Below are 143,580 nucleotides of genomic sequence, written 5' to 3' on the forward strand. Positions count from 1 at the left end.
GTATTGCTCTGAACTAGACAGTCACTGAAAACAGAAAACAGTTTGAATTCTTTATCAATGAGCGAAGAGAATATTCTTGCTTAAGACAGAAGACTGAAGTCACCAGAGTTATGCTATACCATTCAACTGACTTTGCTTTATATTGGTATGACCTTTTAATTTCTTTACATTTTCCCTTTTACTTTCAAAAGCAGAATTTAAAAAGACCCAAATTGTATTAAAGTTGAGTGAAAATGATTCATGTGTTTCAGAGCAATGCTAAGACCCTTTTCCAGAAAGAATGGAAAAATACAGTCAAGATGAAAGAACTTTAAACAAAGACAAAGGTAAGCTCTTTGGGAGTGCAGCCAAGCTCCAGGTGTGGGAATCATGTTCCCAGAAGTTCCTGCTTGACAGTTGGCTGCAACCAACTGGAGCATGGGGAAAACCCAAAGACTAGCATGCAAGAGCATCTAAAGGTCATAGCAGCAAAGAAGGAATATGAAAAGACGAGATTAGTCTGTTGGGAATTGCATATTTATCACGAGTAAGCTTTGAGAAAGATCTGCCAGGAAGATGAGGCAGGCAGGAGAATTAGAGCAAACAGGAAGAATCTGGTATTGAATTTGGAAATAGCACCACCTATCGATGGCCATTTTAGATGGGAAAATGCTGGCGTATTCCAAAGTACACTTCTGCACATAGAAAAGCCATTATTGCTACTATGATGTTTGTTTTTCTAACGGACACTTGAAATATTTATAAAGATGGGATTCTTAGTTGCACTTGTTGTGACATAATTTGGGTTGATTCTCAATAATACCCTAAGTACTTGGGAAATACACAAGTTTGAGCTTGACAAGATGTTATCAGGCCAGCATTATATCTGACCTCATTTCACTTAAAATAAGAGAAAATCCACTGAAAAGCCTTTCCCTTGTCTCTCACACTTACTGCTATTTAAAAATACATGGAAAAAACTCCGTATGCAATAACAAGCAGCAGAGTGGAAAAGACTGCAAGATAAATATCTGTAATAAAGAACTTGGTGCCTTCTCTCCAAAGCCCATCTAATCAATCAAAATGTATTCTGCTCTGTGTATTTGCCTATTATATTTGCTGACCTGTGCAAGTAAAGCTTACGTATATTGGCAGCCTTGTGCTTTTCGGGAAAGAATATTTCAAAGTGAGGCGCCATCCATCATAGCATCGGCACTCTTCGGAGCTGCTCAGAAACAAGCTGGGACTCCTTGGGTTGTTCTGGAGGCTTTTAGTTAGCACTTGTCATTGATATAGGAATGGTTACTGAACGGTTACCAACAGTGAAGGGATTTCTATAATGGCACATACGAATTTGACATGGAACAATATGGTTGTTGCCCTAATAAGCCTACAATTTAAATGCACGGATTTTCTATTCCCTGCACCCAACTTCTTTTATTTGCCCTTCTTTTTTTTTTTCTTTTTTTTTTTTTTTTTTTGGTTCGGATTTGTTGTTGGGTTTTAGGGTTTTTTTTAATTTTTCTTTTATGACTAGCAGAGACCTGCACTCAGAGCAACCAGACTTGTCTGCAGTTCAGACATTATTGGGAAAGCCGATGTGGGGGCACTTGATTAAGGGCCATCAGGACCTGTGATCATTGCCCAAGCTGATGCCAAGAACCAGTGAGAGCCTCAGCTTTCCCTGAAGTTCATTTGCTGGTTGAATAAGGCCCTGCTCCTGCAAGCTCTGTTAACATCTAATTGGATTTGTTCAAAGGCACTCCTGAACAGCACTGTTTTACCTCATGCCTTGGTTATCTTTATTGCGTTTAACAAGTACTTAAATAAAGGGCATGGGGAGAGGGAACAATTCTGCTGGGCCCTGCCTGCGCTTGCCCCACTTTTGTGGTACCGTTCCATAACCAACTGATGGTCCGGCCCTCACACAAACATGAGTTAGCCTCAAACGCAGAGTGCGCTCATGTCTCTGTCTACTGCACGTGCATGGTACTGAGAAGGAAAAGCAACTTAATTATTTACGTTAGATATTTCTGAATGCAGCTGTTATTTCTATTAACTACTGAAATTATCTGGATTCCACAAAAACCTTGGAAAGGTACTGAAAGCATCCATGTAAAGTGTGAAATCATAAGGGAATCTTTGAGTAGGTATGGGTTAAGTGGGCCTTAGGTGGCCAGGATTTATAGCACTTATTTTTTACTACGAGAACAGTTTAAATTAAATTATTAGTTTAGTGTGGGTTTTTAAACATGCTTTAGAAATGTCTGGTTTTGTTGTGCTTTGCCTTTAATTTTAGATTTTTTTTTTCATGCTTCCTATTTATTTTATTGTTGAGACTTTGCAGTAAAATTGAAAGCAGAGCTCAGCAATCCCCTAAGTTTGGACAGAAATTATACCCTCATCGGAAAACAAACCAGATCTCTGGGCATAGCTGCAGCGTATGCTGCTATTGTTCTGCATTCACTATCCCTTAAAATTCAAAGGAGGTCTGAGATAGAACCAGAAAGAGAATTAACGTTTCCAACTAACTGACAGTGCTGAATTTTTGCTGTCAAAACCTTGTTTTAGACACACTGTTCTCTGGAAAGGTGTAAATAACACCTTAGAAAAAAATGGTTTATAATATGACCAGACTTCCATTGCACAGGGGTAAGTTGTTTGCTTAACTTTAAGCAAGGGGTATTAAACTTTCCTAAAACCATACACTTCAAAGGTAGGATTGGCAGAGAGCAAGAGCGTGTGCAACTGTTAATGCTGACATACTTCAAATACTTAAGAAAATATCTGTTGACAGGCCTGAAAACTGCCATTTTCTGGCAGTGCATATTAGTGACCTGAGCGCTACAGAGACAGTGACAGCTCAGTGTTACGTCCCTGCTCCACCACTGTACTTCTGGAAGCAAATCAGAGATCTTTGTATTTTTTAAGCTCCTTTTATCTTAGGCCCTTTGAAATTACTGAAGGAACTAGCTAGTCAAAACCACTACCCTGGAAAGTGGAAGCTGCTGATTTTACCCCTGTATATGCCATGATGTGGTATTTGGTCTGGTGAATCCTTTAGGAAACCTTATTCAGGCAAAAATGTATTTCTCCTTGTTTATGTAGAGAACAGTTAAAAATGGAAGACTTAAAGTAATCAGCACCTTCAAGAAAGAGATGCAAGGACAGGGACAGCATGTGTCCTGAGCTATCTGTACTGGGCATCAGACTGTAACCTGCTACTTTGGGCTTTCTGAGACAGAACCAAAGAGTACAACCAGCTTTCACCAGCACAGCTACATGAAAGCCAACTGGCTCTCGGTAGTGATCCATCTTTACTTTCTTACCCATGAAATGGGAAGGCAGAATGATAGAGAGATCCATGCTTTCCATTTCAGGCTTTGTAGACCTCAGGCAAAACTGAAAAACATACACAAGTGTTGTACAACCAAGACCATAAAATAAAGACTGAAACTGATTTTTTAAATTAAAATATTTAGGGCTTTGCATTTTCGGGTCTTTTTTATACATGTAAGGTTTCTCTGGGATCATTTTTTCCCCTTTTTATGCCAATTGCTAGTTTCTGCTGGTCTTTTTGGAAGGCCTTGGAGCATGTCCCTCATGACGTATATGCTTTTAGTCTGGACCAGTGACATGATCAATCATCTGAGCCTCCATCTGCCCCTGCACTTTCACAACACAGTGCTTACACTGCTATATTTTACTGAGGAAGTGAGGTCATCCAGGACTCACAGAGTCCTAAATGCAAACGCCTGTTACTGTAGAGCAAGGAAGAAAACCAGCGACAACATCAACCCCAGTGCGACTGGAGAGCAAAGCAGCCTGAACAACCTTGTCACGCAGGACACACAGCCAGGATATAGTTGTGCACGCAGCCATGTGGCAAGACCCATAGCACTGGATTTCTGCCAAGGAATTCTGTTGTCTGCATCCAGCACAGGGGTAAGCAAGAGAGACAAGAGCTGCGGGACCACCCTGTACGTGAAAATAATGTCAACACTGCTGCAGAGGAGCAAGAAGACTGGAGCAAACAGTGGGGAGGGCAAAGTTGAAGCCACCTTATAATTTAAAAAACCTCACGCCTGAGCAATAAAGGAGCAAAACCAAATCACAGAATCATAGAATAGTTAGGGTTGGAAAGGACCTTAAGATCATCTAGTTCCAACCCCCCTGTCATGGGCAGGGACACCTCGCTCTAAACCATGTCACCCAAGGCTCTGTCCAACCTGGCCTTCAACACCGACAGGGATGGAGCATTCACAACCTCCCTGGGCAACCTATTCCAGTGCCTCACCACCCTTACAGGAAAGAATTTCCTCCTTATATCCAATCTAAACTTTCCCTGTTTAAGTTTTAACCCATTATCCCTTGTCCTATCACTACAGTCCCTAATGAAGAGTCCATCCCCAGCATCCCTATAGGCCCCCTTCAGATACTGGAAGGCTGCTATGAAGTCTCCACGCAGCCTTCTCTTCTCCAGGCTGAACAGCCCCAACTTTCTCAGCCTATCTTCATATGGGAGGTGCCCCAGTCCCCTGATCATTCTCGTGGCCCTCCTCTGGACTTGTTCCAACAGTTCCATGTCCTTTTTATGTTGAAGACACCAGAACTGCACACAATACTCCAAGAGAGGTCTCACAAGAGCAGAGTAGAGGGGCAGGATCACCTCCTTCCACCTGCTGGTCACGCTCCTTTTGATGCAGCCCAGGATACGGTTGGCTATCTACAAAACTTGTGGAGTCCTGCCTGCACACAGGACTGGGGTAAGGCCTGAAGTCAGCCTAGCCCCTCTTCACAGGCTCCGGAGCTACAGCTCCTTTACTCCACATGGGTTTCAGACCCATTTAAACCTTCTCCAAACAATTACAATGAGCACTTTGCAGCTCCCAACTGCAGCTGTGGCATGCCAGCCATGGTCACACTGGCTTAGGAGGCAGCAGCACCTGAGCCTTCTCTGCAATGGGCCCACCTCACCGAAGGTGAGATGCAGAAGATGGGATGCAGAAGATGGGATGCAGAAGATGGGATGCAGAAGGTGGGTGCAGCTGCAGAAATACAAAGGAGCAGCATGCAGAAAACCAAAGGTGTAAGGTAAAAAGCAGAAGGAGAACACAGCCCCTCCAAATAAAAAATCTGGTAAGCTAACAAAGAAGGAAGGAGGAACTGTTAGAAGGGTGAAAAGATTTATCGTTAAAAAAACACCCTGCTTTTCCTGATGTGTTTATTTTGGGAACACAGTCATTGTGCATGTACAGCTTATCTCTGCAGCTCAGAGAAAAGTATAGATCAGCTCTCTGCTGTCACCTGACTGACAGACAGCTGCTGCTGCAGCAGAGTGACAGCTGAAAAGCCATGCAATTGATTCCAATAGGTCTTGCTCCATTGCAGCTAAGGAGAGGATTGTGTTCATTCTGCTTTTACTGAAGTGATTTCTTCTAATTGCCTACTTAACACCTTAAAAAATACCAGGAGATACAGGTCAGTGCTCTGTAAGCTGATGCTGGGAAAATGTTTCCAGGTACAAATGAAGATTTGCTTATGCTCAACACAAAGGCTGCAGTGAAAAAAATTAATGATGTTATCAGGTAAAGCAGGTGTTGTGGTCACACCACCAAGGTCACTGGCATTAACAAAACACTCTGAAAACACAACTGTGGCATGTTCCCAGCAAGGTGCTGGAGCGTTGTAGAGATAATGTGCTCAGCCTCCAGGGGAGAAAATGTGATGCGCTAACACTCACAAACAGCTGTTAATGGGAGAGCATTATGGACAGGAGAAGGATGTTTGACCTACCAGTACTTCGAAGGAAGATGTAAACTGGCTTGATTCCCCACTGCCTTGCCCCTGCTATGGCCTCCTATGCTTGTGCCAAGTAAATGCTAAATGCTCTTGCAAGGAAAGAGCTGAGTTTTACCACCACTTGCACAGATGCAAAAGTCTACACAAATTGCAAGGTAGGGGAAAATTAGGGCCTGGAAATGCAGGAAGAGTGGCTTATGCAAGAACAAAGTGAACAGGGAGACTCAGAAATGCAGTTATATAGAGACTAAGTGAAAATAGCATCTTTTAACTGCTCTAAGTGCCCCAGGAGCCTTGTGAGTCACAGCTACTTGCTTCTGTGACAGAAACACATTGTTATTGCCTCTTCCCAAGCTTGCTGCAGAGCCATTGCATGTAGCAAAGGAAAATACAACACCCTCCTGGATCAGAAGACTGCATCACCCCCGGCCAGCTGCGCAGGTTACTTCTGCCTAGCTTACACCCGCAGAAGGGTCGTGCAGCCCCTGTCTCACTCAGCCAAGCAAGAGCATTTCATTATTGGGAGCACAGGGCACAGCACCACTGGAGCTGAAACCCTCAGCCCTACTCCACGCCATCAGCAAACCCACACATGCCTTACAGCCTTGTTGAAGGCAGCAGTAGTGTTTCATTCACCACAACTTTTAATAGTGATAAAGGTGTGCGAGCAATAAAGAAGTGCTTGTCCTGCCCACCTCAGTGTGAACAGAGGGCAAAAACTATTTACCTGAAAATGAGCCTGTGGATCCAAGAGTCACTGCTTGAAGTCACCACGAGGCACTGTGAAGAGTGCATGTAGCCTGCAAAGACCTCCAGCAGCCACAATAGATTGTTTCTGAAGATACAGTCACTGAGAAATATCTCATTTCAAAAGGCCTTGGAGCCAGTGAGGCTGAAATGCCCAAGCATGCCTTCAGAAAGGAGCCTAACAGAACCACCTGCTGCCGGAAGACCAACATGGTGAGCCTTTTCTGAAACCTGAAGGGCTCCTCTGGCAGTGATTTAACATTCAGCTGGAATTGTTAGAAGCAAAACCAAAGAGAAAACCAGAGTGTGACTGTTTGTGCATGGAACATATGACTGAGCTTCAACAGCATTGGTTACGTCATTATTGATAAGTGGTTTTATATTCAAACCATTTACTGATAAACCCTTCAACAAAAACCACCTGTGGCATGCACACTTGCACCTGCTGCCTTTGTGCGCTCCAGCTGACTTGTTGCATGTGCAGTTCTGCATTGCTGGTACAGCAATACACTGGTAACGTCCTTCCCCCTGCCCACCCTTCTTCAGATGCACTAGTACAGCAGAGGCTGCTGAAAGAACCACCCAAAATTACTCAGTGGGGTGAGGGGAGAACAGAGTACTGGAAATGAATACTATTAGAGGGGAGGCTACTACTGCATAAAATGAAAGCTGTGTTTGGACAGCATTCTCTGGTGCTTGCAGACTTTACTATGTGCACCCGGATCCTGCTGGAGACTCAGGACCACCTCAGCTGCACGGCAAGCATTTGAGGCGATTTCTATTTTTATAATCTTCCTAGACACTTTCCTCATCTTCCATTTAAAGATGTATTTTTAACTGTATCCCATGCTCCTCCACCCACTAAACCATTTGCAATTCCCCCGCTGTTGAAATAGATGCTGTGTAGAATGTGAAGCCAGAATCTGCATTGTAGCTTCATTACAGAGGGATCCAGAAGATGACAATAAGACTAGTAGTAATCTTACTTATTGTATAGACTCTTTAATCAAGAGTCTATAGAGTATGTTGCAGATATTTTAAAATATGCTTCTATTTTGTTATGCTTGATGGTTTCTTCTTTCCTCAATAGCTACATTCCTTGACATATTACAGACCAAACTAAGCACTCTTAGTTCTGCAGTTCCTCAGATTTGAGAACCCTAGTTATAGGATTAACAGCTCAGCAGTGTTTGTGTCAGCAAACTAGTTCTACTTGTCACATCTGCTTGGCAGCCGAATATCACAGCAAAGAGGGAACACGTCCCCTGCTTGAGCACCACATTCTCCTCCTGCAGCCAGAGCTCATGAATGCATTCATGGCCCATCAGCTGCACTGCCAGAGCAGCACACCCTGTCCCAGGGCTTGCAGAGGTGCCACTGCCTGAATTCAGTTCAGAAACATTTTACGTAAGTGATGAGAATGGCTGCAAACATTTTGTTCAAGAGTTTACACAGCAATATGAGCTTCATACATAGCAAAAGCCAAACATAACTGATGTAGAAATCTTCCAAAATGTTGGAGACCTTGTTCCTCTCACCTGTCTTTTGGCCACATGCTCCTCTGGTACACTTTGATCACAAGGAGTCCACCCAAGCAGCAGCTTTTGGAGAGAACAGATCATTAAAAACACTATGTGTTCATGTGTAATTCCCAGTGAAGTGGTGTTTTCATGCTTGGGATGCCTAGAAGATTAATAACACACGCATCTCTGTTGCTGCCACGCTATTTTTATGTTGAGGACACCAGAACTGCACACAATACTCCAAGTGAGATCTCACGAGAGCAGAATAAAGGGCCAGGATCACCTCCTTCGACCTGCTGATCACTCTCCTTTTGATGCAGCCCAGGATACGGTTGGCTTTCTGGGCTGCAAGCACACACTGAAGCTGGCTCATGTTCATTTTCTCATCAACCAACACCCCCAAGTCCTTCTCCGCAGGGCTGCTCTGAATCTCTTCTCTGCCCAACCTGTAGCTGTGCCTGGGATTGCTCCGACCCAGGTGTAGGACCTTGCACTTGGCATGGTTAAACTTCATGAGGTTGGCATCAGCCCACCTCACAAGCGTGTCAAGGTCCCTCTGGATGGCATTCCTTCCCTCCAGCGTATCAACCGAACCACACAGCTTGGTGTCATTGGCAAACTTGCTGAGAGCGCACTCAATCCCACTGTCCATGTCAGCGACAAAGATGTTTGCAGCAATTTGAGAACAGCTAATAGGAAGGGTATCATCCAGCTGAAAACAATGCATTCTTTCTATTCACCCTAGGTCAAAACCCAAGCAGTTACAGTTTTGCTACAGCTGACTCAGACCAGATTTGAATCCAGCATCTAAAGCCAAATTAAATTTCACAATCCACACTAAGGAAGCCATTCAGCTTCTGAACTGGATCAGCTTTGATGCCATGGTAAAGAATTTCATTGAAATTCTTTATTGCTAAGATGAAAGACTCCTGTTCAGCAGCAGATATAATTATCAGACCGATCTTAATTAGATCCTGAACTTGACTTTAGGATCCCCAGAGGAGTATTGAAAGCTTGGTCCACTTACACTGAACTTGGTCCAGAACACTGAAGCTTATCCATCAAGATAAATATATTACTTGTTCTTTGATATGACAGATGCTTGATGAGTAACAGAGAAAATGCTTTTTTAACTATGATTTTTAAAAAGAATTATTAAGCTGCAATAAAGTGTATGCTGTTATCTTTGAGGGAAAAAAGTATACATTAAAAAAATTATTACAGAGCACAGAGAGCACATTTTTCCAAGCTGGTTTCAGAATTAAAAACATTTGAACAAAGGTTCTCTCTGTGGAGAGTCACTTTGTAACCAATTCAAGCCTTTAAATAGCTATTGTTTAAGAAAACTGTCAGCTACAGAAATTGTTATTTGTTCAGATTCCAAACTCTGTCAGGCCAGGTTGATTAAAATGTTGCACTTAAAAAAGAAAAAGGAAACAAAAAAAGCAACCTAATCACCCCTTATAAAAGTGAAAACAGCAACTCAATTTTTAAAGCATCATGAACAAAAGGCTATAGTCTATCTATCATTCACATATGGATTCATGTAATGATTCTTCAATTAGAATTATTATCTATACAGCAGCTGAAGACTGAGAACTGCTGATACACTGCAGATGGGAACATTTGCTAGTCTCTGGGCTCCAGCCTTTCTGAAAAAAATGATGATCGCACAATATAGATTGCTCAGTTTATATGTGTATTAAGCTGCAATGCCAGCATTTACATTTGCAACATTTGATTTTTGCTTTCTTAGGCTCAAGAGAATTTGCTGCATCTGGTAGATTTTATTTGCTTTGTATCTTAGGCAATCGTTACGCACAAAGTGCGATAGGCAGTATTATTGCTCAAACAGCCCTGCATTTTGTTCATTATCTTAGATACTATGAAAGAAGTAAACCAAGAGTGGGCCAGTGAGATGGGTCATTCTGTGCCAGTTTGCCTGCACTATATTATTCCAGTGCTATTTTTATAGGGCACATCCATCTGCTCCTTCATTTCTTCCACCTATATAGATCCAGACAGCATAAGATGCAATATCACAGGGAAAGGAAAGCATCTCACAGAACAGTTACAGGCACCATGAGGGGGGAAAGCCACTTTGGTGATTCAGATTACAGCGGTTTGAGGGGTCCTTGCCTATTCATGCACCCTACCCACTGTCAAGGGTTACTGTCTTCAGTAAGCAAGTAGCTGTAGAACATGTTCTTCAGAAGCAGAATGGGAGATGTGCTAGCTCTTCAGCCACTACTTCTCATGCTACTACTTGCAGTGTTCAGACACCCCCCATTTCAATATCTATTAATTTTGCAACCTCTGCTACAGGGCAGTAAATTAGAGCAGTAGACTAGGTAGCAAGAATGGTAACTCCCTGAACTTATCTTTCTGAATCCTCAGCTTTTCTGGAGTGTTTCAAGTGCCTGCCCATTCCTATTTCATAGCTGGAAAGCACATGCTGTGACCTAGAAGATGACAGAGATAGGTGCTATATGAATAGTAGCTGTGAGACAGCTCTACTGAATGGGCATCTGTTCCTGGTGTTTACATTAGAGATTCCTGCTGTGTGAACCCCAACCATGTTCTGAAGCCCAGGAAGCTTTCCTAGGTGTCTTGCTAGTAATATGGATGCTGGAGACAGCAAGTACTCATGGAGACTGAAGGATGTAGAAGCCTTTATTGACTCATGCCTATGTAGAGATTAGGAAAAGGGCTGCACAGTTTATTAACAGGTTTCTTACTTCACTGCACAATCTCTGAAGGATCTTCATAGAAGGCAAATACTGTTAATATATTTGTTTTACTCTATGTATTTTGGCAAACCTATCCCCATGTTACTACCATCTTTCACAGTACTACTTTTAGTTAGAGAGACCTGGCAGAGTCATGAAATCTCCCTGTATCTGTTATACAAAGGAAATGAAAACTCTGCTCATGGGTGTATGTTCCAGCGTTATTTTACTACTTTATTACAGCTACTGGTGAATCAAGAGTAAGTGATTTATGCTTTTCCTTGAAAAATATTTTTATCATGTACTGAATCTCCTGTTTCAAATATGCCATAACCAGGTCTTCTTCATTTATTTAAAAGTATATTGCCATTTGAATTAAAATTTCATTATATTTATAGTGACATTATATACTGCTTCTGTCTCTAAAAAATTAGTATTAATTAAAACTGAAAGCATTTACAGGGACAAAGCAAGCAAATAAAAAGACAAACTGGTACAACAGTTTACCAAAGTAACATAAACACAGATATTTAGTTCAAGAGTTTATACACTATGGTGGGGCACATTTCTCAAAATACTTTCAATTTCCTGACTTCGGGTAACTAAGATTTGTGAAGAAATTTAATGACACACAATTTATTTTTATGTTAAAATAATCATATTAATTTGTTTAAATAACAAAAAGGTTTAAAAGGTCAAAATCTAAACAAACCACTTATTTCTTTTCCTGGATACTTGTTTATAGAGATTTGTTGAAATTTTCAGCTTTGATTTCAAATGAGAAACATTTCAAAGACCAGAAATCACTACCTGAGAAAGCAGTTCAATCTATAGCAGAAGTGAGTGGATTATTTGCAGCAGACAACTTATTACGAGACCGCAAAAGGGAGAGGTTTCTTCCCTCAGAGAAGGTAACTGCTGTTTTCTTTGTTTTCTGGGTATCATCCAACAAATGCTTATTTTAGCTGCTACTGTGCACCTCCATAAACTGTAACAACAGTTCTAATGTTTGCATTCTGGGGCTAGTCATCTAGATCAGTAATTTCTACTCACTTAGGCACAGAACAGCAATATCAAAAACCAGGAAGAAAGGTATCACTAAGGCTTTGTGGTTTTCACTGGCTACTCCAGTATACTGAATACTGAGGCAGTGAGCTGCAGAGTTTTGGCTCTCAAGCTTGTGCAAGGGTTTTACTGACTGGAAAAGCTGAGGTATAACATGATCTCAAAGTAAATAGAAAAAGGGCGAGAGGAAGAGTGAGAGGGAGAAAGAAAAGAAAAATACATTTACACCTCCTTACAGCCACAAGGACTCAGTGGCCAAGTTATATTACATTTCTCGTAGGATGTGTTTGCACAGCAAGTAACTACTGTGACTGCAGTCCAGGGAGCCATACCTTCACAAGCTTAAGCAATCTAACGTGTAACTGTAGCAATAACCATGTAGAACCAGCAGTTCAATTTAAGCCTGAGATACAACAGACCTCACTAAGTGAGAGCACCTTCATGACAATTAGCATATCATTAACTTCTGCATATTAACGTGACCTTTTGTCAATTCATTTGAACACGCTGGACATACAATCCTTTTAAGAGCACCAAGATTTTGATTAAGCAATTTACAGAGAGGGCTCTGAAAGATACATGTCTCAGATCCCACCAAAGTAACATGAATACTTCCTGACATTTAGAACTCATTAACTGCAGTATCCCAAGTATCACTATATTACAGACAAAGCAAATGTCTTCGAACATGAGGCTCACTTTGAACAGAAAATGACAGAAATTATATTCGATGTAAACTGCATTTAAGAATAACTAGTTTTACTAGTTTTGCAAGCTACAGCACTGTCACCCCAGGGATATGGAACCTTTGTTTCAGGAACAGACTCTGAATCTATTGTCTGCTTAATTAATTGAAATGAGCAACTGCACACAGACACAGGAGCAACAGTGCCAAATGGCACGAGGCACTTCAGAACTGGAAGTCTATAAATTTTAACAATGACGGACTTAAAATGACAGAATACCCTCAGATATCACTGGCTCTTGAAACAGCTGCATTAATCCCACAAGGCATTCCTGCTCTTCAGTGTGTCTCTGACCTGATCACCCTACCAAAGAAAAGATGAAATAGGGAAAAAAGGATAAAAAACCCCAGACCTGTACCTCTCCACTCCACAACACCTTTACTTTCATTATCAGAATTCCTGTGGGTTGCTGAACTACGCAAATGCTTCCAAGAGCTGAGTACTGACAGGATACGAGGTATTCTAGGTTTTTCTTTGCCACTGAGGCCTGCTTTGTTCTAGGTAGTTTATGAGGTGAGAACACCTGAAAAACACTACTATTCCAACTCCATCACTTCCTCGCAGTTTTAACACTGTATTCATTAAGGACTATCCTAACAGTTAAATAAGTCTGATAAATGAAATTTAAAAAGTGTGCTGATGCAAAACAAAGATATTTTGAGAGCAATGAAATGTTTCTTGCTGGGTGGTCCATACCTAGGAAGGAATTCAACAATTGCTACGGAAAATTTTCTTAATCAAAAACATATAAATAAGCATTCTATGATTTGCTGGGCCAGTCACTCCCAGACTGAAGAGTCAACTCAGGGTCTTTATGAATGTAAAGCTTTACTTTGGCAGATACTAAGCGCATTTACATGCTGCAAAAAAACCTGTGTCTGGCCCTCTGCCTTAGAGAATCATCTCATTTTTTTTAAAGCTGAGTTTCACCCAACTTTTTGTTGTTGTTGTTGTTGTTTTCAGACCAGGAATAAATTTTCTGCACTGCAGATTCACAATGCTAACCCATTACAAACCTGACATTCTTCAAAGAAGAGCATATTTTCCTGTGTTACTAAATCAGTATCTTCTACTCTTCAAGTTGTTCTGTGCCTGTATCAGAATTACTTGTTTCATTTACAGTGTTTTCTTTCTTTCTTTCTTTTCTAGAAGTCTTCAAACACTTGTCGAGTCTTTTTAGGAATACATCTACATCTTGTTTTTTTATTCCAATTGCTGAGGCAGCATTGAGGTAAGCACAGGGATAGTCATTTGCATGTGACATAAAGCCTTTAAAAGTGTAGTTATTCACTGTTTGTACAGACCCACAGGGAACAACCCTGAAATAAACAAAAATGTGATTCGGTTAAAGATGCCTTGGATAGCTGATGCGATATATTATGATGGACACATTTTAACAAGTTCCTATACAGTGTAGTATCTGTTAACTCTAAACACATCAATGTAAGCAGGGTTACATCAGGCATTTTCCAAATTAGTGCCCAAGCATCACTGTGAATTGACAGTACTAGTAGATCCTGACTTAGCTCAAGTCTGCATGCACATGTGCATGCACCTTCCACTCTTCAGTTAAATTAAGGTCTTTGGTGCTGGTATTTATGAACTTGCTAGTGTAGAGGGGTAAGACACACCTGCAACAAACTTTCCTAATCCATAACAAGCTCTAACTATCTGACCTGCTCTTGTTTCTGACCTGCATCAGTTCACTGCTCCTTAGGCAACCGGGTGACCCTGAGCTCCTTAGGATCACCATCTGATAGCAGCCTTAGTGCAGACGTCTGCTTGGCAGTCCAAAATATCTTGAGTTCATGTGATTCAGAGCACTCAGGATCCCAACTTCATCCCACTCCTTCCTATCACATCTTTTTCCCCAGCCTATGATGTTAACCTCATATTCATTCCTTCCTTTGTAGCAGATACTTTTTGCCATTGCTTTTACCTCTTCCTCATACTAAGAGCCTCTACCTATTACACCCTATTTCTCAGCACTTCCAGTACATATCCATTTCCTGATAAATCAAGACACTAATCCACATCCTTACTTGTTAAAGGAACAACTTGCCTTGTGGCTATAGTTAAAGCCTACACAAGAAGTTAACAACAATCAATTGATAAGAATTTACTACCTCTACAGAGACGTTCCCTGCAGTTTATAAAAGAAATTGCATTCGGACAAATACCACTAGGATTAGCAGTTCCATCCTCTGTCCAAGTGCTCTGCCCACAGGTTACGCAAAAACCTGTATGCTGCCAAAGTAGGGAGTGGATATTTCTGCAACTGACATTCAGCACAACATTTAAAATCTGTTGAAATGCCAGGCCAAACTGTATATACTACAAAATAGTTAGTTGGTTTGCATCAAAAAAGGAAAAAACTGAAACCCTTATTTATATCAGGCAAAGAACTGGAGAGCTTTAACTTCCAAAATTGAATTTCTTGTATCATTTCAGCCAAAGATGGCTGAAATTGCAGAACAAGGCACAGTTAGGACAGGCGAATTAAAAAGAGCATCTAACTACAGCACATATAGATTTACTGTCATTCATTTGTGCAGGAAGTGGAATAATCCAAGCTAATGAAGCATACCTTCTGATGTGGAAACACTCAGCTCTGTTACAAAAAAAAGACATTAAGTCTATGGCAGAAGTTAACATGGCAGCAGCTAGCATGGCAGTAGTAATATTCAGATTAAGGAATCCTGCCAAAACAAATTTTAAATCATTCTCTTCTTCTAAAAGGTTTAAACCAAAACCATTAAAAATTATTTGGCTTGCATTTCCATGTACCAGTGTCTCTAAGAATAATTTCATCTCAGATTGGCTCAGGTTGTAGACTTTTTTATTTCTTTTTCTTTTTTAGCACAGTCAGTTACAGGAAGCAGGATTTTCTTCCTTATGATAAAAAGCTATGTAGAGTATTAAAAGCTTATTCCCCAGCATCCAGCACAACCGTGTTTGTGCTGCAATAAACAAAACAAAGATCTTCCCTAAATAGCTTACAACTTAACTATAAGATCAGACAACAGCTGGAAACTAAATGAAACCAAGGGGTACTAGGGAATAATGACACTAAATTAAATGGGCATAGATTATCTATTTAGCCTACCAAAGCTAACAAAGGGGCCCTTGCTGCTAACTCAGGAAGGTAGACATTACTAGTAGATAACAGTGAGGAAGAGTGTATTACTCTGTGACTGGTTATTGTCAAACAGTAATCTGTAATCACGAGAGAACTGGTACAAAACAAATATTACAGGATTTCAGGAAATACATGCTAATACAACCCCTCATTTTTTTCAAATTCATAGCATCCTCACCTTGCTCCAGAAACTTGTCTTGTGAAAAGCATAGATCCAAGCTGGGTAACAGCAGCATCATTATTTTCATCTAGATTCTTCAATGACATGGCTAAAATAACAAAAGGTCAGGTTAAAACTACTACAAAGCTTTTATTCTCCAAAGAACCACAGAGGACAAGCTGTTTTCCAACAATAAAAATCTAGCCAAATCTGTGCTCAGATACAAAAAGAAATACAAATGCTATGTTTAATCATTTTTAATTTTCCCACAGGTTGTCATAGATTACTTCTTTGGTTAGACTGCCTGTATGTAAGGCAGATTTTGCACAGGTAGGCAATATTACTTTTGTGTTCAGCAGAATTTTTTATTAGAACAAATACCTCGAGTAGGAATTCCATAATCTCTTTTACAGCACTATAAGATGAATGGTAAAATAATTATACCATAATTTATTTTTAAATCTACTTTTCTATAAAGTATTACTACATACTAACATCTTCTGCCTGCCTTGATTACAATAAATGAGTATGTTGGACAGGAATAATTTTGTAAAATAATACAGGGCCCAAGTCACTACTCTACTTTTATAGTAGGTTACCTTATTGGGTTCAGTAGTTTCATATCAGTCTAAGAACAATTCAATGTAGTGTAGTGAACTATGCTTAATATACAGGAACTGTATGTGGAAGTGCATTATGAATGCACATCATATTAGAATTTTGTAAAAGATAAAACCCAGCAATTACCTAAGGAAATGGGATTATGTGGTGTGTCTAACAGCCTCTCACTGTGGTTATCTGCCAGCTTCTTCAGCTCGCTTGAAAGATAGGAAAACATCTCCTGGAAAAAAAAAAAAAAAGATGCAGTATTTTCATTATTAGATATCAAACAGAGAAAACAGTTCCTATTTCACAAAACTGTTAAGTCTCCATTATATCCTACAGGTGTACAGCTGATCCTCTTTTCATGTGTACCAAGTAAGTGGGCCAGACAATTCTCTGAAATCATTCTATAAAGGAACAGCTCCATTTCCTGAACACTATTTTTCCCCCTCAAGCTGCTTACAAAGCATTCTATCTGGTCTAATCTATGTGCTTGGGATGTCATTCTCTGCACCCCTGAAACCTATGCAGGTAAAATCTTCAGGAGATTGCCACTGCACAGCAGGTCTTAGCCCACACACCCCTGCAGGAGCTTCCCCCACCCCAGCCCCTTGAGCCACAGAGCATGAACAAATGACCATGTTATGGTAAATTGCTCCTTACTTTTTTCTCTACCAATACATTCCAGACTAAAAATAGTGCATGTTGATACCATGCATCACACAATCACAATTACCACTAGTGCACAGATTTCTTTTTCTGTATGAGAATGGCAATACAGTCTCTTAAGGGGAAGGCTATGAGAACACATTTGAAGGGATTTCGTTTCACACAATTTGTACTCTCCTGAATACTCAGTTCTGTTGTCTAGCCAGTCCTCTTTCTGGAACCAGCCCCTCCTGTTCAGGCCTACTAAAAGAATGGAGTTACCTGAATTTCTGCTATCACTTGATTAGACTGCACCTTTGTTGTGAAAGTATCATAAAGCTGAGATTCATAAATGTTTTGGCTCAGATACAAGTCATTAAAGGCTGCTTCTCTTCATCCATATTTTATTTCCTCCCTGTTCCTCAGAGGTAATCTATGATAATTGCTGATGGTCTTTCTCAGTTTCATATCTTCCTTTTCACATATCAGCTCAAAACACTTATGGACAGAGTGAGAATAAACACTATTCTTATTGCATTCTTTGGCTTCTTTTCTATCCTTCTTAACACTTAGACTCTCATAAAAACTAGCAAAAAAGATACAGATACTGGGTAGTCTTTCTAAAAGATACTGAACACCAGATTTTTCCTCTTTCTGGCCATAAAGATTGTGCTGCTCATCTGCTTCAATATGACTGACCATTTAAGCATTCTCATCAACTTCTGGACAAGTGATCTGTCATTCTATAAATAGACTTGCCTATTCTGTTTGTAGACCATTATCCTGTTCTGATCTGTGGACTCTGACAGATACAAATTAGAGCTTGTGATCAAAAGTATGTTTCTGAGCAGAACCTCCCAAATATGAAACCAAATGAGTTTTGCAGTAGCTAAGTTAGAAGAATGTTACAGCTGCTCTTTTGAGCCACTGCAGTGAACCCAGTCTCACTTCATGTGTGACCAAACGAACACAGTTCCTGCCCTGTTCTTCCTAGTACCATAGAATGAATTCGGCCAGAGAGAAAAAAGGATCATCTTACAGTCTAACTGAATTAGGCAGTTGATTCCACTATCAACATGAACGTAAAGCTTCTGTAATACCTGGAACAGCAACAAAAATTTTGAAAGTCATCTATGGTTAATTCTCAGAATTTGAAATCTATGAAGAATCATTTTTCAGAGGTGTTTGTAAATGAAGTGATTTTGTGGCTTCAATTCAGAGTTTATTTACAGTTCACTAGCAGAAGTTGAAAAATATTTATGTTTCAAATGTTCACACTTTTGCCTCCTTTCTGGTCCCCCACTGAATATAAACACATTACTCTCTTCTTACTCGCTTTCCACATTAAGCATCACCAATTTATTAGCCATTTTATTAGTATTTTTTTTAAATCCAAATCATACATTAATTTGTGCTCCCTCTGCTGGCTATTCTACAACCGAAGCAAAGCGTTACGGAAACATATATAAACTGTGTCTACTGTGGAGATATAATTTGTGAAATTAGTATTGAGAAAAATCTGTACTAGAAAAAAAAATACCAAATAATTACTTTTTGTGTGTCGTACCTTGGGAATTCTCAGCTGCATTTCTTGCAGTATTTATTACCAAAAGAACTGCAAGTCTGTATAACCAGTTATCCACTGTATAAATGTATTAAGATTAAATATCTAAGTTAGTAGATGAGCCTTTGCATACATAGAAATTTGTTAAAACAAGGGAGAATGGAATGATGGCCAAAAACCCCTCCAAAACATCCAAGTATGCATTCTACTTGATTGAGACTGCCTGAACACAAATTCAAAACTTCTTGTTTTTATGAAAGACATTATTTTGCACCTTTGGATTGGAAGCCCTCTAGATATTTCATAGTTTCAGAAGTTAAGCAGTTTGTTGCAAAATAGATTAATGGCCTTTAGATAAAAAAAAAGCAAAAAAGCAATATATTTTTGTGAGGTCGAATCTATAACCAACCTCTATTACAAAATATTTTTGTTACGTGGAAAATGCATAAGCACCCTCAGCAATTACATACAAATGAACTCCTACATAATCGATTTTCTGTGGTAGGCACTCAAGTTCTCTCCAATGAAGTTAACTATCATGCTAAACTTGCATTGAACAACCCAAGCACTAAATGTCAGTTAAGCTTCATGATTTAATTCACTTTTTCCCCTTAAAAACTTATCACAAAGCAACCTCACCAAGCTAGTGAAATGAATGCTAAACTACATGAAAATGTCTTGCACTTTTTCTGGTCCTTCTAGCACTTAAAAAATACAAAGAGCAAGTCAACAATGGTGTGTGCATCAGACATGCCAAACAACTCAATTATTGAGAAAAAATGGCTTACTTCCACATAATATATAATAATACATAAAGTTATAAGAATCTACAAAATTATATAATCTACAAAAATATTTTCAAGAACTTTCATGACAATTACTAAAAATATTTGTATCATAACGTATTTACATTATAAATCTATTTTTTAATAGAACATACACTAACTATGGGTGAGTATTCACTCATTTGTTCATGTGATAGGCATTGTTCTCCCAAATGAAAATAACTAGAGGGAAATCACTACAGAAAATGCCAGTAACTCCAGAGAAAAAGTAGGACACAGGGATACTAAATATGCCATTAGTCCTATATCAGTGACAGAGAACTGGTGAAGGCCGGAAAGCTTTCTGTGCATGGCTGAAACTATCCTACCTGGTTCGAAGCACCCCACTTGCTTACACTCTGAGTCTGTAACATTCCACCTTCCTGCCTGTTCACTCTCACCTGAAAAGAGTTGTCCTCCTAGAACAGCCATACAGCTGCATATGGTGCTGAGGACAACACTGCAGAAGAGCAATTTAACTACCTCTGCGCACTAGGTGCAGACTGTCAACTCACATATGCTGTACCTGAGGCTGGTCGGGTCCCATCTTAAATCAGGTTACTGCAGCAGCTGTTTATAATGCAACCATCATAACCTCTCTTCTGCTTTGCGTAGCAGACTGACCAGCTGCATCTGATCTGTGAGCTGATCAGACCACACTGCTTCGTGCAAAGAGAGGCTGCAGCGCTGCTCATGGAGATGTGTTAGTACATGCCCCAGAGAGCCCCTGTAGAAGGCTTACCTTCTTGAAATGCAGCCAAACACATGATAGACACTGTACGTGTACATGTGTGATACCTACAAATACCACATACCCTCATACCGAGATTGTTTTGCATTGCAAGATCAAGATTTCTGTTCTGAATTTATAACATACTGGAAAGATTTTAAAATACAAAATTAGTTATGGAACCTTTAAATCTTTGTATCTTATGTAAGTAATCTAACAGAAAACACTCAGCAAGTCTTGGCAACCTGATATGGTAACACTAATGCTGACAATCACCACACATTTTTTTTCCTCCTTAAAGGTCTTTAACAACACCAATCAACATATTTTCTCATCAGCACCTTCAAGACCTTGAGATCAGGCTCCTTACGGGCCATACCTCTCCAATGCACACCTTAGATACACAGGCCTCTTTGAAACTTCCATTCACACTTGGCACTTGTTTAACTGCATAACACCATTTAAGATAATGGTTACATTCAGTTAAACTATCTTGCCTTCAGCCACTTTAGAATTTGAATATGGTTCCACATATTTCACACAAGGAAAATCCTGCAATATTCCCACATCTGACAAACTACAGCATAGCAAACTGACTAAAGAGGAGTAACAAATGTCTGTCTTGTAAAAATATTTAAAATCTTACATTTTTAATATCCAGCATTAAATAGCTTTTCTCTTATTCTTCAATCATAAATAGAGCAGCAATATAAACTCACACTGAACTGTACAAATAATTTATTCCTATCAGAATAATTACAACAATGATAAACCACATTGGAAAATAATTACAGTTATCAAACCCGATACGTAGAGTCCTGAACATAAATCCTGAATGTAGCGTCCTTGTCCTTGCTCTCCAGCAGTTCTGAGGTAGCAACTGAATTCTAGTGTTTATGCAATACAATGCACTCACTAAATCTGCTACATGTGGCCTGGTTCAGTCACACATACATGCTCAAAAAGAGTTTGAAGACCCAGGCATGCAGAATATGGGACACAACACAGCCTGTACTGAGGAAATCAAAGTTGTTGCTACAAAACCATAACATTTACATAATATTATGAGTGCTTTAAAAGCAAAGATATTAACATATTTGACTATGAATCAGCTGTCATTATCTGCATTACCGAAGAACCTAGAATTTCCTACTGAGATCAGAAAACCATTGTTCTATAAAAAGGAATGCTGAAAATTTAGAATAAGTGAAAAAATATTACTGTTGGTGGTTGCTTTCCATCCTTTCTCTGAAAACAGCAAGGCTAAATATAATGTTGACAATATTTCTTATTATGCTTTTATATATGGCCACCTTTACTCAGACACCTGGACAGTGTATGTGTTACTTCCTGCTCTGGTTCCTCAGATCCATTGTACCATTTTACTCCTTCATATCATAACATACAATCTCCTGCTCTTGGACAATTACACACCCCACAACTGTCAGCTTGTCAGAAAATCCTTTTCCACGTATATGCTCCTCTCCCTTGTATGATATCTTCCCTGCCTGTATTAAACCATTCATCTGCGTAAAACTGTGGAGGCTCTCTCTTTTCTTGGTTTTGCAAGATTAAACTCTTCTCAGCAATATTCTGCTCTCTCTGGCTTAAGCTCAAATAACCTGAAAAAACACCCATGTCAGTAAGGATATGGTAAAAAGAAAAACGAAAAACCCTGAGTTTTTTATAGCTGACTTTTTGTGCAAGTAGGTGCAGCTGCACCGATATAGAAAGGAGTACTCAATGTCAAGCTATAAATAGCTCCTGCTGGGAGCCTAATAGCTCTGCCGTTGCTTTCACACAGCACAGGCAATAAACTACCACTATTACATTTTTATAACTCAGGAACAAACAGATTTAAGCAAAAAAAATAAATAAAAGTTTCTATTTCTAAGTAAGTCAAATAAAAGAAACATATTTATGTCACAAATAAGGCTGTGTTTATAGAGTACACTCACATACTCACATTTGAAATAAAAAGACCTGAAGTTGTAAAAATATAATGCTTTATTCACTTTAGACTCCTACTTCCAAGAAAATTACACGAGTCAATATATGCAGCTATTTATTAGGACATTTTATTTACAAAATAATTATGATTTATGACTTAGAGAATATATATACTGCCCATTATATCTCTGCTACCAGTGTAAATCTAACAGCAAAATGAGCTTTGCAGAAAACGTGTTCAATTCACTTGGGATTCTTTGGTAGATGAGAGTGAAGGGGGGGAAAAACAGAATTTGATTTTAATGAAGACACAAACCATACATGGCAATACATACAATGTTGTATGTACGGAATAAAATGTTAGAAACTGTACTGCAAAAGTGGCAATTGCTTTTAGTGCTTCATAAGCCATTTAGTTGTATAGATCGCTTCTTAGTTGTTGTAAGGCTATTAAAGCAGGTTTGGTTTTCCTATAGTCTAGTTATTCCCATGGGATTTCAGTTCCAGCACAGAATTTCTGGATGCATCTACAAGTAGCTAGAAACAAGTCAGAGCATCTAGTACTATTGCCCTGCCAGGTAATCAGACACATTAGCAAGCTGTCAGTAAGAAACAACTGAAACTTAGTTTCTAAATAAAATAATGGAACAGGTAATGCATGATTTTGCTACTAACAGTACCTAACTCTCAGCATTTCCCTCTACGGAATGTATTCTATTTATATAACATCACATATTCTGTGATATTACATAAAGATAACAAAATCAGGTGTATATGTCCAGAATTAAGAACAACTGAAGATGTAGAGTTTCCATGCTTAGACCACCACCTGTTCGTGCAACACAGTTATACCCAACATAAAACACAGTCTGTGACAGGCAAAGAAGAAACTTAACTCTGTATTTAGATGAACACCCTCAAGTGACAGGATTTTTCCTCTTTTTGTGGCATGCAGTGTTTATATCCTAGCCAGAAGGTGTGACTCTCCAAAGACTGTGGTACACAAGCATTTAATTAAACACTATTGTAGCACAAAAGCACAATTGGGCCAAATGAAGAAGAGTAGAGACCCTTGGTTTACCTCCGAGTGTCCAGTCTCATGCTTTATTCATGGAAGCAGTGTGACCATGATAACACAGCACAGTACTTCTCAGATACAGCTTTTGGGGGCAAAATTCTACTGTATTAATTGCACTTTAAAATAAGTATGAATACTGTACAAGATAGTGAAGTACCTCAGTTTAGCTTTCTAGTCTGGAAAACAACATGGAAATCATGCATACTCATGAGCACTATTTATACAAGAAGTCATTTTATCATACTGCCTTTCCAGATTCAGAGCTGTGGGCTCAGAAGTTCAGTATCTTTTGAGACAGAAACTGAATTTACTACACAAAGCAGTTCTGCAACAAGACTTTGTTAACAGCTGACTTCAAGAACATGCTGCTTGCCAAAAACCTTACCTTTCTCTCTTTCAGTAACCGTTTGTAGCCACTGGCACCTAGAGACAGAAGTGTAATGAGGACATCTAAAGAAGGGGTTGCAGATGCTCTTCCTGGAAAAAAAAAAAAAACAACCAAACAAAGCAAAACGAAACAATAAACAGATTAAATTAGCAGAAATAAATTTTACGTGAAACAAGCTGATAATCAAGTTTTCAACAGTTATTTTGTATGGATGAAATCAACCCATGAACTAGTTACCTGGATACATTTTGCTGATCTCCTGAATGAAGGATTCATTGAAGCCAGCAATGATAGCACCACCTACTGGAACCATAAAATTTTTGTCCAAGCTCTGAACAAAAGCATCTATTCTGCCTACTCGAGCACCCTTCATCAAAAAGAGAAAAATAAAATTCACAGCATACGTTAGGAAATAGGAAAAGTGACAGCATCATAACTACACAGTAGCAATGTAACTAAAGTAAACACAAGTCCCAAAACACTCTCACATACTGTATTTGTGATGAAAAATTAAAAATCTTAATATTACCTTTTCTTAGCATTGCTCACTATTATTACCATTGTCTTCTTACATAGTACCTTACAAATTCTTATTCTGCTGTGATTTAAAATAGTCATTTTACTTCTTGCAAGTCTAAGTGTAGTTTATTTTCAGCAACTAAAAAGAAAACCCTTGGAATTTAATGGGACTTGCACAGTTAAAACTGCACAACTCAAAGTATTTCACTGATTCTCACAGTAAAGGGATAGAGATTAATGCTTCATTAGCAAAGAAGATTTTTCTTGATGTGTGTTTAAATTTGCATTAAACCAAGTGGGCTGTGACAGCACTCCAAATAAGGCTGCTTGCAAAATCACGATCCAGATAACTTCCTACAGCAGGATTCCTCACTTCCCAGGAAACAAAATGTCTTTATACCTAGCCTTTCACATATTCTTAAAGGAAAAAAATGTACAGTTCACGGTAGCGTATTACTCAAATTGAAGATGTACTGCAGAATCTACAATTAAAAAGTATGCAGCATAACAGAACCTGAAAAGCATATTAAAGAACATACATATTAAAGTACTACAAACTAAATCCAAGAAATAAAACAGAATTAATAACTATGGCAAAAAGAGTGATAAAAGCGAATCCATCTGAACCTCTTATTATTTCTCTGTTTTAATAGCTTAGTGCTTGGGAGATATGAGGAAGCATTCTGAGTTTGTCAGCTTTCTGATGGGAAGAAGAATGCCAGCAGCTATCATTTGATTTAATTGACAGGAGACTACCAGAGGAAAAGCATGACAGATGAAATGGTCTCAAAAGCTCTTTCCTGTGATATTCTTGCGTGTTCTGTTGACTGTGCTCAGCATGTACATATCCTTCATTAATAACTACTTCCTCATAAACAGTACATTTTCCATGGCAAGAAATACAATTTTGTAAATAAATGTAAACCAAATCAGAGCTCAAATGTATACATTTGCATAACCAAAGAACCAACAAAAACCCCCTAAATAACCGATCACGAAGCCAAGAAAACAAACCAACTCCAAAAACCAGAAAACCACACAGTAATGGTTCCATTTGTAGCTTCACAGTCTGAAAAACTATCACTAGGTACATTTCATGCAGTAAACCTCAGCAATTCCACAGCCCCCTTAACGTTGAAACTTCACTAAACCTGTGCAAGCTAAATAGAATCCTATATCCTATTAAAAAATTACCCCCTATTCTTTTGTTATGGGCACCAAGAGAAGAGAAATACTGAAGAAACAGTGCATGTACATTGCAATGAAGAAAAACACAAAAATTCTGTTTCATGACTGATATCAGATATTAAGCAACCTCATCTTCAAAATGAAGAGCAGCAGAAATTAAATGTTTTCGAGCTTAACACTGAGCTTAACCCAGTTTCCTCAGCTGTTCTCTGCGCCAACATTCGAAATGACGTCATCTAGCAAGTGTTGCTGTAGAATCTTGTATTTTCAATTGAAACTGTGTCTCACATTCTGCCGAAGGCTTAATCCCTGTTTAAGTATGATCCATTACTTTATTTTTTAATCAAGTTTATGAACTATTTTAAGAAATTATGAAAGACAAACATAAACAAAACCTAAATAAATTTGCATTCATTACATAAAAGCACATAACAGAAATAACAAATGCTATTTTAAAGTTCCATTTCCCTCTGCTTAGAAAGTTGTCCAAATACCACACACACGGGATTAGTCTCAAAGCTGTGAAACATCTGATAAAATCTGCTAGTGTTGTCTACAAATTTACTTATACTTGTCATTAAAAAAAAAAAAAGCTATTGGAAATACACAGCTCCTACCTGCTGGATAAGATGCATACATTTTGAAGACTGAACTCCATACGCATTGTTGACAATATGAGGAATGTCATAATTAGCACAAATCACAGCCAGTTCCTCCAGTCTATGAGCATAAAATTGTACTTTAGAGAAGCATTGATAATTGTAACTCACGTTACAGATCAGACCATTAAAAAACAAAAAGGTCTACAAAGAGGTCAGAATGATAAAAGAAACCTTCTTGATTAGTACCTCAAGGCAGCACTTGCCACCTTAAGCTATAAATGTTACAAAGAAAACTCTGTTATAGCTTTTACATGTACTACAAATTGTTGACCAGACCTGAAATTTTCCATGCCTCACTGAAAGTTTTGTCTGGAAACCAGTAAACAGATCCCAAATCATTGTTTCAGGTATCAGCATTTTTTATACTACTTTAATAATAATTAATGATTAGCTATTCACACTTTTTTGTCTTAATTTTCTTCTAATACTCTACTTGAAAATGACCTAATGGAAATTTCGAGATGTGTCCTGGGAATCAAAATCATCACATAACAGGAAATTTCACTTGCTTCTGTTTATTTCAAAGAACTAATATTTCAACCCTTTGGCTGAAACTTCACTTGCGCATTTCAGATAAACTGATTAACAGATATTCTTCAAAGGAGTGGAAAACCCTAAAATGTCTGAATGTGGAGATCAACAGACTAAAACTGTGTTCTGTTTACTCTTCACTTGCCTTTAGAAATCCCTGAAACAACAGTAAACTCAGCCTGGATTGATTTTTCAGTCAAACTGGGACTTAGGTGGGTGCATAGGTCCTTTTGGGTAAGAGCCTGAATTCAGCATTTTAAACATACATGTACATTGTACACTGTACACTTTTTTGAAGCGCTCCAATCATGCTCTATTAGAAAAAAAGAACACAAAAAAAACCCGAACAACCCCCCCCAATATTCCCCAAATTTGTGAATATATTTTAGAAATTAAATCTATTTGAAAAAAAATGAGGTAATATATAATAATTTCAAGTGATGATAAAGGTAATATTAAAAAAAAATAATCTGGAAATGCTGAACTTCCCATGCATTTTTACTCTATCTCCTTCTGTACAGCCTCTCACTATAATTTACCGACATTCATATAAAATGTGACAGAGTATGAAAACACTTTCCAGGAGGTGACATTCCTTTGCATTCTATTTCTATTACACTGCCTAGTGTCATCTTGTAATGCAAAATTCAGCTGCAAACTTCAGATTAAATTTTCTGAACCTCAATCCTTAGAACATCACCACCACTGTGTTATCCCTAAAGAAATCACAAGTATTTAATGATTAGGAAACACCAGTAGTATAATCTATGCATTGATCTTCTACAGTCAAGATATTTATCAACAGCTGCATGTCAAATAGTTTTTCACATTTATCAACATCCTGAACAATGTAAGATTACCAGAATACTTCAGGAAACTCTAACACTACAGAGGGCAAAGTTTTTGCCTTCTCTTCTGCTGAGTTTAATCAGTCATTCCTCACCTTCCACAGAGACTCAAAGGAAAACAGTTCTCCTCTTAGAGACTTCTTTTCAAGTGCAAGAGGAGAATTTCACCAAACTGGAAACAACAGAGGGTGTCATGCTATAGGTGCTTGTCTTTCTCACTTTCTGAGGCTTACAGGAGCAATAAGCTAAGCTAGCTTCTTCAAGTACTGCTAGCAGAAAGTCTCTTTTTCCTAAAGATATTATACTGAACTATTAGATACACATTACAGCACAGGATGAGTGTGCTACAGTTTCAAACGAATATGGATTATGTAAGGGAACCAAATGATCATGCACAGCACTTGTCCACTTCCAAGGCTTAAAATGAACCATTAAAAGAGCTGCTGGTCATATCAGAAAAAACAAAGCATTAATGTAAGTTTGGCTACTACTCAAGTTCTTAAAAGTCACCAATAGGACTTACACAAATATTTTCCAATTTATTCTCTCTCCTGTTTATGAAAGCTTTGCATTTTCTTCTATTAATGAAAGCAACAAGATACAGAGTACTGCTAAGTACATAAACTAACTGAAAAAGACTCTTAAATACAGTAGTTTTAGAAACTACTGTATAGCAGCAGTTGATGAAAGACTGTGAAAATTGATGCCTCTCAAATGGGGTTTATGCACTGGTGAATCATTTCCATAAAGTTAAACAATACTTGGAAGGAAAACTATAGGTATACAGGCATAAAACTCTTACCCCGACCTTAAAACAATCCTAAACCACTTAAAATTTTAAAACACCACCACAACTAAACAAAGCCTTACAAATGCAAGATATCTAAAAATAGACGTCTAAAATGGTAGTCTCCACAAGCGCTGTATGGGATTTTCCTTCCTGCAGGAAGATGAATGTTATGGCCTTCAACAGTTGACAGTATCCTTTAAATAGGAAGTGCACTCAAATCCTCCTATATCTGTGGTATATCATGACACAGGGCCACTACCTAATAATTCATCTCTTAGTTGCAGAGGACAAAACAACTGCATGTCAAAAAAGGGAAGCAGATAAGGAAAACATTCATTTACCCAAGCTATAAAATAGACCATTCAATTTTGATAGCTGTGATTTAAGTTAGCCAATAAATCTGCAAGTCAACCTCAAGCAATGTTCATAGTATTCTTACAGAATTATATATTTTTAACTTGCCCCCAGCAACTGGGTTAGCCTATGATAAATACTGAGATTTTTTAAAGGTAGGAGAACAGAGTGAAACATACCTTTAGTTGCCATGTTTCAGAGTCAATGTTTCTTTCCTACACTTGCAAATGTTCAACTAAATTTTCCAGATAACAAAACAATTAACAAAAAGCATGCACTGCAGAGGAACTCTGCGTCTTTTCAATTTTGTGATAAACTCAAACCAGCTTTACTACTGAGACAATGCATTTAAAATCATGTAAAAAGAAAGGCTTTTTACTAATACCTCATATTTCAGTGTACTACATGCAGGCCCATAAAAATATGCCTATCAATTGTTAAACTTAAGGAATTTGCTTCTTTATACTTATTTTCATTATATGGAGAAAGCAGGTTTTGTGAGCAACAATGGTGCTCCTTTTTGGATAAATGACTCAATATACCAAGTACTTCAGACACCCCTACTCCAACACGTCATTTTCAGATTGATTTTTTCAAGTATTTCACAACCTAACTACAACATAACCAAACTACAAGCTGAAATAATGTCTCAGATACTCTGTTTCTCATTCATAACCATGTGTTCATCTCAGCTTGAGCAAGCACTTGAATGACATCTTCACAGCAACTATGGAAGTTATGTAAATGGACACATCTGAGTTGCAGTCAATGGTTCAATGTCCCTCCAGAGTTCAGAGACAACTGGTGCCCTCAGGGATCGGTATGGGGACTGGTGCTGTTCGATGTTTTTGTCAGCAACATGGACAGTGCGACTGAGTGCTCCTTCAGCAAGTCTGCAAAAGACACCAAGCTGCACGGTGCACAGGAGGGAAGAGATGCCATCCAGAGGGACCTTGGCAGGCTGGAAAGGTGGGCCAATGCTAACCTCATGAAGTTCAACAAAGTGAAATGCAAGGTCCTGCATGGGGGTTGGGGAAATCTCAAGCAGAAATACAGCCTGGAAGGAGCACAGATTGCAAGTAGCCCTGAGGAGAAGGACTTGTGGGTGTTAGTGGATGAGAAGCCCAACATGACCTAGCAATGTGAGCTTGCAGCTCAGAAAGCCAACCATATGCTGGGCTGCATCAAAAGGAGCGTGACCAGCAAGTCGAGGGAGGTGACTGTGGCCCTCTACTCTGCTCTCATAAAACCTCACCTGGAGCACTGTTTTCAGCTCTGAGGCCCCCAACATAAGGACATGGAGCTGCTGAAGCGATTCCAGAGGAGGGCTATGAAGATGCTCAGAGAGCTGGTGCACCTATCCTATGAATACAGGCTGAGAAGGCTGGGCTTGCTCAGCCTGGAGAAGAGAAGCCTCTAGGGAGATCTGAAAGCAGTCTGCCAGTACCTAACGGGGGCCTACAAGAATGCTGGCAAGGGACTTTTTACAAGGTCATGTAGTGAAAGGACAAGGGAGCATGGTGTTAAGCTGAAAGAGTGTAGATTTAGTCTAAATGTAGAAGTTCTTCACTATGAGGGTGGTGAGACACTAGAACAGGTTGCCCACAGAAGCTGTGGCTGCCCCATCCCTGGCAGTGTTTAAGGCCAAGTTGGACAGGCCTTTGAGCAACCTGGTCTAGTGGAAGGTGGCCCCAGCCATGGTAGGAGGGTTGGAACTAATGATCTTGAAGATCCTTTCCAACCCAAGCCGTTCTGTTTGTATGACAGTATTAGTAAAGAATGCAAGGTATTTTAAGCTTCTTTTAATGGTGATTTAACAGCTGGAAATTATAAGAAGTAGCATCATGCAATCAGGCAGCAAATGTTCGAAACATGGCAAGTTACAGGAGGGCAAATCATACATTACACTCACACAGCATAGCTGCCCTAGATGCTTCTTCCAAGTGTTTCCTTGTATCAGTTAATAAGCCCTATAAACATCAGTATAATAGAAGACAGAATAATGCAAGCAAAGATTTAAAATTTAGCTATAGCTCTTTTTTTTCTTTTCAACTGGTTTAACAGCCTCTGAAAATTCACAGCTGGCTACAGGAGACAAGCAGAAAAGGCAAGAGTAGTATTAAAACATGGCATTAGCTTTGGAACTACATTTCCTGGGCTATGTTTCTATGGAAGTCTACTTTTACTACTTCCATGAAATGACAAGAAAACCACTGCCAAAATGACATTCATTTCACCACAGCAGATCACCATTAACCTCAGTTATACGATAGAAGGAAACCTTCCACATTATTCTCACTCTCCTAATACACTTTTCTCAAAGTGGAACATTGTTTCAACCTGCTGCTTTCCTTAATCAAGGGGAGTAAAGTATCTTCACTAATTGCTGGTGGTAACTGACCAATTTTAGGAAAACTGACATTCAAAACATGGAGGTTTTGTTGGGTTCGGTTGTTTGGAGCTTTTTTTTTTTTTTTGGTAACGGAAAAAAATTTCTGTCAAAGACTACTTACCTATCAGGTACCCTTGGAGCAAAGCAAGATGTCGTAGAATGCACACAAAGAATATTTTCAGCACCAAGAGCCTTGATTTTAGCCTCCACTGCTTCAAAGTCTGTCCGTAGCTCATCGCCTTCTAATACATTTTCTATAACCACAGGCTCAAAACCTGAGCAAAAAAAAAAACCCAAGATCTGAATGTAGATCATGAAATCTGACTGACTGCGGGGTTTTAGTTCCAGTATAAGTCTGATAAATCTTCTTGCTTCTGTTGTTTTAACAAATTCTTTCAGACTTGGATTAAGAACATAGATACAGAACCTGTATTACATAGATACAGAACCTGTTGCATGCAACAGCAACAGGTTTGAAGATTGTTTTAAAAACAGATTAACTTCTTCCCTCCCAATTACAAAGAAAGTGTTTGAGTGGCATTCTTTTAAAATAACAGCACAATGAAATAGCCTTTCTGGAAAAGGATGCCATTAGATGTAGCACTGCAATAATCATCATTATGGATTGGCTTTCATCATACGCCTCTGTCTTATGCAAGTGATAAACTTCCAAATTACTTCTTAAAAGATAAAAAATTCCATGTGACCTCATTTCAAAAGTGAACTTTGTCATTTCAAAATCCAAGCTATTTCCCATGTCTTTTATATTTTTTCAGTTTCCAGTCTAAGTTTGTATTTAAGATGTACTACAGCTGAACCTTGTAAGGTTGTTTCTCAAGGACACAAGGAGAAACAGTTGAAAAAAGGAAGTTATCCCCTTCTTTTAAATACTGGAATGTTTACAGGTTTGGAACACCTGCTCAGGAAGGATGTTGAAAAAACAGACATAAGTCCATCAAACGGCTACCAAGGTGCAGTATACTGCACACAACAAGAAAGGTGTAAGAGCTAGACTTTTCAAGGCTGAAGAGGCTAAGGAGAATACCTCATAGCAGTCCCCAACAATCTAGAATGGAATTACTAAGACAAGAGAGACAAACTCTCTTTGGTATGATATAGTAAGATGCAGTAGCAACAAACTTTGGCTTCAGATGTTCAGGATAAACAGCAAGAAAAACTACTTTTCATTGAGAGAATAGCACAGCACTGGAACTGCTATCCAGAGGTTAGAGAACCTCCATTCTCAAAGATTTTCAAGATCCAGCTAAACAAATGCATGGCTGACCTAACCTACTGCTTAAAGATTTTCTTTCTTAAACAAAGAAGCCTGTCGTGGTAGTTGCTCAAATTTCTTGCTTACAAATAAATAAATCACAAAGGTTTTGTTTACAGAATAAAACACTGGAATCCATATATTCTCTTCCCCAAACAGGTGTGGCACGGGCATGGCATACCTGGACATGAAGGAACTATTACTATTACTTTCTTAAAAAGCAGACAGATATTCAGTTTACTGATGAAAGTCAAGGAGAAGGAGGTGGGGGTAAAGAGTGATTTTCAAAGTACTGTAACATGGCAGCAGCTCTGTCAATTCTTCCTTCATGGCTTAACACTATGCCTTAAAGCTGACATGTAAGGCCCAAACCCTATAGAAGAACTTAGACTAGAATGATTTACTGGCATTGTTAGCCCTAGTCTGGTTTTCATTTAGTGATGTGGAAGACAGAGATTCCATTTAATACTTAGTTGTTAGATTTCTGATACCTGCTTCTCTCTTATTTTTGGTTGACAATTCTTTTAATTAATTCTGTGATAGCTGTCTTAATTCTTCAGAAAAATCACAGATCGATTTTATTTCCTCAGAACATTCTCCATTATAAATGTAATTTCCTTAGCTTGATGTTCTAAATTAAGCATGATATTCCAACAACATTCCCACTTTTCTTACAGACACGTTCTATTCGTTCTGATCCAATTCCTTTTACACACCTCTGCACCTTATTTGGACAGAATCCAGTCTCTGCTTCCAACTGTTTAGTCATTTTTATCTAATTATTCTTTCTTGCAAAGAAAGAAAGTGTCCTAGGAAATAGGACCAGAATCTATGCCACCACCTGCAGGTTATGTGCACTGAGATGGAAAATTACAGTCTCTCTTACTTGCCCTTTCCTTGATCCCAAGCATCTGTCTGCAGAAGAGGACTGCTTCAGTGGAGGAACACACTTCAACCCTTAGTTTACTTACAGACTAGTAAATAAGGAACTCCATTTGAGAGAAATTAAAGTTTGAGCTAAGAAAGGCACCGAGCCCATGTCCTGAGTGAGCTGAATGATGCTGAAATATTAAACCCAAACAGAGCAGTTAATATTTCCCAGGTTCTGAAATAAAATAATGTGCAAATCAGACAGCTTGTCACCTTCTAATCACAGTTACTAGGACACAAAGATTTTTTGCGTAAATTTAAGAGATTTGAACCATAAGCCTTTGACTGACATAATTATCAGGACAGCAAATTAGGCATCTAAGTCTGAGAGTGATCTGGAAATTCCTTAGTATTGTATTCTCTATTGAGTACATCATACACCTCTGTATACCTACATTTTTCAAGGCATTAGGAAGGCAGCCCATACATGTGATCACATGTTAGAAATCAGGACTGTGGAAATAAAGCACTTAGAACTACTATGCGTTAAGTATTTCCTGGATCTTAGTGCAAGCATATGAATTGATACCTCTGCTAGATGAAGTTCTTTACCTGTTAAAAGAATAAGCTGTGTAATCAGTCAGCTCCTTCTTACCTGCAGTTATCATTGATTTAAAGCAAGATTTTTGGTCTATACGTGGCCAGATAATGTACTTTGCCTTTGGTCTCTTGTGCCGCAACGTTAAAAAACACAGGGTCAGACTCATGCCAGTTGCCATAGGAACCACAAAGCAACTGGTCACTGTTCGGACACCTGCACATAAAAAAGCAAGTTGGCAATTAATGTGAAGAACTCACAACATGCCCGACCAAATGAGAGATATTTTCATATTTACACCTACCAGCCAGTTTTATAATATCCATAACTAATGAATTGGTAAGTTTGTTCAAAAGGCTGGACCCTGCAGCTTTCGGCTGCACTGCAGAAATATCACCTGACCTTCCAATTCCATGGATCAACCTATAGAAAAAAAAAAAAAAAGATTGAAAACATACATCATGTTTTTTTTCACATCCCAAAGCAGCAATCCTTGCTGATTGAAAGTAATTTAATTTGATAAGCAATTGTGGAAAATGCTGTATCCAATGCAGCATCAGTATCTGCCATAATGAGTTCCACTATAACGAACAATACATATTTGTATGAAATCTTTTTAGGTGTGTTTTTGGGGGTTTGTTGTTTTTTTTTTTTTTGGTTTTTATTAACAGTAGATTAACACTGTTCCAATATGCAGGTAAAAACTTTAAGAAGACCCATAGCAGCAACACCTTTAGCATCTGGCAGGCTTCCTTTTAAGTGCACCTCAGCACTTCTTCGATATCTGCTGAACAAGCATTATAAATGCTGACATGTTCAGACACACAACTCCAAAGAAAACAAAAATCAGTTGCCTCTAATGTAGCATACCATAGGCATAGTGGTATTATACAGATACTCCCCTGACAAATGCTTCATCTCCACAGGGCAAAGAAATAACATATGCTGTGACAAAATGTCCTGAAAGACACTTAGGTTAATGTATCACTTTGCCCATCTTCTTCTCCACCTTCAACTTCCTCTATTTCATTCTGCTATTCAATATGATATACCATGCAATACCACCTCTCTCTCTGCAGTCTGTTTATAAATTATGTTTATAAACTCTATTTAGAAATGCTGGATATTATTTAGCGCCTTCCAGAATGGAGGATCCTGAAACTGCTTATAAAATCTAAGCTTACAGAGCTAACTTTACCTATGGCTAAAACAGAGCATCTGCTCAAGAAAGCTAGTAACAATACATATCTATTTATTGCTTTAATTCTGTTTTTGTCTTGAGAATAGACTAAAATGCAGCATGATGAGTGTATGGAACTTACAGCTTGGAGCATAGTTTTAAAGATTAGCCTTTTTTTTTCCCCCATTTCAAGCTATAGGTTGAAATCAATAGCTTGATAATTAACTTGTTCATAATCCTCACTCCATCAAAAATATTTTCTTTTTTTCATTCCTGCTGTTTTGTTCTTAAGAGCTTTCTCATACTATCACTTTTTCTTTCCTGCACATGCATAATCTCTCATAGAAAGCAATCCTCCCTAACACTAGCACTTAGAATTTATTAAGCTGAAAAGAAAGCCTGAGACCCACCTCCTCCTACCTCCATCACTTTCAAAATTACCTGTAAAACTTATTGCAGAAATAAGTGGAGGGGAGGATGGCTCTATGCCCTTCCTTGGGTAAAAGCTTACTAAAATGTCTGGTCTCTAATATGCTTTTGTGTCAATCTTTCAAGAAGAAACATTGCAGGAAATTTCACTTTGTTTCATTCCTGTTAGATAAAACACCACTGCAAGGAACTCAGCACACTCTACATACACACACAAAAAGTATATTAAACTAAGGCAGAGCCTCTAGAATTCCAGCACCTTACCCATCAAGTGTCAGAAGGGCTACAAGCTATTAAAAGTATTTCTTGTCTTTATAGATCTCCTTACTTCATATAAAATCTATTATAGATTGGACTGCGTTTTCGTGTGCATTATCAGCTAATCATATTATAAAGACATTAATAAATAAACCAAATACAAATAGCTGTTCACTAGGAACGTCTGATACTTTACATCTACAGTGAACAGTAGTTTTGGATAATATGCAGATGAAATGCTGCACAGCATTAATAAACAGCAAGTAACACATAGATTGCTTTAAAACAGGAAGATCTCTGCTTTCCTATGCGCAGTCAAGTCAATGTCTTAAACTTCCACCAGTGCAGCATACAGGACATAACCCTGACAAAACATTTTCATTTTATTCAAGACTTCCCAGTGAGTTATTAATGAAAATTTAATACAGAAAGTTGTACCAATTCAGTATTGCATTAAACTGTTTTTCTAAAATGCTACCAAAGTCTCAGATAACAAAACACAATAAAATATGCCATTTGAAAGCATTAAGAATAAATCTGAATAATTCAAACTGACACTAACTTGTACCTGTAATGCCTTCGGGCAACGAGTCCTGATGCCACTCTTCCTTCCCTCTCACCCACACCACAGTTGCCCAGGAAGTTATTGCTGTCCATTATAGCAAGTTCATGAAGAAACAGTTCAATAGTGCTTTCATCCCATCCATCTTCAGGGCATTTTCCCTTAATAACAACAACCAACATACAGGTAACTTGGAAACACAGAAATTAAACATGAACAAAACATTATGCAACTTGTTTGATTAACATTACCCTTCTTTCCCACGCTGAACAGCAGTTTCTGTTTTTGTTACGCTGTTTTGTATTATCTAATGTTACAAACCTGTATTCAAAGAAAAGTTAGTAATGATTTTTCCATATATTATGTGCAATTACACTAGCATATCCTGATATTTAAAACAGTCTGGATATTTTTCACTTTCAAGTGTTCTTTAAGGTACACATAAAACCACTGCAGCACTTACATGTTAATCAGTCCCTAGAAGACTATACATTATTTGATGTATTCTCGAGACAAGAATCTACTACTACAGGAATTCAACAGAGAAATCTGGATGAAAGGGAGATAACTGGGTATTACAGAACCAAAAGTATTAATTATGGGCAGATGGGAAATACAGTTTAACTTCCAACACATCTTCCTATCTGCATATTTTCTTTCTAGTTACAGAATCATAGAAGTGTTTGGGTTGGAAGGGACCTTGATGATCATCCAGCTCCAACTCCCCTGCCTCCTTCCACTAGACCAGGTTGCTCAAAGCCCTGTCCAACTTGGCCTTGAACACTTCCAGGGCAGCCACAGCTTCTCTGGGCAACCTGTTCAGTGTCTTGCCACCCTCACAGCGAAGAACTTCTTCCTAATGTCTAATCTAAATTTCTATTTCAATTTAACACCATTCCTCCTTGAATTGTCGCTACACGCTCTTGTAAAAAGTCCCTCTCCAGATTTCTTGTAGGCCTCTTTTAGGCACTGGAAGCTGCTCTAAGGTCTTCCTGGCTCCTTCTCCAGGCTGAACAAACCCTTATCATCTCATATGCAAGGAAAGCACTTAATGTAACACATCAAAACCTGCAACCAGACACACGCTCTTTACTGTGTTAAGAACTGCACTCTCGTCTTCGCAAACTGCAGAAAAGACTGTCAGAGAAGTTACCCATATACCCCTGACACACTACTATAGCGGTTTGATAGTTCACAGGCTTTTTTTACATGCTCTAATAATGCTAATATGAATTCAGTAAAACTTCCCAGTTTCTAAAGTGTGTTTTAAAGTTAAGTGTGATGCAGTGGATGATGTGACTGATTGTTCAAGAACTTAAAAATTTGAGAATTCACTGATTATTTCTAAACATTGGAGACCAAAAATTAGGCTGCTTCGGCACAAGTATCATTTTGCATCTCATGTATCAGTATGTTTGTATCTTACTGTTTTAAAAACCGTTTGTAGCTCTTTGCCTTTCTCTCACGCACACCCAGAGACAGCATTTTTTGTCCCAGTCGCGGACTTTCACCCGGGGGCTCCGCCAGCTCTCTGCCACCAAATACAGGGCGCCCAGCTCTCTCCCGAGCCTCCTCGCCTGGGCCGTGTCCCTGCCCACCGGCACGGCCGGTCAGAGGTCGGCAACACCGGCGTGGGGGCCGCAGAGACAGAACGGCCCAGCGTGGGCTCGCTGGGCCCGGCACACCTCCGAGTTCGCAGGCCTGTGCCGGCCGCTCCCGCCATGCCCGAACCGGGCGGAGAAGAGGCTGGATCAGCTCCCCGCGGAGCCTCGTGCCAGCCTGGTGCTGATGTCCCTGCCCCAGCGCCCTGCAGCCCGATGCGCGGCGGCCCCACCCTGTTACCTGCTCCAGCAGGGCCCGCAGGCACAGCTCATGCGCACGGCGGCCCTGCGCCCCCTGGCGCACATAGCCCGCCGTCACCAGCCGCTCGCTGACACCGAAGTTCTCCGTGTTCATGGCTGAGGGAGGGAGGGGCGGGCGGCAGCGCGGCTCCCGGCGGCACCGGCCTCTGCCGCCTCTCCCGCTCAGCGCCGGCGCGACGCGGCGCTGTCTGCAAGGCTGTCGGTAGCTCAGTTCCCGCCGGATGAGGGCCGTTGGCGTTCGCGCATGCGCGGCCGAGAAGGGCAAGGAGCGCCCCCCCCGCCGCACTGGGAGCCGTTCTCTGCTGGGGCCGTCTCTGCCCAGCGCGGTCAACAGCAGCCTCGGCCGCTAGGTGGAGCACCGGGCCGTCCCCGCTGCAGGAGAAGGGGTTAGGGGTTAGGGGCTAGGGCTGCGGGGGCACGCGGTGGCATTTGCCAGGAGCCGTGGCTGGGCGCCTCCGTTTTCAGCTTTTGGAGCTGGTTCTCCACAGGCAGCGCGGGCTCCTGTATCCGTGAGGGGACAGGAGTGAGGACAGCCACCAGAAACCGGAGTGCTTGGTTGTGAAGAGCCTGCTCGTGGGTTGGTTTTCTCTCCACCCTCCTGCAAAGTTTAGTATTACGCTGGTGAGGACAGCCACATTCGTCCCCTGAAGGTTCGTGTCAGGGTAGGAGCCTTTTCTGCTCCTCACAACGTTTCTGGCAGCAAAGGTGGTTTTGTGGGATTGTCCTTGTCAAGGAATGGCAACCTGCAGCCGAGCCTGACTGCCAGGACTGAAAACTGCATTACAGGAAGAAAAGCAGGGTACTGTGGGAGAACTAATTTGCTTACTTTTTTTTAGGCCCATTTCTCCCCCGTGTCTAGGAAAAGACACACCATGAGGACATCAGGGACAGGCATTGTACATTTATAAGGAATCCCCAGTGAAGCCTCATCAGGTAGAAGCTTACCTGGGGCGCTGGAGTGATTTCCTCCGCTGCCCTTTGCACTCCGGCAGCAGTGGGGGCTAGCAGGTTACCGTTTGCCCGCTTAAAATAACCAGCAGTAAGCTTGTAAAGCGGTGCGTTAAGTACACAGTATGCTTGTGCCAATTGCTTGGTTTCAACCAGCCTGCACCTGGTCAACTGAATTTGTTTATGAAGGCTTATCTGATTCTTCTGTTTTACAGTTTCAAGCTCAGGTGGCTAATTAACATGAGAAAAGTACATAGTGATGGTCCTGCTTTTGTAAATTTAATTAGCCTGATTAGGATCTTTCAGGCATTCTGACAGAGTAATCTTACACACCTGTTAGAACTGTTGGTTCAGATTATAATTAACACGGTTTCTTAGTCCTTCTGAATGGAGAGCAGTTTTTCAAGTTCAATTCTTGTTCTTAGTCCCCGTAGTCACGCTGCATCTGGATTATTAGGACGTGCTGTGTTGCTGTGCCTTTAGAAATAGAGCTATTCAATTTGTTCTTTAACTATCACAAGAGGGCGCTCACCTAAAGCTGAAAGTGAGGGTGTTTTGGGGTTTTGTCTTTTCGCGTTTTCCCACTCCAGTTTCGACATTACACATTATAATCAGATGACGAAGTATGCCGTGTGGATTAGCAAAATAGAGACAGATGTGTTATCATGAGGAAAACGATTTAACTTATTTGCATGATTTAATTGTAAGTAATTTTAATCCAGGTGGCTAATTGAGAGTATTAGCTACTCTGAATTACAGTTGATAGTTTGTTAATAACTGTGATGGTGATGTGTACTGTGTTTAATTATGAGTCGTCGTAGTGTTTGAACTCTGCACTCCTGAAGACTGAGGCAGCATTAAGAATTTGTTAGATCAAGACCTGTGAGCCTGTTACAGAATTTTCATTGCAGTAGGTGAAAACTAAGTTGACTGTGTTTAGAGACGCACTAGCATGTGTAGATGAATCCCTAAACCAGAAGAAATAACTAATGAGTTATCTCTTGCTTAGCTTTTTCAAAAGAAAGAGCTTTCAGACTTTTCAGAAACCCATGGGTGGTTTCCAAACCCATGGACAGAACGTTACTGAAACAGCCACTACTCACTGGTAACTAATGTAGCTAAAGGGAGATGCATCCTTCCTTCATGCTCTGCTGGGAAGAACGTCAGGCTTCTCCTTAGTCTGATCTTTTTGTTCGCTTCACGCAGAAATTAGTATCCACATAATATTCTGTACAGAAAAATTACATCCAGTTTCTATAACCTTCGCACACTTCACACTAGGCATTAAATGACTGTTCATCTGGAGTCACAGCTGCCTGGATATGTTTGCTTTTAATAGAAACAAATGAAAACTGATTTGGAGAAATCTCCAGGAGCTCGCCAACAAAGTTTTAAGTTGACAAGCAGGTATTCTTTATTGAGGCACCGGCAGACACAGGGGATAGCTCCTCCAAGTGTGTCTCTCCCAAGCATCAACCAGGCTGTGATTATATTGTCCTAAAACATATATTCATTAGATTATATACATTACAACATACGTCTTAGAGAATGCCTCCTGTATGCATACAAAAACGTGGTAGTGGGCTTTCGGACCCCTGGTAGCTATTTCTTCATCACTTTGTTTTAGGATCATTGTCATATCAGTCATATCAGTAACCACCAGGTGGTTCTGGCAAAGCTTTAGTAATTTCCTTTTCTCTATAGTTGCTAACAAAGCCTAATGTTCTTGAGGTTACTTATTTACAACCCTATTCTTCAATCAGCCCCATTCTTCAGTCCCCCCTTTTCTTGTCCTATTGCAAATTATTTTGCAACTGAGTTATTTCATTTTTATTTAAACTTTCCTGAAGTATTTCCCTGTTTCTACTTCATGCTTATTTTTATTTCTCTTCCATTCGTCATAGTTCATCATGGTTTGTTTGCAACACCAAAAGGAGCATTGGACCGTTATACATGTAATCACAACCATTCCTAAAATACAGTAAAAACCAACTGTCTCAACTAGGAGAGATTGGGTACCCATGATATTAATTTTTCCCAAATTTCCTCAAATCCCCATGAGGTGTTGTCCTGCGCCACCTCATGAAATATTTTGTTTCCACATTTCCTTTAGATCAGTAGTAATTCTTCCACTTTGATCTGTATAGGAACAACAGCTATCATTGATTACAGAATAAACTCCTCCTTGGGATGCTAACAGTGTATCTAATGCCATTCAATTTTAGAGATGGAATAAGCCATCTAACAAAGCTATGGAAAGAAATGTTTCATTCTGGTATAGGATTATATCCTCTTTTGATTCTTTTACTAAAACTCCAAACCCAGGTTCCAGAGGGATCAATGTCAATTACTGTAAAGTTGGGAACCACTACTCCTAGTGTACATGTCGCTTTCCAGTTAGGAGGCAAAGCCTGATAGCCATTTTCTCCACATAACCAATACCCCCCTTTCCCTTCAGGAACATTCCAATAACCAGTTAAAGGTTTTCGAAGGTGAAGTTGCATTGCCCAGCTGCAATATGGGTAATTTCCTACTGACATGTTGCCTTGATTAAGGGTTTTGTTAGTGGTTACACATTTAACTTCTGACATATTTAAGGGTTGTATCATTAAAACCTGTAAATTTATATGGCTTATGTCGGTATAAACAGGATCTCTCCATAATCTATTCCAATTTGTCTTAAAGGGGACAGGGAGGCCAATTAAAGGAATACCCAGTCTCTCTCCTGATTTAGGTAGCTGAGTACAGATCCAACAATCACTCTTGTTTAAAACATTAGTAACATTTTGTATCAATCTCAGAGATAGATTTTGATTCCATGCTTACACCTATTATTATACAAGTCCAAATTATGAATGATGTAGTCTTATATGTGTGGGTCCTGAAGATTCGATGCACCATACTTTCTCTCGGTTCTGATGTGTTTCTGGTTCTGGCGCCACCTTGATTATTGAGTAATGTATCCAAGCAGGCTGTTCTTTATCTGCAGTGCTGTAAAGGTAGTCAGTAATATCTGGTATAGTCCACTCCACTTCTCCTGTAGAGGATCTCCTGAAAAATTCCTAACATAAACCCAGTCTCTGGATCTGAAAGGGTGAATCGGATAATCCAAACCTCTTGCTCTTGTCACTAATATTCTCTTATTTATTTCTTCTAATTGTTTTCCCAGATTGATCAGAAACAGAGATAGCCTTCTCCCACTTCCTGAAGACTTTCTCCTTTAAACTAGGACTGATATGGTCTTCCATATAAAATTTTCCATGGGCCAGCCTCTTCTTTCGACTGAGGTTTACTTTGAATTCTTAATAGAGCCAGTGGTAAGGCTTGGTACCAATATAACCTGACATATTTTATTAATCTGTTGTTTGATCAGATGGTTAATCTTTTCTACTTGCCCACTGGCCTGAAGCCTGTATGGAACATGTAGTTGCCAATCAATTTCTAATTTTTTTCTGATTTCTTGTAACAATTTTGCACTAAAATGTGGGCCTTGGTCAGAAGAAATTGCCGCTGGTACTCCAAAACAAGGTATTATATCCTTTAATAATGTTTTAATTACTTGTCTTGCATTATTTATTCTACAAAGGAATGTTTCTGGCCACCCTGAGAAAGTATCCGTTAACACCAACAAATATTGATAACCTCCTTTTCTCGGTAATTCAGAAAAATCTGTTTGCCACTGCTGTCCTGGATAACTTCCTCCCCCAGTTGTACAAATTTGGTTTCTATTTTCAATTTTAGGATTATTCTTGAGACAGAGCTGACATTGTCACTAATTGAACTATAGTATATAGATTCCTTCCAACAATTTGTTTCTCTAAGTATTTATGCAAAGAGTTCCTACCCCAATGAGTTTTATTATGTTCCTCCTGAACTAGCTTCCAGAGTTGATTATAGGGAATTACAATTTGCCCATCAGGTGTCTGAACCCAACCTTCCTTGTTTTCCTGTCCTTTGAGATCTTCAATCAATTTTCTATCCTCCTTTTAATATCTAGGTTTAGATTTCTCATTTGTTAGTTTGCCATCAGGGATTAAGGGAATGATTTTAGATTGTTCAGCTTCTTGTTTGGCTTCAAAATCAGCAAAATTATTTCCAATTTCCTGATGAGAGTCACCTTGTTGATGCCCTTGACAGTACATAATAGCTACTTCCTCAGGTAGCTGAACAGCTTCCAGTAGTCGTAGAATTTCTGTAACATGTTTAATCTGTTTCCCCTGTGTGTTCAGAAGTCCTTGTTCTTTCCAGATGGCACCATGTGCATGGATCACACCAAACGTGTATTTAGAATAAGTCCAAATATTTATCCTTTTGTCTTTAGCCAATTCCAGGGCTCTCATTCAGCATGTTCCAGAGGTTTTTCTTTCAAGTCTGGTGGGCTTGAATACACAGTCTCAGAACACCATAATCATGCATCCAAAGTCTGCATCATCCAGTCATTCCCAGGAACATCTGGAGCTCCTTGATGGTCGACGGTCATGGAGTTTGACAAATAGCTCCTTTTCTAGCAGTTCCAAGTTCTCTCTGTCCTGTTATTTCATATCCTAGGTAGGAAACTCGGGTTTGAATTAGTTTGGCCTTTTGTTTGGATACCTGATAACCATTCAGTCCCAGAAAATTCAATAATCCCACCATTCACTGGACACGTTCTTCCTTTGTTTCTCTGGCAATTAATAGGTCATCCACATATTGTAACAGAGTCCCCATCTGAGTGGGTGGTTCCCATAATTCTAGTTCCAGTGCTAACTGATTTCCAAAAATTGTTGGACTGTTTTTAAACCCTTGAGGTAATACTGTCCAAGTTAATTGGGTTTTCCTTCCTATGTCAGGATTTTCCCATTCAAAAGCAGATAAATTCTGGTTTTCATTGGCCAATGGTAAGCAAGAGTTCCTTTAAATCCAAGACGGCAAACCATTTCTGATTATTATTCAATTTAGTCAATAAGGGATACGGATTAGCTACTACTGGATGAATATCTTCTGCAAATTTGTTGATTGTTCTGAGATCTTGAACCAATCTGCAACTTTATTTCTTTACTATCAAAATAGGAGTATTCCAATTCACATTCAATTAATAAAATATATTTTAAAATTTACCAGTGATTTCTTTGATTCCCTTTGATCTTCTAATTTTAAGGGATATTGTTTTATTCTAATTGGGCAGGGCCCCCCTTTTATTTCTACTTCAACAGGCAAAGCATTTTTCACCTTACCTGGAACTTCAGATGCCCATACTCCCTGATAAACCTGATTAAGGATTTCTTCTATTTCAGGGAGGTCCTCCTGTTCGCTTTTCTGTTGAATTAAAGATAAACTCAAAACTGCAATTAATCGATTGTTTTTAACTCTTAATTCCATTTTGCCTTCTTTAAATTTTGCTTCTTGCCCTAATAAAGATTTTAGAGAATTTGGCATGTATAAAATTTATGCATTCCTATTTGTTTTCCCAATTTGTACTTTAAAGGTTTCAGAAAGAATGCCTCTTCCCCGCCCCCCCCCCCTTTTTTTCTTGGTGGCCAGTAGCTCCCACATCTGTAACAACTTATTTTCCCTCTGATTTAACACCTAATAAGTTGCTCCTGTATCCACTAAAATTCCACTTTTTTTCCTATAGTCCTTAGCTTTAATTTAGCCAGTGGATCTGCTGGGGTAGATGCCCCAGGCACCCGTCAGTCTAGTTCCAATTCAGTCCCTGGAGCCACCCCATGGCACTCCCACTCCCAGGGCAGTCTCACTTCCAATGTCCAAACTCCCCACTGCACGCACACCTATCCAGTCCCACAGGAGAAGAACCAACTCCCCCACCTCCGCCCGACATCCCGCCAACTCTGCTTCCCCAGCACTCATCACACACAACAAACATAGGAGCTGCCCAAGCTCCCCTCCTTTCCCCCTTGGTTTTCCTTAACTTTAAACATCTTTCCCTAGTATCACAGTCTGAACAACATCTCTTCAGCTTAGCTTTCGTTTTTTCCCTGTCCTTTTCCAAAGCCAAAATTAAGGGATCTGGTGGAGCTGTATCAATTTTGCAATCCGTGTGTCACTCCGAGTGGTTTCTTAAAGTGAAAAACATATCTGCATACATTATTTCATTCCGTTTTCCTTGCCACCTCAAAAAAACCACATTAATTGTAACAACGTATCATGGTTCAAATTCCATTTTTAGGCCATTTTTCCTGACCTTCCAAAGTATACAAAGGCCACCATTGGTTACAATATTTTATCAACGTTTTCTCATTTACCAAGCCCCCAGGAAACCCTCCCAGTTCTTTCCAGTGTGCCAAAATGCACTAAAGGACTGTTTTTCAAGATCTCTCCACTCTGCCAATTTCCCATTATCAGTCTTGCATTCACACACACACACAGAGGATCCCACAGGCGCACTCCACACAGTTACAACACTTGAGACAGACTAAAATTGTATCAAATGAATAACAATTAACAGTTATAACAGTCTGTCACCAATACCAAAATCACAAGACCAAAATCGTCACTATAACAAGCCACAAAATACATACCCACACAGTTACCACACTTGAAACAGAGACAACAATTAATAACGCAGTTAGTATGTCACCAATACCAAAATCACAGGACCAAAATCATAACTATAACAAGCCACAACATAAGTCAAATATCAGTAAAATCCAAAACCTTTTCTACAAGACACCCCCTGTGTCTTATAGGACCCAGACCACAAGATGCCCCCTGATTCTTGTGGGTGTATACCAAAACAAGTAAAATCCAAACCCTTTTTTTTCTACAAGACGCCCACTGCATCTTTTAGAACCCAAAGCACAAGATGCCCCCTGCTTCTTGTGGGTGTATACCAAATGGATGCTAGCAGCTGGGTATACGCCTTTGTCCACGAGATTTCCTATCTCAATTTACAGAAGGCTTCCAAATCTTGCATACACTTACCAAAACAATTTACCAAACCAAGATGCCCCCTGCATCTTACAGACTATATAAAAGAAAAGAATACCTTTTATGAAGATGGTCCTTGTCTGCTCCCCCAGTGATCCGAATGAGTCAAGGAGTCCCTCTGGGAAAAACTCCCGAGGGCCCTAGGGATCCCTGTCCTCAGAGGGTCCTGCAGCCAAGCAGAGAGTGTCCCATCTGGGGTGCCAGATTGATTCGGAGAAATCTCCAGGAACTAGGCAAGAAAGTTTTAAGTTGACAAGCAGGTATTCTGTCTATTCTGCTGTGCCTGCAGAGACGGGGGATAGCTCCTCCAAGCGTGTCTCTCCCAAGCATCAACCAGGCTGTGATTATATTGTCCTGAAACATACATGTTCATTAGATTACATACGTTACATCATACTTCTTAGAGAATGCCTCCTCTATGCATACAAAAATGTGGTAGTGGGCTTTTGGACCCCTGGTAGTTATTTCTTCATCACTTTGTTTTAGGATCATTGTCATATCAGTCATATCAGTAACCACTAGGTGGTTCTGGCAAAGCTTATTTTAGTAATTTCCTTTTCTCTATAGTTGCTAACAAAGCCTAATGTTCTTGAGGCTACTTATTTACAATCCTATTCTTCAATCAACACCATTCTTCAAAACAGAAATGGGAGTGTGAACAGATTTTATCAAATGCTACAGATATTTATAGTTACATAAATAAATGACACTCAACTTAGTTCCAAAGTCCACTGGCTGACAGGTAACCCAAGACAAAAACAAACACAAGCTTCAGTAAGGCTTTATTTTATCAGTAACCAAGTAAAGCAATTTTCCTCCTGTGATACAAGTTATGTACAGAATGAATCCTTATATTATGAATAATTATGAGAATAATGAATAATAAATATATGCAATTACTATTTTAGCTGGGAACTTATTTGTTCCTAGTATAATCCAGAATCCCAATTCTACGCAAGTGCTTCATGCGTGTCTCTCCCATATTTCACCAGAATCTCCGAGTACCGCACTAAGGAAACACCCTCTCCTGTAGAGAGAGGTGGGAAGAAGGCATCCCTGCCAAAGTCTGGTGCAGTGTGTTGGGGTTGTAGTTGTATTCTCTTTCTTCCCGTTAAAAACGAAAGGATGGTTGTGGGAACATGGGACATAATGGCAATATGTTCGTGTTGGTTTTACTTATGTCGGTTCATTGTGGGAATTACCGTGATAGTGTAGAACAATGCCCTTTAAAGCACAGGAAGGGATTGCAGCTGGCTGGTGGAAGTGGTGGCCAGGGGATAATCATGTTTCGGCTGCAGAAGTAACCCAGGCTTCGCGGGGAGGGGGGGGTGTGTGTGGGGACAGTTCTGTTAAATGACTAGCAGTGACAACAGTGGTCCCGGAGGACCACTGAGCAGATCTCTTAGGCTGCCTTCAGCTATTCGCGGACTGCTACAACTGGTGCAGCCGGCCGGGACCGGCAACGGGACCTTCACGGCACAAGCTCCCAGTTCCCCGGTAGGCGGGAATTCGTTGCAAGCTGACGAGCCCCGCAGTTAGCCTGGAGGAGGCTCTCGAACCCTCTCTGGCCCCACAGCATCACGCTGTAAAGCGCTGCTCGCACACAACAGCTCGTGCAGACGGCCCTGCGGCGCTGGAACGCCCTGCATGCGCGCTCGGGGCCGCAGCCCCTTTAAGGCAGGTAGCGGCGCCAGGGGCGGGCAGTCGGTGTGCACGCATGCGCAGGGCTCCGATGGGAGCCGTGGAGCCAGTTGTGGCGGCTGGGTGCGCCATGGGCTGTGGCCGGGGGGCCTGAGCCGGCCCGGTGGCACCTCCCACAGCACTCGGCCCATGGCGGAGCTGGGTGCCGGAGAGCCCGATGAGCGGCTGTTGCTCCTCGCGGAGCCGGCGCCTCAGGCAGGGCCACCCTGGCGGGGGCCGCACGTGGCAAAAGCTGCCCCCGGCGCGGCTGTGAGGCTGTATGCGGAGCTCGGGCTCGAGGAGGACGGTGAGGAGGACTCGGGGCCCGAGGGCGATGGAGAGGACGAGCCTCTGCTGCGGGCGCCGGGCGCTGGCCGCGGCCGTCGAGCGGGTGCCGCCTGGGATAAGGAGTCCCGCGCCGCCGCAGGTACGGCCCAGGGCCGCCGCCGCACCGTCGGGCCGGGCTGAACGCGGGGAGAGCTGCAGAGGTGCACCGGTGGGAGAGAGCCTGTGCGCTGTCCTGCTGGCCAGGCTGGGGAGCTACCTGTAGGACTAAAGTACGCCTGAAGTGCCGCACCCGGTGTCTGCTTGAGGTGTCCCTTCCTCACAGGAAGCTTGTTGGCAGCTTTTCTGTGCAGCCCAGAGGCTCAGTGAGGTGCGGGGTACCTTGCTCAGCTCACGGGATCGCAGACTAACAGCCTTCGAAGGGAAAGAATCCTGTGAATAGCTCGAAATTCTAATGTTTTATGAGCAGGGCTGCACGAATTCATTTGCATCTTCATGAGTGGCTCCACTGTTACTCTCCGTGTTCGCTGTCTTCTGTTTCGTTGGGTTTTACTTTGTTTCTGTCACGGTTTTTGAATCTTATGGCTTTGCATGTTTTACAGACTGTTCTGTGGTGGCTCCAGCTATTGCTTTCTGAACGCTTGGCAAACTCTGCCAGGTTTTCTGTTTGTCTCAACTGTCCTAGCAATTACTTGTTTGTGACCCGCATCTTCTTATCCTGTGAAAAAATTTTACTTTGCTTTAATTCTTGCTCCAGCCGTTTTTTTTCACATGTATTAAGAGTTTTACATGTGGACTCTTCTGTCATATTTTTGGTGTTCATAAACAAAGATTTGCTTTCTATGTTTTGAAATCCAGACTTAAGAGAAAAATGTTATTTGAAAAATCAGAAATGCAAAAATTCAGTTATCAATTTGAAAAGAAGCGCAAGTGTGGCAACTATCTGATTCTAAATATAAACTATATAGTATTCATTATAAACTGTTATAACTGTATAACTAGATACACATATGATAAACTATGCAATATTTATTGCTTACTTTTTTTCTTTAGACTTACAAGCTTTCTGATCCTGTGCAGCTTTGTAAATAGATGTTCATCTGGGAAAGGTTTGATGATGGAAATCTATGGACTTCTATCACATAATAGTGTTTGCTGTTGAAATTATACCATAGGATTTCTTGTCAGAGACTGGTAAAAATCATTCCTTTTGCAATAATAATAAAAAAAAAAAACAAACCAAAAAATCTGAACAAAACACCCATCAATTTGAGCAACAAAAGCTATGTTAGTAACTTTTTTCTGTAGCCACAGGAAGCTTTTGCTAATGTACTGTGATTAACCATAAGAAAAAACCCAGTGTTTCCAAGCGTAGACCAGACTTGTAATGCAAACATGCCGTTATAATGTTGGAGTTCTCTTGTCTTGTTCCCACAAGGTGCAAGATGTGTTAATGAGACAGTGCTACTGGTAAAACAGTAGTTAATGCTTCGGGGTGGAGACTAAAGGCCTGGGTCTGCTCCATTGGGGCAGTGAGAGTAGTGAACACAGAATTACACTTGGGATCTGCCCCAGGAGTGTGTAAGAAAATCTCAGAACTGTGATTGATTGCAGCATCTCATCTTGCTCTTGTTTCCTTGCCCTTACCTTTTTCTGTGTGTCTAGCACTTGAAGGATTGTTTCATATGTCAGGTGGAACAAACCCTGTCACATTCAGCTAATACTAGCTTCAATGAAAATGGCTCATTTTCCTCTGGCTAGTGTTGATAAACTGAAAGGAAACTTTTTAAAACTGCTAGTTTCCTTGTTTTCAGCCTGTGTTGTACAGCCACGTCACTAGCAAGAGATGGCTTTCTAGCAGCACAGTAGCAATACTGAAATAAGTTTCCCAAATTATTTTTCTCTCCCTTGAGCATACAGCATAATGTGGTTTGTTTGATTTGATTTTTAATGGAATATGTTTTTCTTGCAGTTATCTCTTACATTAGAAAAGACACAGCTGAATAATTTCCTCAAGGCAGTGAGACTTCTTATGGGTTTAGATTATTGAATGAATGCCTAGAAATTAAAACCTGACCTCTCGGTTGTCTTCTGCATGGACAGCTTCAGTTCCTGTGATAGGAAGTTCACTTGTAGATCCTCTTCATCTGGAAGATTAATATGCAGAGCAACTTAATATGGGTGTTGCATTTTGTTTGGTAACAATATAATGCATAACTCTGATTTTGCTTTCACTGACAAAAATATGTAACAGTTGCAGCTCAGCTGTGTGGTGCGATGTTTCTTCTGTAGAGGTAGTTGAGGTTTTGTTATGGAATAAGAACCACTGATTCGAGAGGCAAAAGTCCATAAAAACAAGGGTTACTGTGGGTTGAGTTTTGTTTGTTTGTTGTTTTGCTTTGGTTTTCTTTCTTACTTTATTTCACTAACTCACTTAAGTACTGTCAGGGAAGTCTTAGAACCCTTTCCCTCTTACTCTATGAAATGCAATTTACTGATTCTCCCTGATAGTCCCAGTAAAAGACTTAAAATTAAACTGTACCTTATTGCAGAAGTATTGGTGAAGTAGTCTAACAGATTCTGATCGAGTGGGCTGTGGTCTTTACAAATGACCAGTTTAGCAGGCAAGGCTGTGAGCTTTTCAGTGTGTGTACTTAGGCTGTTTCTTCAGAGTACAAATTACGTTTAAGATTACTTGTTGTTTTTTTTATTTTTCAGGGCATACAGGACATACTGCTGATATGAATATATTTTTGGATGATCCAGAATTTGCAGAGATTATTCTGAGAGCAGAACAAGCTATAGAGTGTGGAGTTTTTCCAGAACGAATCTCTCAAGGTTCCAGTGGGAGTTACTTTGCCAAGGATCCAAAAGGGGTGAGCATGTTATTGCAAAGTCAGAGACTCTATCAGCAGTGAGTTTAAAATGGAAATTTTAAAGTTTTATTTAAATGGAAATTCATTTAAATAAGTTGTTTAATAATTTATGGTATGCCAAAATCTGTGTTGTGAAAAATCCATGCAATACGTAAATTTCTAATTATGGCTTGCAGCATAAGCTAAGCCAAAAATGCAAGAGTTATTTCTCTGTTGCAGTTTACCATGTTTTGAATTATCTGCACCAAAGGAATATGGAAAAAATAAAAGGGCCTCTTTAACATCTGAAAACAATTCAGGAATTCCCTTCTGCAGAATGTAACATTTTGTACCTTCTGTGTTTAATTGATTTTTCACCCAGCAGAGCTTCTGATCTGGATACTGTTCAGCTTTCTTTAGCCAAGCCTCCTGTATTTTTAGCTCTCTTCTTGTTTTGATAGTCTTTTATTTAGGTCGTGTCTTCTGCCTCTGATATAATTGGTTGACAGGCAAGAAGAGTGATATAAACAAATCTACCTTTGTATTTGTCTGCTGAATCATAACTAGAAGATTTGTTTTCCCCTCCTTTAGTGGTAAATGCTACCTTGAATTGTGATCATCAAAGAAATAACCCTAAGGTTACCCTGAGACAGAGAAGAAGCAGTTACCTGAATATCTTGCTTGGAAAGTAACATTTGGTTAGCATTGTTTAGTTAAAAACATACCTGCACATTGTTTTCTTTAAATTAGAAGTACTTTGTCTGCTTAGCAACCTATTCCAGAAGACTCCAAACCTCCACACCTTTGTTAATTTGTCATACCTGATATTTAAGGTCAGTCAGCAGTCTTCTGGTCTTAGGTAGTTGTAGGTGTTTGTTAATCCTGAAGACCCCAGTTATATTTGACATAGAGGTCATAACACTTAAAGTGCCTAGGTTTTTGGAACATATTCAAGACTATTGTTCCTCCCGACATCCCCAAAACGGTAATTTCCCATTTGTTTAGCAAGTGTTACCGGGTTTGTTTAGCTTTTATTTGTATTACTGGTCATTACAGAATGTATTACTGTTTTGTCAGTTAATTTTCATGGGTGTTTATTTTGTTGTAATGCTGCTTTTCTGTTGATAGTTTTTATACTTTATTGAATGAGTGATTTTTAGAATAGCTGCCTGACTCAATACAAATAAATATATTAATTTATTAATTTATTTCTAAAATAGAAAGTGGCAGAACTATCCCTTCAGACTCTTCTAAGAGCTGCACATCACAGTTCATACTGTGGTGTTCCAGGAATATTTGTTAGTAATGACTCACTTCATTCTAGTGGAGAGCCAAAGAAGGTTGGGAAAGAAGGTGTATCTCTTTCAAACTGGTAATAGAAAATCTTCTCTGATCGCTTTTTGAGATTCTTGCTGTCACATCTAATGCTGTTAATGTGAAAACCTGTTCACAATGTCCGCAGACCTTTTAAACTTCAAGTCACTTCCCTACTCCAGTAGTTCAGTTCTCTGTGGGTTTTCAGGGTTTATGCTTGTGTATAGATATTTGAACTTTATAGTGTTTTTAAAGATGGACTTTAAATTAGGATGATATTTAATATGCAGTAGAAAAAAATCTGAGTAACAGAATACTGGTTTAAATTATCACTTTTTCAAAAATCTAAGGCATGATATGTCTAAAGAGTACAATGTTACACTCAAATGCTTTAAAACTAGGTAAGTGTTTTGGTTTGGGGGGGGGGAGTTCTTCTTAATGCTGTGCAGTCAGGGTCTCTTATTCTTAGAAAGTTAGTTACTACAAAAAAGCCTATACTTGTTCTTGGTTTCAATATGTGCAAATCTCTTTTGTCTGAAGCCTTTCCAGACTGATTTTGCAGGTTTTTTTGGTGACTGGCAAATGCCTGAGAGACTCATTTTACCCTGGGACTAATGAGCAATTACTTGCACACCATTTTTGCAACTACAGTATTTTGGATGGAGCACCTTATTTCCTTGTTTCTTGTGTGGTGTTTTTTCTGTTGGTTTTACTTGTGTTTTGTGTGAGGTGGTGTTTTTGTTCCTACTTAAGTTTCTGGTAGTGACTTGCACTCCCCCTTTATGCAGATCACTGACTTGAATTTAAGTGTTTAGGAGAAAGGAAGATTTAAACTCCTTTTTTTGTGGGTTCCAGAAAATATACCAAGGTGTTTGCCAACATGGGACTGAGAATAATGATACGGAGTTCTTAGCTGACTCTGAATTTTGCTTTTGTTCTGTGCACTAAATTTAGAGTTTATCCAAATTTGTTTTCCACATTAAAGGTCTGATAAAACCTGTTTTGTCAATAGTGCAGCTCCCATTTGTAGAATGGATTTCACATCCTGTTGGACAGAGTATTGCATCATTCTACTTCAGACCAGTTTTGTGACTTGCTGTCTCCTGAATTTCTTGCGTAAGCTCTTTCCTGGCATAAGGAGGAGGAGATTATTAAAGACATGCTAAGCAGTCTTGCTGGTCAGCTTCTGAAGTGTTTACCCACACTAATGCCAAGTTATAGGTAGAACAGCCTGCTGCTGCCAGGTCATCTTATTTGCTAATTTGGGTCTATCAGAAAGATTAAAACTGCCTAATAAAATAACTTTTTGTGCTTATTGCCATCGTTGTATACTGATATAAAGCAATTCAGTGCTTAAGCAGTACTATTGCTGAAGTGTTGAATATTTCTGCATTTTCTCTTCATTGTATAACCAGAAAAGCAAAAGACACTGTGTCTGTTACAAACTGTTCTGCAACATGTTTTCAACAGTTTAGCTATTGGCTGATTGGTAATGCTAATGGAGTCCTGCAAAGTTAAGACTGGCCTTGTCTACAAATTCAGCTTTCTAGTTCTACTCTGCTTCTCAACAGCAGTGGCGCTGCAAAATTTAGCGATGTTCTAACTTCAGTGAAAACTTAAAAGCCATATCTAGATTTGATACTATAGTACAGTACAGCCTATGCAAGAAATGTAAGCCGCTAAACTCTTTTTTAAAATGGACAGTTTGTAGGAAGTATCGAAAGAAAAGAAACAGTTAATGACTTGTCATTAATAATACAGTGATATTAAAATATAGTACTAATACACCGCGACATTTCTGGGAAATGAAAAGCTGCTGGATTTGTTCCTAGCAGTCAGTTACCTGTGATTCCAATAGGAAAAAAGTAACTTTTTAACAACTCTAAACCTAATGTGAGAATTTTGGCCTAACCAGTGCACAAAGTGAATTCAGCTTCCCAAGTGGTGTGATGTAAAAAAGAAAAAAAGTAGGGCAAAAGAACATCCTGGCTTTTTCATACTGCATAAGATATCCATTGTATTTTTTTGTGTAGGTCTGAATTGAATTGTGTATGTGCAGTTGCATAGAACTTGCTCATGATTTTGAATGTAACTTTAGAATCACAGCTAACAGCATGTCGAAAACAAGAGAATTTTGTCAATTTGTTTTTCTCCTGCTGATAGGAAATTTATTTTCTGGGATGAATGAAAGAGTAATGGTTTGTAAATGAAATAGTAATGTTTCGTAACTTACTTTTCCTGATACTTGATGGGACAAGACAGGTGATGCTACTAATGCCTGGTGTCTTGTGTAATCTCTTTACAAACTGCATGAAATAAGTTCTCTCTATTTGGTTTCTCTTGAACTATCTTGGAATAGTTGGATTGTCTTGGACGCAGTGGGTGAAAGTTCTCCAGAAGCTTGAAGGTCACCTACTTGCGTCCTCTCCCTAAACTGGCTGAATTGGCAGTTACTGAAGCAGAATGCTAGTTTCTGACTGCCAGCAAAATCGTTCATGACTTGAGTGTAAATTAGGTATGAGTGTTCGTGTGCAACAGGCAAGTTTTACCTTATTGAGATACTCTCTTTTTTGATAAGGATTCAGGAAAGTACTAATGTGTCAAAGTGCTTCTTAAATAGTTGTTCTTAGATATTTATTAGAAATCTATTTACTTGCTATGATTCTGTGAGAAGGAATGAAAAATACAGCACTTCACTTGAGCTAGAAAGAGTCATTACGTGGACTTCATGCAGTAGGCTGAAGTTTATCACGGTCAATGGAAGGTTATATATTTTATTGTGGTAACAATCTGTGTTTTGACGTTAACAAATATGGAATGACATGTCAGAAAGGCACCTTGAGAAATCATCTATTTAGTGCCTGTGATGAGGAGCAGATTGTTTTAACATGATTCCTGATGAATGTCTTGTCTTAACTAGTTGTTAGTGGCATCCTGTTTTGGAGTCTCTTGAACCTGGCAGTCTGTTCTGGTCCTGAGCAGCTAGTAAGGTTCAAAAGGATTTTTTCTTTGTAATTCATCTGCTGTGATTCAAGCCTGTAGTTTCTGGGCTCATTAACAGTAACTGCTGTTACTTTTTTTCTCTATAGCAACCAATTACGTAGTTTCTTTTGCCCCATTTTCTCTTAGGCTAAACAATCCCTGTTCATACAGTCTTTCATTATTCACTTTTTCTTGTGTTTATTCTCATTGTTTTTTGAGCTTTCTCCAGTTCATTAACAGATTTCTTGAAGCATAGCGCCCAAAATTGAACACAGTATTCTGAATACTTTTAAGCTTTTCTACATGTCTCCAATGGAAATGGTGGCTGACACTGTGAACCATTGTCAGTGCTCAGTTGAGGATTTTACAGCAGTGGTAAATGACACCACTTCTAGGAACTGCAAAATGCAGTTTTTCGTTTTGATGCATTTTGATCCATTCAAACTTAAAGCAGTAAATAAAGTAGATAGAAAAAGGGCGATGTTGGATTATTAGCGTTCTGTATGCTTAACACTTTTCTGGAACCATTATATCTCTTGTCTGAAGTATAATGGTGAGTGGAAAATGATTTTTAAAGCTACTTTTAAAACCTCCTTATTAGAAAACTTAAAATAGAAACCAAATGATTCTAAAATGCAGTCCTCATTAATTTTGAAAAGCTAGTAAATGTTAGCCGGGTTTGATTTTTCTCTTATGAATAGCTTATTTTGAATTTCTTCTAGACAAGCATTCTACAGTAAATTTATTTGGAATATCAGTTTGTTAGTTTTAGTATTTCATCATCCAAAAAGATCAGCTGTAAAATGCAATGTATAATATCTAACCAATACTTTCAAATGACTGATTTTCAAAATAAATTTAATCTTTTGCAACTCAAAGTATTCATGTTTTCATTTTATATTATTTATTGTAGAAAACTATTGGAGTGTTCAAACCAAAATCTGAAGAGCCTTATGGACATCTAAATCCAAAATGGACCAAATATTTTCACAAAGTTTGTTGTCCTTGCTGCTTCGGCAGAGGCTGCCTCGTTCCAAATCAGGGATACCTCTCTGAAGCTGGTGCCTATCTTGTGGATGACAAGCTGGGACTAGGAGTTGTACCTAAAACCAAGGTAAAAGTTAAAATACATAAATTATTAAATGAAAAATAATAGTGGCAGATTTGTCAGTCTCTGGACTGTACTTGTGGTGACATCCTTGTATATCATTATCCCCAGTTCATGTATAAACTGTTACAAATCCGAAGGCGCAGTTGTTTGTTATAGACATAGTGACTGTGATTTTTGGTTTAAAAGATAAGTTTTAGATCTGAATTGAATTTCTTACTTGGAATCACTTCAGTTTCTGTCATTTCCTGACACATTAGTTTCCTTGGCTTTTGGTGAGAGGCAAAATTGCAAAAATTGGCATATAAAGACTCCCATTTTTCTTTTGAAATAGGTGAAAAGGTGAATATTTACTACTTTACGTAAACTTTCTGTTGGAAATGTGTGATGCTTCCTTTTTGCTTTTTTGACATCCAAGCATAAATTTAATTGTAGATTTATAATTGAAATAATAAGGAATTCTGAGCCGTGTTTTTAACTTTCATATTTTAAGGTTGTCTGGCTTGTCAGCGAGACCTTTAATTACAGTGCAATAGATCGTGCAAAGTCAAGAGGAAAAAAATATGCTTTAGAGAAAGTGCCAAAAGTTGCAAAAAAATTTAATCGAATTGGACTACCTCCTAAGGTAAGATGGGAAAAATTTGTGCGTTTGCTGATTCTTATACAAACTTCAACAGTAGAAGAAGAACCTTGTTGCTTGCTGAAAACTATGTTCCAGTCTGGATGACTGAAGTTTGATAAATATGACTGTTTATATGCAGAATCTGTACACTCATCGTTCCTTCATTTGAACTTTAATAATCTTGCCACTTTTTGTTTCAATTTGTAGTCTAGCTTTCTGCTGGAGGAGTAACATGTTAATGTTGTGCGTCTCTCGCTATTTTGGCCTTTTCCTTTTCTTTTTCTTAACTGTTTCGTTCATTTCTCTTCAGTCACATTTTCTTTTGTCACATTTTCTCCCCTGTAATTTTATCTAGCTACATAATTTTTCCTAAACACTGTGTTGTTTTTTTTCTTTCTATTTGTTTTATTATTTTAGGTATCTTACTTTGCTTCTATCTTGTGTGCAGTACTCCAGTGACTAAAACCCCCCACATCTTTCTTGCCTAATGAGCCAAGGAAGCCCCAAATACCACTACAGTGGTGTTCTCCTGAACTTTGATGAGAAAATGAACATGAGCCGGCAGTGTGCGCTTGCAGCCCAGAAATCCAACCGTATCCTGGGCTGCGTCAAAAGGAGTGTGACCAGCAGGTTGAAGGAGGTGATCCTGCCCCTTTACTCTGCTCTTGTGAGACCTCACCTGGAGTATTGAGTGCAGTTCTGGTGTCCTCAACATAAAAAGGACATGGAACTGTTGGAACAAGTCCAGAGGAGGGCCACGAGAATGATCGGGGACTGGAGCACTTCCCATATGAAGATAGGCTGAGAAAGTTGGGGCTGTGCAGCCTGGAGAAGAGAAGGCTGTGTGGAGACCTCATAGCAGCCTTCCAGTATCTGAAGGGGGCCTACAGGGATGGTGGGGATGGACTCTTCATGAGGGACTGTAGTGACAGGACAAGGGGTAATGGGTTAAAACTTAAACAGGGGAAGTTTAGATTGGATATAAGGAGGAAATTCTTTCCTGTTAGGGTGGTGAGGCACTGGAATAGGTTGTCCAGGGAGGTTGTGAATGCTCCATCCCTGCCAGTGTTCAAGGCCAGATTAGACGAGGCCTTGGGTGATATGGTTTAGAGCGAGGTGAGGGGGGGGGGTGGAACTTGATGATCTTAAGGTCCTTTCCAACCCTAACTATTCTATGATTCTATGATTCTAACTTAAAAAAACGAGGTTATATACAGCTTGGGTAATTCACTGTGTCAGTTATCAGCAGTTTTGATCCATGTGACATAGGTTATGCAAGCTTGTATCAGCATGGCTATTCCACATGCTCTGTGTTTATCCATGCTCATCTATTTGCATTTTGCTTCTCAAATATAAGTCTTCATTTGGATTTTAATCTTGAGGATCTTACCTGTTGTCCACACATACAGAGCTGATGCCATCTGTAGTTTTCTCCTTGGACTCTTTTGAGAAATGTATTTCAGCCATTTTCATGCAAAACTTGTTTGTCTTGAAAAAATGGTTAATGATGCTTTTCTCATCAAGGAAACAGGAACTTTTCATAGGATCATAGAATAGTTAGGGTTGGAAAGGACCTTAAGATCATCTAGTTTCAACCCCCCTGCCATGGGCAGGGACACCTCGCACTGAGCCATGTCACCCAAGGCTCTGTCCAACCTGGCCTTGAACACTGCCAGTGATGGAGCATTCACAACCTCCCTGGGCAACCCTTTCCAGTGCCTCACCACTCTTACAGTAAAGAACTTCTTCCTTATATCCAGTCCAAACTTCCTCTGTTTAAATTTTAACCCATTACCCCTCATCCTGTCACTACAGTCCCTAATGAAGAGTCCCTCCCCAGCATCCCTAGAGGCCCCCTTCAGATACTGGAAGGCTGCTATGAGGTCTCCATACAGCCTTCTCTTCTCCAGGCTGAGCAGCCCCAACTTTCTCAGCCTGTCTTCATACGAGAAGTGCTCCAGTATACATTTCTTATGCATTTCTCTCTTTTTTTTTTTTTTTTTTCCCCTGTGAGTTTCCTGTGGGCTATTGAACCAATGAAAAAAAAAATAGATGAGAAGGCTACATGGACACCTCATAGCAGCCTTCCAGTATTTGAAGGGCGCCTACAAGGATGCTGGAGAGGGGCTCTTCATCAGGCACTGTAGTGATAAGACAAGGGGGAATGGGTTTAAACTTCAACAGGGGAAGTTCAGGTTAGATACGAGGAAGAAGTTCTTTCCTGTGAGGGTGGTGAGGCACTGGAATGGGTTGCCCAAAGAAGTGGTAAATACTCCATCCCTGGCAGTGTTCAAGGCCACGTTGGACAGAAGAGCCTTGGACAACATGGTCTGGTGTGGGCATCACTGTCCATGGCAGGGGGTTGGAACTACATGATCCTAAGGTCCTTTCCAACCCAAACCATTCTGTGATTCTATGTTACTTCTTTTTATCTTGTTTCAAATATTAGTCCTAATACTGAGTGTTCACTTAATGCTGAGCTGCCTCGCTATGTTTTGTTTCTGGTAAACTCAGTGAATGCTTAAACAAATATTTTAAAACCCCAAAACAGTCACAACCAAAGATTCCCTCTCCCCCAAAACTAAACAGAAAAAGCCCTCATGATTTGACCCTCCCTTTTTTTAGAATTTGGGAATGTAAGAGAAACCACTTAGTAATCTTTTTTTATGTCATATTTCCTGTGTACTTTGAAAGTACATAATAGGTTTTTCTGTTAAGATTAGTTATGTGACCTAGCGAAGTGCATTTTCCAAACACTGTTACTTAATGTTTCAGGTTGGCTCCTTCCAGCTGTTTGTTGAAGGATATAAGGAAGCTGACTTCTGGCTCAGGAAGTTTGAAACTGATCCTTTACCTGAGAATACAAGGAAAGAATTTCAGTCACAGTTTGAAAGATTGGTTATTTTGGATTATGTAATCAGAAATACAGGTATTTGTTAATGTCTTGATACTTATCTACTTTTGTGAGGCAGAAATGGTAAGCAGTGCTGGCTGCAAGCTGCTCCTGAATGCTTTTAATGTATTTCAGGTGCTTTTCTCATGATTGAAGGCCAGAATGTTGCATTTAAAACTTAAAAAAAAATTACTTCAAATTCAAGCATTAAATATTGCAAAATCCAAACAACCCTTTTTGGCTGTTACTTGATATTTTTAAGCAATGGAAGAATTCAAGAATAAATACTTCCATTATGCTTTAATTCTGTAAGTAGGCTATTAACTGTTTGCCCCGATTAGGGTAAGGGATGGTGAGGTTTCAGGAACCATAGCACAAGCCATGACTACCATTCCTTTTATGCTAAGCTGGAGTTGAGAACAGCACAGTTTTGCGTCAGTACAGAATACTTCATTGTGACTAGGCATTGAAGTACAACTGTGGTGTGTCAGTCTTGGTTCTCCTGCATTCTTGTTTCTTCCACTCAGAAGCTAGGATTTGTCTGTTGCCTGTGTAGATGTTCCAAAGGCAGATTTATATTTGAAATATACTCCTTTGCTGCTTTGTCTGAGGTGGGCATCTTTACTCTTCTTCAGACTCATACTGGCCCTAGCTAATTTTTCTTAAATTCGCTCATTATAAAGGAATCCAGGTGAAAATAGGTCGCTTAACCTGTGGCTTTTTGGAAACAAACTTAAGTTTCATAACTACTTAATACTCTCTAGCCACAGCTGTGGTCTGTCAGCTTTATCAAATAGATCCCAATGTTTCCAAACAATTACTGTGTCCTGTGATGTTCTTAAAATTGTAAGGAAAATACTCAAAATGCAGAACATCACTATGTGAATGGTTTTACCTTTATCTACTATATTTAATGATGATAGAACATGAAAAACTTCTGATGGATGTTTAACTAAAGTTAGGGGAGCACTTCAATATGACCTAGAAATCCATGCAGTCATTTTCTGTCAGAAAGACCTTGTCAAAGCCTCCAGTGTCTCAATTTTGTGTAAATGGTGCAGACATTTTCATCTTCTGAAAAATCTCTTCATGCCCCTCCTTCCCCTGCTCCCAGTCTTTGAAGAGTCTGTTTTCTCCATGTAGTTGAGCATCACACTGTATATAATTTTGCAGGGCCTCTCTTTTTCCCTGTTAGCTGTAAATTAAGCTTTAAAATTAAGTCATCATGGTACTGCTGCTGATAGTTTTTCCCCAGGAGAAGTGCAAACTACAGCCAATATTTTCTGCATAAAATGAATAAAAATAATTTCTCTTAGCTTACCTGGTATTTTGCTGTACATTCAGCCAGCTGTGGGGAGATTAAAGCAGTAATAAATACCTAAGAACACTTGATAGATTTTTGGTCTTTCCAGTTCCCTCATACATTTCAGTAAAGCTAAAATATATTGTGATGGAGGAAACTCTTTGAACAGTTTTGCCTGACTCTTTTGGTAAATTCTCTGTAAATTCGCAATATTAGTCATTGTATATCACTTTAGATGATGATTTCTTTATAGATGACATGTTGTGACATGCATTTTCCTGTTTAAAGACAGAGGTAACGATAACTGGTTAGTCAGGTATGAAAAACAGCATGATGGACTTGATCTGTCAGATCAGGTAAGAAAATTGTACTCTGAAAGTTGTATTGCTTAAATTGTTTAGTTTCGTAGCTTGATCTTGCAGGGAGTTAAGTGCATGGCTTTAATTCTGGTGTATGGTCTCAAGAAATATAATTGCAAATAATTCTAGGTGAAGTGAATGGAAAAGGTATTTGGATTAGATTAGTCTGGATAAAAGAGTGCTAGAAGGTATTTTTATTATTCTGTATTATTTTTCTTTACCAGCTTGGGCTATAGTAATAATGAAACTGCCCACTGTTGCTCATGCACATTTCTTCAGCTATTTATATGCTCTTCTTGTCTTCTATTTGGGGGAAGGGCTCCTCTTTAATGATGGTAGGGTAAGAATTACACATGCTGGAGTCGATTTGGGTACTCCTTTATACTGTTTAAGTTGACCTTAAATGTGAAGTTAGTGTATTATTTAGTGGTTTTAATGTATTTCACTAGTTTCATAAGCACAAAGGTATCACTTGTTTTTTAAATATTCCTTTTGTAGGATAGCCAATGGACTGTAACTAAGGAATCTACTATTAAAATTGCTGCAATTGACAATGGTTTAGCATTTCCTTTTAAGCATCCTGATGAGTGGAGGGCGTGTAAGTATTGCGTTCTTCAGTCATCTTCCTATTGGGAAAGTGACTTCCAGATTAAGTTGTTTTGTTTTTTTTTGCTTAGGTTGTTGTAGTGCAAGGATGGAGTCAGGAAAGTCAGAGCTCAGCTGTATAAAGCTAGCAGAGGACATAAAGGGCAGAAGGGTTAAGTAAGTTAGAAGTGAGAGTGGGACTAAAGAAAAGTGCAGCGAAGACTTAAAGGCAAAAGGCATAAGAAAGAACAAGTTACTGCTTATGTTTTCTCACTTCTTACCTGTAAGATTTGATCTTTTGGCTCTTGGGTATCAGAGCTCATAAGCAGAGCCTCTGGGAATGGCAATTACACAAAGCAGAAGAAAGGGAGCACTTAAGCAAAACAGACATACAGAAGTTTATAGGAGTAGATAGGGTGCATTGAAAACACAATGGGAGCTGTGTGATGTGAGCCTATTCTCTCAGCACTCAGGAAGGACTGTAGTTAATGTGGGAGGTTGTTGATGAGTAGAAAAATGTATGACATACATCTTCCAGAAGGGCAAGATGTAGAGTACAAGGAATCATAGGGTAGCCAGCCTAACCACAGTCCCCATGAAGACTGTAGAATGAATCCTCCTGGAAGCCACGTACAAGCACATGAAGAACAAGAGGTGATTGGAAAACCACCAACGACAAACTGCTTAATTGACTAGACAGCTTTTAATGCTGACTAGCTCAGTGGATGAGGCAGTAAATATTGGTTTATTTTTTTCTCCTTGACTTCTGTGAGGCCACCTGTGTAGTCTCTCATAGTGTTGTAGAGAAATGTGAGAGATGAACTAGACAAACAGGCAGAGCTGCGTGGAAAACTGCCTGGGCTGTCAGGTGCAAAGGGCTGTGAGCACTGTTAGGAAGTTTCAGTGGGTGGTCTGCTGCTGGTGATGTTCCTGAGTTCCTGCAACTGATACTGTTTGATATCTTGTTTAGCATCTGGTAATAATCTTATAATATCTCTTGAAAAAGCTGTTTAATAGCAATTATGGGAGAAGTTAAGTGTTTTTTTCTCAGCATTTTAATAAAAAAAAAGTTAAGAAATAGTAGCTACTTTTTTGTTAATTCTTCAATAGGTGTCAAACATCTGAAAGATTTCTATTTGATTGCAGCCATTATTTTATTCCAAAGGAAACTGCATTACTAAACTAGGAGAAGGCTGCTACTGACGCTTACAGTGTTTATATACATATTTTACCTACTGCTTCAACTAAATATTTGTTACTTAAAATATTATTTTCACATTTTAGATAAAAGGCTCAGTAGCTGTAAAGCTGCTTTTGTAACTGTAGCCACAAGAGGTATATGGGTAACAATGCTGAGAAAAATGGTGTGTTACTGAGAAATTAGTAGGCAGCAGAGTGTTGTGTCAGTGCTAAGCACTTGAGAATGTATTTTTGCCTGTTGTTAATCCTTGTGTACTGTTTTTCTGCATTAGATCCTTTTCACTGGGCTTGGCTTTCTCAAGCAAAAGTTCCTTTCTCCCAGGAGACCAGAGACCTAGTTCTTCCTCGCATTTCTGATATGAACTTTGTACAGGATCTTTGTGAAGATCTTTATGAACTATTTAAGGTGAATTGGATGCTTCTTTGAATTAAGCATTACTGCAATGGCTAATACATTTAATGGGACAGCTAGATGAGTTTAACTTCTGTATGTCATGGTACTGTTCTCTTTTAGCTTTAATATTGGCAGGGTAGGGAATATATGATAAAGAGGATACTGTCACTAATGTGGCTAATCGATAGTAGCTCATTTGAAAACATAATTACCTTTTAAATACCTAAGTTTCACATGATCAGTTAAAGCTAGTTAACTTTCATAGCACAGGTCTGTGTAAAAATTCAATTTAACATAACTTGTGTGGTGTGTATAACTGAAGATAAACTGTAGCAACCTGAGGAAATCATATATTTAACTTGAAGACCTGCATACCTTTCATAGACTTAATTTTATATATATATATACATAGCGTGTGAAATTGGTGCTGAAATCTTGACCCTGTTTAAACTCAAGTCAAACTTACCTTAAAGATACTGAAACTGTGCTACAATATTGAGATGTAAAGAAGTGTCCTTCTCTGAAACATTCTGTAAACAATTCTATTAGATGTTCAAGTGAAATAATACAAATGATCAGGATGGAAAGAAATGGAAATTTTAAACTTACAATGAAAATGCAGCTGTGATGTTAAAACTAGATCCTGAAACACACTTGCAGTGTTTGGTCTTTGACTCAGTTGTATTCAAAGTGACTTTGGGTTGTCTGTTAAACCCAATGGAAGTTGAATATTTAATAAATCTGAAGGAGGAAGTATTTCTTTGTCAGTAAAGGTGAGAGACAGAGCAGTGTAACATGATGTGATGGTATTAGGCATACCTATCAATGTTCTAAAGTAGTATCTACTGATAAAATATATCTACTGATGTACTTTAAGATGTGGAACATTCTTCATTTCCACAGAAGTAAACTTGCTGCAGTAAATAGACCTTTGTGTGTCATACTATGACTGTTTAAAGCTTCCAAAATTTATTATGATATTGGTAAGCATGACTATGCATGCATTAAGTTGCTGAATTTGCATACTGAATATATAACTAGAAATTAATGGGTCATTTCTTATAATAACTATTTTCTTTATTAAAGACTGATAAAGGATTTGACAAGGCTACTTTTGAAAACCAAATGTCTGTTATGAGGGGGCAGGTAAGACTGCTTTTTTACATTTTAATTTATGTATTTAATTTGCCAATGCTTGTCAGCTGTTTCTTTTAGAGCTACAAAAACTGACTCCTATTGAACTGGAAGACACGTAAAGGTATTTTCATCTGAGAAGACTAAATTTCTTTTTAGAGTTTGTTCACATAATACTTGTATGTTCATAGAAGGTATTTAAAAAATGAAACAGTGGAGAAGAGTCATATACTCAAATGGAAGGTTTGGTGGGTAATTTCATTATGTTATTGACTTTATTTTGGAGAGCTAACTTGATTATTTAAATGCTTCTCACAAGAAAGCAGTATTAGGTAATAAAATTTCTTCATCCTAGCAAATGTCAGAGCCATACTTGGAACCAATCGAGTCATTTCCAGATTTGAAAGTTGATGATGATTAAACATTGGTTTGTTGTTTTGGGTTTGTTTCTTTGCGTTTTTGTTGTTTTTTTTCCACACAGTGAAGCAAGGGAGGAGAAGGGTTTCACCATCTTTGCTGTTTTAAAATTTAAGACTAGTGTGAGATAATGGAAAGCCAGCTTTAGCTAAGAACAAGTTATTTAGCTCATTATAGGCATAAAATACTGATTTATGAACATGCAAGGGAATTGGGCTAGATAAATTACTAGTCCCATGTGCACTGATTTTATTGAAACTAATTTCTGTGTTCAGAAATTCAGGATGGATAGTTTAAACCCCAATATTCACACTTCTTAGAGCAGCTTAATCATACCTTTTGTCTGTAGTTTTCTGTGTCAATAGTACCTTGCACAAGATTGCAGCTCTGCTTAGTCAAAGTGTAATCCCAGTTAACATTAGTTGTGGTGGCTAAAAGCCAACAGTCCTTACTTGAATTAAGTTACAGGAATTATTTCTGAAAACATTTCTGAGAAGTTTGTGCAGTCACTGGAAGATCAATTCTGAAGGATTCGTCCATCTTAATCTGTGTTAAGTAGCCTTTTTGTGATGAGACAATTGTCCACAGGGAATCTGTTAGTTAATGAAAAGCTTAAGGAAAAAACTCATCTATGTAACTGAGAGAGATGAAGCTAAAGTTGTCTAAATAAATTTCCTATTATAAAGGCTGCAACTGTACGTTTTCTTCACACCCTGAAGGGAATTTCAGCAGAAAATTTATTTTAAATGTTTCTCTAGCTGTATGAGAATGGGTTTCACTGTGGGAGATGTCAGGTTTTCAGGCATGGGTTTAGGGAAGAAACAAGGATGATGAGTTATTCTTGGATGTGACTGGAAATACATCCGCAAATTGTGCATTTTAGCACTGATTTTAGACTTGCTTTTGGTGTAAAGCCAAAGCATGTTACAAGGGCATTATGGAAGAGTTAAGATGAATTTGCAGAGTAGCCAAAACGTCTGTACATGCATCCTTAATAATAAAAACTTTGATAATTTGAAAATTAAGAATCTAGTGGATAGAGGCTGACAAGAAATGCATCTTGCATGTCAGGGGTGAGATCTTCAAAATACCAAAAGTAGTTAGCATATTTTTGTGAAGTGTGTGTGTGTGAAATACTGGGCAGGGTTTCAAACCCAAGATAAGCTGTTCCCTCAGGAATATGGAGACTAAAAAGCTAGGTAATGCAGATCTACAAAGGGGATTGCCTTAAAGCTCAGAAAATGTAAATGTCTAGTGGAATTGCTGGAAGAGCTGAATTGCAGTAAACCATGCAAAAGACTATCAGGGTTCTTCAGCCATGGAAGTGCAGAATCAGCAGGGGATCAGTAAGTTCACAAGGAAGAAAGGGACATTGTGCAGGGAAAAAAATAATGATATTAAGGATAATTGAAGTGTGTCACCAGAACTAAATTCATAGAATGATAGAATGGTTTGGCTTGGAAGGGACCTTAAAGGTCAGACAGTTCCAATCTGCATGGGTAGAGATTGCTCAAAGCCCCATCCAACCCTGGCTTGGACACTTCCAGGGATGGGGCATCCACAGCTTCTCTGGGCAACCTGTTCCATTGTCTTACCACCCTTGCAATATAGAACGTCTTTCTCATATCCAGTCTAAATCTTCCCTCTTTCAGCTTAATCCCTTTGCCCTCGTCCTGCCACTACGTGCCCTTGCCAAAAGTCCCTCTGCAGATTTCTTGTAGGCCCCCTTCAGGCACGGAGGCTGCTCCAAGGTCTCCCCAGAGGCTTCTCCAGGCTGAGCAAGCCCAATTCTCAGCTGGTCTTCATATGACTGGTGCTCCAGCCCTCTGAGCATCTTCATGGCCCTCCTTTGGACTCACTCCAACAGGGTCTACATCCCTCTTTTGTTGGGGGCTCCAGAGCTGGACACAGTACTTAAGGTGGGGGTCTCATGAGAGCAGAGCAGAAGGGGAGAATTGCCTCCCTCTACCTGCTGGTCACACTTGTTTACATGCAGCCAGGTTTGAATTGTTGGAAATGCAATACTTTTGTGTAGGGAATTGCTGGAAACTGAATTGCTGCAAATTGAACGCTTGCCTCAGTTTTCATCAGGTTAACATTGAATGTGGAGTAAATTACTGGGGCAGTTCATGAGCACTGAGGTTTTGGAAGGAGATAACATACTTGTGGGAGTGAAGGTCTTGGCACTGGATCTGGTGTGGGTTAATGATATTGCTTCATATGATATGAAAATAACTTGTAGCTACAACACCTGGTAGATCCTATGTTAAGTACATGTTGATTGCTTTCTTGTAGCTTTTTTTTTTAAGTATGCAGTGCTCTTAAGAGATGTGCTAAAATGAAAATGCTCTCAGATTTTTATGTCTTAACATTTTCCAACATTTCAGAGGACATTGCATGAAATAGTCATGAAAAGACCAGAAAGGTGGTCAGTGGTGGGATGTTATAATGTTACCAAACAGATAAAGCATTTCTGCTTTCAATAGAGTATCCTTAATTTATTTGACAGCACATCTGTAGGGACAGAATTTATTTCAGTGAAATCTAAAATTTATAAACCCATTAACGATAGTTTTATTTGTATGCTTTTGCTCTTTTAGATATTAAATCTTACTCAGGCGTTAAAGGATGAAAAGAGTCCCATTCAGCTTGTTCAGATGCCGCGTGTGATTGTGGAGCGAAGTAGCACTGGAGGTCAGGGCCGAATTGTTCAGCTGAGTAATGCGTTCACGCAGACCTTTCATAGCAGGAAGCCTTTCTTTTCCTCCTGGTAGCAACAAAAGTACGTGGGAAGAGTAAGTTTCTGGAGTTCAGAAAGCTACTTCTATGTAAAAGCTTTGCAATAATATACTTCTGCTGTATAACAGGAGCTCTGACTGCCACCACCTCAAAACTTAAATTCTGAAGACTTAAATGTATTTTGAATGTAATAAAAGTTTACAATTTTTGTGTCAAAATTGTGAATTCTTATGTTGGGGATGAGAAGAACTTGTCCATACTGTATTTTTATAGGCTAAACTAATGTATTCTGAATACGGGAAGATACACAGTTTGCGTATGCTGAGAAACTACTTTTGAATACAACAGGAATTCTTTTTGTTTCATATAAATGTGAGAACCTGTACACTATTGACTTCTTTTATATGGTCTTTAAAAATTGCAGAACGTTATATTTGATTGTGCAAATGCTTTTCCCTGGAATTTCTTGCTGGTATTTTAAGCTGTTAGATTTTTGTAGGCTAGTTACTTGAGAAGTCATGCACTTTAAATAAAAAATGGAGGGAGGGAGAAGGGGGCGGAAATGCTTCAAGTGGGTTTTTTTGCACGTTCAGACCAAAAATAGCTAAACACTTGCATTATAGTGAAGTCCAACCTGAGTGAAGTATCCACAGGTCCTAGTCATGGAATAAACTGAATGTAGGTTTCGGAGTTTGATATTTCACCTGTAGCTTTTAGAACCAGTGCATTTAAGCACATTAGGGAAAACTGTGATATTTCTGTATAGATCCCTCACAGCAAAGGAATTGCAGCATGTTGTTGCAGGTTTGCTTTGCCATATGCCTATAACTGTTCGTCAGTAGTCACCAAAGTGGTTCTGCACTATGAATGATGGGAGCACTGATGTGTTCAGCACGAAGCCAGTCTGCCTTCTCGACTTATATGTAAACACACAGTTGTTTTTGTTTTTTACTGGAAAAAAAAAAGGACAGAAACTGTGATACATAGAGCACAGAGACTTCTTATTGTGCCCTTAGCAATGTCATGCGCATTCGCCATTTGCTTTTATGCGTAAGTTAGATGGTTTAGGACTTGATTGTCATGTTTCAAGATCTGTGGCTTATGTAACATGGAAAGTATTTTTATTTTAGTAATTTTCTGGGCAGTTAAGACTAGGAAAAGGGAAAAAAATTTGCTGCTTTTATGGAACCTTCAGTATTTCAGTCATTGCTGTATTTTGTAATTCTAAGCAATACTGTGGGCAAAAATAATAAAATGCTTGTATTTTATATAATTTTGAGTGGATTTAAATGTTAATGTAGCTTGTCAGCACTTCGCATGCCTAACTGAAATGTTCAAGCCTTAAATGTAAAGCTCACTGTATGGTGGAGTTAAAATTGGGTTGAAATGATCACCTTTATAAACATTCCATGATTGTTTTTATCCAGACAGTTTATTTAAAAATTTTAAGATGGTGTTTATGTACCGGACATACCCACTGAAGAAAATAAAACCGCACGGGGTTCGGGCTCGGCTGTCGGTGGTGTTCTGTCGATAGACGCTGTTTCGCAGTTCCATGGGAAGGGACGTGTTCTCCCTCGGCGCTTCGGCCGCCGCGCCGCTGGGGGGAGCCGCAGCTTTGGCTGCCCTGCCCTGTCCTGTCCTCCCTTAGCTTGTCGGGTGGCGAGGGCTGCCGGGAAGCAGGCGGTGCCATGGCGGCCGGCGGGGTAGACGACCGGGGGTGTGGGCGCGGGCTGGGTTCCGGCGGCTTGGCCCTGCTCGGGCTGGTGCCCGGCGCGCCCCTCTGCCCGCACGGTGAGCGGCAGGGGGGATCTCTGATAAGCCGGGCTTGGGGTGGCCGCGGTTCCCGGCGGGGGGCTGACACCTCCCACAGCGTCTCTGTTCATCCCCAGCCCCTTACCCGGCCCCCGCCAGGAGCTGTGTTAGCGTGTTCTGGAAGCTTGACACTTGCACGCATCTGTTGGTGTCCCGTGTGTCATGCATGATGATGTTTGTCCTTCAGGTCCTGCTCTTCTGTTTGTAAAGACCAACCAAGGAGGAGAGGAAGGAAGAAGGTTTTATGCTTGTTCAGCCTGTAGGGATAGAAAAGATTGTAACTTTTTCCAGTGGGAAGATGAGAAGGTAAGAGGGCGCTGTGTAGGACTATGGTAAATATTGGGGATGATCTTTCTGTTTAAAAGAAAATCGTGAGTAAATCTGACATTTGTTACTGTATTGCCAAAACACTTGTCTATTCAAGTTATGATGTTTGTAAATGTCATGCAATGTTGAACAAAATAGGAAGTTCTGATCTCAAGATGTCCTCATCTTCCACAATGTAGACAGGAAATCTGGTGGACACAGGCAAACAATGGGTTATGTAAAATAGATGGTAGGGATTAGCATGATGCTCAGTAGTCTCAGTAGAACATCTGCAGCAATTTATCTACAAAACTTTGGGCAGATAATTGTAGGGTGGCAAAACAGTGTGACAATACGTATTCACGGAGAGCTTGCTGTGGTTTTTGTCCCCTGCATTTTATGTTACTTTTTCTGTTTCCTAAACGTTTCTTGTGTTGCTGTCATTGTCCTCAGCAGCTTGTCAGGCTGGAGTTTGTGTTCATTAGCAGCTCATTGCTGTGCTGATTGCTACTGAAAAGTTATATAAAGAGAAAATGAGGTAGTTAATCACTTGCTTGTGTAGATTTAAATGGTATTTTGAATGTCACTGGTATAATGGTGTCTTTTGTTCTATTGAATTTTCCTGTCCTCCCCCATTAAAGAAATTAGTTCCTTAAGTTTTGCATAGATGTCTTGAAACACTGTTAACTGTGAAACTATGTTTTGTGGGAACAAAGTACAAGACTCAGAGAATAGCTGTTATGCTTTTAAAATAATCGCACATGAAAGACTTGGGCGTTTCTGCTGTCATCAGTTGTTCAGGATCAGATCATAGTTCTTCATAGAGAGTGCAACTGCTGTCACGCATTAATGAAGAGTATACCTCTTTCTGTCTTCATCATAACCAAGTTTTGAGTTTTCCCCGGAGTATCACATGTCGTAAAAGAATGAAATCTTTCTATTTTTTTACGGTTTAAATTCACAATGAGATGCTCGTAGTGTTTTGCAGCATTCCTCTGTGCTGCAGTCATGCTTGTTCTTCTGCAGCAACCCAAAGTGTGATAATTTTGCTGTGCAGAGTAACTAAAGCATGAGACCTTTGATGCACCCTTTTTGTTTAATAACTGAGATTTAATACAAAGCAATATCTGTTTCATTTGTAATGTTTTATAAACATAAATTTTACAGGTGTCAGAAACTAGGCTTGCAGCACGTGAAGAATACAATAGAAATCACCAGCCTTCTTTTACACACAGACAGAATGTGGAAAGGTATTGTTAATGGCTATTTTCTTCAGTAAAAATCAAGTAATACAGGTTTAGGTACTTTGAATGCAGGAATCTTTAAACTGTGAAAACATGCCAGAGGGATCTGGAAAAATAAGAATTAGTTGACTTGCAAGAGGGAAATAGCATGAAATCTGTAATTAGAGCATGGTATTTTCACCCCAGGAACTGTATCTATCTTTTTTTTTCTTTTTTTTTTTTTTTGTATATGTACTTCTTACATTAGTGCTCATAATGTGCTAACAACAGGTCAGTAGCAGCGTCAGTTCAAAAAGTTATTCCTGACTTTAGGGTGCAGAAGTAACAGGCTTAACAGGCTTCTTGTGAAAAGAAGCAAAGGTGATAGAGTGATAAATGACATCCTAGTTCTGTGTATAAACATACAGGACTGATTGCTGGTAGTTGATACGGAGTCTTCACTTTCTAATCCAGTTATTTTGTGGGCACTCTCAATATATTTGGCTCGTATATTATAAGCTTTTTAAAGTGTCCTTTGAATATATTTTCATAAATAAGAATTCACATGTAGGTAGTGGAGTTTTTTGCAAGAGCGGCTTATGCTACATTGCCTCTTTAAATGTCTGAACTAAAAAAAAAAAACAACCTTCCTTCATAGCCCCGTTCATATGTTTGTTACCTATTGTCTTAAAGGTTCAAGGATTTTGTTCTGTTGCCGTTATCAAAGAGGAGGTTTTGCCAGGAATGCCAGCAATTGCTATTGCCAGCTGAATGGGAAAAACACGCAGCTCACCAGTTCCTGTGTGATATCTCCACTGCCCAGTTAAAAAGCCCCAGTCAACTTCTGTATCCTCTTGAGAATAAAAAAACAAATGCCCAGTACTTATTTGCAGACAGAAGTTGTCAGTTCCTACTGGATCTTATTACTGATTTAGGATTCAGACGAGTGCTCTCTGTTGGAACACCCAGGTATGTCAGTGGGAATTGTTACACTTTCAAATAGTATTGATGCGCGGATTGACTCCACAACTTGTTAAAGCTGTAAAGGAGGTATGCTTTTTATTCAGCGCTGAGACGCACAGGGATAATTCCTCAAAAGTCATGCATGCCTCAGTGTTGTTTCCCTCTACATTTATAAGGTTGCACCAGATGCCTATACATATTCATGTCCTATCCCCGCTTCGTATTACAGTGAGCTAGAAGGTCCTTTGCACCTGCGCAGTGCCCCCTCTAGTCATGGGCAGGGGTCTCAAGATGAAGTAAATGAGTCTTCCTCCTGTGGGTAGGGGTCTTCAAGATGAAGTAAATGAGTCTTCCTCTTCTTGAACTTTTCACCTTTTAGTCTTCACGTATGGCCTTAGGGTTTGGTCCCAGCCATAAACCATCTGCTTCTCCCCCTTAACAGTAGATTCAGGGGTCTGTTTTTCCCTATCAATAGGTGCTTATCGGTAGAATCAGGTGTCTGCTTTTCCTTGTCAGTAGAACCAAGTGTCTGCTTTTCCTTATCAATAGTTAGTGCCTTTGTTCTGCTTAGTAGGCATGATAGGTACAGACAATACCTTTGCTTAAACAAGCGAATTCCTCTAACCCCCCTGTACAACCCCCCTGTACAATCCCCCTGTACATTGGTCAACCCTCTGCATCAGTATACTTCCCTCAAAGCTGTGCAGGTTATTAAGATTTAAATCATCAAGGATTGTGCCATCGTAAGAGTTTCTCTGTGCTTAAATTGGTTGGAATTATTTAAGCGTCTGGTGGGATCTTGCTTTGACCTCATAAGATACAGAAGACTATAGCTGCTCTGCAAATAATACACACACTTTAAATATTCCATGTTGTTTCTTACAGAAGTGGTAGTGAAATTCTTTGCTTATGTTTGGGGTTTTTGTTTGTTTGTTCCTGGTGATCCTGTAGGCTTCACTGACTTTTCATCTTTTAAGACTAATTTTTCTAACTTTGAATATTAGCCACACAGAATCGTCCACATTCAGATTACTCCATTTTCTCTTACCTGCTTGGTTTTAGGTTTAGTGAAATACCAGGCATTCTTGTCTTGCAAGATAATTTTTGAAGCCACTGATTATGTGTTAAATTTCTTTGCTCCAATTGTACTTCAGGCTTCATGAAATGATCCAGTCAAAAGCATCACGAGAAGAAGATTTCAGGGTTAGAAGCCTTCTGCTAGATATTGATTTCAGGTAGGTTTTGACAAATGTCTGTGTCTGAAGAGTATGTGCAAGGTTTGTGTTTCTGCTGCTTTAAGATAGATTGGTGCTTGGTCTCCCTTTCCTGTCTCTGCATGTCTGTTCTTACACACATACACAAATAACATCCAGTTTATGAGAAAAGTAATAATACATAATAATTCCTAGTGTTGGTATGTATTGTCAGTAATCAGAGCCCAATTGTTGCTTTTCTTAAGGTCTTGGTTTTCGATGTAAATGCCCCTAAGTGCAGACAAGAAGTTGGTTATATTTTCCTACTGCCATTAAAACTTATTTTACAGGTATTCACAATTTTACACAGAAGATGAATTCTGCCACTACAACATGTTTAATCACTATTTTTTTGGTGGAGAGGTAAGGCCAAGTATTTCTTGAGTGCATTATAAACAAGTACATGTTGTTGATGCAGAATTTTATAATAAAGTCATGGCTAGACTAAAGGAAACAGCTATCGTGAGATAAAAATGGTCAACACTACTGGAAATCAAAGAATAACAGTGCCTCTTCAGTAATTCTTTCTGACTTTCTGCATCAAAAGGAGCGTGACCAGCAGGTCGAAGGAGGTGATCCTGCCCCTTTATTCTGCTCTCGTGAGACCTCACTTGGAGTATTGTGTGCAGTTCTGGTGTCCTCAGCATAAAAAGGACATGGATCTGTTGGAACAAGTCCAGAGGAGGGTCACAAGAATGATCAGGGGACTGGAGCACCTCCCATATGAAGATTGGCTGAGAAAGTTGGGGCTGCTCAGCCTGGAGAAGAGAAGGCTGCGTGGAGACCTCATAGCAGCCTTCCAGTACCTGAAGGGGGCATATAGGGATGCTGGGGATGGACTGTTCATTAGGGATTGTAGTGGTAGGACAAGGGGTAATGGGTTAAAACTTAAACAGGGGAAGTTTAGATTGGATATAAGGAGGAAACTCTTTCCTGTTACGGTGGTGAGGCACTGGAATAGGTTGTCCAGGGAGGTTGTGAATGCTCCATCCCTGGCAGTGTTCAAGGCCAGGTTGGACGAGGCCTTGGGTAATACAGTTTAGAGTGAGGTGTCCCTGCCTGTGGCAGGGGGGTTGGAACTTGATGATCTTAAGGTCCTTTCCAACCCTTACTATTCTATGATTCTATGACTTGATGAAAAGATAAAGTTGCCTGTTGAATTTGTGCTACCTAATGTTACCTACACCTTATAACTGCTGCTTTTATTAAAATGACAGTTTGATGTGAGTTGTTGTATTCATTAGCACTTTTCTTCTGTTGCTACAACAGCCCTTACAAGCCCAGTGGATGCCATAAATCTTGTTCACTGGTAATTGAGGTGGGAGGAAAAAGGAGGTTTTTCTGCTTTATTTAAGGCAAGCAAGGTCAAAAGGTTAACCTTGTTGTCATAAAATGAAATTGAATTAGTATAATGGTTAAAGAAAATGCTGTGCTTCTTGATGCTTTTTGAATGTTACATTATGTGCTTAATTTTGACTTTATTAGAAAACCTGCAGTTGTAGTAGGACATTTATTGCAGCTTTGTACAGTCACAGTGTAATTCAGTTCCAAACGTTAATTTCAAACATTTATCCCTATAGTATAGTCACTCGCTCTTTGTTCTTCCTCTGCCATTATTAGTAAGCTACCACTGATTTGCATAAACTTATTTATTGCAATACTTTTCATACTACGTAGATAATTTTTAGATCTTTTCCATTCCAGAAGCTAATTTTGAATGGGATCTTGAAAAATAATCACCTAGGTTTAAATGGGATTTGGTCTGAAAGCCTTACTTTTGGTGGTTTTTAATCCGTTGCTGTACCCAAGTTTTGTGCTTTTCAATTAAAGCAAAAGACTGTTCCTCTGCATTATAAACACTTTGCTGTTCTTTTCAAGGTGTGAAAAGGTGACACCTGTAATGACACTTTATTGCAGTGTATTCAGGGACTGAACTGCAGCACTCTTGAATGCATATTGATGTTAGAAATCTGGGTTTGGAATGCCATAGAAGCTAAGTGATAGATGACAGAACATCTGTTTCACACTGTGAAATGGCAGGGAAGACATAGCTTTTTACATTTACTTTCATAATAAGAGTCCAGGCTGGATTGCTAAAATTTGAACAGTTGTCATAAGCAGTATGGATTGAATCAGTTTTCAGTGGACTGAATTGTTCCCATTACTTTGATAGTGCTTTACCAAATAAAACAAAGGGTATGAATAAAATATATTTTAAGCCTGAAAGTTGCTTTTTTGCTATGAACATCTTTTTTCCAAGTTAAATTTAATACCCTTAGGAGGAAGACTACCTTAAGAAGCTTGAATTGCATCTGCCCATGATACATTATCTCTAGCTGAACAGGGCACTTGTTTTCAGCGCTTCAAGTAGTTTTTTGTTCTTTTTTTTTTTTTTTTCCTTACTACCCAAGAGGAAATAACTTCTGTCTTTAAAGTTGACCTTTCTAAAATAGTAATTTTATTGCTAAAGACAATACTGTTGCAGTTCTTGAATTTATATTTCTGGAAATTAACCTCTGTTTCTTACAGGCTGCATGTGAAACTTGTAGGAAATTCTTGTATCAAGACAATGGTGAAAGAGTCATTATGGTGACTGATCCCCCATTTGGAGGGTTAGTGGAAGCACTGGCTTCTAGTTTTAAAAAACTAATGGCAATGTGGAAGGAGACAGAAAAAGGAGGTAGGTATTGCAGCCAGATAGGTGGGTTGAGCTGTAAGAAGAAGTACCCATTTAAAAGTCTGATTCTTGCTGCTCAGATGAATGTGAACACACTTATGTTGTAATTTCTAAAGATTAACTACTATAGATCTAACTTACTCTCCTGATACTTACAGTTTAATAATACCTAATTCTTTAAGTCTGTCTTAAAAACTAACAGTTTTTTTATAAATCTACTTAGCAATGAAAATGGACTTTAAAGGTAGAGAGGAAGCTGCTATCAAACCAATACTATTTCTTACGAACCTAGGGGGGTTGGAATTAGTGAAGTGGAGCTTACAGCTCCACATATATAAAACATGCCAAAACTATCTGTGGCCTGCAGGACCTAGTTCTTATGCCCAGCATGACACATGTATTCAGAATGGTTTTTTTTCATGTATATTCAGGATATACATGAAGCATTTTTCATGCTTCATGTACCTCGTTTTTCTTTAAAGTACATCTAAGTCTTTTCATTACTAGGTCATAACAACCAAGAGATGCCTATCTTCTGGATATTTCCATACTTCTTTGAGTCTCGTATTCTGGAGTTCTTCCCAAGCTTTAGTATGATGGATTACCAGGTATGACTGAACCCAGTGAATCCGCCAAATTTCAGACATGTTCATTGTGAACAGGAGATGAAAACAGATACAGTGGTAGCACTTCTCTGTAGATAGGCCACCTTCTTGGTCTTTAGTTTTGACAGCATTGGAGTCACTGCAAACCCTGTGGTTCTCATGATGTGAAGTCCAGATCCTGTATTTCTGTTAGTCATGCTTTTGATAATTTTGTTCCTCTCCTACATCTTATTAGGTACCTTTAACTTACCTGTTGTCTGTCCATTAATTCATCTCTTCTGCAATGTTTTCAGTGTGACAGAATTTGCACTAATTTTGACAGGTGCATATTTCAGAAGTGGGCGGTAGCTTGAAGAAGAGTGTTTCATTTTTCCCAGCTGTTGAAATGTCAGTAGCTTGGTGGTTAATGGCCATCCCTGGTAAAAAAAGATTGAAAAGTAAATAAATAATAAATAAATAAGGTCTGTCATCTCCAAAACTGCCAGGACCAAAGTAGAATCACAACAATGGAAATTTTTGGAATTACATAATAAATCAAGTTGTCGGTGATAAAGCAGTAATCTGGCATCAGCTTCTCCAGTATTGCATCCGTTAGTTATGTCAGAGTGTGCACATCGGTGACTTCCAAGAGCTCAGCCATGGGTATTCATGATGTTAGCATTTTGTTTTCTCATATAACAACTCTGTGTAAAATCTGACATGGGTGTTCTGAACAACATACTTGTATCTTGTAGAATGGAAATTTGTGGAAAAAAATTGGAAACTCCTGCTAGGCTAGACTCTGCATTCCTGCCTAATGTTAAGATGTGAGAATTTTTGTGCTGGAGAAAGCACTGCTGATTGAATTTGCAGCTTTGTTATTATTCTGAGATCTGGTAAGGTGCAGGTCAGCTGGTATTGCCAGAGTGACCAAATGGTATAGTTCCATGTTCTTAAATGGGTTGCTCTTTTGTAGAGCATCTGCAATGTTATCTTAGATACTCCATGCAAAAGTGCAAAAAGGTAGACTAGGATTATTGTAGTACTGGGAACTTAGTTTCCTGAATCTAGCCTGATGCTGTGTTTGCACACATTTAAAAGTAAATGAGACAAAATACTTGTAATCTAATTTGGGGTTAGAGTATTTTGTATAAAAATGAAAATTTCATAAGGCACATATAAAGATAATAAATATGTAAATAGTTCTGCCTGTGCTTAGCATTCACTTTAAGACTGACTTTCTGTGGTTTTCTATTTCTAGGTAGACTATGATAATCATGCACTTTATAAACATGGCAAGACAGGTCGTAGACAGTCTCCGGTCCGTATATTCACAAACCTCACCCCAAGTATGATTGTACTTCCTGTGGAAGAAGGTTATAGGTAAGATGTATTAACACTCAAGTGACATGGTACTGTTCAGTATTTTCTTGCCTGACTTTTGGATGTCAGGCTGAAGAGCACATTTCTGTCTCTCATTTTTAAGGTTCCATGTTCTGTCAACAGCATGTAAGAGAGCTGGGAACCTAAAAAGAGCTTTTTCAAGTGTGGAATGATTAAATTCCTGAGCTTGTCTGTAGGAAATTATGTGTACACCTACAAGAGGTATAAGAGCCGTGCCTGATTATCAGCTTGGTTGAGACAGTAGTTAATAAAATGAGCATTTAGGGAAGCATCAAGGACAAAGGAATAGATTTGGTTTGATTTACCGCTAATAGTGTGGATAATATGGATTCAAACACCTGAATTTTATTATTTGCATGTACTGTGTTTAAATGGCCGAAGTGGTGATTTTATGCATCAAAAACATCATCTTTAATTTAGAAGAATGATTCTGCAGTCTTTATATTTACTGTTGAGCTTGTATAAAATTAATTTATATTGCTTTGTGAGCAAATAGTGGACTAGTACATTTAAATTTCGTTTTTTTTCAGGTTTTGCACTATATGTCAGCGCTATGTTAGTTCTGGTAACCAGCACTGTGAGATATGCAATTCATGTACATCAAAGGTAGGTATTTTGACTTCTTTCTGTATAGCAGTTTTAGCAGTAGTCTCTCGTAAAAACTTATTTTGATTCTGACTTCCTTGGGAAACCCTAAGCAGTTCAGTTTCCTAGACTTTCTGACTTCACAGGACATCATTCATTGTCCACTGGGAATTAGTTTCTCTTTCCCCAGTTACTTTGTGTTGGAAAGAGGACAGGAAAAGTTTGGGACTTACACCATACCTTATTCATTAGTGGTCTGTTGACACATATATTTCTTATGTTTCGGAAGTTGTAGAACTTGTTAATCTCAAAATGCTGCAGTTGTCACAGATTCTCAGGACTGTTGTTTCCAAGTTACAGTCCTTCCTGCAGAGGACCTGTTTCTGTAAATAATGGGGACCACATATCAGTAGTTCAGTTTTAAGCTACAGTCGGGGGGGAGTTTAAACAAACAAAGAAATAAACAGTGTATTTATTCATCTTTTGTAGGATGGTAGACGATGGAAACATTGTGTTCTTTGCAAAAAATGTGTAAAACCCTGTAAGTATAGAAAAATGCTTTTCTAAATAAAAGTACACTTCTTGTTTAAGCTATAGACCAAAGAAACTGAGATTGCAAACCAGAAAATATTCTGTAAAAGGATCAAATGTAATTTCTCAGAAGACACAGAGTAAAGGAAAAATCTCAGTTTCACACAAGTTGCCACACGGTAACTAAGGTACCCTTGTCTCATGTAGGAATGTGATAAATTTTTTGTCAAGCCATACTAAATCCCATTCATACTTGTTATAGGAAAACTTAAATATTTTGATTTTTTTTTGTCTCCTGATGTTGTCAACTTTTCCTTTAGAATTTCATAAACAAATAGGCAACTATTAAAAAGTTTGAGAGGGCAGGATCAAATTACGTACAGTTGTATTTATAGCTGTGTTTAAGTATCTGAAGCAATCATTTTTGTTACTGATACAGAAATTGCAACATTTTAACATCTGGATTTTATTTTTTTTTTCATTTAAGATTGCATACAGGATAATAGTTCTAATGGCAAAATAATTCAGTTATATTGGAATAGTCATACAGTGTATTTGTCTACCTGGCTGCCTTACAAAATGTGATAAGGTACCAGAAACTGACTGCATCCATCTCTGTAAAACTAAAACAGAATTAAAAACCTGGCAATATAGCCTGTATCTAAAGCTTAGTTTCAGAATGATCATTCTAAAAATCATGTCACTTTCCTTCGCAGCTTGGTTTCACTGCAACAATTGCAACTGCTGTGCTCTTCAAAGCCACACTTGCGAGAAGACTGATGCTGGTTGTTTTGTTTGTGGCAAGGCAGGTCACAAACGCAGTACCTGTCCCAGTCTTTCCCGCACCAGAAGAGCTTGCCAGTAAGTGTGATACTGCATTAATATAATAAAAGATAGCATTCAAATGAGATTAGATTTTGTTTCATGCAAATGATCTAGAAAGAGATGACTTTTGCCTTTGGGTGCTGATGACAGCTTTCACCATTGCCCATTTGCTGTATCTCTGGGGTCTATATACTGAAAGGAGGATATGATAAAAGGCGAGTCACCTACTGTGTCTCCCAGTTCCGTAACTGTGGCTTTTCTTCCAAAGCCGATGTATACAGATCCCAGATTTGGTGTATGATGCATGGGATAGCTCTGTCAAGAAGATTCAAAATTAATGAAACACTTTTATCCCCTTCATTAGATTCCTCATGAAAGGGCAGAGAAAAGAGTCACTACTATGCTCTTTTCATTGCTTCCTGTCTCTTTTGCTTTGTTGTGACATCTTTTGGGGGTATTCTTTCTGATATTTCGGGTGCTCTCTGTTGTACAGTCTAAATCCCCACCATATAAAATCTGCATTAATGAGGGTCACATTAAATGCTTTTATTCTGCTATGATTGTGCCTCTGTAACATACACAAGCACACACTTGTATGTATCAAAAGAACAAAAAAATTCAGATGGAACTAACTCAAAAGGGGAAAGGGAAAATCAGAGGCTGAAAGCAATCCACTTGCTACTTAGGTTTAGGTCCTGTATTATTTGCAGGCGTCTTCAGAAAGTTAAGCTGTCTGTACTTTTTTCTAAGCCTTTCTGTTACATATCTGTGCATTATATATTGAGTATGAAAGTCTGTATGTGCTTTTTTGTATTGGTGAGTGGCATTTCTTATTGTTTTTACATTGGCATAAAGGTAAAATGCTGAATAAATATGTAAGTGAAAAATAATGAATGGCAGTAAAATGGACAGTTCTAGGAGGATTAGGTGTCATAGCATTGTAGGATGTAATGTTCCTTGTACTTTTTGTGAGTTTATGAGCTTCTGGGGTCATATACGTACATGGAAAGATTATATAAAATGCTAGCAAATGTAGAGGTACGTTCTCCATTTTAATCTGTATGTTCCTTTTGTGCTTTACAGAGCTGACAAAAAAGCAAAGGCAGAGAACTCTGAAGAGGGTAAATACGCTGTGAAGCATGCCATGTTCTCCAGGAAAAAAGTAAAAAAAAAAAAAAAAAAAAAAAAGAAGCCTGACTTTGCTTGCTGATACATAGTTATTTTTTATTATGGCCAGCCGTTGATTCCTGTTTCTGATGATGTTAATATTAACATCCAAAATAAAATAAAACCTGATTCAATTAAAAGTGACAGTTCTTTCATTGTACATCATTACTAGCATAAAAAAAAAAAAGTGCTAAGTAACGTGTACACTTACCATGTGTTTGTGTAATAAATTTGTATGTTTAGGTTTACCTGTCTGGTGTACTGGGAATCTGTTCTGCTGAGTGGTGAGGTGTTGGGGCACATCACTGCTGGCAGAGGTAGCGTATGTTGTAAAAATGGACTGGGTGTCAGTGCAGCCTATTTTGGGTGTAAGCGTAAGAAAAACGAGGTTTTGTGTTGCAGTAGGAGGGGATGAACCTCCTGTGCTGTTAGCTGACGTCAGAGCAGCGTTGCTTTGCACTGTAGGGAGGACAGGCTGGGCTTCCCCCACACAGCCACACCTAGCTGGGCCCGGGCCCGCCTGGGACCTAACCGCCGCGGGCCCTACCCTCATCCCCGATGCGGGGAGCGAGAGAACGGCATGGGGCCTACGGCAGGCGGGTGCCGCGGCCGTGAGGGCGGGGCGAGAAACAACCCCGTTCGCCGCTGAGGGTAACCAGGCCCAATCCTCGCCGGGGCGGGAAGCACCGCCTCCGGAAGTCGGGCGCGGAGGGCGGGAGACCGGCGGCTTTGCGGGGCTTAGGGGCGCCGGCTGAAGGGGAAGGGGTTCGGCAGCCGCTTGGAGCACGGCCGTGTCCGGCCGGAGCGCCCCGCCGCAATGCCCGCCTTCCGGCAGGTGGGGGAGAAACAGCTGCCTCAGGAGGTGGTCTTCATGGCCTGGTCCCCCAAAAGGGACCTCATCGCCCTGGCCAATAGAGCGGGGGAGGTGAGTGCATGGCGACCGGACTGAGGGGAGGCGTGAGGAGGCATGAGGAGGAAAGAGCTGCCTCTGCGCTGCCTTTGCGGTTTGCTGTGGCATAGTGCTGGGAGATAAGCCAGGTGCCTGGGAATAGCAGATTTTTTTATCAAGCTTCTCGATACTTGACTGCACCTTCCTTTTTTACTTCCTTATTTCCAAACAAATTCACTGATGCTTCCATTGGCTGCAGCACTGGGGTTTTAAAGCACACGAAATTTCCTATTTAGATTAAATCTTTTCAGTTCTATTTATTTTTTCCCTTGAACTGCTGTTCATGCATGAAGCCAAGAGTGTGCTTTCAGCTGTGCTTGGCTAGGGAGGTGTGGATAAACCCTGTTGGTTACAGGCTTATACAAGATACAGCTTGTTTCTCTCTCTTGCTGTAAACGGTATACTGCCCTCCAAAACCACGTAGGAGTGAATCTGCAAGAGGAGCACACAATATTTAAGCCATAGGTATTAGAAGTGATAAAAGAAGTGCATCTTGAACTGATTTACAGACTGATATTAATGGGAGAATGTGGACTAGTCTTGAATGTGTTTGCTTTGTAGGTTTTACTCCATCGGCTTGCAAACTTTCAACGAGTGTGGAGTTTGCCTCCAAATGAAAATACAGGAAAAGAAGTGACTGCTCTTGCTTGGAGACCAGATGGCAAAAGTAATGTCAAGTATATGAGGTGATATGATGCAATAAAAATCCTGTTGCAAATCAGTGAAAGTTGTGATGATGCCTCCTATCTGTGAAGGAAATTTTTAAGCAAACTTGTGTTTGAAGAGAATGATGGCTTAATTTTATGAGGTTTATTCAAAGTAACAGGTTTACACTGTTGAAATCAATTGCAAAACAGATATGCAAGGTGGATTTTTGTCCACAATACTGCTTTCAAGGAGCAGGAAAAGTTCGAGGTCCTAATTAAGAAGAATATTTTTGTATGTAGTACAAAATTTATTGGGAGAGCAAGAGGCTGGTCAGGATTGACTGGAGAGCTTAGCTTATTTAACACAGGCTGAACTGCAGAGGCTAAAATTGCTCTAAAAATAAACCAGAAGAGGGGAAAAAAAAAAGGCCCCATTTCCTTATCAACAGAAATAATGTTAAAATTATTAGGGGGAAATCTTGGGTGGGTTTTTTTGACACATTATTGGTGGGAGATTGGGAACAGTCTTCTGTGACGTGGGTGAAAACTACTCATTGTTTTATGACGGAGTATGGGAGTTTAAGAAACTTCTTTTTAAGCTGGTTGTCTGTGATTACAAGGAAGCAAGGACAGAAACTGATGCCTGTCATATGCTTTACAGATGAATAAAGTTAACAAGGTGATGCACAAGTTGCTTAGCAAGTCTTAAAATTTTATTCTGTTGTAATAAAACCCAGACCTTCTTGGTGGACAGTCTTTATATATAATTATGGCCTCAAATTTGCAAAAAACTGAAGCTTCTGCTCTGCCAGAACAGCTGTTAGAAGTGTTAGAAGCATGTTCAGTTCAACATGTAGATAGATAATTGTGAAATCAGGCCTTTGACTTAAACCTATCACCTAAAATATGATGGGAGTTCAAACTTCCATTCTAGTAAGTAGATTTCAAATGAGAATTTGAAGGACTGTACATAGACAAAGAAAATTCTGCCCGTAAGTTGGCTTTGAAGACGCTTCATTTTCTGGTTCAGTCTTAAGCACTAAATTTTGCACATTGGTTATTTATGCATTTTACTCGTCTTTCTCTAGTTCTGGCTTTTGGCCTTACTGATACCAAGCGAATTATTCTGTGTGATGTAGAAAAACCTGAAAGCTTGCACTCTTTCTCTGTGGACTCATCTATTACATACATGCATTGGATGGAAGTAACTGAGGAAAGCAGGTGAGTTTGAAAAACCCTGGAAGTAGATTATGGGCTATGTAGTGCCACCTTGCTAATAGTTAATGCTTGGAACGTTAACAAGCAGTCATATAAAATAATATTACATAGCTCTGGCTTTTTTTTTACCATTTGGCTAAAATTTTCCTTTTTGTTAGACTAGAAATTCTCATACACTTATTTTTAGTGTTGATATCTTAGTCTTATGGTTCATTAAGTTATACACAAAAATTGCAGTATGATCTTGAGCGTCCACCTGAATCTAGATCTAGTGTGTTAGCTTGTACATCCATTTTGCTTCAGTACCAATTAATTTATTAAGATAATAATAATATTAATCTATTTTGTTAGAATATAAGTATTATACTGAAATCTTTCTTCACTTGTGTTTTCAAGATCTCTAGTTTGGTCCTGTATCTTTCACAGTGTGCCTTTGGTGTTACATTCAACCTCATTGGCAATACTGTTGTGGGTTTAGTTGCTTCAGGAAGTCAGACTGCCATTAGTGATCATGAGCCCTGTGGCATTCATGATCCCTGTTTCTGTGGTCTTACAAAAACCTCTGATAAGCACCTTGTTGCAGTACTAGACAATAATTAAGTAAAACATTGATTTTAAAAAAGGGAGGTAATGTTAGATCCCACCATCCTCCAGAAAATGCCAATCTTAAAATGTGAGGGAAATAACTGCATCTTAAATCATTCTTCTCCTGATGGGAATAGATTTATCTCCTTATGGCGTGTCTGAGGTATGGTATTTAGTATTGCAATGTAGTCTTCCTCTCACTGTAATATGCCTATAGTTTTTCTGAAGTATAGGTGGGTTATACTGCAGAGTTGTACAGGGTTTGAACAGAAAGCCTTGGTTAGTAACTGTATGACAGGAGAGAAGGATTTGATTGCAAGCTACTGAGCCAGCAGATACAAACTTTATATTCTTCTTTGGTGGAAATAAAAAAGATTTTCAGACTTCTTTATTAGTTTGATCATTTGATAAGTTACTAAAGGTTCCATAAGGAATCATCCTCTGATATTTGTAACTAACATATATAACGTAATGACAATATACTGTAATGCTGAAGTTAGAAATTCTCTTTCCCCCTATTTTACAGCTTGGGTGGTAAAGACAGCCTTACTTCTTTTTCAGTGTTCTCACTTCCTTTTACAATGCTGAGGATGAGTCAAATCTCCTTTTGCCTAAATTACCAGCACTACCAAAAAAGTAAGCATTATACTAATAAGTCTGGAAAGATACAATTTGTTGTTCGTTGTCTTTGTTTTAGTTATTCATTTCTAATGAGTATGAGTGCTTTGAGTTAGAGGCTTGCTCACTATTATTGAGAATATTTATTTTATTTTCAGTTACAGTACTACTGCAAAAATTTTCAGGTAAGAAATTGGCATTTTCTCTCCCTATTTATTGTTCTATTTTGTTTTCTGGTATTGAGACAAGCTGCATAAATCCTGATCATACATTTTGTATTTTCAGTGAAGAAAAGTCAGATGAGATTATGAAGCTTCTGGGTGATGTAAGGTAAATTCTGTATGTGGGTTGTGGGGTTGTTTTGTTGATGGGGTTTTTTATTTAAAGCTATAAAATAATGGATACTAGTGGGGTTACTTTTATGTTATTCATAATCTGTATTTAAGGGTCCTGGAGAAAGGGTATGTAATGTCTGTTTTTCATGTACAAAGATATAGTTAAAAAATATATTAAAGCCTCTGTCAGTTTATACTTTCCCTCTTTAATTTAGAGGGATTATAAGGCACTTTATCAGCAGCTGCTGTTGGTACCATATATTCTTTTTTGGAGAAGTTTCTTGGGCTGCATTTGAAGGCTATGTTGTGTTACTTAAGCTGGTCTTGGAGACATTAGTAAAATCTTGTTACAGATGGGAAACTCCTATGAGTTTGCACGAGTGTGACAAAGTTAAAATTAGCTCTGAAATCAGCTGTATTAGGGTTACTTCAAGGTAAATGTCTCTTACTGAGAAAGAGGAGAAGCTGGAGAAAGTGTAGCTTAGCAGACTGAGATTGGTTTTGTGGCATGCTTGCGGTGCATTTTGAGGAGTACCTTGTTTTTCCATTTGCTTTTTTCACTGTTCTTTACAGTCTCACCACTGAGAAGCATCCTCATTATTAAAAAATAAGAATTAAAAAATAAGGGCATCTGTTGCAAGTTATTCCTTAAGACTGTATTGATAGGTGGGCTGCTGCTAGAAACTGCTACTTTTTTTCCTTTTGGAAGATGTAACATTAATGAAGGACTTGTGTGCCTGTATTGTTTTGGGGTTTTTTTTTGTTTGTTTTTTTTTCCCCCTATTTTATCAGTTAATTTAGTAGCTACTCATTCTGTAAATGTTAGAGGAGGTCTTATCAATGGCACTGAAACTTGTTTTGTTTTTAAACTTCTTGACATTAGCACAGTGTTTCTTTTTGTTCAGAGATTCTTTAGAGGATCTTTAGTAAAGGGATGGAATTTAGGTGTAAAGAATTATGTTTGTATGCATTATAATTTGTTTCACTGTACTCATCAACACATTCTTCTATTTTTATAGGCTTAATGCTCTTGTCCTTGGTGGCAGCTGTGGATTTATTGAGATTTATGCTTACGGAATGTTCAAGATTGCTACAGTAACTGGGGTATATTACATTCCTTTCTGTATCTGTGTTTCATAATGCATCAAACTACAGCTGAACTGAATGAAAAAAAAATACATGTGTATGCTTACATATAAGTGAAAGCAGGTTGCTGAGTTTTAAAGAAAAGAGTAGTTGTTTCTCTTGATTGGGTTGCGTGGCTGTTGTTGGAAAGATCCCTGGTTGTTTTGACATCTTGTTTCAAATGAAACAAAGTTCAGGGTTAATCCACAGTAATGAGTGTTTTTGTTCCTGAACAGTAGCTGAAAATTCCACTTTGTTTTTACATGTTATTGACCACAGTTGTCTTTGTATGTGTGATAGCAGTAAATACATCTTAGAGGAAATGCAGTATTTCATTAACTTTTAAACTGGAATCTCTCAGGTGGCAGGTTCTTGTCGTGGACTATGTTTGTCTAGTGATTTGAAATCACTGTCGGTTATTACAGAGATACGAAACTCTTCAGACAGCGAAGCTGAGATAACATATTTTCAGGCAAGTAAAGTAACTTTAAAATGTTCCTTATAAGTGAAACTGCTTTTCTAATTACTTTCTGGTATCTTTATTGCTTTCTCATTATTTGTGGGGAAAAAAGCCCCTAACTACTATTTCCAGCCTTTCTGAAATTCACAGTTTAGCTTTTGGATTTATCACGTAAACCTGCAGCTTCACCAGTGAGCCTAATGCTGCTGATCGGAGGCATTCTTTTACGTTATTAGTTTAAATTAGACATTCATTTATCCAATTACAGTTACTCAAATTTTCTTCATTCTGCATACAAAGGTATATCAGTAGTTCTGTTGATTATCTAGTCTACCCAGAACAGTCATCCTTGAAACTGACTCCAAAATGATGAACCTTATCAGGAGTTTTTATAAATTGTCGCTTTGAATAAAATTTATTTCTCTCTTAAAATAAACTTTAGGAAATGAGAAGTATCAGGTTTTCTGCTGGTTCCCCCAGTCTGTCTTTTAATTTCTGTAATCTAAAATTTCTTGAAAGACAAATCATCATCTGTAAACTGTTGTTTATCTCATTTGTTATAGCTGGACACTAGTCTGTTATCAAGTTACTTACCTGAGGTAACTCGAATGGCCCGGAAATTTACTCATATTTCAACTCTGTTACAGGTACAGTTGTGTTACAATATGCTCTTAATATCACAGTTCCTACCAGCCTCAATATTCTTAATGCAAGTAAAATAAATGTTTTCTAGTAGGAAGCTTAAGTTGGTTTTAAGTAAATCTAGAGTTCTAACTTAGAATTTGATAATGTTAATATAATATCTACAGTATAGCTTCACTTGGTATAATAACATCCAGTTCTTGCATGTGTATTAAGGGAGGAAAAAGGGACTAACACTGATGTCTGTATATGTATTACAGTATATAAAGTTGTCGTTGACATGCATGTGTGAAGCATGGGAAGAAATACTGATGCAGATGGACTCACGATTAACAAAGTTCGTCCAGGTACTGTGGCTGTCAAATAATAGAATCAAATAATTTCTTTATTTTCTTAAGAGCAGATTATTGGTGGTGGCAAACTGCTTAGAATTTTTACTGGGTAATACAATTGAAAATAACTTAAAATACTAGAAAATCTCCAGAGATAAGTAGTCTGATTTTGGCATTCAAGGATGTGGGCTGGGTTTTCCAATATACTTTTAATTCAAGTGTTTGTGAGATTATTTGGTAGCCTGGATTTAATCTCTTCACCAATCTATTTCAATCATTTTGACTGACAGGAAAAGAATACAACCACTTCTGTTCAGGATGAGTTTATGCAGCTGTTGTTATGGGGCAAAGCAAGGTAGTTACTGTTGTTTTATCTGAGTATGCATTTGCATTTGATATTGAAATACAAAATTAATGCATATTTGGTTCTCTCTCCCACCCCGTACAGTCTGGAGCTTCAGGCGTTACTAATGAACCAACTGACAGTAAAGGTATGTTAATATTTAACATATTCAAATAATTATTTCAATATATTTTAATCACTATTCTGTTATGCTAACATAACGTTACTATGTGTTTCTGTTTCTTTTTCTAACAGGGCTTAAAAAAACTTGGTCAGTCCATAGAGTCTTCCTATTCCAGTATACAAAAGTTGGTCATAAGTCATTTGCAGAGGTAAGTCACAGAATATCCGGTGAATTATAGACAAAATGGCATATTATCTGCCTTGCTGAAAAACAGTATGCATGTTGGTGGTTCTTTGTAAGTAGGTGTGCTGGTGCAGAGACCATGATTGTGACAAAATGTGCTGTTTTACTTCTGGGTAATGGAGAACTATTGAAGTATTTTGGACAATCTTCATGGCACATTTCCTGTATGTCACTGGCTGGTGTGCTTACAGGACGTGCAAAATATTCACACCAACTTTGTGTGGTGGCTAAAATCATTAGGACATATTTGCTCTTCTGTGAAGTGATACTTTTATGTGGCTGACCACCACTCTCTGCAAAGCTCTCCTCTTTGTACAGTAAATGATGAAAACAGCATGTAGTGAAGCAGTGAATTTCCAAAGGGTGCTAAAAGATGATTATTCTTTCTTCTGCATTCCTAGTGGCTCTGAGGCACTGTTATACCACTTGAGTGAATTGAAAGGAATGGCTTTATGGAAACAAAAATATGAGTCTCTGGGATTGGATGCATCTGGAATTGAAGGTACAGTAATGTGTGTGCTACTTACCAACCCTGATTTCACTTTTGAAAGCTTAATAATAATGGTTAGCTCTTTTTGCAGAGGCTATCACTGCTGTTGGTTCTTTCATCCTGAAAGCAAATGAGCTGCTTCAGTAAGTATAATGTCTGGAGAGTTTATAAAATATGCTTACTGAGTCTTGTATCTAAGGAAAAGCATGTGGCTGGGAATAGAGGAGGTTGGGAGGACAAGGCTTCTCTGTTGGTGGTGAGCTTATATCTTGTCTCGCTGCAAGTCAACGATTCACACCCAAAGAGCAGTCCTACTTGGAAGGTTGCACTGGGCACTTAAAAAAAACCCTGACAGTGCTTGCGGACCCTTCTGTAGTAAAGATGGGGCTTAAGCCTGGAGCAGCTTATGACATTTGGTAATTTGTTTTTTCACTTCTTAGGGTTATCGACAGTAGTATGAAAAACTTCAAAGCATTTTTTCGATGGCTGTATGTTGGTAAGCTTGATGACACAGTAAGCATCCAGTATCTGTTTTGTATTGTAAGCACTGAAATGTTGGCGAGTAATTAAACCAGCCTTTGTTATGATCATCTGTTTATTTCTATCATAGAAAATTTCTGAATGTCTAAAAGTTTACAGTCAAATAATTATAATATTGCATAATACATAGATCACAAATTTGATAATTCTCGATTAAACTCACTGTGTGAGCAGTGGGTATTAAATATATACTTATGCTGTAATGATCCTCCAGGCTGTTGTCTGCTTCGTGAGCAATTTGTTGGTCTTGACTTGGAGAAATTAAATTAGTATATAGATTACACCGTATTTGAAGTATAGTCTAATTCTCCTTACTCTGTCACTTGCTGTTTTCTCCTGGGGAGACCTAGTTAGCCATATGGTTATGCATACATGTAAACAGTCTCTGAATGTTGGGATACACTTAATAGTCACCCACAGTTGTAGCTGGGTAGCTGTAGGTAAAATGTCAGCAGAAATTGCTATATGTTAGCCAGCCTATTCTTGTCATGTGGTTATGAATAGGTTTATAATGTTTAATTGATCTTTTTAGAACTACTTTACAAAAAACTTAAGCAGTCTTACCAGATACTGTAAAAGCACCAGGAATGCCATGTTAGCACTTAATAGCAAGAATGTAATAATTAATTTTAAAAATTGCAGAAAGTAGAGCTATCAGAGTTCTCTGTCATAGTGTTAGAACTTTCATTATTTAAATGTTCACTGTGTTTGTGTTGAAACTGAACAGATAACTGTTTATCTAAGCCTCACTGATTTAAAATTTTACAACACATTCCGGGTGTGACACTATTCATGTGTTTTATGTCTGTTTTACTACTCTGTGTACATGAATACATTCTTATGAGCCCCTTTTCTAATATTTTCAGTCTTGTACAGTCTACAGTGCAATTGGAAAAGATTAAAGATAAATATTTGCCAAGACTTGTATTGTAAGCTAGTGGAGCAAGTGAGGCTTAATTTCAGTCTCAGTTTTACAAATTCTTCCTTCCAGACTCTTTTGCTTCTGACATATTAATCTTTCCTATTTTATTAACAGTGGTTTATTACATAGCCATGGAAAATTAAGAATATTAAGAAAACATATTAATATTAATGCAGTAAGAATATATTTTTTCCCTCAGCCATGTTGAGGATGTCAGAAGATCATGTGCTTCCAGAGCTGAACAAGGTAGTAGTAATTTTTTCTAATAAATGGTGGCATATTCTGTATTCTGTTTGCCTTGAGTGCAAGGCTAAAGATTTATTTTTGTTCCTAAACTTAACGGATAGTGTCTGTCATTTCTTTTGAGAAAGTTGATGCCTATAGATTCACACTAATACGCTGTCTCACATGAATTACTTTTTCTGTTTTCATTGTAAATACTATTCTTTTCTTAGTATGCTGTATGAATTTGAGACCTCTGTGTATAGCAGCTCTTTCTGTGCTCTGAATGACTAACATAATCAGAATACGATTTTAACATCTTTACCAGTGCCCTGTTAGGGGAGGTGGAATACATCTGCATCAGGTTTGCAGACACCATCACAGTAGGTGAATCAATACACTCGAAGGCAGAGGTGCCTTTCAGAGGGAAATAGATAAATAGACTGGAGGAATGCACAGGTGGGGACAAGCAAGGACAAATGCAAGGTTCTGTCCTGGGTAAGAGTGACCACCTGCAATTGCACAGCAGATCGCCAACTGGCTGAGGAGCAACTCTGCTGGGATGGATCTGGGGCATGACCCAGCAGTGTGCCCTGGCAGCAAAGGTGGCCAAGTAACCAGGGTTGTACCAACAGGAGCATGGACAGGACCCTCCTTACTTAGCACTCATCAGATTGCATCTGGAATACTTTCTCTGGCATGAGGTCCTCCTATGTAAGACAGACATGAATAAACTAGAGTGAGTTCAGCAGAGGGCTCCCAGGCAGGTTGGAGTGTGAAGCATGTGTTTTTTGAGGACAGGCTGGGGGACCTTGTGTGTTCTTGTGTATTTCTTATCCTTTGGTTTTCTCACTGTGGTTTGTTTTTTCTTTTAGATGACTCAGAAAGATATCACGTTTGTTGCTGATTTTCTTACTGAACACTTTAATGAGGTAAGTTACTGGTTTGCCAGGTACAGCATCTGACTGCATTTTTCTTTTTTTCCAGCTGAAAAGTCTTGTAATAAAATTACACATCTTTTTGCACATCTCATTAACTTTGGGTTTAAATAATGGATTTGTTTGCATTATTTTTTCAGGCACCAGAACTTTACAATCGTAAAGGAAAATATTTCAATGTGGAGAGAGTTGGCCAGGTAAAGAGCTAGGGAATAAATGGCAAAAGAATAAATGAGAAAAACCTTAGATAAAGAAGATTTAAAGCTGTGTCCACTTTTCATCTTTGTCCTTTTTGCTCTGTGCTGCATATTCCAATAGTGGTAATGGAGAGTATTTTAATTGTATTTGCCTATTATTAGGAAAAGTAGTGTTTAAAACCATATCCTATAGTTTTAACCTTACACATGCTGTATTTTTAGGGAAAGTGAAGCTTCTTCACAGCCAGCAATAGTAACATAAAACTGAAATGCGTTTATTTGTCTTTATGCCTTTAATCACTGTATTTCAAAACACTTGTGCTCAAACTTGATTCAAAAATCAGTTTCCTAGGGAGCTATCACCTGTGATCTCAGGCAATAGTTGATTTTTCTCACTGTTTCTAGAAGGGGTGGAGTTTAAGTAGTTTAAAGACTACACTTAAGACTAAGTAAAGACTTAATGCTAAATTGAGATGAAATGTTTACCAGACTTGTGAGGGGTGATGTTGGAGTTGAATTCCCTTATTCTTAAAATGCAATCATATAAATGTCTGCTTCTTTTCTAGTACTTGAAAGATGAAGATGATGATCTTGTATCACCACCTAACACAGAGGGAAACCAGTGGTTTAACTTTCTTAAAAACACTACTCATCTTAAAGGTAACCTGTGCTTTAGTATAAAGTTTAACAAAGATACATGTAGATTGTAAACAATGTAGAAGAATAATCTGTTTTTTCATGCTTATGAGTTATTTCTATTTCTATAGTGTTAGTCGTCGGTCTTCATCTGACCAGAATAAAATAAGTGGTCCTTGTTATTTTACAGTTTTTATGTAGTGGCTTACCCAGTCAATTAGCCATTTTCTGGGTATGAGGAGTTTCCTACCTTCTTATGTACCAGTCTCAGAAATATTTTTAATTCCAGTTCAAGGAAGTAATAATTATGCTTAGGTCATACCTGGGGGAATTGCCCTTACATGTTCTCTTTCACTGGAGTCTGAGGCTATTTTGTTAATTAGTTGTGAAAAAGAAGCAAGAGACTGTAACAAGCTGATGGCAAAATATTTGCTGTTTAACTTTAGAAACCATAGACTGTGAAACTTAAACAGCATAAGCTGTCATGTAATAGAATTTGCTAGAGCTGCCTTTTTCTGCCTATTTAATTCTAAGTGGTTTTCTTGGTGTTAATTTGGCAAGTATTGAGATGATTATAGGACAAGTAATGCTTCTGCTGTTGACACCTTCTACCTTTCTTTGATGTAATTTATGTCATTTTTCCAGCTAAACATTGGAAAAAAAACAAGATATGTACTTAAAATAAACAGTGAGATTATCTCCAAAGCTAAATGTCTTCTTACGAAATTCTTCATTTTGTAAGAATGAATCAGTCCTATAAAAGCCAAATCAGGGCTACTGTGAAAAGTATGGAAATAGTTTTGCTTAAACAAGATACTTTATGAAAACTCAGTTTCTAGATCTCGAGTAAATGCAGTTCCTTCTTTTTGCAAATTTGTTTTCTAATCCAGTTGGTTACTTGAGTTAGAATTTATAATCAGGGAATTATTTAGACAGTCACCTACAACCAAAGAAGGGCTAATTTTGAAGCTAAAGTGGACTGCTCAAGGCTTTATACAATCAGGTCCTCTGCATCTTGCAGGGGTAGACTGTAATCTCTCTGGGCACGCTGCCCTTTCATGAGCCCTAACCAGTCATTATGAAAACTCTTTTCCTTATATCTGATCGGAATATCCCGTGCTGGGGCTTATGGCTGTTGCATGTTCTCCTCTTCCTGAGTAAGTCTGAAGATGATGTCTTTTGTAATGCCTCCTTTAGGCAGCTGAAGAGACCAGTGGGTTCCTCCTTGATAGCCCTTGCTTTTCTAGGCTAAATGAACCCAGCTCCGTCAACTTTTTATAAAGCATGTGCTCTAGCCCTGTGACCATCTTTGATCCTCCACTGGGGTCATTCCAGTTTGTCACTTTAATAATAGTGTATTATGGTTTTTATAGAGATACAGGCATTTTTCACATGAACTTTATCTGTTTACAGAAAGTCCACTTCTGTTTCCCTACTATCCTGAGAAATCACTGCATTTTGTCAAAAGGCAAATGGAAGGGGTCATTGATCAGTGTTTACTAAAGCCAGCGGTAAGTTCAGTTTATATGAATTAGAACTTTATTCTAGGGTTAGCAGTCAACTGAAAGTAGTAGTCATGCTTAGTAAGGCCTGAAGTTTTAATCTTTGCCTTTGAGTGCCTGCAATTTAGGTGGTAGTATGCAGCTCAGCTTCATTGCTGCCAGGATGTCTCAAGCCTTTGGACAGGGAGAGCATAATAGGGGATATTTTGTTTCATGTCTTATGTTCCCACATTGTTGGGGTCTATGTGGAATGTTAATCAACTTGGTGTGTGCACTGTGTACTAGATAAATGTATTAGTTGGCAATACATTAATCTGTACATTATGAAGAATCATAGAGTCATAGAATGTGTTGGGTTGGAAGGGACCTTAAAGATCATCTAGTTTCAATGCCCCTGTTATGGGTGGGGGCACCTTCCACTAGATCAAATTGCTCAAAGCCCCCTCCAACATGTCCACGTCCTTCTCGTGTTGATGGCACCAGAACTGCATGCAGTACGTCAAGTGACGTCTCACAACAGCAGAGTAGAGGGGCAGGATTGCCTCCTTTGACCTGCTGGTCACGCTTTTTTGATGCAGGCCAGGATACAGTTGGTTTTCTGGGCTGCGAGCGGGTGTTGGTGTTGTTGAGGTCAGTGTTGAGCTTGTCATCAGCCAACACCCCCAAGTCCTCCTCAGGGCTGCTCTTCATCTGTTCTGTGCCCAGACTTGTGTTTTTTGATTGCCCCAACCCTCATGCAGAAACCTTGCACTTGGCTTTGTTGAACTTCATAAGTTTTGCATTGGCCCACCTCTCAAGTGTATCAAGGTCCCTCTGGATGACATCCCTTCTTGTCTAGCTTATCAACTGAACCACACAGTTTGGTGTGGTTGGCAAACTTGCTGAGGGCACACTCAATCCTGCTGTCCGTTAGCAAAGATGTTAAGCAATGTCTAGTGTATCAAGTGACAGGAGTGTTTACGATAGGGATGTTTATTTCAGCATAAATTGGTGGATTTTTTCAGGTGTACTCAGGTGGTTTTCGTTGGTTGGTTTTTGGTTGGTTGGGTTTGGTTTTTTCCTTGTCTTTAAATTTGTGTATAATTATGAATAACTGGCTTCATTTTTTGCCCTATTTTCATTGTTTTTGTTAGGATGTAATTGGAAAATCAGTGCATCAAGCATTCTGCATGTCTCTTTACAAAACTTCTCAAAGGTATTTATTTACATTATTTCTAAAGCTCAATTGCACAAAATTACAGCAGCTTTTAATGAACTAGTTTGTTTTTTTCTTTTCAGTGAAGATTCCACACCTCAGTTATTTAAATTACCATTTCTGTAAGTATGCTGCTATTCCTTGTTCTGTGTCATTTACCAGTTATTAAAACTTAATCTGCATTTTCATTTCCTTCCCTCACATTACAGGTGGAATGACAAAGCATCCAATATACATTATGTTCTCTTCACCATGTTAGAAGATTCTATTTCTAAAATATACATTTTGAGAAGACATACTGATACTTCTAGGTAAGAGGGCAAAATTGGTTTGTGAGGTTTGGTACCTATGTACACAGGCAATCACAACTCAAATTTATTTGTAAAAAGAAGGAATAAGCAGTGTGAATACAATTTTTCTTGGTTACTAGAGAAAATGAGGAAGACATTAGGAAGTACAGCAGGAATCCGCAGCAGGAGTTTGTATTGTCTTAGACACAGAAAATCTAATCATAAGACCCAAGATGGTTTTAGGCTTAGGAAAAAAATCAGGCTCCCTTAGTTTTGCTCCTCAGAGAATTACTTCCACAAACTTGTGAAAAATTACAGGGAATTGTGCTTTCAGGGTTGCTTTGTCTTACTGTCAGTGTGGTTGTTGTTTTTTTTTTTATTTTATTAACCACTTGCACCCTTTGACTAACACCTTTCAGTACTCTAGGGAAAATGGGAGGTAGTGCAGCAAATAAAATACATCTTTGGGGAGTGGTTCTGTGAACCTTCAAGAGCTTCTGTGTCCAAATTGCAGTTTGTCACTGCTTAGTTGTACTGATACACCTGTTTAAGATGCATTCTGCCAGTGGGATCAGTGAAATAATCTGGGTTTAGAAAACAGTACAAATTCCTCCTCCATAAAATACTGATTATTATAATCCATGTCATTTAATTTGAGGAGATAATGAACTGTGATAGGGGTGGGAATTTTAAAAGCAAATTTACTGCTGAAGAAAACATATGGTGAAGTTATCTTCTGTGTTTCCAGTTGAGAGCTGCTGATGACAAAATTACAGCTTTGTGGTGTGGTTCCTATCCTGTTTCCTCCCTCATTGATACCTAAAACAGTCTAAACTTGTTTTCTGTAGATTTGACTCAACAGACCTGAGACTAGGACAATTGAAACGAGTTCAGCAGAGAAGAACTGTATCCCACAACCCAGACTCAGTTTCCTGTTTGACTCCATTAATCATATTTTCGTGAGGGCAGAGGAAATCAAAACATTCTCATCCACCAGTTGCATCATTTTGGGTTGTAGACTGGTATTGTGCTAACCTTAGCTAGGCTTACACCATCTCTTACGACAGTTACCTTTAGAGATTTTTGGATTCTCTATGAATGGAAAAGAAATTATCAACTGAGATAATGAACACTATTTTTTTAGGTCTGTCAGTAATGGAATTCTTGCAGTAGAGTTTGGAAACTTCTTGAGCAACAGTATACATGAGAACTCAGACTCCAGGTTAGTATATTGATTTTTTTTGCAGAACCATGTTTTCTAATGTTTGGTTCTTTCAAATTAAGTTAACTTCTGAGACATTATATATATGGCTTTTATATTACGGCATATGGCATATTATATATGGCTTTTATCCTGCAATTACTGCTTCAGTTGCTGGACCACCTTGTAGTCCTTGGGTGAGTTGGGCTGTAGGAGATGGCACAGGTGCAGGATTGTGAGAATCATTTGTGAAATTGCATTTCATCACAAGATCAAGTATATTTTAGTTTTCTACCTGAAAACTAGAGCTTTTAGCACACATACAAGAAAGCAAGCTAGCTGGAAACAGATTTTGCTTCTATCTGTGATGTTCTTTAAGTAAGATGGAGAGACACTTGATATGCCCAAATGAAGGCATCCTAAAAGGCATGGCAGACTAAGCTCATCCTTTTCATGTAGAAAGCTCAGATGTGATTGTCCTCAGTGCCTTCAGATGTGTTTCTAAATTTTCTTTGGTGTTTATGTTTACTGTTCCTTACACTTCACCTGAACAGAGACAAAATAAGATTACTAGTAATTCTTCTATTTTGGGGGGGTTTGTGTGGATTTTTTTGTTTGTTTGGGTTTTTTTTCCCTTCAGAATATTTTTTCCTGCATCACACAGGAGTCTGACATGGTTATAACTGTCTTTCAGTGTCTTAGCTGCATGACTGACCTTATTACCATTTACAGTAAAGCTCCCTGTTAGCTACTGAGTAATTTTTAACATGAATGCTGTGCAACTTAAAAATATTTTAGTTCTGACTTTATTCCTTTCTAAATTATTTTCCTATAGATGCTACAGTTGTTTAGATGCACACTTCTATGATGATGAAACTGTAACTGTAGTTCTGAAGGAGAGCATGGAACAAGAAGGGAAGGAGAGAGTGTTGGCTCAGTTGCCTTTATCTTCAGTATACACAGATGAGGACCAAGATAGGGAATTAATCTGGGATTCTACTAGAAGGTACTGAAAAACTTCGAGCAAGTCTGAAAATGTAGAACTGAAAAGCAGATTAAACAAATATTCTAATCGTGTACAATTGCTCATGCCTTGTGTGTATGTAAATATTTTAAAGACAAAAGTTTTGTGCCAGGGAAATGGGATGTAGAGGTGGAAGCTTCCTAAAAATTTTTTGGGGGGGTTGGGATTGGTTTTGCTTTTTTTGAGACTGAATACTACATGTTCATATGGCTTTTGTGAAATGGGAGAACCAACTGAAGACATCCTGTAGATTCAGAGGTAATCTTTTCTTTAGAGGATGCTAACTTTACTGGTTAGAATATTTGAATTTAGGATGTTTTCAGCTATTTGCTCATATACTTCTGCCTTGTAATAAGGATACGCAAATATTTCGTCATCCTTCCCCTGGTAGTCACACATACAGCTATTGTCATCTTAGCCATGAAAGATAAAAACTGATGCCTGTGTTGGCTTAGGGAGAGAAGAGCATCTGGGGGATGTGAACTGACACACACCCAAAAAAAGACCAGTGTTGTTCAAGTGGTGAATCAGATCTTTTAGTTGTTGAGCCTCACTTGCTTTTTCTTTTTTCTCTCTATGCATCTCTGGTGGATTGCTTAAAGAAATTTTTACCTCAAAACAAAGAGCCATACTGAACTGTAAATATTTCTTTTTATGCCACAAAGAAGTTGTGTATTGAAGAATTAACAGAAAATACTAAAAGTAAGTTCAGGCTAATCCTGGCCATTGTAGTAGGCAGGGGGCCCTTCACACAGGCTCTGTGAATGGGAAGAAACCGGAGTAAAACATCTTTGAAAGGTCATGGAGGCTAAACTTTTGTGTAAGTGAAGGCACTGCGTACAGGACTTTGTTCAGAAACCCCTTCTCTTGAAGGATGCCATCCTCATCCTCCTGCAGTAGCTGTTAGTTGTGGGAAGATCAGGCTTTACAGCTCCCTTCTCACCTGCTGTAGTCTTTTACTTCAGATGAAATATGTTGTGTCTTTGCAGTTGGATCCCCCTCTTTAGAATATACATAGCAGCATTACAATGGTTTCAAATGCTAATCTGCTTGTTGCATATGATATAATAAAACTTAGACATAAAAAAAACCCTGGACTGACTGAGGTTTGTCTTAGTACTGGAATGGTTTCTTATATACTAGCTTTGTGCTTTCCTTCCTCCTGTGTGCAGGCTGGATGAGCAAAGTGGTGAGATACCCACATGTACTGTCATCTTGGAGAATCAGTGGAGAGTGCTTGAGAATATGAAAGCTCAGTATGTTTCTGTAAATGGCATTAGGAAAGTTTCCTGTGTGGTAAGTACAGTATCTGAGAAACAGCTTGTAAACTGTTAAAGATGCTATGACTGGAGAGAGTAATAACCTTTCTCTGCTAATTTAGTAAGAATTAGCAAAGAAAAAGAAAGCATTTATTTATAATAAATAACCAATAATATTTTATAATTAATAAAATAGTAAGTGAATACTAAAATATTTCTAAATAGATTATTCTCTTATGATCTGTTATAAGTGTATTGGGATACAGTCATACCTCTCTTGTAACACAGCATGGAAGACTAACAGAAGTTGATGCATCTATTTGCTTTACTTTTCACCCTGCAGAGCAATTAAAAAGTTGCTTGTTTCCTCAGTACTTCCATGTCAAAGAAAGGCCATTTTCATGGCTAACATTTAAGATGATATTGGTGCTTTTTAAAAAAATATATTTATTAATGGAAACTTCTTAATGTCTCCATAGCTAAGTTCAAATCTCCGTCATGTGAGGGTGTTTGAGATGGATGTGGAAGATGATGGAGAAGCTGAGGAAGAAGAGGAAGAAGAAACAACTCAGACTGCAGCTGGGGAACCTGATGAGCTAAATCAGCCTGCAGATAACCAGGACAATGTGTGTGATGCATCTGCTGAAGACCTACCTGATGAAACTGAAGAACATGAATCAAGTCTGGATCCTTGACATAGGCTTTTATGTTGGTAAAGGGACAAGACTGTAACCTAACTTCAAGCTGTTCAGATGATGTACCCTGTACCTACTCAAGCAACTGTAGTAGGATGTTGTGCGTCAGGCTTCTGTGTTGATTCTCAGCTAAGACTGTGTTCTAGAGTGCACTTATCTGACCCTTTTTTTGTCTGGCACATGGTTTGGTATGAACTATATTTCCTTGAGAGGTTTTTCCATTTACAATTTTTTTTATAGATGAGAAAAAAAATACCAAAAGATGTTTTTCGCAGTTAACCTGTTTAGTCCTGAATACTGTTAATATAAAATGAACTTGTATGTTAAAACAACAAAATTCAGAACTGAATTATTTCAAACCTCATGTTCTAGTAGTGGGTACAGAAGCTTCCTGTGGAGTTGAAATTTAAGAGTATGGCTAACAAGAAGCTTGCAGATCAGCATAAGACTAGTTAGACAACAAAATTTAAAGTTACAACAGAGTATATTTTTTTTAATTCTGATGTAGCATTATTTGTCATGCATAGACTTCAGCATGATCATGTTGCTTGCTAATTTATGTATTTCTGTAGGAATGATGCAGTGTTAAGTGACAGCAGCTAGAAACAGTGCTTAGTAATCTAAAATGTTTTCTTCCCTACTAGCTGTTAGTCCTAGCTTACTCAAAACTCATCTCTTTAAATTAATATTGCTGCGAAATGCATGATCTTCCTACAAAACAGTGAGTGTACTTTCTATCTGTGAAGAGGACCAGGTCTTATGCGTATGTTCTATTCTGTATTTCATGAATAAAGAAATCTGAAATTGCTATTTGGCATTGCAGAGGTCATATACCAGGTTTGCCATCTTTGTCTTGTTTTGAAATATGCCATTTTAAAGTTACTGTTTTTTAAAGTGGACTTTTGAAGGTTTTGGACTGTTTGAGGAAGATCCTTCTAAACAAAGCTGTTCAGTTCTGAGAGAGACTTCTTTTTTCACTTTTCAGCTGCTTGCTATTCAGTGTTCTCATCTAACAGATGCTGATGGTTGAAGGCACAATGAAAAGCTGTAGGACAGAAGGAACAGAAATTCAAAAGTGCTGTGGGCTTTCTGCATAGAGCAGTTACTCTTGATGAGAAATTGCAGCTACAACAAAACCCACTCAGCTTAAGCCTGGCCTTGTGTCCTTCCAGGAAGCTATTGCTCCTGACTTGACTTTAAAAGTTGTCACACTACAGTGCTTGGAAACAATTGCTCTGGTGTGCTTTCTGCTAAGCAGTTTCAGCCCATGGGCATATAGAAATCAGATCTGTCCTGCCCACTGTTGTTTCTGAATTTGTGTTGATAGCAGGTGTGTACATGCCACAGGGGCATGCCCTTCAGAAATCTTGTTAAGGTGGTTATGCATCTTTCTAGTCCAGTCTTGGATATACTTGAATCAATGGAAGTTTTGTTTCTGGCTGGGATAAGTGCATATGCACTTTGTACATTTCACAATGACATGATACGAATGCACTAGTTTAGGTCAGTGCTTCTCATCACATTGCTGATTCTTCTGTCAAAATTATTTTTATTTTCTTCCAGATTTCTCTAATAATAAATGTATCTGTAGTGTGCTTATGGATCTGTTTTCAGAAGGGTGATGGGAAATACTTGATCTAGAAGCTTTTCAGGATTTTGGTGGTATCTGGATGCAATGATTTCACTTGACACTTTGATCTCTCCATCATCTTTTTTTCTAATGCTGACTGGAGGCTTAGTAAGCCTTTTTCTGCTGGGAGCACTCATTCTTCTTGGCAGTTTTGTAGTCAAAAGAACTTGTATGTTCTCATCAAATATGTACACAATATAGTGTTTGTCATACTAATCTTTAGGTCTTCTAAGAGTAATTTACTGATGCCTCTTTTTTAATATCTACCTGTTTTGTATGTGGTATTTCTAGTTTTTTGAAAGATCTTGGTCAGCTTTTATTTTCTGCTATTCAGCTTGTGTAATCCTTTTTCCAGACCTCTTGTCAATGCCTTTTCTGACTGATCTCTAGGATTTCAAAACTTGCCACATTGCTGAGTTTTGCTTTGGTCTTGGTGCTGTTTTACTTCACAGCCTGGGCATGCCATGCTACTTTTGTCTTCTGCTTACACAGATGTATTTCACTGCACACACCTGCCTTCATAAATGACCACTTCAGCTGAGCAAAAAGATGGGTGGAAAGAAATAGTGACCAAAAGCTTGTTTTAGTTAACTGTTTTGCTTTGCAGGAGGGAGAAGGGGTGTATATTTTTGTAACAGTACCTGCAGTTGGTCCTGATGCTGCTTGGCTTTGAAAAACCTACTTAAAAAAGCTTTAAACCTGTATGTAAGCCTTGACATAATGGGAAAGACGTGTATATAAAGTACTTAAATTGTTTAGTAAGTTTCTGTGGCCTGTATTTAATATCTGTAGAGAGTTGTCTTTGTGTCTTCTTATATACTACAGTATTATCTAAGAAGATCTCTTGCTACACTAAGCTGGCTGTTGCTTTTGGAGTTGCGACTAATTTCTTGCTTCACAAACTGGTTTAGGGGGGAAGAGCTGGTTTAGCTTGTGCCATGGAGCAATGGTAGTAATAAGAAGAACATTTGGGAGAGGGGAAGACTTCACCAGAGGTCACTTCATAATAACCAATAAGGAGAATGTATATGAATGAGGAGAGGGGATGAAAGGAATTGTCAGGGTGAGTTTTAAGGAGACAGATGCAAAATGACATAGGGATCTCTATGGAGATTCCACTGTGGAGGAATTCTAAGAAAAAAACAAAACACAGCACCCTCTCTGGAAGTAGAAGAGAAGAAATCCCACTTGTAAGCAAACAAAATTTGTTCAACTATACCTTTAGGGTAAGTAATAGAGCTGCTAACAAATCAGTCTGGAGACCATTGGTGCCAGCAAAGTTCAGGGCTGCAGTAAGTTGTAATGGGATATAAAGGTAGTGTGGGAGTTCTGATATTCTTCCCCCAAGGGGGTATTATAGGGCTACTGCTCCTAGCTGGCAGTTTTACAGCTCTAATTGGACAATCACAGCCTGCTCCTGTGAATTAGAAGACCTTTGGTGGTTTTTTGCAGTTCTTGTACTTGACCTAGAGGATAAAGTAAAAAATCTTGTAAGCTTTAGTTCTTGGAGTTCTCACCAGGAACTCTATCTCTTAGAGTGAGCCTATTCTTAATGAGAAAAAGAAAATAACAACTTAGGACCTAGTATAGGAAATAAGACCCTCTTTGCAAACCTATACTCTTGCTGTCATACAAAAGGAATTCAGTCTCATGGCAGTAGAGCTGTTGCATGGTGGAACTGATGTTGTTCTATAAGTATGTTATTGAACATGCTTTGCTTTGAACAAACCAAATATTTGTTTGCTTAGAAAAATGTTTGATTCTAATCTGGAGATGAGGGTGCATGCTAGCCACCTGAGAAAGTGAGGCTCAAGGCCTTCTTCCAAAGTGGCCTAAGTTTCAAAAGTGGTGTAAGTTTCAAATTAGAACTTGAAAAAAAAAACCTCTTTTCTTACCATAGTGATTCTCTTACTGATTTAGAGGTGCAGTCATTTTTAGCAGTACTTTTTCTTCTTAAATTATTATTAAATTGAAATCTTCAGATATTGATTTTGCATCTTGTCATTCTCAAGTGAATTCATATGTAAATTCTGTTATGAAGATGAAGACTTTCCCTGAGGTGCCTGAAAATCATTCTCTTAAATAGCCACTACAGTTAAGACCCACAAGGGCAAAGGTAAGGAATTTGTTCGTCTGGTCACATATTTATTTTAGACTGTTGAGGTAACCTGCGGTTTCCCGAGGATAGCACAAAGACCAGAGCTTTCGTATGTTGCAGTTATCTGCAGAACAAGAAACTTTCCATATGTTGAGTTAACTATATACCCTTCGTGGTGGAATTCTACTAGACTAGAAGCAAATGGACAATGCCTTTTGTTTTCTGTTTCAGAAATGTGGTACTTGTGATGTCCCCTTTCTTGCAGCTGATCTGTACTAGGCTGAATGCTTCAGGTACTTGGCTAATGTTCAGAATATTGAAATGCAGGAGGAGGATGGAAGGCATCAGTGGGCATTGTGGTATCCAGATAGTGTATATTATTTTTTAATCAGTTTTGGTCAGTTGCATGAAATACAACATACTACTAGCCCAAATTTTTAGTCACTTTATTTTTCTAAAAAGCATTATTAAGGCAGAAGGATGAATTAGTGAGTAAAGCAGATGAAAATTATGGATTTTTTTTTTTTTTTTGTGATACCTAGAAATAAATCTTTTCTAAATTAGTTTATTTTCTATAACATTTTTCAATGTATAGTAATCCCTTGAAGGAGATAACATGTTTGGACCTGATGATCTTAAAGATCTTTTCCAACCTAGTTGATTGTATGATTCTATGGAAGACAACCTGCCTATAACCTTGGCCAAATTTTGGTTAGTTCACTTCTTTCCTTAAAATACTGTGCAGTTCTGCTGTGCACTGAAACAGTTTCTCTACTTTTCTCTGTGGAGGGTTAGGATTTATATAGTTCTCTTCCATGGTTGGTGATCACTTAAATTTTGGAGATTTGTAATAGATATGTTCAGGCCTGCATGAATGGGAATGACTGGAGGTTGGACATACCAGAAGGAACAAAAGCAGCAGTAGGGCTATAAGAATGGCATGCATTTGAAGTCACTTAGATTAGCAGGTCGTCAAAATCCTAATGTGTCTACGTGCAGGTGGTCAGGAGGCAAAGGCCTGAGCAAATGGGCAAATCCTGATGACTCTTGGAGGCAGGACAAGATGGGCAGACTGATTGACAGTTCCTAAAAGGTACAAAAAGGCCTGGCCAAAACCAGCATGCAGCTGCCAACCTCAGAGGAGCCCAACATGGTAAGAACTCGAAGGCTGGTGTCCCTTTTTCTCTGTGTTGTCACAAGGAGTCTTACACAGATCTCCTGGATTCAGGAGTCTGGCACCTGAATTTTGCACAGACTACTTGGACACACATATCTAGGTGCCTGTGAGTATGTGGATATGAGGGTGTGAGTGAATGAAATTAGTTTTGTTTTAAAATGAAATCAGCTTCCCTTCTTACACAGCCTGGGTTTGTGGTTTCCTGTTTTGCTGCTGCCATGCTGCTTACATAGGAAATACCAGCAAAGAGAATGGATGAGTGGTGTAGCCGGGTGTCCTTTAAAGAGTGAAAGAATGGAGCCAGTCTAAAGGGGGGAAAGTGGAGAGCAAGAACTGGAGGCAAAGATTTTTGGCAATGTAGGCTGAGATAATTTTGGAAGACATAAAATACCAGTCCAGAGTTTAGGGTTATGATTTTGTTTTCTGTGGTACGTATTAATCTTGATGTTTGAATGCAACTTAAAAGCAAATTGCTGTGGGCCAAATTCCATCTTTGATTATCCCTGTAAAAGATCACTGGAGGCTGCTGGACACAATTAAAAGCGGAATTTTTTATTACATTCCTGCTATGTTTATGGGTACAGTTAGATCAGACCTACTTGTTGGTCTGGTTTCTCAGCAGAACTTATGATAGAGATTGGACATACTGTGCTTATGCATGTTCAGTGATATGACTTACAATTCATGGATAAAAAGAGTTCCTTGTACTCGGTATCAATGTCCAGACTACAGTAACAAAAAGATATGAAGCACTCAGCTCTGTTGGTTTATATAAAAAGACATTGATGTTACTAAAATGCTGCCTACAAGTAACATGTAAACAAGGCTTTCATTTTCCCAACTACGCATTTCACTTCTACCAGTGTTCTGAGTTGAAACTGCTTAGTAGGTGAGTCTCAGGGTTGATCTGTGCCTTCTAATAAAAGCAGACACTGATCTGAAGTCAGAAGTGACTCTATGACTGGGCTTTAACTTCTCAATTACTTCCCACCCAGATGACATACACATTTTGAGTATTATTTCAACTACAGGGATATCTAAAATAATAGATATACTGTGCTGCCGAATAAGACAACATGGTTTGTACATGGGAGGTTCACATTGGAGGACTTCTGCTGGTGATCCATAAATATGTGGCTAATTACAGTGTGTCTTATTTCTTTCCCTTTTTCTAGTCATTAAACTTTAAAATACTTCCAAAAATAGAATGAATTTTTTTTTTAATGTAAAGAATTGCTGTAGTTGGCAGGAGTATTGAAATGATCACATGCCAAATAACAGATGTGATACCCGCTTATAAAGGATGCAGTCTGTATTTTAGAGAAATTTTGAAGTTACTGAAGGTTGAGAGAAAGTGGGACCTGACTGGCTTGTTCAGGAAGAATGACACTGAGTTGGCTTCTGTTGGTTTTCAGGGAGGCCTGAAATGAATAGAGAAGACCAAAGGGTAAGGGATTTTAAGCAAATTGCAGTTGGAGGAGAGTGAAGAGATACTCTGTCCCTGCTTCTCTGTCTCCCTAGTATGTTTTGTCTTTCTAGATTACTGGTACTTCCTTGACCTGAAGCTTGATGGCTCAGTACTGACTGAAGGCACAACCTAATCTGTCATGGTTCTGGTATATTGACATTTTACTGGCATGATCTCGGCTCTAGCCAAAGTCCTGTGCCACCCTGTCCTTACCTCAGCAAAACTGATCCAGGGTCAGATTCTGAAGTTCTGGCTGAAGGAGATCTCCCAGCAAGGGGAGAGTGCTCCCTCCCCTCTTCTCCCTCCTATCTTAATACTACAGCAACAGAAATAAAGCTTAGAAGATGTCAGTAAATGTCCTCATTGGATTCCCTTCATAACATTAGCATCAGCAGAAATCCACAAGTCGTTACAGTCAGGAAAAGTCTAAGAGGAGCAGTAAATAAATGCAAGATAACGTGTTAAAGTGCATTAACAAAAGCATCAATTATGTATTTTGTCGAACAAAATCCACCAAGAACTCTGACTGCAAAAGTTATCTCTTACCCAAATGAAGCTGTGACAAAGTCCCTGTAGGCATGTTGGAACTGAGTTGTCTCAAGGCAGAACTTCAAAACAAGTGCATCCCTGCTGATTGTAATTTGGGGAGAGATGGGGGAGTGGTTCTGAACAACTGTAGTGAAATTTATAAATTCCACTTTCCCACAATGTTTATGACTTTTTCTGTATTACAACTAGAGACTTTTAGATTTAAGATTCTGTAACAGACCCAAACTTCCCTTTTAGGTTTTCTGTTTGCATTAGAGATTATATCTGACTTTTATTCCATAATATCCCTCAGACATGCTAACATGCATGTACTCATGACAACAGCACGTGGGCTCAGTTATTGGTGTGTGATTTGTAATCTGAATTGAACTTGCCTTCCTAGAGTGGGATTGTCCAACCTGTAGTGAGACACTTCCTGTAAAGCACTAGCAGGTTTATTCAGTTTGCTGTGTTGCGTCCCTTTTATACTACACGAAGTATATTCAAGGAGTATTTTATGTAGGAAGAATAGTTTCAGTGCGGTCATCTGGCTGGAAGTGGCACTGCTTGCTTGCTAGGTCATACTCTTGCAAGTTGTGCAAGGTGAAGTCTATTTTAAATGAGCATCTTGTATCTTTCAGTTAGCATTTCTCTTGTTTACCTGTTGTTCATCATACATGGTGTGGTCTTAAACTCTGGTTCATGGCTGGAACTTTGCTGTAGCTGCTGTCCTCTGCACTGCAGTTCCAAATTTATGCTGCCAGCAGCCTGAACTCATAAGGGAGCTCTTGTATCCTCAGACTATTCCAGAGTGTTAATATTTTCATCACGTGAGAAGCTGCAGAGCAAGCACCCTTAGTGAATGAAGTAGCTCATCTGTACAGTGCACGCATCTGTAAATGCTTCTAACAGGAACCTGTTAGTTCTCTTTCAGGCTGCAGTCCTTCCACAGCTTGGGGCTGGATGCTTACTCGCTTTCTGTGCTTTTTGTGCCTTGGGGAGATAGCCCAAGTTTGCATTCAGGTGTTGATATTTTAAAACAAGCCATTGAGCTGACATCAAAGAAAGGTTTAAATGTGGAAACAACTTGTCTCCCTTCCCACAGGGTTTCAAGGAGAACATTCACATTCAGACTGAATCAGCTTGTCTTTTGCACCATGAGCACTGCATGGGTGCTCTGCAATGTCCAGACTTGTGCCCAGGTTTGAGTATTACCAATTACAACAATGTTTTTTTCTTCTTTTTGGATGTCATATGATTTTGGACATCTTAAGATGCTTGAAGTACAGTACAAGAGCAACTTAACTTTATGGAGCTGTTATGAATGTTTGGGGGTTTTTTCATTTCTGATCTAGGTCTGGATCTATAGCTTGTGTGTTTTGTCAGGTAATTTTGTGACTTCATTTTCAAACCTAATATAGAGTTTAAAGCTTTAAAAATGTTTAAAAGAGATTTTTTTGGGGTCTGCAATTTATAGCAAAATGCTGTGACTGTGAGAAATTAAATATGACTGGACTGAGGTGGGACTTGAGCAAGACACTTCAAAGTGCGACACAGAGCACCACTTTCTCTCAAGCATAAGCTGATCCAGGTGTCTTTGCTCACAAGAACTTTGCTGCTGCCTGTGCTTGAACAGCAATAGTAAACATGCAGGAAAGACAACCTCTTTGCTTGAATTAGATTTACAAGAGGATACCAGGCTTAGCAGTAAAATAAAGCTTCATTATAGTATTATGTCACTAAGGTGTCAGCACTGGGAAGTGAGATTGTTTCCTGAAGCTCCCTCTCCCAAGAGAGACTTCTGTTTTAAATTCAGTCCCTTTGCCAAATTCAGTTTGAGTTACTAGCCTTGTGTGTCAGCAACAGCTGAAAATACCATCACTCTGTGACACGCTGAATTTGGGAAGTATTATTATCTGTTTTGCAAGATGAGAAATAACTGAGGCAGGATATACATCATGCCATATATTATCTGCCTTGTGTTTTATCCTTCAAAACACTGCTCTAATATAACAGACTTATCCAGCGAAAGTCTGCTTCTCAAGACAGCTCTTAATAAGAGGTGGGGATTTGCCTTCTCCAAGGGTCTGGGATTAGCCCACAGAGAAAGAGCAGTGATGGAAATCCTGTACTGGTTTCTGCAATCAGGACGCTGGGTTGCTGTTTTCTGGTCTACTTTTCGTACGCTGCTTCCACTATCATTATATTATTTAATCCTAATGCAGACTTCATAGTTATTTACAGTAATATTCCTAAATACCACACATAGTTACTGTTAACGCTTTAGCTCAAGGCCTGTGATGTTTTTGTGATTTGATTTAGAGAAGGAAGACCTTTCATTCATTTAAAATCTCGGTGGTAGTCCTACATATCTAGAAGCTCTCTGAAAATGTGTGGCTGACACAAGGTGCTGTAGCTCCATGATAGTTGGAGGTCTGTTCTGAGATGTGAGGGAATGTGTTATTAGTCATAGGTATTTTCAGGTAGTCTGAAGAATTTCAGGCATTGGTTTTGGAAAAACATTCACAGTGTTGCAGACAGCTCTGAGCTGCACAGGTGACACATTTATACTAGTTTTGTAGAAAATGCAGAAAATGTCATATGGCAAAAATAACCAAACAGTAATTTTGTAACCTAATAAGTTCTTCAATTAAAGTTAACTTTTGGTTACAGGTAAAACAGTTCTGTTTTTTTTTTTTTTCTGCATACTCCATACTCATGTTGTCCAATTTTAATCCATGGAATCATAAGGATGTGCTTATATAGCTGTATCCTTGATAAAACTCTTAATTCTTAATTTTAAACACTTGTCTCCCTACTTCATAATCATTATAGAACTACTACATTTGCGTTTTCACAAACTTCCTAAATGATCAGAATTGTACATTATTTTAAGTGTAATTATTTTCAGGATCTTGGTTTTTTAATTGAATGGGAAGTATTTCATGGTGCCAGTTGGGCTCAGCGGGGGTGGGGCAGAAGTCTTTTTCATTCTAGTAGTCTTTCCTAGTGTTATTTTAAAGCATTTTTTCCAGAGTTGAGAAATTCTCTAAAAATAAATTTGTTTTGTCAAAGCAGGAAATAATTTGGAAGCGTTGAGGAGAATAGATAAGTGAGAACATCCATGAGAAATGAAAGTGAGTACAAAGTCTCTCTTCCTACGCAGATATTATCTACTAAATGGTGAAAGAGTTTTTGTTCCAAGAGTTGCGATCCTCCCAGTGTCTTTCTTTGCTCATTGCAGTAACTGATTATAGGATAGCTTTTAGACATTTACTAAAGTAAATATGTAAGGGAGGTGCTATTTCTGTTACACATTGCTGGAAGTTGCTTCATTGTTTGGATGGAATTTACCTAACATTTGCTCAGTAATGTAAACATTTGGACAAATATTCATAGTTTCAAATAACTCAAAATAATTTAGCTAATAGAAGAAAAATATCTTGGCAGAAGTTGATTCTTTCCCAAAGCTTGTAGCAAGGAATGTTACAGCTCCCTGAAACACGGTACTTGAGGTATATGATCTTCACTGCACTCTCTGTTACTTGTGCTGCAGAGGACTCTGGAGAATGAAATTACTAAATGAAGTCTTACTTCTTTGTGTTTGCACACTTTGTGTAGATAACAAGCTGTTTAGTCTCAGAGCAATGAATGCATGGTTTTGCAGTTGTCATAATTTCATAAAATGTGAAAGGCCATCACAAAGTCTAGGTAAACTTTCTAATCATGAAAATTCCATTTGACTTGATATTAAGATAGGGAAGAGAAAAGAAAAAGGCCATATGTGTATATCAGATGTGATCCACATGTTTCCACTTTTATTAAAAACCTAGACTCAGCTTTGTCACTTGGGAAAAAAAGAAGAGCCAAACAAGAAAAAGCAATTTCAGTACTTTCCTCTAGCTAGCAAAATATTTATCTATCTTGTCTGTATGTTACTAAACATATGCCAGACAAAGCATTGGACACAAGGCACACTACATAACATTTCATGTTTTCTACATATCCCCATAATTTTTAACGGTGGAGTGATTTCGAGTTTTTTGGAGCAGGAGCTTTCTGGGTTCTCTTGATGGAGGGAAAATATTTGGTAGATACTGGCTGAGAGGTTGTTTCTACCAGCATGGGTGGACTATAAGAAGTTCCACAGCTGGGAGTGGATGAAGAATCCAAAATGGTCAGTCATCAGTAATTTGGGCAGAGCATGGAGAGTGGAAGGTGTGTGAGGAAATGGGAGAGACATAGGTGGAGACAACATTGGGCAAAGCTGGTGACATAAGGCCTTGTGCCTTGAAAATGGGAGCCAGTGAAGTCTAGAGCAGACCCAACTTGACAGAAGCAGAAGGCCATTTTGTATCAGAGCAATTTGGTTCCAGTATGGATTATACCTAGAGAGCTATTTCTTTTTCCGTTTTATTTCCACATATAAAAATGACAAAAAGAAAAAGGAAAGAAAAAGGAAAGGAAAGAGAGAAAATTTTCTTTAGCAGACTTCCATCAAGCAGGAGGTCCAGACACGTTGCTGTTCTTATCAGTGTTGATACAATATTGTCAGCAATTCTGCAGAATTTATTTATCTGGTGGAATATGTCAGCCCTTACTAAAGTACACCATTTGCTATACAGGAGTGGTAGGTGTATTAAAGGAGTAGAAAGTTGCCCTGCATCTAAAAATAGAAGTTTCTGGCAGAAAGCAAATGGAAATGTGCGTCATGCATTTTCATTTGAAGGAAATTAGTTGTAAATCAGATCTGGACATAAGAAAGGATTTGTCTTAAAACTCACACAGTGTTTCTGTTTGAAGGAGTGTATCTGTAAATCACATTTGGGCATAATGAAAGGTTTATTTTCAGAGTGTTGTAGGCAGATGCTGATAATAGTAATTCAATGCCAAATATGTAGCACCTCTTTTAAAAATCTAACTGAAGCTTCTTACCTTTCTGAAAAAATGCGAATTAAAATAGAGCACATCTTTTTGATGTCTCTCAGTACCTGCCGAGTACTGTTCCTGAATGCCCACAAGGGTATTTGTTGTTAGCTTAGTTCTGGGTAACTCAGAAAGGTACACACAAGCAGGTGGGGCTATGCTGCATCACTTGATTAAAAAAAGAAAATCTAGGCAGTTGTCCTTGTTGTATTACATACGGTGACTTAATGTAGTTTTGCTTTGTGCCAATCCATTAAGTGCCGAACAGCATAGTGGTGGAAGTGTTTGCATTTATAAAAATAAGCCACTGGCTGGTGAAAGCCACACAGCTCCCCTTTGGTAGCACATGTGAGGTTAGCTAGTGTGCAGTGATAGTGGAGGCAGCCAACTGGCACCATGTAATAACAGCATGCTCAAGGCCAGTCTTTGTGAAATGCCTAGTGTGCACCCAACCATATCTTACAGCAACTCACCTGGGTAGTTGTGTCTTCATATCTTTCTATCAAGTAGAATTATTTTTGGTAACAGAACAACCTGAACCTTCATTTTGATATCATTATAAAGAGCACACAGAAAGTATGTGCAGAAAAAATGCTCGAGTTTTGTTAGATGATGTAAATCTACATTGGTTCTAGTTATTCCTGGGTTCACCAGGACTAACTAGATGTTTCATGTGTCTGTGAGAGGTTCTGCGCACCAGGCAGGTGCCTCTGAAAACCTGGGCTTTGGTCGGGAAAGCTTTCCTGAGAATGCAACCTTTGTGTCATTTCTTTTCAGCTGAAGACCACACTTGTGACTTAAGATTTCTGATGAAACCTGTACTTTCCTGTGTTTGACTATTTGTAATGCTGAAGGAATATCATCCTGCCTTCTTGGCTAATCCTTCAGCTGTTAGACCCAGATGGGAATAGATGGGTATGGTTTAGAGTGGGGGAGCCCAAGTGAAGAAAAAAAGACAGAAGCATTCCTCTCCTTGAGCAGACAAAGCTATTTAAAAAGCAGCTATGAGGTCTGTTATTTTATGTGACGTGGGGAGGGCAAAGGAGGAATTGTATCTTGAAGTTTAATTTCAGAAACCCTCTGTAGATTTACTGGGGAGACTAGGATTTGGGGGAGCATGTGGCTGGAGTGAATATAAGCCATAAGAAGCTGCTCTGCCTATTACTTATCTTATACATGTACTTTGGCTACACAAAGTTGCTTTTTCTTTTTCCCCTGTGCTTGTTTAGGCTACGCTGGTTCACTCTGCCTTCAGTGTGTATATTTACTATGCTAAGTTCAAAGTGATCTCTTTGTAGTAATTGCTTAACAATCAGTTTCTAAGAATATTCCACCTATTCAAATTGTTTGCAGTAATAAGAACAGAGAGCAAATGCAGAAAGCAAGAATACAGATTAGGTGGACTTGGTTTTAAATGAATGGAAAATATGTACAGGATTCATTGTTCTCTAAAAGCTGCTATTGAATACCTGTTTGCCTTCATCTTAAGCGTTTATTTCTGGGAGCCTTCAAGCAATGTTTTTCTTTATATTAGATGCATGCTTTAAATGCCAGTGCCTTCTGCTTAATGACCTGCTGGAGGCCTCCTTATGCTTTTTCTGTTGCCCTAATCCTGATGTTTGGGAATCTTCTAGTACAAAGGTGTGTAGGTCAGCCGGTGTCAGTAATCTTGTCCTATGCTTCGTCCATTTGGAGTTTATCCTAGAAGTGCTTTGGGGAAGTGTACTTTGCTTACTGCTAACTTCATTTGGCCTGTTTAGATCTGTACTGTCTTCATTTGTGCAGTGTGAAATGTGGCTGTGTTGTTGGCACTTCAGAAATACAGGCTTAATCTTCCTTCCGAGTTTGTCCTAAAATGACTCTTTAATGCAGAAGTATATCTTGTAGTTTTGATACATCTGTAATGTTCTGAAAACAATATTTATAGGCAGCAATTTATATATTTTATCAGACCAACAGATATAGCTGGAAAAAAGCAGAGTTGCTTTAACGAAGAAAAGTGCTTCTTCAATCTCTGACAGTTTGTTACACCAACTGGTTGGCTGAAAAAAACCCCAAAATATGACTTCTCTCTAAAAACCTGTTTGGCTTGCTTTTGAAGAAGTTTAATGACCTTCCTCCAAGGTCATTATAACCTTCTATTCTGATCAGATAATTGCTCCAACTGAAAGTGGGGTTTGTCTGCATTAACCAGGTCAAGAGGGGGGAATAATTTTACCTGTGTATGCATTCAGATGAAATGGCAGCATTGTGGACACATTTCTTAGCATCGTGTTCCCTAAATTTTTGTCTGATTCAGTTGTTTGGGCATTGTCTCAAGATGCTTTTCAGGAGATGCATGAAAGAACGTGAAAAAAAGCAGTGTACTATGTGCTAACACAGATAAACTGGAGTTGGTGGGCTGTGAGAGTCCAGAGATGAGAACAGAGACGACTCCTTTCTTTTGTCAGTTCCAGAAGGCTTTGCATTCTAAGCCATGGCACAAGGTCTGCTCTTTTTTTTTCCAGAGCAATTTGTATGTTTCCATAGCCTGTCTGAGTAGTGCTACCTTGGAGATAAGCACTAGTCAGGTGCAAAGAAAGAGAGACAAGGCAGTTCTCCTGTTGCAGAAATCCAGCTATGCTGCAGCTTGCTTTCTTTTCATATAATTCATCTTACATTGCCACTGTAGCTGGAAGAATAAAAGAAGAAAGATTGGAAAAATAATGCTGGGCTCATTCTGCCATCTCTTCCTGCCAGGATTAAAGGATAGCACATACAGAAAGATAGTTTGGACCAAAGCAAATGGGAAATTAGTAGTTGGTTAGACAGCTGACCCATCACTCAGTACCAGAATATGACTAAATTTTGGATTTAATATGTAAACTTATCCAGTATAGATTTCTGACTGGTGAAATGTGGGGTGGATTAATGATTCCCTCTGTTAGAAATTTCAAAATAAAAAACATGAGCAGCCTTTCCATAACCAGGAAATGAAGACTAATAGCCAGAAGTGTTTCAAGGGGAAGGATTTTATTGCCCATCATTCTAATAGCTTTAACTCTTTAGTTTTTAAATCTCTCTTAATTGGTTTTTAAACTTTTTAGATTACTGTATTTATTCATTTAGTCATTTTCTATATAAACATATTTCAAACTAAGGTGATTAAAGGAGCTTTTTCTTCCTTCCTTGATAGAAACAATAGGGGACCTCAGCCTCATTGTAAGGCTTGTTTTGAAAACATCTAGTCGTTATAGGATGAATGGGGGATTTGTATTGCTTATTTATGATGCCTCATCTGGATTTGCCTTTACCTGTGAAGCTTCATTTGGACCTAAATTAATTAGATTACTCTAATTAAAGGAAGGCCTTTGATTTGAGAGCAGGAAAGCATGTTTGCATAGAGACTACACCCTCTTCTTTATCTGACAGAACCTTGAATGCTAGCAGCATGTAATAATTAGGTGTGTCAAGTTGTAAGTTGATTCATCTTTAAGTGGTCCCAGAGGAAGAGGTGGAGGACAACTGCTCTCCAGAGGAGGCTGCAGACAGTAAGATGCATAATCATTCTTGAGTGAGTATCCTCAGTTCTTGAGACTTCCTTAGGATATGTAACTCAAGGTTCTTGAGCTCTGCAACATTCTTGAAGTGCAGACATGAATGAGGCAGACACTGCTAAAGTAAAAGGTAGGAGAGTGTACAGAAACACGGCATTTGCATAAAGGTCATGTAGATGTGCTGGGGAGGTAGACCAAAATTAGTTCATTTTATAGAAGTCAAAACTAAAATCCTTAGTATGCCAGTCAGCATAAAACTTGACTCCCTTCACCTGTTTTGTATAGTTTACTCTGTGTGTTTCAGCAACCTCATACACTTAGTCCCTCCTGTAACCAGCAAAAATAATCGGTGCCCTTTTGAATATGGAGCCCAAACCACCACAGTCATTATGAATTACCCTATAGGGTTGATTTTCCAGAGTCACTAGGTACTGTTGATCTAGTGTGGAATTCACAACTGATGCTAACAATGTTCTTTAGCACTGATTTTTGTAATCCATCCACATGTATGTGCAAGTGCATCCTGAAGAGAAATTGCCATTAATCAGTCACAAAATACAAAGTCATGTCCTTGGTTCTCTAGATTCTGTAATAGCTTCTAGAAGTGGCTAACCTTTCTTAGGATGTTTTAACAACTTTCTGGTAGATGTCAGACAGCCCAAGCACAAAACTTTGTTCGGATTCCTGTGTCTGGGCTAATGCTCCATGATCATCATCTTACACCTGGTTTGGTTTCAGCATACTCTGGTACCAGAGTATGAGTAAGGGCTTCAAGTGTGTAGGAGGGATGGTAGCAAAGTCCTACTTACAAGATAGAAGATCTTTGTTTCCAAAGAAGATGGTACTGCAAAATAGAAAGAGAATGAACAAATGAGAGTTTGGGGTCACATTTTGAAGGAACTGACTGGAGTGAGGGATGACACAGGAAGAAAACTGAATTGGAATTAGAAATTTTCTATTACTGACTTCTATTTATTTTATGTGATGTTACAAGCATCTGTTGCTGGAAATACACACTCTAACCGAGCAGTTTCCCTTGAAGGAAAATAATTTTTTAATTGTTTCTTATGGCAACTTTCACAATATTCCTGTAATTTAATAAATAAATAAAGCTTGAAAACTTAACCACTGGAAGAACATGGAAACATGGAAAAATTTTACTTTTTTTACTAATTTTACTGATGTTTTGAATCTGTAACTGCTGTGAGATGAATAAATTGTGTAGGATGAAGCCGTGTATCTAAGATATATGGGGTTTTGCCATTAAATGAGACAATCAGACCCCAGAACAGAGGCTAAGTAACTCTAGTGATATCTTCTAGATGAGGTCAGGGTTCAGTCTTCAGGTAATTCAGTGTGACGATAAGGTGTAGGCATTACTTAACAGTCATAAAGTGGAGATAGGGTGTCACCTAGGGAGTTTCTTCCTGCTCACAAAGCAAAACTAGCAACATGTTTATCTTGTTTTTAAGATGTTAACCCCAAACACAGTAAAGGAACACTGAAAACTAACTTGGAATTGATTGTCAAGAAGCCTTATCAATATTAAGGCCACTGAAGGTGCTAAATGAAAATCATGCTTGTAATGATAATTGTCAAAGTGATGGAGGGAGTGGAAGCTGGGACCCAATCTTCCCTCCTCCTCTAACTTACCTTCAGAAAATTTTGGAACTTGGCCCACACCTGGCTGACACATGGGTGCTGTAAAACTTGTGTTCTCAGCTCCAGCTAGTGAGATACCTCTGGGCACTCTTGGGCAAGGGAGGCAAAACTATCTCAGAAGGTATCTGGCTAAATATCAGCTGGGTTGCGTTCTACACTTGTGATACTTCTGTTCTCAGTTTCATCACCTGAAATCTTCCTAAATAAGGCTTAGTTTGTTTTGTCTGTAAGATTACTTGGCACTGTAGGGGGACAAGGACTCTCGGGGTGATACCAACAGACTTTGGAGGGTGCAGATCTGGAGAGAAAAGGAAAAGAAAGAAAAAAGGGTGTATTCATACCCTGCTGTGAGAAGGCCATGGTCAGTGAGGGTGAGAACGCAAGACCTGAGGTGGTTTTAGATCATAGCACAAAGGACGACACTGAGGTAGACCAAAACCGAATGTCTCTCCTGCAGGGAACAGATAAGAGAGTGATTCCCCATTGCTCTGGGGGGAACATTAAACCACCACCCGAGGGGCTTTGCACAAGGAAGGGCATTCTAAATATTGGGGTAGGTAGGGGAGGTACAGGAAAGTCCATGAGGATAAGTTAGGAAATGCAGCTTGCAATTTTAAAGGGCATCCTGAAATAATAAATGCCTTCTTTGAGGGGAATTTGTGATCCTCATCTGATTTTGGCATAAACCTATCAGTTCAGGTTAATGAGTTAACACCTTTTTCATGGTTGCTGTAAGTTCAGTTTGGTTTTGTCCTTCCTGAAAGATAATAATCTGGATGTGCAGCTATCAATTTGTCTTTTGCAAAGAAAACTTGCACATGTGTGTATAAGCATATGCATAGCAAAATGAACCTGATTCACATCCAAAAAAATAAATCAGTTTGTCAACATAGTTCCTATTTACCTGCCAGATGTAAGTCATATATTCCAAGGATATCAAGACAATAGGGTCCTCAAAATGCATGGTCTTAAAAAAGGCTTGCCTTTCCCTCCTCTCACCCCCCAAATGCAAGTGAGTTTCCTGCAATGCACACTTTCTGAAGCACAAAAAAGAGTTACTGAAATATAGGTCTACACTTGGTCAGTGTATTCAGAGGGGTCCGTCTTCACTGCTGGGTGTAAACTGATCTGAGAATAGATTGTCACCAAGGTGTAGCCCCATCCTCCTCCCCCTGCTTTGCTGTATGTTATTATCCTGTAGCTAGGTATTGATCACTGCTAGTGGCCAGACCAGAAAGACAGTCAGCAAATCCATTGACCTAATCTCTCATTGTCCAGTTTTGGATGATCTCTTCTGAGCCCAACTTCATCTTTGTTGATAAACAGTGATTCAGAGGTGCTTTCCTACTCTGATAGCAGTATTCAGTAATGAAATTAATAAATGGATTTGATTAATGATACTTTTCTGTAATTCTAATATTTTTCTAAGATTAAAATAATTAGAAAAATGTTTGTTGCAGAAGTCAACTCTCTGGCATTATCACTCATGACAAACCAACTCCCAAAATACACTTAGTGAGTTATACAGCTTCTTTAACAAGGCTAGATGAATCATAAGATAATGTTGATGATTCCTATTTACAACTTTTCAAGTTCTTCCTTGTTATACGAAGTGTTAGTATAATAAGTAGCATTATGCTTAGGTTAACAACCACTACTTGAACACAAAGATAAGAAAAGGTTGTACAAAAAAACCCATAAGTTTCTTGGAACAGGTCAGTAGCTGCTTCTGGGCTAGGTGGTGGTTAATAATACGATATGAACTTCTCATTCCTGCAGGTACACCCATCCACAGCAAATGTGCTGCTCTTTAAAATAGAAAGTAGTGCTGTAGCTTGGACACAGGGGAGGGCTGGAAAGGCTTTGAAGTGCTGGATTGCATCCGAGGGCTGGGAGGAAAGTGTGTACTCGGTGGAACAAACTTAATTGCTCCTTCTCGTCTCTCCCCCCAGGCTAGTAATGTCTTTCCCTTGTGCTCTGTCCCTTGTGTGCCCTCGTTGCTTTTTCTTTTCATCTCATCTCTCTCTGGGTATCTTCTAGAGTCTCCTTTCCAGCTGGTCTCAGATGTCCCTCTGAGCTCACTATGGAAATGGTTAACCAAGTTCTTTGAGCTTCATACCTGCAAACCTCTCCCCCTCCCTAAACACCACTCCCCTTTTAGGGGTGTCCTTGGCCTGTCCCCCATCAGTGCTTCAATATCTCTTTCCCATTTTACTTGTTTAGCTGGTTCTTTATTACAACTGCCCTTTTCCCCAATATCTCCCTCCCTCTCAAGCATAATTTCTTTCTCCAGTGTCCCCCTCCATTCAAAGCTGCCCTGTTTCCTGGCTCTGCCTCACACTCTTTGCCAGCTTTACCAGTACCCCTCAGATCTGTCTCCCTTCTTGCTCATCCTAGACAATTCATTAGTTTCTAAACCCTCATCTCCTTATCTAGCCAACCCTGATGACCAGCTCTGGCTGCATTTCCTCACTATTAGATAATCGATTCTTGTCAGACTCTAATCTCTTTCCTCTCCCAGTCTGTTGTTTCTACACACCTTTGTTCGAGTGAAATGGCACTCCTTGCCTGGTGGTGGTGGTGGGCAGTGTCACAGAGGCCACCTGAGGCATTGGTTTTAAACATAACAATGGAAGGGTAAGTGGAGTTGTCAGTAGAGATTTTGACGCCTGTTTGAGAAGGGCCAAGTTTTGTCTCAGAGCAGTCAGAGGCTTTTATTCGCATGCTCATAACGCTCAAAGTGTGACACGCTGCAGTTGTCTCTGTAGGTTAAGTGTGAGCACCCTTCTCAGTGAATTAACTGAAGACGTACAAAGCCTGCAACAAGTACTCAGGAGTTAACATGCAGCCACGTAAGCCTGCACATGTAAAATTTGTGCTGCTTGTTTACTTGTCTTTGCTATATAGCATTTCTCAAATCATATACAATCAGGTCATTTTTTTCCCCCCATTTTTGGGGAGTAATTGGACTTGATCCTTAGGGCTTCCTTCCAACTCGAGATATTCTATGATTCTGTGAAATTAAAGTGTATCTTGTAAGACTGAACATGAATGAATTCAGCTCTCTAGTAGCTCTGATGTATATAAAGTTTTAGAGAAATCACATACAAAGTCAGTCATCTAAAACATTGGAGAAGCTCTCTAATATGAGACCTATTTTTATTTGTGAATAAGTCTAGCTTAAAAAATATAATCTTAAGACCTTCTCTACCCTTAGCACTTCAGAGGCATGGGAACGGTAGCTATGATTTGCACTTGAGATTCTAGGAGGAATTTTGAAGGTGAAGAGAAAGAAACCATGGTCAAACACTTGTAGGATGCTAATAGAAAGTGGTGCAGAGTGGCAGAAGACTCAGAAAGGCAAACACCTTTTATCAGAACTGTAAAAGTTGAAAGAAGCGGAAGGCTGGCAGTGAAGGGAAAGGCAGGCAACACACTTAAGCAGGCGCCAGTGCCAAAGGAAGGTGGGGAAGCAGCACCTAGGCTGAGGTCACTGCAAACTTTGGCTAGACAGGTTTCACAAAATTAAGTATTGCATTATATTCGAATGTCACCTCGCATGAGGTAGGTGTGGCCCAACACCTTTTGTTTGGTGCGTGTAGACATAACAAGTTTGAGAAATCCTGCTTCTGGAACAGCCAGCCTTTCACAAGCCTGGGGCTGCAGCACCAGCAATGTGGGATTCCCTTTACAAACCCTTTGCTCACTCATCACAGGGGTTAAAGGGCATGGCTGCTCTGCTGTGTGTGCTGGGGTTTTGTTGGTCTCTCCCACTGCAGCATCTGGAGGTGCATGGTCATTGGCTGGCGCTGTGCAGAGCAGCCAGGGTACCTGTCTAAGGCTGTGCTAGTAGGTGCAGAGCTGCAGCACCCATGGGTCTGCAGCCTCACCACCATCCCGCACCCTTTGTCTCTTCTGTGCATAACCTGCTGCTTGATATTGCTAAACTCCTTTTTGTAAATACTTTCTGAAAAGAGCAAGGAATAAAAAAGCAAATATGGTAACAAATCCAGATGCTTGGTTGTCAACTGTGGATTTACACAACTGTCAGGTAGAGGGACTGCACTTTCTCTGGAAGGAATGCTGTAGTCTTTTGGTGCATCTCTGTTGATAGTATAACTGAGGGATGGTAAACAGAGCTGAGTATGAGCAAGATTTGTGTGATTTGGCTGTTGTATGGGCAGCATAGCTGGTGTCAGTTGTCACAGGTGATGCAGTTTCAAATGTGAATACATGGTGGAATGAATTCCCTCCCTGGAGGGAAGGAATACCATCCAGAGGGACCCTGACATGCTTGTGAGGTGGGCTGATGCCAACCTCATGAAGTTTAACCATGATAAGTGCAAGGTCCTACACCTGGGTCAGAGCAATCCCAGACACAGCTACAGGTTGGGCAGAGAAGAGATTCAGAGCAGCCCTGCGGAGAAGGACTTGGGGGTGCTGGTCGATGAGAAAATGAACATGAGCCAGCAGTGTGTGCTTGCAGCCCAGAAAGCCAACCGTATCCTGGGCTGCATCAAAAGGAGCATGACCAGCAGGTTGAAGGAGGTGATCCTGCCCCTTTATTCTGCTCTCGTGAGACCTCACTTGGAGTATTGTGTGCAGTGCTGGTGTCCTCAACATAAAAAGGACATGGATCTGTTGGAACAAGTCCAGAGGAGGGCCACGAGAATGATCAGGGGACTGGAGCACCTCCCATATGAAGATTGGCTGAGAAAGTTCGGACTGTTCAGCCTGGAGAAGAGAAGGCTGCATGGAGACCTCATAGCAGCCTTCTAGTATCTGAAGGGGGCCTACAGGGATGCTGGGGATGGACTCTTCATTAGGGACTGTAGTGGTAGGACAAGTGGTAAAGGGTTAAAACTTAAACAGGGGAAGTTTAGATTTGATATAAGAAGGAAATTCTTTCCTGTTAGGGTGGTGAGGCACTGGAATAGGTTTTCCAGGGAGGTTGTGAATGCTCCATCCCTGGCAGTGTTCAAGGCTAGGTTGGACGAGGCCTTGAGTGATATGGTTTAGAGCGAGGTGTCCCTGCCCATGGCAGGGGGGTTGGAACTTGATGATCTTAAGGTCCTTTCCAACCCTAACTATTCTATGATTCTATGAATTCAAATTTTACCAGCTATGGAAATGGTGTGTTATTACAGGTACTGATTTTCAGTAATCTTCAGTGTAAATACATGACAAGATTAATCAACTTGACTTGGGAAAGGTCCAATAGTAGGAGTGTGCAAGGTAAATAAAGGAGGAGAAACCATAGATCAAACCAAATAGACATAGAAATTATTCTCTAATTTTGGCCATGGTTTTTCTTCCACATTATAGTGTAATTTATATTTCTTATCTGTGAATATCTATTTTCAAATTTAAACCCATTTAAATTTGTCTTCTAATTATAAACATGCTGGGATGAATACAGGGAATGAAAAATGGATTTATGATGGATTTGAGCATAGCATTTGATTCTGAAGTAGCAAATGATCTTGGAAAAATACTTACTCTGCTCTGAAAATCCTTTATTTAAACTCCTTTGTGAAGTTTTCAGGCTGGCAGGCTAGCAGACACCATTTTAAGTATGTTGAAGCTAGAGCTTAAATAGTACCAGACATTTAATTTCATTGCATCAAGAAAAATATTCAAGATCCAAAGGATGGACAGATAATGGCTTGGGATACAGTTCACATTTTTAATTGTGACAATAATTTACCCTGGAAACAGTTAATTCAGGGATGTATTGGCTTTCTCATCATCTGGTATCTTTAAACCAAGAGTAAGTATTTTCTGTAAGCTTGATTCTTCAATCTAAAATTGTGGGTTTGGTGCAAAGTCATTTCAACAAATCAGAGGCTGCAGTTGTGCAAACCAGAGGGGTTAATAAGTAATCGTTCCCTCTTACATCTATACAAATCTTTGTTCTCAGTTGTTAGTTGTATAGAACTCTACACTTTCTTGAAAGCATTTCAAGGATACAGTGCATGCTCTCAGGTACTGACACAAAATATCATCACAATTAAACAACAAGCTATGGCAGCTGCACTCCCTGGTGTGGAGCAGAAAGCGAAGCAGATAACAGTCTCCAATCTATTAATAAACTAATACCAGTTGTTTCTTTCTCTGCCAGGGACAAATCACCTGAATATGCTTTGCTTGTTCTCTCTCCCTGAGTTTTTAGGGGATTCTTTTCTCTTGTTTTTCTGAAGCAGGTCCGGGTCTGTAAATGGAAAATACATCCATTAGATACTAATATTTGTATTGAGAAAGCTTTTCTATAGACCCGTTAATTTAAATAGGCCTATTGTAGTGAGAAAGGTGTTGTTACTGTGAAGACACAAAAATGCAGCCCTTTCCTTGCTCCTTTTCCCTGCAGTGCATGTTACGCAAACCACTGCTCACTGCTTTGTACTCTCTCAACTTACTCAGTTTGAAAATAAGACCTATTCTTTAGACATCCCAAGCACACAGTGCTACACTGGCCAGCGTTGTGCATATCTGCAGTTCTGGGCGTTATGCAGCTTTAAAATTTGGTGTTCACTTTGGTACTGTTCCCTAAGTCGTTTCTTGCAAAGGCTGTCTTATCCAGAGCCATCTCTCTGCATATTGTTTCCTTTTTGGTTGCAAAGCTTCAGCACTTTCCTGAGAAGCTGGTGGGTGGTAAGCCTGCTCTGCTGACGGAAAACATGCCTCTTGGTCACTGGCGCAGGAATCAATATAGTTGGGTCCTGTTATGTGCCAGCTTACACCTGCACATGCCTGGTCAAGGCATAATACTTGCAAACTTCACAGGGGGTGTTATTCATGTACTCAGACTTACTGTTTCCATGGTCTTCGCAGACCTAGGCTGGGGTGCTGTATTGTCTGTTTGACTTTCCTTCCATTGTAGGAATGTGACTCCGCTTATTTTGTTAATGTTCAGAGAAGTATGTTGTTGGTGCTAAAAACAGTAACAAATACTCATGAATACAAAGCCAAAGGAAACAAAGAGAGAATCTGGAACCCTGAAGTGAAGTCTTCAGGTTTGGCTGGTGTTTGCTTGGCCTGTTTGTTTGGATTTTTTAACTTTTAATCAAATGAAACGTTGATGCGTGGGTTTGCAGCTAAGCTGGCTTTATCTGAAAGGCTACCAAGCTTTTCAAACAGAACACTCTATTTTTTTGTTGGATCAAAAAGCTGTCTTCTGTGATACTTCACAGGAATGAAGCAATGTTAAACGTTCGAGAGAGGCTTAGTGGGCAGAATGTGACATTTGCAGAGGCTGGGAAAAAATCTAGGCTTCTGATTCTTTCTGTCTTTATCTGTGGTTTGCTGCCACCCCAGCTGGAGGCATTTGGTCATTCACATAATGCAAAACAGAAGAAAAGCAGAACTGATGTAAAAATTGTATTCTGGCAGACCTTTTTCATGTTCTTCTCCTGTTCTGTGAAATGGGGAATCCTTTAACATCACTCTTATTTTCACCTGTAGTTTGCTTTGTTGGCTACAAGGCTATTAGCACAGAAGATAACATATAAAACCAAAACAGGTAGGTCTTAGCAAAACCATCCAAACCTGACTGTTGTAAATGATGGAGAATATTTATTATCTGAGTTTGGTGAAAAGCTTAACAAGTGAGTAGGAGGGCTATAGGCCCATGAAAAAGGAGAGGGAGATTCTGAAAGGCTTTTGTGCTGAAGGGCAAGCAGATATGTAGAACCTAGATGTTCTTATTTAAGACCACCAATACCTCAAAGTTTAAGCCTTTTGTCAGCTAATTACGAGCATCCTCTCTTTTGCTCTGGGAACTGCACAGCTACAAAGTGTGACTGGAATCCTGTTGCCCATGTAGTAGAGGTGTAGAGAGCTGTACCCCACAGCCTGCAGTCCCATCCATGCCTTTCCTCCTACAAGGCTAGCTGCTATTTTTCTTTTTTTTTGAAAATTGAACCTTTTTATGCTATATGTATGTTGCTGTTATTATACTATTTTATTATATATTTTTAATTATACTCAGAGACATGAAGACTGTTGGTGGTCAACCACATGACTACATATGAGAATAAGTGACATTGAAGAAGTATTCTGAAACATGGGATGTTGGGCTCCTCATCTGTGCCTGTAACTTGGCTGTTTTGGCAAGAAGAGGAGTGTTTGTCAGTAAAATGAAGACCTTGGTAATGTCAAAACCAGTCTCATTAGATATCTGTGGAATTTGGGCTTCTAATTTACAGAGGATAGGTCTGCACCAGCCACTGGAACATGGCACAAGAAAGACTTGAAGCAGTGTCAACCCCAGCTCATTCATTCTTAAACAGTGCCTCTGTACAGAACTGTGTTCTTGCATCCAAAATCAAGGTAGTTGCATTAGAGGAAAGCTGCACCCGATCACATATGACCTGGTAGTTCAGGCACTGCTTAGTACTGATGTGGCAGCACTACTTAATCGCTCTGAATTCTGCTCTCTCAGAGGTGTCTGTGCTTTGCTTCAGCAGATCATGGAGATCAAGGTCAGCAACCAAGAAGCCTAAGACACACACGCTGGTGTTTGACAAGATGTGCTCCTCTGAACTTTCACTGTAATCTCATGAAGCACTTTTTCTTACAGTCTCACTTGCTTTAGATATAAGACTAGTTCTGTGGAAGTCCAGGAGTCCATTTTTCTGATAATGGAAATATCTAATTTATCCCTTGGGTTTTTGTTTTTAATTTTTTGTCCTGCAATCAGGGTGTTGGGTTGTAATCTCCTCATACCTTGCATGCTGTTTGTCACCAGAGGCAAGGCTGAGGTTTCTGTAGCATGCACAATCAACAGTTGAGCAACAAGGAATCTTTCCTTTGTCATGCTTTGCATGCCATTAGGTTTGGGGCACTGTTACTTGCTTCCTTCTTGTGAGTTGGACATAAATTAGAATTCCTGAGTATTTAGTATGTTTAAATATCCCATGACATTTCTTTCCTGATCTGTGTATCTCAGAAGTAAACACCCAGTCTTTCTTCACTGGGTGGTAACTGCTGATGTTTGCAAAGCACTGTGCATCATTCTAGCTGAACTCTCTAAGATTGGTCAGTGTGGTGCAACGCACTAATGTGGCCACAGTGCAAGGGCACCTGAAGAGTATTGCAGCTGTAGGATGGCACTATCTCCAGCCTAATTACGATATCCTACCTGCAACACTGCTTAGGTGATGCTGTTACACCCTTTCAGTTCTGGAGCTGGTATGGCAGTAGGTCAACAAACCTAAATGCTGGCTTCAGTGGGCACATGAATATACCTCAGACCTCTGTAAACATCATTTGTAGACAACAATTTCACACTGCAGTCCAGTCTACATCATGACTGGAAACATGGTGGGTCTTTTTCTCCCCATTTTCTTATTCTTAAGGGGCCATCTCTTTGTATTCATAATGGCTTGTTTCTCCTGTGTTCTGGCCTTATCCTGCTGCCTTTGCTTAGGAAGCCCCATCTTCCCAAGGAGAAGACTCACCACTGCTATGCCTAAATTCATCAAGTGCTTCAGCCTAGTCCAGTGGACAAAAAAGATGTTCATTAGTGCCTCCTGGGAGCACAAGACACCAAAGTTATTCCCCTCCTGTAACCTGTCAGTAAGCAGGGGTCACAGTGTGCTGATGTAGCTCAGAAAATCATTTTAGGGAAAGAATTCAAATGCACAAATGTTTGTAGGCCACCTCTTCAGTTAAGAGAGAAAAAAGCTGGTTTTGCAGGAGTGCTGTGATTTTAAAACACAATGCAGCCATGTGCTCTTCTGCAGCTCCCAATTGTTTCTCTCTTCTTTCTGGATGACAAATATTCTTGCTGTGTCTTTCTATCCGCTGCATCTTCCAATGTATCTCCAAGACTTTCTGCAGTGAAGGTATATGTTGTCAGAATAAACCCTACATGACAAGACACCCAGAATTCTTTCGGTCTGAGCACATTCAATGTGAAGTTTTGTGAAGAACTGGCCAAATGCCAACACCTGACAGTAGACTGACCCAGGCTGATGCCAGGCTGATGCAGACGGACTGCTCCCAGCACCTTTGTGCATTGCTTAGTGCTTTTATATTGTTCCTATCCGTAGGTTGAGAAGAGCCCTTATGTGGAGGTAACTGAAATACAGATGTCAGGAATTTGTAAGTATTTATTTTTCTTTCTTTCTAGACTAGAACAAGACAGTGACTATTATGCTAGCATTCATTTCACTGAGCTTAGCCTCTGAAGACACCAGTGGTAGTCCAGGCTGTCTACTGTTAACAGAAAGCAGATAAATCTGTTTTGGATGAATCATTTTACAAAGGGGAATGAAACAGGTTTTTTTTCCAGTGTCTAGAAAGGAAGCTCATTGTTTCTGTTGCTCCGGTGGCCACAGGGTCTTTACATCTGGGATGAGAGAAAGGATAACAAGGAGCCAGCTCAAGAAAACTATGATAACGTAACTAAGCACCTCTGTAGTTAGGTCCTCTTCAAATGAGAACTGCAAGCTCATATTATGGAAAATAGTTACAGATCAGTAGCTGTATCTTACAATTAAAACCCTGCTTTTAAAGTGGATATTCATTATGTGTGTCTATGTAACAACGGTGTCTTTTGTTTCTGTTCTGTGGAGTAGAAGTTTCTAGGCAGCAATTTCCAGTACTGAAATGATGGCTCTAAACTCAAAGAGGGTTGATTTGGATTAGGTATTAGGAAGAAGTTCTTGACTTTGTGGATGGTGAAGCACTGGCACAGGTTGCCCAGGGAAGTTGTAGCTGCCCCATCCCTGACAGTGTTCAAGGGCAGGCTGGACGGGGCTTGAAGCAACCTGGTCTAGTGGAAGTGTCCCTGCCAATTGCAGAGGGTTGGAACCAGATGAGCTTTAAGGTACTTTCCAATCCAAACCATTCTATAATTCTATGATGAGCTGTAAGCTGTCCCTCTTCTAAACAGAGGAAGTTAAGCACTAGTAAGGTCATGTACTTTCTTTTGGTCTGTATCACTAGAAATGCAGCTTTAAAAAATGCTGTTAAACTTTACAGATCTCTGAGTTCTTTGATATTCGTCACATCCATAAGTCCTTTTAACCTTTTCTTGGCAATTGTTTGTTATTCTTACAGTCACTGTTAGATCTAATCAGTTTTAAACATCTGAATCCCATGAATGTAAAAGCAGTAATGTAGGTAAAAGGGAATTTTAATGTGAATTAATCCTCAAGGAAAGGTGGAGTTCTTTTATAGATTGCTTATGTATCTGGAATATATGGCAAACAACAGCATGAGAGAGGTGTTTCCATGGAGCCATCTCTTAAAAGTGTTGTCCTTAAATTAGTCAGTAGAAGAGATGGTAGGAGAGACAAATTTAAGGAAATGATTTGTACATCTGTTTTGGCTTTTTTGGCGAGGATTGTCTGGGATTTTGTGTGTGTGTTTGTGCTGCTGTTGGGTTTTGATTTGTTTTGTTTTAAAGCATGTTAAGCTTTGTATTTAGCTACATTCTTCACGTGGCACTGTAATTATTGTCTACACCCATCATCTTTTTTATCTACTCCTTCTTTTCTTTGAACTTCTAGCTTTTAAACTTGCATTTATTATGAACTTTATGTTTTGTCTGCCTATAAATGATTTTCATTTATTTGTTTATTTCCTGAGCTTTGCTCTGACTTGCTGTTATTAGGATGCAAAATTTCATTCACACACGGGCCCTAATTCTTTTTGCATCCAAGAGTGATATACATCCAATATGGGCAATAGTAAAAAGGCTATCGCTTTCTCCATTTTCTGACCATTAGGTGAATGTAATCTAAACATTTCTAGCCTTATCATGTTTGCTTTGTATTCTTACTTATCAGACAAGCAGTACTTGGTGTTAAGCATACAAAATTTGATATGCTGATTGCTACTGGAAATTTTGGTCACTTCTCACTGTGTGAAGGGCAGTGGTGTTAAGTAAATGAGGTGTGTCTTCAGGCCGCTGCCAGATGGATGCCCCTGCTTCAGAGCCAGCTGTGCTGATGAGTTTCTCTTATTATCAGCTTCTAATATTTTTTGAGTGAAAATGAGCCCAAGTAGCTCCTGACCCAAGCAACTGCTGTTCAGATGACCTTGTTCACAGGTGTTTGCATGGAATAGCTGTGGTTAGAAAAGGATGTACAGTCAGGCGTTACTGGAAGTTACTCACAAACTAAAATTCCTGGGCTCACATCCCGTAGACCTTTCCTCTTTTTGAACAAGAGCCCAACTTCAGTCCAAGAAACATTTCCTTCAGAAGTTTTATCGATATAAAACATGTGAATCACAAAGAGTTTTGACAAATTAGCATTCCCTAAGAAGTAGAAGGTCCGAAGAGCTGACTCCAGCTCTAACCTCTTTTCCTGATTCCTTGGGGGTTTAGGCAATGCTTCAGAAAGGCAGCTTCAGTGATCTGCTCCCATTTCTCTTGAAGGACTCAAATGACAAGACCCTGGATATATGGCCGGTGAGGCACTGGGGTATTATGTTGTTCCATCAAGCTGCAATGAGTGCCTTACATATTGAATTTCTGTTCCAAGCTCCTGGTTACCTTTGTGTACAACAGTGTTGAATACAAGCCTGTGTTTACTGTGCTGACCTTTCACAAAATATAAGTAATAAATTGTACAAGCCATTTTGAATCAAATGTAAGAATATCAAAGTTAATTGAAAGGCTTAGAGGTGGAGGGTGTTGGTGTATCTTCCTCCTTCTCCAGGGTCCCTGAGATCTGCCATGCTGGTACTGCTACCCAGTGTTTCTGTACTGGGCAAGGCTTAAGTTGTGTGGCAAATCTGACCAAGTTCCCAGGAAATTGGAGGGACTTTCCTGTGAGCTGTTTCAGCTTTTCGGTTTGTGTTCAAGGGCCATGGCGTGGGCTTCCTCCTTCTCAGAGGCTTCCACTGGTGAGCATAGGAGATGTGCCGCTGCACATCTCACAGCCACGCTGAGCTGGCTCTGTGCTTGTGTCTCTGGCTGTGAGTAGCAGTCCTGAACTGAGGTGGACACCCTTCCAAGGCGCAAGCTGTGTGACTTGGCACCAGATGAAGGCTGTGCCAGCTGCTGTGCATGACACACTGAGTAAAATTTCTCTGCTGTCAGGTAGGAAAGCATTATTTACTGTAATGACTGGAAGCGTCCCCCATTTTGTTTCTCAGGCATTTTTGACACACTGCTTTGTATGCAACTGCATTTGGTGAATAAAGGTTTACAACAACTTCCTATGCTGCACGTGCAGCAGATACAGTGTGCTCTTAAATGCTGTTATTTATTCTAACAGCAGCTGAGGTAATGACATGCTCTGTAAGGCAGTTCTTCCCTCCAAGACCTACTTAAAGAATTTAAGAAAAGATTTTTTTAAGTGATACTAGGTTCAAAAGCCTAGAGCCTCAGAAGGCTCATGAGTGTGAATCAGAACAAATCCTCTGTGCAACCCTTTTCTGGATGTGGAAATGGGAGGTGTATGATTTGGCTTTAAATAACATGATTTGTCTTTGCTTATGCCCCTAGCACAGGGAGGATCTACTCCATGATGGGCTTTAGGTAAGTGGATTTGTTAAATATTGCTCAAATGGTCTCTTCCTTTCTCTACCACTAAACAAAATCTGGCACTGTGGGTATCTGTGTCTCCTGTCGATCACCAGGTTCATGGTGCACCTTTGAGGGGAAATGAAGAAAAGACTACTCTTCCTGCTTTGAATAAAACCATTCATATTCTAGGCCTCCCAAATTCCTTATGTCTGCTCCTGTGAAACTGTGAGTATAGTCTCAGAAAGGAAGTAATATCTAAATCTGGAGGAGAAGTGTTAATGTGAGAAGCATGACGCTGGTGAAGAGTTATCTGACAGATGTGTGTCCATCAGTTATTGACAAGGTTCAGAGTTTCATACCAAAAAAATTTCATACTAAAAACCAGGCTAAATATGTATAAAATACGAAGTGGCTGGATGACAAGAATATGAGCAGTCAGCTGTTGCTTGCATTGGCTGGAGGAGTAAGCGTAGGGAGAGTAGTTCATCTAGCCAGTTCTGTCTCCTTGCACTTCTGTAGCACTGAAGGGGTTATCTTCCAATACTAGAAACTCCATTATCACTCTAATGCCACATTTTAACTTCTTAAATCTCAAGCCAAGGCTGAAATTCCTTTAGTGAGGCTTGTTCCACCTGCTAGAGTTAACACTGTACAGAAATGACCTTAGCATCCAGATTGTCCTAATCCAATGGAAAAAATAAAGATAGAGCTGCCTTGCAAACATATCTTGTGATCCCTGCAATCCAAAGCCTGCCCCACACCAAAAATGCGTTTTCTTGTCTGTGAACAGTTTTACTGTGCCACTGGGATCTACAGACCAAAGTATCAGCAAGTTATGCCCTGGACCTCCAGGTCTGTGAACTTTCCTTCCTTCTGGCTGCTTGTAAACTCTCTGGGGAGGATGAGATCTGCACGTCTCACCCTGTTCATTGGTGGATGTTGCTGTGTGGCAGCAAATTGAAGCACAGATGGATTTTCTGGCTGCCAAGAGCAAGGACCAGCTCACACACTGACAACTGTGGAGTGCAAAGAACACCTCAGCCCTCATCCCCCTGCCCTCCCTCTGTGCATGCCTGTCCTTGCACACCACAACCGAGCTGTCAGATGTGTGCCTTATGGGGCTTGGTGGCAGCACTGTGCCATTCCCTGTCTCTGTCAGGTCTTCCTCATCACCTAGCTGTGAAGCTCCAGTTTGTTCCCAAGGGATGGCACACCTTTGCAGGCACTGATACGTTACACCAGGACAGCTGTGTGGGGTCAGCAGCCCTGATGTGCTGGGTTGCTCCTGCATCCCATGGACCTGCAGCCAACTGCTGCACCTGAAGTGCTGTGGGCTCCATGTCTGCTCCTACCTGCAACCAATTCACCTCTTCTGCTTGCTGTGGAGATGCTCTACACTGATGGTGGTCTGGGGAGTACAGCTCAAAACAGAGCATCTCAGCAAGGGCTGTGGCTAGGGTAGGAAGGTTTCCACTATTTCCTTACAGCTTGTGTAAGCCCAGATGTTTCAAGCGGTGCCAGCACAAGCTGGGGTGCTATGGGCAGCCTGAGCGGATGGGCAAGAGGCTGTAGGGAGTCTGAGGGAACTGCTCCATGGGTAGGGATAATATGATGCTATGGCATGACTGAAATATGGCACATTTTGAGCAACCTAGCAGAAAGTTTTTTAGCTTTCTCAGACTGGCTACCCCAGTGTTCCTGTGCTTACCAGTATGGTTAAAAATGCCGTTAAACCACTTCCTGCAAGAAAATGCTTTCAAAAAGAGAAAGTTCTCAGAAATAGTTGTTCAAAAGGGGCATCTCCCTGCCCTCCCCTTCAAAGATCAATTTTAGCTGGGGACCACCTGAAATCTGGGAAGTTTAAAACAAAGACTGCAGAATAGAGTTGTGTCGGTATGTCTTGTATAGTGTGGTATCTACCCTAGGCAACATTAACTTGTCTTTCACCAGGAATTGCTCTTAACCATTTATATCTCTCTTAATCTTACATCTTCAACGTGCTGTAACAGATTAATTCTCTTTAATGTGAAATGCGCTATACAAACATCAGATGTTATTTTACTAATATCAGACATAATTAGCTTTATGCATTTTGTTTACAAAATACACCAAAGTTTCTGTATGTCTCCTGAACAGATTATGTTGGCTTTCCAGTAATACCATTTATGGTCTGTTTTAATCTTCAAAGTGTAAGACCAGTAATAGTAAATATTACACCTTTCAGAATGTGGTGGGACTAAACCCAACAAGGAGTGACTTGCCAGAGGAAATATCAGTAAGTCCTTAAAAAACACGTAAGAACATGCTCGATATTTCAAATAAATGGGTCGTACGAGCTATTTCTCCTTCCTCATGCTACCCTTTGCTGTGATGTCTCCATCTCTGTGATAACCTGCTATGCAAGAGCACTTCTTTGCTGGCAAGCGCTTGATGTATCAAAGACCTGAAAGACAAACTGCAACTGATAACATTTATTTGGACTACTTCTATGAGTAGAAGGGGAGGGATTGAGTCTTGTGCATTTGTTTGGTGTGTGCAATTACATTGTAAACTCCAGTGGAAACCTTAAGAGTTCATGGTTTCCCTATTTTCCTATTTTCCAGGGCTCATACCTCCTCACATTACTTATTCATTCACAAGAAATAGTCATGTGTTTCCCAAAGCACCACATCTAGAAACTGATGCTCCCTTGTCCCCAGGCCTTGGTGTAGCTGTCAGAGTGTGCACTAAGCATCCTCACAGGACGTGCCCCCTCAGTACCCTTTGTCCTGGCACACTACAGTTCCCAGTGAGTACCTTGGATAGGCCTTCTCCCCAGGCACAGCATGCCCTCTTGTCCTTAATGCACAGGGGCTGAGAAATGTCCTGGTTATTACTCCTAACACTAAGTTTCAGTGAAAAGAGTAGCCACAAGCATGGAAACATTAAATCTGATCCCGGGCTTCAGTCTGTGGAAAAGTCATGTATAATAGTTATTCTGGCAGGTCTGTTTTGAATATTTCTGATTATCACAAGCTCTATATTGCATCCTTTTTTTATTCAATAACATTTTCAAATCAAGGAGTTCCATGGACCTTTTTCAAACTCGCATAATGATGAAATGAAGTGCGCTGTGGTACACGGCATGTAAAAACCCTTGCTGTGACTAACTGGGAACGAGGCTGATAAATCTCATTTCCTGTAACTACTAACAGTTTATGAGGCCTGTGGAGATGGACCTGATAAATAAATAGCAGGCCAATTTGAGCATGGTGTGGGGATCAAGAATAGCACATAACATATTTGTAAATAGGCTATACATAATTTATCAAAATTAGCATAAAGTTACAGTTTTACAAGTCTGTAAGTCTTGAGTTACTCATCAGCTGTAACAGAGACACCTCTTTAAATCTTAATATATGCAAAATGACACTTGTTACCTTCAGGTTTAAAAAAAAAGAAGTCCTTCCACTACAGTTGAGAAGCAGTTCTTGTCTTCCTGCCGCACTAATGTATGCCTGTTATTGAAACAAAGAAACGCCTCATTTTAACATAATAGAAGTTTTGGGTTTGCAATATTGTCATTTTTACTGATACTGCAACAATTTTAATGAAAGTGCACTAACTGATTATTAAGATTCTTTTCCCATAGACAGATAGAGATACTTGGCAAGGATCGAATGCAACATTTTAATTAGGTCAAACTATGCGAGGAAATGTATGTTCATCATAAACAAAATATTTGAGCATAAATTGGAAGAGGCTTTAAAGAACAGCCAAACTATATACCCAGAGGTTTATCAATCAATCTTTTCAGAGAGGTGAAATGATATTTTCTTATGCAGAGGAATTGTTCATAATCATTTTAATAGTTAATGACATCTACCTTTTACAGGAAGAAGGTGGTCTCTTATGTAGTATTACGTTTTTGGACACAAGCAATCAGCCAAAGTTTTTATCTGTTTGCTTCAGGAAAAAAAGTTAATGATGGAATTAGGTATCCTTGAAGTAAACCTCTGTCTCTTCAAGAAATGCTCAAATTTATGTTCCATGACTTCAGATTAAGAACTGGACAGAGAATATTTTGCTGTGATTTGATTTCTAAGTCCCTCTGTTACTTTTCCCTGCCTCACTGCTTGAAGCATCTTCCTGTCAGCACTGAGCCCAAATGTTCACAGATTTATTCAATAACTTTGAGTTCTGCTTTGTGTGCCCCATATGAAAGGCTACTGTGTATTTTCCCTGTAAAAAGACACAGCTACAATAAAAGCACTCATGTCGACTTCCAGTTTTTTAAGGGAAATAGGCAGGAAAATCCCTGCTTATTGGCTAAGGCTGTGAGGCAATATTTTCTGTCTTGGATTCCTCTTCAGGTTTACGTTGTGTCTATTACAGTTCTCCTTTGGAAAAGCAAATACTGGTCTCATTACTCCCTTAATTACCCCTTATAAGCCAAAGTTATTTGTTTAAAAGGTTGAACTGTAAACAATTAAAAAGCAGCTACTGCCTGCGTGCCTTGGTCTGTATGATGTCTTACCTACGTACATACAAGTTCTTCTAAGTCAACAGGAACTGTAATTATGTGTCTGTGGTAGATTTTAATTTTCCAAAGTTTCCATAGAAGTTATGCTGTTAACAGATGGAGACTGTCTTCTTGTTCTAATGAAGTCATTTGTTACCTGCAACTTCAAAACAGGCATCTGAAGTCACTCGTTACCTGCATCTTACAAATGGGCATCTGAAGTCAATAGAAAGTCCATGGGGATAGAATTATGTTTGTTAAAGAAAAAACACTTAATTTCTCCATGTGTAATTTAAGGCTGAGGACCTTAAACATCCAATTTACACTGCAAGGAGAGTGGGAATGGTTCCTGTACCACAGGGACAGTGTCATGTTTCTGGGAATAAAATCCTCCAAAGCCATCCACAGTTTTTACACTTGACAGTAGGACTGGGTTGAAACAGTTTATGTGGCACAAGAGTCACTGAAGAAGTTGCTGTGATGGAAGGAGAAAAATTTTCTGATGTGTGGCACAGAGAGGTCTCCTCATTGCAAGATCTCACAACTATGCAGCAGAACTAGTTTGCCTAACGCAGCAAGAAAATTACTGTAGTGCTCACTCTGGAGAAGGCCGTCCTTGCACCCAACTTGACTTGAGATCCTTTACTGATTATTCTGGCAGGAATGGAATGGAACAGAATGGAAAAGAATATTTTCAGTGGGAAGGGACCTACAACAATCATCCAGTCCAACTGCCTGACCACTTCAGGGCTGACCAGAAGTTACACCATGTTGTTAAGGGCATTGTCCAAATGCCTCTGAAACACTGATGCTTGGGGCATCGACCACCTCTCTAGGAAGCCTGTTTCAGTGTTTGATCACCCTTTTGGTAAAGAAGTGCTTCCTAAAGTCCAGTCTGAACCTTCCATAATCCAGCTTTGAACCATTCCCATATGCCCTATCCCTGGATCACAGGGAGAAGAGCTCAGAACCATCCTCTCCACATCCCCTCCTCAGGAAGCTGTATAGAGCACAGATTGCCCCTGAGCCTCCTTTTCTCCAAACTAGATAAACCCAGAGCCCTTACCTGCTCCTCATAGGACATTCCTTCCAGCCCTTTCACCAGCTTTGTTGACCACCTCTAGATGCATGCAAGGACCTTCACATTAGATATTAATCGTGGGTAATTGCTCATGAACTATAAGTTACTGTACCTGAGATTTATTCAGTACCATATGGTTTGATTTTGCAGATCTAATTTAAAGATCTGTACAGAATTAGCGTGTTGGATAATTAGTTGTACAGAAAATAAGTTCAGAGAAAAAAGATCTATTCTCTCACCTTATGGTAACAGGTTGCCTTTAGGTAAATCACCTAGAGCTGTCCAAAAGCTGTTTCAGGGATGAAGGCTCAGAAAGGAGACACGGCCAAGCGTTTTGCAGCAGTAAGTAACAGGGTCACTGATGAAATAATTCGTGATTTTTAAGCTAGAGTTTGAGGTATTTAATGGTTTATTTGAAATGTACAAATCTACACAAAATTAGTGCATATATGGCCTTTGAAAAAGCAGCAGTTTTGTGTGAGATTATTTATTTTGGTAAAAACTTTGTCACTCTCAAATTTTTCATTTAGGCATAAGTCATTTGGGTAGAAGACAAGCAAGCATGGCTGTTGCACCTCAGCAGCTGCGCTGGAGACAGGGCACGAAGGCCAGCAGGCTGCACAACGCAGGTGCAGAAGAAGTGGACAGGTTGGAAATGTGAGATGAGTCTTCTCTTCAGTGTAAACATGCTCAGCTGGCTGCCAGTAATTATACTTGCTCATCCTGCTGCCGGCAGCCCATGTCCAGAGTCAGCCAAGGGTTAACTTATTGTGCAGGAAGAAAAGCATGGATTTCTTAAAAGAAAATGTCTGTGTACTGTCTGTGAATACTAAAGGAGCCCACAGTCCTGCTTTCCCAAAGGACTCTGAGATCTGTACATTTAGGTTTATGCAAGGGTCTAAATATTATTACTTATTTAAGAGCTCTCACATTTCTCTTCACTTCTTCTCTTCTTCCTTTTCCCCATTACTTGTTTGTTGGGAAGATGCTATTTGCATTCATGAATATGTGTCCCAAGTGGGAGGCAACGGGAGGATGTGGAATATAAGATTGGTTGAGAGAGTGAACAGGAGCAGAGAGGAGAGAGGGTGCAGGGTGGGGGCAAGGTAAGGGTAGAGACTATAAGAAGAGTAAGGAAAGGTTAGCATGAGGGGAATAATATTGGGTTTCTTTTGTGATTAAAAATTTCTTACCTTAAAACATCAGCAAGTCTTTGTTTTGGGGCTGATGGGGGGAGTTTAACAGATCTTTCTCAAACCTTTTAATTAACCATTCTGCCCCAAAAATACAAGTTTAGAGCAGCTATAATAAGAAAAGTTTTAACAATTTATCTGTTCTTTAGTTATCTAAATATGAGATCTTATTCACATTTTCGGCCTTCTGGCTGAAATCGGGTTCAGGCTTCTGGTCGTGTTATTTTTTCACATGTGCCATGGTTTAGTCAGTGCCTTGTTGCCTGTGGTCATGCCTCCCCTGGGAGAGGGTCAGAAGCACTTGCTGTTCTGTGGCAAGGCTCTGCAGGGCTCCCACTGCTCTCCCTCTGCCTGGTGCTGCAGGCTCTGGATCCCTTACATTTTAGTAAACATTGAGCAAAATATCCACTAAATAGGAAGTTAAAATAAGATAAGGAAGAATAAAAACAATTGTAATATATGACTTCAATGGAAAGCATAACTATTGTGGAGGATGGGAATAACCCTGCTAACTTGTATCCCAAGGATGTATTTGTACTGGCAAAAACATTTGAGGCATGGTTGTAATGAAATTAAACTGGTTCTGTTGTGAAGGGGCTTCTAAATTATTGTAAGTCCAAAGTCTCTTTTTCCTTTCAAACACATCTACCTGTCTAAATATTTGGTCATGTTATTCCTTCATCCTTTCCTGAAATGCAGCATTGTAATACAGAACCTTGTGATAGGATTCAAGTCCTTTATACACTAAATCAGGTGTTTTCTTATCATGGTCAAAATAGTCTTAGGAGTTTTTCTTTACTATTTCAAACTATAACACAAATATTGGGCAAAAAATTGTTCTGACGATGCACTGCATCCACCTAAAGCAGAAGAGTACAGGGGAACTAAATTTTCTTGTATGCACTGAAGCTTCAAAGACAAATTGACACTTCTTAATGGGAAACAAATTAATTAATAACAAAATTGTAGCATTTGCATTCTGTTCCAAAATCAAAGCCTGCTACAAATACTGATCCCTAGTAAATACACAGGTGCGTATCAATATGACATTTAAATGACATTTAATATTCATAAAATATATCTTGACTGTGTTTTTTCATTAATAAACTTCATTGCTCAAATATTTACATGCAGAATACTTTTCAGACAATAGAGAAAGCCAGGGCTTCAACTCTTCCAGGTAAACGCACAAAGAAGGAAGGTGTTCAACTGAAAGGGATAAGTCCTTAACCAAATAACTCTTCTGGCTGTAATCCATATTGGAATCAGCACTGGTCTCTCTCTTTAATAATCAGGGCTTTGTGTTTTACATCTCTGGAAGAGGGAAGGTTAATATACGTTAATGCTGTTCCAAAATGCAGACAACTAGATCCATTCAAGGTTTCTGCACAAGTTAAAATAGACAATGAGGTTTTCAAATGATGGAAACAATGCCAGTTCTCTTCAGCGGAGAGTTATGTAGCCGTACTCGAACACACAGAAGTGTTTAGCTGTGCATTCTTTGGATTTGTGTAACACTGAAAATTAAACTGTAAGAGAGACTCCTGATACTAGCTGAGAGTCTTGCTTGTGCTTTCTGTCTTTTCAAGCTGTGTCTGCTAGAAAAGCAAACCTCATCATGTGAATATTCTTCTTAGTAAATGCATATCTTGAGCTGCTCTGATACCTTTGTAGTATGGATGACTTTCTCTTACTTCCCTTTATTTCAGTTGTGACTTAGGTGTACTTGGTTCACTGTATTAAAGATAAATGGGGTTGACACTTGGCACGGCAAGTATTCCTCTTGAATGGGAGATCTGTAGGGGAGCTTGTAGTGCAGATCTCTGTAATGTAGACGTGTTTCTTGTCTACATTGTTCTAACTTCTTGCAACATAAAAGAGTGTCTGGACAGAGTTCACCTCTCACAGAATTTGCACATGCCAGGAATTTTTTCTCAATCTGTGTTTGAAACTTTTTCTGCGGTTGCATCTCCTGCTAAATGCTAAGACTATCACAGATACTCTTCCAGGTAGCTGCAGAGGAATCCAGCACCTTTGTGGGAGGAAATCGGGACCCTTAAAATTCACTTGCTTGCTTTGTTTTATTAGCAATTCCCTATCCAATTTTCTTTCCTTTTCTTTTTTTTTTTTTTTTAGTTAGTTCAGTTGCGTTAAAGTAAACCCCGAAGGGGGAAGAAGAAGCATTGGGTTATTCTTCCTCAGCAGTAGCATCTTTTGAATCTGTGCTGGATGCATGAAAAGTGCTCTGAACTATTGCTCTGGCCTCCCTCTTGTCCCAGAAATAATTTTAGACTCTTTCCCCCCAATTCTGAATGAGGTAAAGGCTTCTGGGACAAATAACAACCACTTTCATCCCTTGTAGCTAGCTCTTTGAGAGTGACTCTGCAGAAGTTCCACCCTGGACCTTCAAAGCAGACTGTAGATTGCCTTCATGTGGGCTGCTGAGTGACTGGTGGCTTTGAGTGACTTGGTTTTTCTTTCCTAAAGTTCTTTTTGGCAACACAATGGGTATGATCTAGGATTGTTCTCTTCCTAAAACATTAACATGGTCAGCACATAAGATTGTGCTTAGCAAAGGGAATGAGCAGCGCTGGAAAAAAAGTGCCGCGGAAGACGTCACCATGCTCTGGCTAAGCCTTAACTGGGTACCTGGAACATGCACATCTTGCACCTTCTCCCTGTCAGAGCTGGGTTTCACGAACAGTGACTCAGAAGAGAATAAGCCACAGCTCAGAGAAACTCAAGGATTCGCAGTTACAAACTTCATCTCATTTCCTACATGTAGGGCATCAATGAGAAACTACTGGGTTTAGCTGCAATGTTAAAGTGCACTTTTGTTAAGAAAACTGAGCCTGTGAGCCACCAAGGTGGATCTTGGGTCCATTTTCCATCAGTTTACACTTTGGACAGTTCTCCACTTGCACAGAAATAAAAATCAGTTTCTGTTCCATAGCCATCTCCATGCAACCTGCAGCTGGGAGGAGGGAGGCAGGCCTGGTGCTTTTGTCCTTGTGCTCCAATATCAGCTGTGCCCCAGGTAGCAGGGGGTGGTGGGGGCTGTGCCAGCAGAGCCACTGCAGCCAGGGGAGGTGCTTGTTGGTTCCACTGCGATGATGTGATGCTGCGTATGGGGCTGTGGAGGCTTTTACGATCACCACTTATTAAAAATTCTGATGCCGACGCAGGAGAGGAGTAAGTTCTGACTCACAGCTCCAAAGGCTGCGCTTCTCTGTGGGGCTGAAAGGTGCAAAAAGCAAGAGTTTTATTTTTCTAAGTTACTAAGTCACTAAGCTGCTGGGAGATATGACCCCATACACGCAGACAAAGCAGATCTGCTGATTAGGCTGCTGGTTTACAGCTTATTTTCTCAGTATATGATGTCTGTTGAAACAGAAAAAAATCAGAGTTAATAAAGCTACAGTGCCTAATGCAGCCCCCCTCTCCCTGCTCCTCATTAAGCTCATCAGTAGAACAGACAGCAGTGTAGTGGCTGCTTTGTCTAATCTGTAATACCACACTGTATTGAATAATGCACCTATTTATCATATAGTCTTCTTCCTTGGTAGCGTTCTGAATGCAATTATCAGAGGTGTCCTTGCATCTTTAAATCTCATTTAGAATGAGATCCACAGCCAAAATGCTAATGAGCTTGCCTTAATTGTAAACACTGAGCACTGATAAGAATGAAACTCCATCCTCTGTTCTCAAAGAAGTTCTTACGTGTTTCCTACTTACACGGCTTTTTATCAGATTCTCCTTCGCTTCTGTTCTTAGCAGATTAATAGGCACCTGAACAGACAAATAACTGTACTACATCTTCTTCACACCCTTTTGACAGACTTTTGAGATTGCAAAATATTTTTGGAAAATTATTATTGGAAAAAAGATTACTGAATGATCAGGCGGAGGGCAATTTTCCAGGCTGGAACAAACCGTTCCCCAGCATTCACATGAACACATTAGTAACTTGTATTTAAATGCTGATGGGACATTTTTTAGAATGTGATAAGTGTGAAATAGCCCATAGTTTTATCAGTCTTGGTTGCTGCCCACTACTGCTAAAAAAAGGTTGATTGTGATCATCAAGCTGCAGGTAGGCAGTGCCTCTGGACTGTAAAATAGGAATGTTAGTGCGCAGTGATGAAAGCAAACTTTGCTCAACACCTGTCTATATATATTGCAGGTTTCAGTGGCTGCCCAGCTGATCCATTCGCTCTGTGGTCTGGGAATAAAGAAGTGGTAAGTAAGAAAACTGAGACCAAGTTTTCCTTCCTTCTCTTTCGAACTTGTTTAGCTTACAAATCTAAAGCTCTGCCAAGGGATGGCAACAGAGCTCTAACATGGAGAACCGGAGTGGCATGTGAAATGTCATCCACTTGTTAGCATTTTCAGCTTCTGTTCTTTCAACTGCATTTCTACTTTAAGGAAGTGATAAAAAAATTGTCGTTCTGAAAACAAACTGTTCTACTTTCTGCCTGCAAAAAACTAGATTTATTTTTTTGGAATATGATAAAGGAAAAAAGCATTTTATTTGCAGCTGTCAAAAAAACCCAAACCAAAACCCCCACAGGAAAATACTGCCTATAGCATAAGAAAGTATTGTTTTAACTATTATTTGGATTGAAAAGAAGTGAGGTTTTTAAGCCATAGCATTCAGTGGCATTGGATACTGGAAAATGTCTAGGGTATGATTAATGAAACATTGGAAGGAAATACTGTCAGTCTGTGTGTTAGCATAGATAGTGTGTAATGTCTGTGTGCTGCAGTATGGCCGTGTCAGGCTATTCTTGATGGAAACATTTTCTGATGCTAATTTGGTTTGATACACAGCAGTAAAAGGAATACATTAGTCTGATGCAGTTAGCTCAACTAATGTGGCAGTAGGCAGAATTCAACTGGTTTCTCAACTTTTATTAGCACCTCTTCCATTAGACCAGTAAGTCTTTTTTATGCCATTACTTTTTCCTCTCTCGATTCTTTGTGTTTTGTGCTCGGGATGGGGTAGATCTGTATCTCCTTGTATCTGTATCTGTATTTCCTTGTGGGTGGGATTTTGTTGCTGATGTTGTTTTATTTTAAAAAAGTAAATTGTTTTATTTAAGTACCTAGTAAGCATTTTAAGGAGTTCACTGAGGATTCCTGACTGTGGGTCCCCAGAGGCAGTGTCTGGTGCTTTGCTTTGTTGTGAGTGCAGAAATTAATGTTTGGGATCCATTTTCTCTTCACTTGTTTAGAAATTAGTTCTCTTTACTAGCTTGTTTTATGTGGGTTTTGTTTTGGATTTGCTGGGTTTTTGTTAGTTTTGCTATGTGTTAGATTCAAGCCTGTGAACAATAAGACTCTGGGATCTGTAGGAACAAACAGTGAGCACAATGCTCGTTTTTCTCTTATCTTTCATGCATGTTTTTATCCCCTGACTACTACATTAGCTGAAAGTTTACATCCTGGCTAAGCCTTCTAGCTTATTCAGAGAAAACCCCCAAGGAGGCAGCTGGTGCCAGAGCAAAGTCAAGACTTGCTGCTAGCAAGGCTGAATCATTGCTGCTGTTTATTTAAGTCGCTGCCTGTTCTGTCGCACCTGGGGCTCTGTGGCTGCCATGGAACAGGTTCTGGGAGCAAAATTATCAGCTACTGTAAAGCTACTGAATGGATCTGTGCTGGCTGAGGATCTTTCCTGTCTCTACATAATGTGCTTCTATGTTGGAAATGATGCATTTTGGGGGGGGGGGGGGAAGAGTATTTTTTCAAACTGTGTATAAGGATTGCTGCATGGCTTGGTATTTACTCCTATGAAGTATGTGGTGTATTGGATATCCGACTAGCTGATAAATCCCTTTTTAACATACAAACTGTAGCATATTGGTGAATGACAAGAAAGTTAAGGGTTTGTAGAAAAGCTGTGAGACAAGAAGAGCCAGAGAAGGGGAAGCCTGGCTGAACCCAAAATCAATTTGGAGCTGCTGAAGCAACTTCTAGGCACATGCATGGTCATGTTGGTGGTTGTTGCAGTGATTACCAGTTGGTTTTGAAAATACTGATTTTTTTTCCAGTACTTTTACTTCCTCTTGGAAATTCACTGGGGCTGTTCCCCTGGAGGTGAGATTTCTTTAAGGCTTACTGCTTTGTAGTTCTTATTTCAGGCACAATGTGGCCTCTCAGTGAGCTGTCACGGGTGGAGAGGTACAAACAATACCATCCAGGCACAGAGAAGTGGCAGTTCATATTCTCTGTGTGAAGTCCAGCAAAATAAATACACTTCCTACTGTTTCTGATTTAAAGCTGAGAAGCACTGAGAGCCTAGCCCTGCTACAGAGGCAATGCTGTTACAGTAAATGAGTCACTGAGGAATGCAATATAGGGCACCTGCATGACACCTAGTGTTGCTCAGATAATTCCCAAGAGACTTTTAACTCTTTGAAATGCTGCGGTGAGAGAGTCAGTATGGATTTATATCCATAACTAAATTATCCATAACTAAATGCTGTCCTAAATCATA

General features: G+C 39.4%; 5 protein-coding genes across 9 annotated transcripts in view; 4 read left to right on the plus strand and 1 right to left on the minus strand.

Annotated features, from left to right (window-relative positions):
• Positions 1–9,707: 9,707 nt before the first annotated feature.
• SEPSECS (Sep (O-phosphoserine) tRNA:Sec (selenocysteine) tRNA synthase) lies at positions 9,708–38,151 on the minus strand. 2 transcript variants are annotated; one of them, XM_061379878.1, is made up of 11 exons: positions 37,972–38,151; positions 36,136–36,290; positions 34,005–34,123; positions 33,758–33,916; positions 31,081–31,234; positions 26,000–26,102; positions 23,913–24,042; positions 23,673–23,764; positions 16,638–16,731; positions 15,909–15,999; positions 9,708–13,910 (listed from the first exon to the last, which is right to left on the minus strand). In XM_061379878.1, the coding sequence occupies exons 1-11, from the start codon at positions 38,083–38,085 to the stop codon at positions 13,661–13,663; spliced, it is 1,461 nt and encodes a 486-aa protein (XP_061235862.1). In that variant the 5' UTR covers positions 38,086–38,151; the 3' UTR covers positions 9,708–13,660. The 2 variants fall into 2 exon arrangements, with proteins under 2 accessions (XP_061235862.1, XP_061235863.1); XM_061379879.1 differs by lacking the exon at positions 37,972–38,151 and adding an exon at positions 37,602–37,692.
• A 9,362-nt stretch (positions 38,152–47,513) lies between these two features.
• PI4K2B (phosphatidylinositol 4-kinase type 2 beta) lies at positions 47,514–69,856 on the plus strand. 2 transcript variants are annotated; one of them, XM_061379949.1, is made up of 11 exons: positions 47,514–47,973; positions 50,559–50,707; positions 55,896–56,096; positions 56,584–56,715; positions 59,488–59,641; positions 61,197–61,264; positions 61,766–61,865; positions 63,325–63,458; positions 64,533–64,592; positions 67,598–67,792; positions 69,739–69,856. In XM_061379949.1, the coding sequence occupies exons 1-10, from the start codon at positions 47,514–47,516 to the stop codon at positions 67,769–67,771; spliced, it is 1,632 nt and encodes a 543-aa protein (XP_061235933.1). In that variant the 3' UTR covers positions 67,772–67,792; positions 69,739–69,856. The 2 variants fall into 2 exon arrangements, with proteins under 2 accessions (XP_061235933.1, XP_061235932.1); XM_061379948.1 differs by lacking the exon at positions 69,739–69,856 and having other exon boundaries at positions 67,598–68,287.
• Positions 69,428–81,182, plus strand: ZCCHC4 (zinc finger CCHC-type containing 4). Its single transcript, XM_061379950.1, has 13 exons — positions 69,428–69,530; positions 69,739–69,857; positions 71,025–71,107; positions 71,774–72,049; positions 73,198–73,278; positions 73,587–73,659; positions 75,826–75,976; positions 76,481–76,581; positions 77,819–77,940; positions 78,492–78,567; positions 79,036–79,087; positions 79,794–79,938; positions 80,986–81,182. The coding sequence occupies exons 1-13, from the start codon at positions 69,428–69,430 to the stop codon at positions 81,110–81,112; spliced, it is 1,509 nt and encodes a 502-aa protein (XP_061235934.1). The 3' UTR covers positions 81,113–81,182.
• A 655-nt stretch (positions 81,183–81,837) lies between these two features.
• On the plus strand, positions 81,838–100,010 carry ANAPC4 (anaphase promoting complex subunit 4). Of its 2 annotated transcripts, none has more exons than XM_061379938.1 (28): positions 81,838–81,994; positions 82,580–82,685; positions 83,754–83,886; positions 85,030–85,104; positions 85,245–85,271; positions 85,372–85,416; positions 86,441–86,525; positions 86,908–87,018; positions 87,570–87,653; positions 87,909–87,995; positions 88,271–88,335; positions 88,429–88,471; positions 88,579–88,655; positions 89,092–89,192; positions 89,272–89,323; positions 89,621–89,676; positions 90,842–90,891; positions 91,740–91,796; positions 91,943–91,999; positions 92,566–92,659; positions 94,049–94,146; positions 95,271–95,332; positions 95,416–95,454; positions 95,542–95,643; positions 96,767–96,844; positions 97,659–97,829; positions 99,020–99,143; positions 99,586–100,010. In XM_061379938.1, exons 1-28 carry the CDS (start codon positions 81,887–81,889, stop codon positions 99,799–99,801), a joined length of 2,403 nt encoding a protein of 800 aa, XP_061235922.1. In that variant the 5' UTR covers positions 81,838–81,886; the 3' UTR covers positions 99,802–100,010. The 2 variants fall into 2 exon arrangements, with proteins under 2 accessions (XP_061235922.1, XP_061235923.1); XM_061379939.1 differs by having other exon boundaries at positions 90,842–90,888.
• A 40,823-nt stretch (positions 100,011–140,833) lies between these two features.
• Positions 140,834–143,580, plus strand: part of SLC34A2 (solute carrier family 34 member 2) — a 20,003-nt gene continuing 17,256 nt past the window's right edge. Inside the window, exons 1-2 of one of the 2 annotated variants that reach the window (XM_061379739.1) lie at positions 140,834–141,177; positions 141,268–141,323. Coding sequence is in view for 1 of the 2 variants with exons in the window: in XM_061379738.1 (XP_061235722.1) it covers positions 141,225–141,323 (99 nt within the window). In the remaining variant the exon portion in view is untranslated. Of the gene's footprint in view, positions 141,178–141,203; positions 141,324–143,580 lie in introns of those variants that run through there. The other variant, XM_061379738.1, reaches the window with a different exon arrangement.

This window comes from Neopsephotus bourkii, unplaced genomic scaffold (assembly GCF_033783945.1).
Source record: "Neopsephotus bourkii isolate Nb327-2 ecotype Australia unplaced genomic scaffold, CSIRO-AGI_Nbou_v1 NB_1780, whole genome shotgun sequence".
NCBI lineage: Eukaryota > Metazoa > Chordata > Aves > Psittaciformes > Psittacidae > Neopsephotus > Neopsephotus bourkii.

What these genes read in the sequence shown, in the direction of transcription:
- SEPSECS (XM_061379878.1), bottom strand. Translation starts at nt 38,085, where the DNA reads ATGAACACGGAGAACTTCGGTGTCAGCGAGCGGCTGGTGACGGCGGGC. An exon ending in GGTTACTGAAAGAGAGAAAG is followed by an intron (nt 16,732 to 23,672) that starts GTAAGGTTTTTG and finishes TTTTTTTTCCAG; the next exon opens with GAGATGTTTTCCTATCTTTC. An exon ending in AGACAAGTTTCTGGAGCAAG is followed by an intron (nt 13,911 to 15,908) that starts GTGAGGATGCTA and finishes TGTTTATTTCAG; the next exon opens with GGTTGTTCCCTGTGGGTCTG.
- PI4K2B (XM_061379949.1), top strand. Translation starts at nt 47,514, where the DNA reads ATGCGCGCTCGGGGCCGCAGCCCCTTTAAGGCAGGTAGCGGCGCCAGG. An exon ending in GACTTGATCTGTCAGATCAG is followed by an intron (nt 61,265 to 61,765) that starts GTAAGAAAATTG and finishes TTCCTTTTGTAG; the next exon opens with GATAGCCAATGGACTGTAAC. An exon ending in TCCTGATGAGTGGAGGGCGT is followed by an intron (nt 61,866 to 63,324) that starts GTAAGTATTGCG and finishes TTTCTGCATTAG; the next exon opens with ATCCTTTTCACTGGGCTTGG.
- ZCCHC4 (XM_061379950.1), top strand. Translation starts at nt 69,428, where the DNA reads ATGGCGGCCGGCGGGGTAGACGACCGGGGGTGTGGGCGCGGGCTGGGT. An exon ending in CACAGACAGAATGTGGAAAG is followed by an intron (nt 71,108 to 71,773) that starts GTATTGTTAATG and finishes ATTGTCTTAAAG; the next exon opens with GTTCAAGGATTTTGTTCTGT. An exon ending in CGCACCAGAAGAGCTTGCCA is followed by an intron (nt 79,939 to 80,985) that starts GTAAGTGTGATA and finishes TGTGCTTTACAG; the next exon opens with AGCTGACAAAAAAGCAAAGG.
- ANAPC4 (XM_061379938.1), top strand. Translation starts at nt 81,887, where the DNA reads ATGCCCGCCTTCCGGCAGGTGGGGGAGAAACAGCTGCCTCAGGAGGTG. An exon ending in TTGTTATGGGGCAAAGCAAG is followed by an intron (nt 88,336 to 88,428) that starts GTAGTTACTGTT and finishes CACCCCGTACAG; the next exon opens with TCTGGAGCTTCAGGCGTTAC. An exon ending in TTATTTAAATTACCATTTCT is followed by an intron (nt 95,455 to 95,541) that starts GTAAGTATGCTG and finishes CTCACATTACAG; the next exon opens with GTGGAATGACAAAGCATCCA.